The 115,841-nt window shown below is 40.0% G+C and overlaps 2 protein-coding genes across 3 annotated transcripts; both read left to right on the top strand.

Annotated features, from left to right (window-relative positions):
• Positions 1–43,329: 43,329 nt before the first annotated feature.
• LOC114665233 (uncharacterized) lies at positions 43,330–65,557 on the top strand. The gene is made up of 9 exons (XM_028819680.2): positions 43,330–44,194; positions 48,906–49,001; positions 49,511–49,744; positions 49,826–49,985; positions 51,114–51,173; positions 56,838–57,200; positions 57,445–57,795; positions 57,891–58,264; positions 61,237–65,557. Exons 1-8 carry the CDS (start codon positions 43,604–43,606, stop codon positions 58,235–58,237), a joined length of 2,202 nt encoding a protein of 733 aa, XP_028675513.1. The 5' UTR covers positions 43,330–43,603; the 3' UTR covers positions 58,238–58,264; positions 61,237–65,557.
• Positions 65,558–78,696: 13,139 nt separating this feature from the next.
• On the top strand, positions 78,697–90,985 carry LOC114665223 (zinc finger protein 501-like). 2 transcript variants are annotated; one of them, XM_028819663.2, is made up of 4 exons: positions 78,697–78,834; positions 85,006–85,051; positions 86,493–86,943; positions 88,930–90,985. In XM_028819663.2, exons 3-4 carry the CDS (start codon positions 86,529–86,531, stop codon positions 89,736–89,738), a joined length of 1,224 nt encoding a protein of 407 aa, XP_028675496.2. In that variant the 5' UTR covers positions 78,697–78,834; positions 85,006–85,051; positions 86,493–86,528; the 3' UTR covers positions 89,739–90,985. The 2 variants fall into 2 exon arrangements, with proteins under 2 accessions (XP_028675496.2, XP_028675503.2); XM_028819670.2 differs by lacking the exon at positions 85,006–85,051 and having other exon boundaries at positions 78,705–78,834.
• The last annotated feature ends 24,856 nt before the right edge of the window (positions 90,986–115,841 follow it).

Genomic DNA, 115,841 nt, shown 5'->3' with positions numbered 1-115,841 from the left:
CAAGGTAATGGGAGAAAATGACAAGGACAAACAAGGACAATGAGTAGCAAATATCCTAATAGGTGAGTGATGTGTTCATGGCATTTTATTTATATCTTAATTCTGGTGGAAGCTTTTTGAATATGTAAACAGAAAGAGGAAGCACACATCATTAATCAACTCGAGCCATGAAGAAAGCATCACTGAGAAGGAAAGGAAGGCTTGGACTCACTAAATGTTCTGTAGTATCCCTTAGAACAATTGTAATGAGAAAAGGTCATTCAGCACAACAAGCTCATCCATTCTATTCATCTAGATTGTACAAAATAATATTAAGTGAAGTTTGAAGATCCTACTCTCTATTATACTCTTTGGTAATTTCTTCCATGTTTCTGTAGTTATTTGCATAAATAAAATTCAAACTTTTATATGAAACCTCCCCTTAGCAAGGTATACCCATGTCCCTATGTTTTTGTTGAAGAATTTATTTTAAATTAACAACTGGGATCTAATGTACTAATTAATTTCAGAATTGTAAACACTTCAACCATGTCTCCTTTTAACCTATGTTTTCTTAAAGTGAAAAAGTTCAACTCCTACAATCTTTCTTCACAGCTCATACCTTGCAGTCCTGAATCATTCTAGTCATGGTACTCTGGCCTTTCTCTTGTACTGCTCTGTGTTTTTTGTAATATGTAGACCAAAACTGAACAAAGCGCTTCAGGTATGTCCTCACTAGTGTGTTATAAAGCTTAACCATGACCTCCTTAGACTTCTTAATGGCTTCTGTTCACTATCTGGTGATAGTCTGGACTACCATGACTCCTAGCTCCTTCTGCTAAGGGGTATTTTGAAGATTTTGACCTCTAATTGTGTATTCAGATCTAACATTTTTATTCGTTAGGTGTAAAAGTTTACATTTATTTATATTAAATTTATTCTGCCACAAATCTTACCAATCCTGTGTTTTTCCAAGCTGATTCTACACTATTGTATTTACTCTGTTGGGATGCAGCAGTATTTAAATAGACATGACATCAAGAGATGCATTATGGTTTTATAAACAGGCAGATAACAGATAGAATAATACTCTGATTAACAAGCCCCAGATGTGAAATCAAAATTGTAAATTGCAAAATGGACTGCTGAAAACCTAAAATAATTTCATGTACAAAGGACTTACATGTAGAACAAAGGCCATACTCAATTAACAAATGGTTACATTGCTAAAAATAGAATGAAAGACTCCAGTGAATGCAAGACTTTACTTTGCTGTTTCCATAAACTTGGACAATCCAGGAAGTGCCCTGGATTGACCTTTATACTCTTGACTTGGTGATGCCATGTACCATATGTTGCTGGTTGACCATGTCTAGCAACTTCTTGGCAACAACACAAAACAGGAAGCACAAAATAGTCATGCTAATATCACAAACAAAATATCACAGTGGCAAAACATAATAACTGTAAACACTATTAAGAACGTGGCTAAGTAAAAATATACAAACTCATTGTATTACTTAATGTTTCAGATCCTCAAAACAAAGAATTGGTTATTTTGAAAGGTTAAAGGAATAACTGCAAAAAATTAAAATACATCTCTGATCATGAAATAGCCACTCCACCCTTAGTCTTTGGATGTGCCCATCGGGTTGTCTGGGTTTTGTTAACGGAAGTTCCTTACTGGAATAAAGGAGTATGTGCAGGATCTGCTCTGACCCAAGAGCAGACCTCAGGACCATAGCTCCACTAATAGATTAAGTATTCCACATGGGAACGATGGTGCCAAGAATCCAAAATTTTTGCATTTTATACTCCTCATCTTCTACCTAAAGTGGAGAAGGAGCAGGTCTTTGTTTAAATTAAGAGTTGCTATACACCAATTTCAATAGTGACACATGGACAGTAGGATGGCTTTTAAAATTGTGCTGGCAGAGCTAAACAATTTGACACTGGACCTATCCTTGTCTGAATCACATATAGTCCTAAATATCTAGGAGTTAATTTGTGGGATGGAACCAGACACACCTTCTGTTCAGTCCTAAAGTCTGGGGCCACCTTATGTTTTTAGTTTGCATACTGCATGACGAAGGTTTCCTCCATCTTCAGGTTCTCCTGAAATTACAGTAAGACTAACACAAGAGGTGCTCTGACACACTCAAAACCAAAGAAGCTAGGGAACATAGCTCGAACAACCAAGGCTGATGTCTGTACAGACATTCAAAGTAACACATTCCAGTTGCTGAATGATAAAGCACATCCTGGGTAAACTCTGCTATATTTAGAATGAACAACCAGTCAGACTGGTATAAATCAACAATACTGTACATTGAAGAACTTTCTCCAAGTCCTATCTCACTCTTTCTTTTTGGCCATTGGCCTCCAGATGGTCACCCAAAGTTAAATTCGCTATATAGCACATCTTCTTTCAAAACAAATGCCAAAACCAAGACAGATGCTGTGGACCACAATCCATAACTATTGAAAAGAGGAAACTGTGTAGTCAGACTACCACTCTAATAAATACAATATATCTGCAAGCTTTCATTCTCACAGCAGTCTATTCAGTGGGATGATGTAGGCACACTTAAAAACAGATCCACTACTGCTGAAATTATTCTATTGCCCTAAGAATTGATTAGGTCTTTAATGAAGTCCATAGATATTGTCTCCCCAGGGTGGCTAAATGATGGATTCTGCTGAAGTAATATGAGCATGAGTCCCTGGGAGGGCTTTGCCCTGTTGCAAACCTTGGAGGCCAAAACAAATTCATAAACCTTGTCTCATCTTCTCCCACCAGAAACACCTTTATGTAATTCTAAATACTGAGCAATTCCAGCATATATTTTTCCTCTGGCAACTTATCTAGCTCAGGGATTTATGTCTAGGCAGCCAAAGCTTTTTTTCTTCGTTCTCTGGACAGTCAACTATTATAGCACCTAAAATGTTATTGTGTGTTGTAATGTTTTTCAGCTTCACAGAAGTCTGAAAAGGGCATTTGTTTTTCTGTTTTAGCTTCCAGCCTACATATTATTGTAAAATATAAAAAACAGCCTTTCTACATTCTTAGCAGTCTTTAAATAAACAATTTTTATCCATCCATCCATCCATTTTCCAACCTGCTGAATCCGAACACAAGGTCACGGGGGTCTGCTGGAGCCAATCCCAGCCAACACAGGGCACAAGGCAGGGAACCAATCCTGGGCAGGGTGCCAACCCACCACAGGACACACACAAACACACCCACACACCAAGCACACACTTCGGCCAATTTAGAATCGCCAATCCACCTAACCTACATGTCTTTGGGCTGTGGGAGGAAACCGGAGTGCCCGGAGGAAACCCACGCAGACACGGGGAGAACATGCAAACTCCACGCAGGGAGGACCCGGGAAGCGAACCCAGGTCCCCAGATCTCCCAACTGTGAGGCAGCAGCGCTACCCACTGCGCCACCATGCTGCCCACAATTTTTATATGATCTGTAAAAATCTTCTGTAATATGTAACACCCTCTAACCAGTTTTTCCATTCTTCTAATGTAAGTCTAATCACCAAAAAGTCCCAGTCACCAACGTCATAATTCTGTTCATTAGTGGTCAATGAAAAAAAAAAAAAAAGAGTAGCTAGGATCAGAAAATTTCTGAGAGAGGACTGTGCCAACACCTACATGGAACTGTCTACAGTTAATTCTAGAATTAGACAATTTAATAATAGGCCACTTTGATAAATGCAATGCCACCTCAAGCTGTCCAGGAAATCGTTTTTATGTCTCTGTTGTTAATGAGAATTGGAAGGATTATAGTGCTGAAATTCCTTATGAACCATTGGTAATAATTAGTCAAATGTGTGATACCTCCTGTTACAAACAAAGAGGAAAAGGAGACAGCTAAGCATAAGTTATTGATCTGATTAGTTCCTAACCCTGTGCGCATGAGAGAATTAACAGCGGGCCAATACTAATTTGTGGTAGGGGGGTTTGAGGTGGGGCAATCAAGACAGCACTACAAAGAAGAGGGGAGCACATAAAGAGTGAGTTGTCAAAGAAGCTTGGAGAATCAGAGTATGTCAGGGGTTTTCTTTGCGTGATTTTGTGGCCAGAACTGCTAAGCACTAAAAAGGAACCTTAAAGGCGAGTGACTTCTGGGTTTGTAGGTGTCTGTTAGTGAGTGATAAGTGTTTTCAGATTGGTTTCTTTTAGTGATTAGTTACTTTTGCATTATAATAATTATTTGTGCATCTTTTTTGTTATTATTAAATTAATTTTACTGTTATTTATCTGTTCCTAAGTATATTGACCAATCCATGTGTTTGTTTGCTTGCTTACTGATTTGTTTCAATCTGTTTAAAATGGGTGCTGTCCCCTTGCTTTGTGCTGCTGTTTGCTTTGATACTTGCACTCAACACTCAATTAGCTTCTTCTTATTTAAGATTTAAGCCACTGCTGCACAAGCGGCAACCCTCCTCTTGTGCAGTTCAACTGTTTAAAGACCCTAAGTTTACCTGGCAAGTTCACCGAGAAAGGACATCAGCCAAGGCAGCAGACACTCCTGCTTAACAAAGTTACATTTTCTTTTAATCTTCTTCCTCTGCATTTGTCAACAGTATATTCCTGTTGTTAACACGAGACGTTTCACTTGCCCCTTTGTTAGTATTTCTCCCTCTGCTGCTAATCTTTTTCTGCTTCATCAAGCCACCTCTTCAGACACATTATTCTCTGTTGGTTTTTGGAACTGCCAGTCTGCAGTCAACAAAGCAGATTTTACACGGCTTTTGCTACTCAAAGGAGACTGCGGTGTTTGTGACAGAGAAATGGATTTGAACAGAAATCACAATAACACCAACAGCACTTTCCACTGCCTTTAACTTCTCCCACACCAGCTGTAGGGTGGGGAGACAAGTATCATTATGTCTACCAGTTGAAGGTTCACCCCCCTGGGTAATGTATGCAGCTACATTACCTTTAAATACCATGCAATTACTCTTATCCAATTACATTTTTAATTATCACCCCGCAATTGCTCAAGAACTTTCTTGATGATATTTATGGACTGATCTATTCCTTCCTAGCTGGCAGCAGCCCACTCCTAATCCTCAAAGACCTGAACATCTACCTGGACCGACCTCCTGCTATAGATTTTTCTCACTCTTCTTTCCTCCTTCAACATAACACAACTCCACAGCCCACCAACTTACAAGGCTGGCAATCTGCTAGAGCTCATTCTGTCATGCAACTGCACTCCCACAGATGCAATTGTTATTCCCTTAAACATATCTGACAACTTTTTCATTCAGTTGCTTCTGCTGCTTGAACTCTCCCACTGTATCCTTCCGCCATCACAACTGCTCCCTCTTTCCCGCCAGCTTTTCTTCCTTTGTCTTCTCTGCTGTCTCTGCTACTGATCATTTCTCCACTTCCACTACCAGTGTTGTCACAGAAATGCTATGCTCAACTCTATCTTCCTGTCTTGACAATGTCTGTCCTCTCTCTTCAAGGCCATCATGCAAAAGACTCATCTGTCCCTGGCTTCCTGCAGCACTTTGCAGTCAACGGACTGAGCTTTGGTCAGCAGAAAGGAAGTGTAGGAAGTCAAAGGCTACGGCAGTCCTGGAAAAGTATCAGTTCCTTCTAGCATCCTTATCTAATGCCACCTGTAATATGTTTAATATGTCTGTAATATGTTTAATATGTCACTGTGCTCTGTACGAACTATGACACACTATTAATAGTCGGCGACTTTAATTTTCATATAGATAATCAATGTGACCAGAAAGTAAAAGAATTTATGAACCTCCTGGACTCTTTTGATTTGAGACAGCTCGTTAATCAGCCTACACATAAAGCAGGTCATACGTTAGACTTAGTAATTACTAAAGGACTAAAAGTTGATATAAAGCAGGTCATTGATATTGGTCTATCAGACCATTTTCTTCTACTCTTTAATATAGAAATAATGATAGAAAACACTCATGAGAAGCATATTGTTAAAAAACGGTTCTTTGACTCATCAGCAGCTTTAAAACTTTCAAACATTCTAACCAATCAGTCCGTTTATAGTGCCAACTATAATAGCGAGGAGAATGTAAATAGTAAGGTGGAAAGATTTAATACTAAAGTGAGGGCTGCTGTTGACTTAGCTGCACCTGAAAAGACAGTTAAAAAATCTTCTAGCATTGTTATACCATGGAAGACCCAAAGAGTGTCTGATTTAAAGAGAACATGCCGTAGAGCTGAGCGTAAATGGAGGAAAACTAAACTAACTATTGACTATGAAATATTAAAAGTTAAAATAACAGAATACAATAACACAGTCCGTCTTGAGAGGCGCTGCTATTTCTCTAAGCTTATAAATAACAATGCTAGTAATCCCAGAGTCTTATTTTCGACAATTGATCATCTGTTAAACCCAAGTAACTCAAAGGAATGCCTCCTAAGTACTTCCAGTAAAACCTGTGAGGCTATCGCTGTATTTTTCAATCAAAAAATTAATGATATTAGAAATAACATAGTATATCTCCCCAATACTAAGGATCCTCCTAAACCCCAGTACCCCATAATAAACAAATTAAAGTCTTTCACTAGGATAGATTTACCTGATTTACATAAAATAATTTCTCAAATGAAACCCTCCACCTGTGCCCTTGACCCAATACCAACAAATTTTTTCAAAGAAGTATCGGGCGTGCTTAGTGATAATGTTCTTGACATAGTAAATTCGTCATTAGATACGGGGGTCTTCCCAGACTGTCTTAAGACTGCGGTAGTTAAACCCCTACTTAAGAAAAATAATCTCGATCCCTCTGCTCTTGAAAATTATAGACCCATCTCTAACCTGCCTTTCTTAAGTAAAATTCTAGAGAAGGCAGTCATTATACAGTTAAATGAGCACCTCAATAAACATGCTATTCTTGATAAATTTCAGTCAGGTTTTAGAATAAATCACAGCACAGAAACTGCACTCGTTAAAGTAGTAAACGACTTGCGGGTAAATGCAGACAGAGGCCATTTATCTGTTCTCATCCTCTTAGATCTGAGTGCCGCATTTGACACCATTGATCATAATATTCTTAAGAATCGCCTTAGTCAATGGGTGGGCCTCTCTGGCAGTGTCTTAAACTGGTTTGAATCCTACCTGGCAGGGAGAAAATTCTTTGTTAGTTGTGGTAATTATAACTCAAAGACACATAATATTCTATATGGTGTTCCACAAGGCTCTATCCTGGGTCCACTGCTCTTCTCAATCTACATGCTTCCATTAGGTCAGATTATCTCAGGGCACAACGTGAGCTACCACAGCTATGCTGATGACACACAGCTGTATTTATCAATAGCACCTGATGACCCCAAATCTCTTGATTCTCTAACACAATGTCTAACTTGTATCTCAGAATGGATGAATAGTAACTTTCTCAAATTAAATAAAGAAAAAACCGAAATCTTAGTGATTGGCAATAATGGGTACAATGAGGCTATTAGAAATAAACTGGATGCATTAGGATTAAAAGTCAAATTGGAGGTAAAAAGCTTAGGGGTAACCGTTGATTGTAATCTGAATTTTAAATCGCATATTAATCAGATCACTAGGACAGCATTTTTTCACTTAAGAAACATAGCAAAAGTTAGACATCTTATATCATCGAAAGATGCAGAGAAATTGGTTCATGCGTTTGTTTTCAGTCGGCTAGATTACTGTAATGCACTCCTCTCAGGACTACCCAAAAAAGACATCAATCGTTTGCAACTAGTGCAGAATGCAGCTGCTAGAATCCTTACCAGGAAAAGAAAATCCGAACACATTTCTCCAGTTTTGATGTCACTACACTGGTTACCTGTGTCATTCAGAATTGACTTTAAAATTCTGCTTATGGTTTATAAAGCTTTAAATAATCTCGCCCCAGCTTATATATCGGAATGTCTGACACCTTATATTCCAAATCGTAACCTCAGATCCTCAACTGAGTGTCTCCTTAGAATTCCAAGAGCAAAACTTAAAAGAAGTGGTGAGGCGGCCTTCTGCTGTTATGCACCTAAAATCTGGAATAGTCTGCCAGTAGGAATTCGCCAGGCTAATACAGTGGAGCATTTTAAAAAACTACTGAAAACACATTACTTTAACATGGCCTTCTCATAACTTCACTGTCATTTAATCCTGATACTCTGTATATCTAATTCATTATAATAACTATTCATTCAAAATCCGTACTAACCCCTACTCTCTCTTCTGTTTCCTTTTCCGGTGTCCTGTTGGTGGTGGCGTGCGCCACCACCATCTACCCAAAGCACCGTGATGTTCCAACAATGATGGATGGACTAAAAGCCAGAAGTCTGTATGACCATCAGCATCAAGTGACTCCGTGAAAAACCCGAACTACAAAGAGGACTATTTCATTTATGTTAGGTAGAATGCCCAAAGGGGACTGGGTGGTCTCGTGGCCTGGAACCCCTACAGATTTTATTTTTTTCTCCAGCCTTCTGGAGTTTTTTTTTGTTTTTTCTGTCCACCCTGGCCATCGGACCTAATTAATGTTGTCTTATTTTAATTTCTTATTTTGTCTTTTATTTTTCTTCTCTTCATTATGTAAAGCACTTTGAGCTACTTTTTGTATGAAAATGTGCTATATAAATAAATGTTGTTGTTGTTGTTGTTGTTGTTGTACAAAAAATATTTTATAAATCTACTTTTCTTTCTACTCATCTGTACAGCTAACCCAAAGCCAGATTTAGTACACACAGGAGTTCACCATATAAGAACTGCTAGGCAAGCATTAGAAGACAAGACAGGGACAACTGTGAAATGGGCATTTCTGTGTGTCAAAGTCAGCATGAAATTCTATCCTCTCTTTGCCTTGTTTGGAATGGCATGATTCACCTAAGTGGGGGTCTGCACAATTTGAAAGAGTATAAAGCCTTGGAACATTGCCCTGGCACACCTTAGAAGCCGATGGACGGATGGGAGATAATGTCATCCAATCCTGAAAATCCTTCCAACGCTGCAACTCTATACATCGGGCCCCAACTCCCAATGGTCTTGTCATGGCTTCCTTCATCTGTTATGCAGTGTAAGCCATCATTAAAGAAAGCTAAGTTATTTCTCCTATGTGATTTCTTACTGCCATATCACTAAGGGAGGGGTATCGCTTTTTTATATTATATCTATTTAGATTCGGGTTATGTAACACATCACAATTACAAAAGAACTTATTCCAAAAAGGGAGATAATGCCCTCTGCTGGATACACCACCACCAATGCCAAGATAAAGAATCTGTCAGACCAATGTTTGTGTGTGTGTATATTGCATCAGCAGTATATAATCTGTAAGTATTAGTAATGTGCATTAGCAGTATTAAAGGTAGTTTTCCATTATGCTATAATGCAAATTAAATTATAGGTACTGTGCTTAAATTCAGCAGTGACCCATCTCTTTCTACACTTCTGATCTAGAGTCTCTTCCTGCAGCACTTTGGAAGACTACTCTATACCCCTAAAGCACACCTGAGAAGATCAGATCTTCTAATTCTTTACTACAACAGACCCTGAGCTTGAGATGGTAGATCAGGTAGCATTTCCAGTAGATGCAAAACTGCTGGGGGATGACTTTGCCAAAACCAGCTTCCAGAAAGTCCAAAACCAAAGAGGTCTTGTTCAGCATGATGTAGCTGAGTTCACTCATATCCATGTACTTCGTTCCCTCACTGGGAAAACCACTTGCTTTTTTTACTATTAACCAATACAATGTCCTGTAACTATTTACTTACTGGTCTACTGCTGCGATGCTAAACACCTTACCACTTCTTTGCCCAGACAGGCTGCTGATGTGCCCTCACACTTTACTCATGATTTGTACTTGCTCCTAGCTGTTAAAAAGATCAAAAAAAATATTCAAAAATGGTAAAAAGCTGTAAAATCTACTGAAATCCCCCTTTCTGGCAACAAAAAATGAAGTTTTAGGAGCAAACCAAGTTTCATTCATATGCAGCAAAATGCAGGAAACTCTCCATATAATCCAACCTCATGAATGACACTGGCTCCCCAAACACTCTGTGCCCTCTGTGGATGGACATTTGTTCTGACTGATGATGAGATTCCCTGGTATTTAAATGTAGCTTATTTACCGGAGTTAAAATTTTAATTTGACACTCTAAGAAGGTGATATTATTATTTGGCTAACATCTTTATCCAAGGTGACATTTAAGGTAAGATTGGTCATTGCTTTTGCTTTTCCAATTGGAGCACAGGCATGTGAAGTTAATTGTTCATGGTAACTGTAAGAGCCATTTGCTAGTTATTTAAGTTACATTAAACATTTGCCTGTATATTAGTGCAGAGTCTATGGGAAGTTCGTACAACAATCCCAAGAAGCTGAATTGAATTAGTATATTCTATTTCTTGTCTCTCTGACTATAGTTTAGTCTCAATTAGTGACCTGCCCTGCCGTGTGTAAGGCATGGAGGGCACACGGTTTTAAACTGCACCTTAACACGCCTTAACATGTCCTATAGCATGAAAGTTAAAATGTTCTATTGAACGTGCAGTGCCATACGTTTAGAGCATACTGAAGGTAAAGAAGAGCACCTTTAAGTATAGAAATGACTGAAGTTTGACAAGAAAAGCTAAGCTGAGAAAAGAGTAATTTTTTTGCTCTTTATTCTACGTGTATAACAACCTTGTTTCTTTATTCTTGTGTGAACTGTTTGCTCTGAATTTTCACTAAATCTTTTAAAACTAGGTTTTTGGACTGAGAGATTTCTTTTGGCATGCATTTGACCCATGCTTGATCCTGCCTTATGCACCAGCAGCTACAGTAACAAAGTGTCAGTAGTGGGATCTGAATCCACAACCTCAAGGTCTGAAGTCCAAAATCTTTACTATGTTCAAATTCTTCAAAATTATTACATTTTATTTCAGTTTTTTTTTCTAGTGAACCTTAAGTTTTTGATGACTTGGATTGTGGAAGAGAAGTGAAAAGGAGAGTGCAGGCAGGGTGGAATGGGTGGAGAAGAGTGTCAGGAGTAATTTGTGACAGACGGGTATCAGCAAGAGTGAAAGGGAAGGTCTACAGGACGGTAGTGAGACCAGCTATGTTATATGGGTTGGAGACGGTGGCACTGCCCATAAAGCAGGAGACAGAGCTGGAGGTGGCAGAGTTAAAGATGCTAAGATCTGCACTGGGTGTGACGAGGATGGACAGGATTAGAAATGAGTACATTAGAGGGTCAGCTCAAGTTGGATGGTTGGGAGGCAAAGTCAGAGAGGCAAGATTGCGTTGGTTTGGACATGTGCAGAGGAGAGATGCTGGGTATATTGGGAGAAGGATGTTAAGGATAGAGCTGCCAGGGAAGAGGAAAAGATGAAGGCCTAAGCGAAGGTTTATGGATGTGGTGAGAGAGGACATGCAGGTGATGTGTGTGACAGAACAAGATACAGAGGACAGAAAGATATGGAAGAAGATGATCCGCTGCGGCCACCCCTAACGGGAGCAGCTGAAAGAAGATGAAGAAGAGAACAGTCAGAACTGACTGGAGGAAGCTCATCCCCTCTTTATGTCTAATAATCACACACCACATTAGAAGTTAGCTAAACTCACTGTCAAAGTGATGATTTTTTTGCATCAAAGCCTTTATTTACATAGTGTTAAGAAAATTTGTGAAACATGCTGCAGCTGACACCTGCAAACTGTGATACTTCTAGTGACTTAAACATTGCACTCTGCCACTACTACGAATTAAGTTTTACTTTCTCTTAGTGAACCACTAGTCATAGTGCTGGGCCATTGTGTCTTCAAGAGTTAAACAGCCAATGAGCATTCAGCCTGATGTACAGACGTTACAAACAGTGAGAGAAAGCAACGACTGCAAGGAATGAAGAAAGCAAAAGTTTTGAAATGTGCAAATGGAGCAGAGGACCACTGAAGTTCAATCTCTGCACTGAGTTTGTATTTTGTGTTGTTGTATCATGACAAAATGAGAAAAGAAAAAATTGTTGTTTATTCCAGTGTGCTTCTTGTAGATTGTCTGCCTACAACAAGGCAACATCACAATACTTTTGTGGTGTAATAACAGATTTTTAAGTATGTTGAAAAGTCACGATGGGCTTGTGTATTCAAACAGTAAACTCAAAGGCTCATGGGATACACTTTTTGACGTGAAGACCCACTTCTCCTTATTTTTAGGTCATCGGTGTAGTCTTCAATTGAAAAAGTCCCTCTCGTGGGTTTACTGTTTACAACAGCCCCTTATAAATCAGGAATTAACTATTTAACAACATTTTACAAAAAAGTATTTGTTTTGCATGTTTTGAGCTAATGACTGTGTAAAAGACGTGCATTATGCGACATGAATAATGTCAGATATTTCTTTTCTTTTTTACATGGACATTTTTCACAGTGTTTGCCACTGTCCAGCACTAGTCACCTATCGATATAGCAATCTCTCTTATGTACTTATGTACTCTCTTATGTACCCTAAGAAACAATCAGACTAAATTTTCTCTGCCATCATTGCAAACTACATAGAGTAAGTAACATAAAAATATCATGCTATTGTGGCGTATTCCTTTATAACTAGAGAAACACTGATAAGACATTGTCATCAGTGGAAAATTAAGATTCCCATAGTTTTAATTTGTTTTCTGATTACAAATTTCAAAGCAAAGACCGGCATTTATGGCTGCCTTTCAATCATTATACAGATATTTGCTTGCAGTCTCACTCTTTTGTAAGTCGATTTGGATAAAAGCATCTTCCAAGGAAGTATATTTAAATTTATAACTGAGCCAATGAATGAGGGCTGTTGATCCAGTAATAAATAGCTGACCTAGCCAACCACAAAGGTGAAACAAAACCTTTCCAAACATGAAAAATATAATCAATCCAGTAAAAAAATGTGAGATCAGGCACCTTAGTAAGTGGGGCATGTCGGATGAGTGAAAGATGAAGTGCTTCCTTAAGATTTCTTGGTCAATTTCATCTGTCCTCCTGTGTTGGATCTTTGTTATTCAACCTCTTTTACTTAAACCAACTGCTTCATTAAAGATTCCCAAAGTTCACCCACAGCCTGCCTGGAATGTTACAAGAGGCACTGAGTAGCTTTTGAACCTTTTCAATTCTTTTCTACTTAATCTTTATTTGCTGATCTTCATGTTGTTCGATACAAGCATGAACTGACAATATGAAGTTATTCAATAGGCTGCTGCCATTACTCGGTGAGAGAAGCAAATGCTACTTTGAAGTGAACCTCTGTGTTTTAATGTTGTGTTTAATCACAGATGTTGATCTCATCCTCAGTTTGTGAATCTGCCTCATGTTCTTGTTACACAACTCATTTTAAATCTGTGTTGAGGTAAGGATCTATGGCTTGCTACTTTTAAGTATAATAAGAATTCAGTTTATCTACAGCCATATGAAAAAGTTTGGGAACCCCGCTTAATTCTTTGGATTTTTGTTTATCATTGGCTGAGCTTTCAAAGTAGCAACTTCCTTTGAATATATGACATGCCTTATCGAAACAGTAGTATTTCAGCAGTGACATTAAGTTTATTGGATTAACAGAAAATATGCAGTATGCATCATAACAAAATTAGACGGGTGCGTAAATCTGGGCACCCCAACAGAGATATGACATCAATACTTAGTTGAGCCTCCTTTTGCAAATATAACAGCCTCTAGACGCTGTCCTCCTGTAGCCTTTGATCAGTGTCTGGATTCTGGATGGAGGTATTTCTGACCATTCTGCCATACAAAATCTCTCCAGTTCAGTTCAATTTGATGGCTGCCGAGCATGGACAGCCTGCTTCAAATCATCCCATAGATTTTCGATGATATTCAAGTCAGGGGACTGTGACGGCCATTCCAGAACATTGTACTTCTCCCTCTGCATGAATTCCTTTGTAGATTTCAAACTGTGTTTTGGGTCATTGTCTTGTTGGAATATCCAACCCCTGCCTAACTTCAACTTTGTGACTGATGCTTGAACATTATCCTGAAGAATTTGTTGATATTGGGTTGAATTCATCCGACCCTTGACTTTAATAAGGGCCCCAGTCCCTGAACTAGCCACACAGCCCCACAACATGATGGAACCTTCACCAAATTTGACAGTAGGTAGCAGGTGTTTTTGTTAGAATGCAGTGTTCTTCTTCCGCCATGCAAAGCGCTTCTTGTTATGACCAGATAACTCAATTTTTGTCTCATCAGTCCAAAGCACTTTGTTACAGAATGAATCTGGCTTGTCTAAATGAGCATTTGAATACGACTAGTGAATCTGTTTGTGGCGTGAGTGCAGAAAGGGCTTCTTTCTCATCACCCTGCCATACAGATGTTCTTTGTATAAATTGCGCTGAATTGTAGAATGATGTACAGATATGCCATCTGCAGCAAAATGTTCTTGCTGGTCTTTGGAGATGATCTGTGAGTTGTCTGTAACCATTCTCACAATCCTGCGCATATGCCGTTCCTGGATTTTTTTTGGCCTGCCAGACCTGCTGGGTTTAACAGCAACTGTGCCTGTGGCCTTCCATTTCCTGATTACATTCCTTACAGTTGAAACTGAGAGTTTAAACCTCAGAGATAGCTTTTTGTAGCCTTCCCCTAAACCATCAGACTGATCAATCTTTGTTTTCAGATCTTTTGAGAGTTGCTTTGAGGATCCCATGCTGTCAGTCTTCAGAGGAGAGTCAAAGGGAAGCACAACTTGCACTTGACCACCTTAAATACCATTATATCTCATGATTAGATACACCTGTCTATGAAGTTCAAGGATTAACGAGCTAATCCAACCAAGTATTCAGCATTGAGCAGTGACAGGCATTCAAATCAGCAAAATGATAAGAGGCCCCACATTTTTGCACAGCCAGTTTTTCACATTTGATTTAATTTCATACAACTAGATACTGCTTCACTAAAAATCTTTATTCGGAAAACACCCCAATACTCAGATGTTCCCAGGAAGTGAAAGACATACCACTGTTATCTTTTTTGTTGAAAGTAGAGTAAATTATTATGCAGGCTGAGAGGGGTTTCCAAACTTTTTCATATGACTGTATATAACTCCTTTCCCAAGTTTAAAGCACTTCACTTATATTCAGAAGGGTAGAAAAGGAATAAAAAGCAATGAAAAAAAACACATTAACAGCAATGGATAGAAATGAATACCAAACATTAAACACCAAATAACATATATCAATACATGAAATACAAAGTTTTGAATTATAATAAGAAACAATAAATAGGGAAAATACAAAATACTAGAATAAAACATTGAATAAATAGCACAATTTGTCCGACTGATATGTAGTGATGTAAATTTGGATGTTAAAGTTACCCACAACACTAACTGAAAAGCAGGACAGCCCGGGATTCTCTTATCGGTTTTAGACCCTTGATGGATGATGGCCATCACTAGCTACTCATTTGATGTTCAGTTCACATTTATTGATTCCAGCCTAACAGCCATCCACACCTCAGCCACTGCAACGTTAACAGGCCAGATGGAGTCACATCATTTAGAGATATAGACTCTAGGTTTATTGAGATAATAGTCCAAAATTAATTTGACAGTTCTAGTCTTTTACCATTAATTAATTTTAGTTAAGCAATGCTAGCAACAAATGGTTTGTCAATAAAGCAGTGAGCCACCTCACTTGTCACATTATATTCTCACCAAGCTGACACAACATGGAATACTCAGCCCAAAGACTCTTTTATTTCTGATATTTCCTCACATCTCCTTCAGCACATATCTCATCACATAGCCCCACTGGCACATCTGTGCCATCCTCATTGCTACTAAGGAGTCTCCATTAACTCAAACAAACTCAAGAAAAAGAATTGAAACACTTGACTTACAGTGGTGAAGTAGCAGCAGGCACTTCGACTCTGGCAGGCATTATCAATTGTGAGGCCGCACCTGAGACCCTGGCAGGACTCAGCTTGCCTGTCAGCTCTCTGCCTGCTCTTCTACATTCCAACAAACTCTGAAAGCTGGAGGTGCAACTTTGTGATCAAGGCAATAAAAATAATCAGGAATGTTGTCTGATGAGTCTTCATCAGTATTCCAGGATGCCACTTTACCATCCAGTGCTCCTCTTTTTCAGAGATACCATAGATATTATTTTAATGGTGACATTTGTAATTTTCTTTAGATCCACATTTCCCATAGTATGAGCTGCCATTCCACACTTCCTTCCTCACACAAACAAACACTCATTCCTCCTTGGTAAGGTTCAGTCATTGTGAGGCCTGCTGATGGACACAACCACAGCAGCTCTTACACAAATGTGACGGCACCTCAAAATATAGTATCCTGCACTTGAATAATACGACTGACCCTATCAACCAGATGATATTTTTTGAAATTGCTATTTTTTATTGTCTTGGAAGAAATAGTAGAACTTAGCTTCTTGAATTTCAAGGACAATTTTAAGTTTATTACTATATATAGTGCCATCCATAATATTTGTGACACATTTCTTCTAGATTCATCTCTTTTCTCCACAGTTTAAAATTACAAATCAAACAATTCAGACATTGTAATTAAAGTGCATATTGCAGACTTTCATTTAAGAGGATCTGAAGACATTTCGGTTGCAACACTTTCTTCTAAATGGTCCCCCCATTTCAGGGCACCATAATGTTATGTCTGTTAAAGCCATCATATTTAGGACTTTTTTACATATCCTTTGCAAGCAATAACTGCTTGAAGTCTGTCATTCATAGACATTATAGTTTAATTTTAAACTGTGGAGCAGAGGGGTAAATCAAGGCTAAAGGTGTCTTTGCCCCAAACATTATGGAGTGCACTGTACAGTTTTACCTGCATGTCTCTCAATAATTACTTACAGGATTGTAAAACAAACAGCAGAAAACACATGAAATTAAAGATCAGAAAATAAATGTAACAGACACCAGTGCTGTTGTCAGTATGTGCAGCTTTTGGGTAGCCTTATGTCACGTGACCCACAATGGCTAATGATCAGGTCTAAATAAAATAAAACAGAAATCATCATCTAGAGAAGGGGGTCCAAAATGCTCACTGCCTAATTTTTAGTTCTGACATTTAGTGATTTTAGTTTTGATGAGGAACTAATTATACTCCTCATTTTGTAAGTCATCGTGGATAAAGACATTAGTCAAATAATAAATGCAAACTGTTATGACAGCACTTTCACATTTGACTACTTTAATGTCGGAACACATTCTTTAAAAATGATGTTCTCACTTATATTTGACTAGCAAAATACCCGCGCTTCGCAGTGGAGAAGTAAAGTGTTAAAGAGGTTATGAAAAAGAAAAGGAAACGTTTTAAAAATAACATAACATGATTGTCAATGTAATTGTGTTGTCATTGTTATGAGTTTTGATGTCATATATATATATATATATATATATATTGTGACAGACGACCGGCTATGGACTCCGGTCATCACCCCCAGGCCGCTAGGAGGAGCCCTCCGGACAGCATATTTGTGCCCTGAGTTCCAGCAGGGCCTTATGCTGGATACCTTGGGGGCCGCCAGGAGTCGCTGTAGGGGGGCTAGTGGGCTCTGGCATGCCCTTTAACCCGGGAGTTCATCCCAGTCACGTGACTGGAAGAAGCGATGTGCTCCCGGGATGAAGAAAAGGACTTTGCCCTGACCCGGAAGGAAAACAGACTTGTGGGTTTGGCTTGGAGCCACTTCCGGGTCAGGGACTATAAAAGGACTATGGGTAAGCCCAGACACTGAGCTGAGCTGGGAGGTAGGGTGGCGACGTGTCTGGGAGAGGAGGAGTATTGTTTATAGAGAGAATTGTGTTTAATGAGTGTGGAGTGGAGGGTGCTTTGTGCACAGTATAATATTATAATAAAGAATTATTATACTTTCACCTGGTCCGAAGAGTGGTACCTGAGGGTTCGAGAGGTGGACAACACGCATATCTGCTACAATATATATATACATACACAGACACACATAAACATATATATACACATACATATATATACATATATATACATATCTACATATACACATACATATATATATACACACATACATACATACATACATATATATATACAGTATATATACACACACACAGACACATATATATACATATATATATATTTACATATCTACACATATATATACATATCTACATATATATATATATATATAGACATACATATATACATACATACATTCACATATATATATATATATATATATATATATATATATATATATAGCAAAATACCCGCACTTCACAGCGGAGAAGTAGTGTGTTAAAGAGGTTATCTAAACATATATATACATATACATATATATACATATCTACATATACACATATCTACATATACATATATATACATATATATATATATATATACATATACACATCCACATATATATATATCCATCCATCCATCCATCCATTGTCTCCCGCTTATCCGAGGTCGGGTCGCGGGGGCAGCAGCTTGAGCAGAGATGCCCAGTCTTCCCTCTCCCCGGCCACTTCTTCTAGCTCTTCCGGGAGAATCCCAAGGCGTTCCCAGGCCAGTCGAGAGACATAGTCCCTCCAGCGTGTCCTGGGTCTTCCCCGGGGCCTCCTCCCGGTTAGACGTGCCCGGAACACCTCACCAGGGAGGCGTCCAGGAGGCATACTGATCAGATGCCCGAGCCACCTCATCTGACTCCTCTCGATGCGGAGGAGCAGCGGCTCTACTCTGAGCCCCTCCCGGATGACAGAGCTTCTCACCCTATCTTTAAGGGAAAGCCCAGACACCCTGCGGAGGAAACTCATTTCAGCCGCTTGTATTCGCGATCTCGTTCTTTCGGTCACTGTCCATAGCTCATGACCATAGGTGAGGGTAGGAACATAGATCGACTGGTAAATTGAGAGTTTCGCCTTGCGGCTCAGCTCCTTTTTCACCACGACAGACCAATGCAGCGCCCGCATTACTGCGGATGCCGCACCGACACGCCTGTCGATCTCACGCTCCATTCTTCCCTCACTCGTGAACAAGACCCCGAGATACTTGAACTCCTCCACTTGGGGCAGGATCTCGCTACCAACCCTGAGAGGGCACTCCACCCTTTTCCGGCTGAGGACCATGGTCTCGGATTTGGAGGTGCTGATTCTCATCCCAGCCGCTTCACACTCGGCTGCGAACCGATCCAGAGAGAGCTGAAGATCACGGCCTGATGAAGCAAACAGGACAACATCATCTGCAAAAAGCAGTGACCCAATCCTGAGCCCACCAAACCGGACCCCCTCAACGCCCTGGCTGCGCCTAGAAATTCTGTCCATAAAAGTTATGAACAGAATCGGTGACAAAGGGCAGCCCTGGCGGAGTCCAACTCTCACTGGAAACGGGTTTGACTTACTGCCGGCAATGCGGACCAAGCTCTGGCACCGATCGTACAGGGACTGAACAGCCCTTATCAGGGGGGCCGGTACCCCATACTCTCGGAGTACCCCCCACAGGATTCCCCGAGGGACACGGTCGAATGCCTTTTCCAAGTCCACAAAACACATGTAGACTGGTTGGGCAAACTCCCATGCACCCTACAGGACCCTGCTAAGGGTATAGAGCTGGTCCACTGTTCCGCGACCAGGACGAAAACCACACTGTTCCTCCTGAATCCGAGGCTCGACTATCCGACAGACCCTCCTCTCCAGGACCCCTGAATAGACTTTTCCAGGGAGGCTGAGAAGTGTGATCCCTCTGTAGTTGGAACACACCCTCCGATCCCCCTTCTTAAAGAGGGGGACCACCACCCCGGTCTGCCAATCCAGAGGCACTGTCCCTGATGTCCATGCGATGTTGCAGAGGCGTGTCAGCCAAGACAGTCCTACAACATCCAAAGCCTTGAGGAACTCCGGGCGTATCTCATCCACCCCCGGGGCCCTGCCAACAAGGAGTTTTTTGACCACCTCGGTGACCTCAGTCCCAGAGATGGGGGAGCCCACCTCTGAGTCCCCAGGCTCTGCTTCCTCATTGGAAGGCATGTTAATGGGATTGAGGAGGTCTTCGAAGTACTCCCCCCACCGACCCACAATGTCCCGAGTCGAGGTCAGCAGCGCACCATCCCCACCATATACAGTGTTGACATTGCACTGCTTCCCCTTCCTGAGACGCCGGATGGTGGACCAGAATCTCCTCGAAGCCGTCCGAAAGTCGTTCTCCATGGCCTCCCCAAACTCCTCCCATGCCCGAGTTTTTGCCTCAGCAACCACCAAAGCTGCATTCCGCTTGGACTGCCGGTACCTATCAGCTGCCTCCGGGGTCCCACAGGACAAAAGGGTCCTGTAGGACTCCTTCTTCAGCTTGACGGCATCCTTCACCGCCGGTGTCCACCAACGGGTTCGGGGATTGCCGCCACGACAGGCACCGACCACCTTACGGCCACAGCTCCGGTCAGCTGCCTCAACAATAGAGGCACGGAACATGGCCCATTCGGACTCAATGTCCCTCACCTCCCTCGGGATGTGGTCGAAGTTCTGCCGGAGGTGGGAGTTGAAGCTACTTCTGACAGGGGGCTCTGCCAGACGTTCCCAGCAGACCCTCACAACACATTTGGGCCTACCACGCCTGACCGGCATCCTCCCCCACCATCGAAGCCAACTCACCACCAGGTGGTGATCAGTTGACAGCTCCGCCCCTCTCTTCACCCGAGTGTCCAAGACATGTGGCCGCAAGTCCGACGACACGACAACAAAGTCGATCATCAAACTGAGGCCTAGGGTGTCCTGGTGCCAAGTGCACATATGAACACCCCTATGCTTGAACATGGTGTTCGTTATGGACAATCCGTGACGAGCACAGAAGTCCAATAACAAAACACCGCTCGGGTTCAGATCAGGGGGGCCATTCCTCCCAATCACGCCCTTCCAGGTCTCGCTGTCATTGCCCACGTGAGCATTGAAGTCTCCCAGCAGAACGAGGGAGTCCCCAGAAGGTATGCCCTCTAGCACCCCCTCCAGGGACTCCAAAAAGGGTGGGTACTCCGAACTGCTGTTTGGTGCATACGCACAAACAACAGTTAGGACCTGTCCCCCCACCCGAAGGAGAAGGGAGGCTACCCTCTCGTCCACCGGGGTAAACCCCAATGTACAGGCTCCAAGTTGGGGGGCAATAAGTATACCCACACCTGCTCGGCGCCTCTCACCGGGGGCAACTCCAGAGTGGTACAGAGTCCAGCCCCTCTCAAGGAGATTGGTTCCAGAGTCCAAGCTGTGCGTCAAGGTGAGTCCGACTATATCTAGCCGGAACCTCTCAACTTCGCGCACTAGCTCAGGCTCCTTCCCCTTCAGAGAGGTGACATTCCACGTCCCAAGAGCCAGCTTCTGTAGCCGAGGATCGGACCGCCAAGGTCCCTGCCTTCGGCCACCACCCAACTCACACTGCACCCAACCTCCTTGGCCCCTCCCATAGGTGGTGAGCCCATGGGAAGGGGGACCCACGTTGCCTCTTCGGGCTGTGCCCGGCCGAGCCCCATGGGTGCAGGCCCGGCCACCAGGCACTCGCCATCGAAAACGCCGTCCAAAATTGTTTTTCTTCATAGGAGGTTTGTTTAACCGCTCTTTGTCTCATCCCTCACCTAGGACCAGTTTGCCTTGGGTACACACATATCAACATATATATACACATACATATACACACATACATACACACACACATACACATATATACACATACATATACATACATAGTGCGTTGTAACTCGGGCTGTGATTGTTACATGGGAGGGAGACGACAAATCACAGCTTCCCGCTTTCTAATCGGGCCTGTGATTGGTGCTTTGACTGATGCCCAGATCCCACAGTATCTCCCCTTAGGAGAGGCGTTAGGTAAGTGTAATTGAATAGCGGTGCTTCAAGTTTAGCTTTACACCTGTTTTTAAGGCTTATTGACTGAAAGGGGCTTTCATGAAAAAAGTTAGGGCTTTGCTACAGGATACACCCTCCACAAGTTAAGGAAGTAAAAATAAAGGTATATATTTCTGTTTTATTTAAACCTTTTAAGTTTGTATGCGGGCGGTATGGTGGCGCAGTGAAAGGTGCCAGTTAGGAGACCCGGGTTCGCTTCCCTGCGTGGAGTTTGAATGTTCTCCCCGTGTCTGTCTGGGTTTCCTCCGGGTACTCCGGTTTCCTCCCACAGTCCAAAGACATGCAGGTTAGGTGCATTGGTGATTCTAAATTGTCCTTGGTGTGTGGGTGTGTGTGGGTGTGTGCGCCCTGCGGTGGGCTGGCACCTTGCCCGGGGTTTGTTTCCTGCCTTGTGCCCTGTGTTGGCAGGGATTGGCTCCTGTATTTAGGATATAGCGGGTTGGATAATGGATGGATGGACATTTGTATGCATAGCCCCATTTGCCCGTTTTCGATTTTTTTCTTTCTTCAGTAATATTTCAGCAAACCCGGAGCTTGTCAGTTCAAATCCTGGTACTGACACCACTGTGTGACCCTGAGGAAGTCACTTCACCTGCCTGTGCTGCAAAAAACAAAAGTAATGTAACAAATTGTACCTCAGATGTTGCAAGTTGCTGGAATAAAGGCATAAGTAAAATAGATAAATATGTATTATACACATAGGAACTATTCATTTATTTTCAGTTAAGTCATCTGCAGCAAACCTTTATAAATGAGGGTTTCTCCTTTTTAGATAGTGCAAACTGTTTCTTCTTCATTGAGGTTTTCTCTTGGAGAGCTTTTTTCATTTCATTGAAAATTAAAGCAGCAGCTGCCAAAATATGTAGCTTTCTTATTAATTTTTCAACATTGTGTAAAATAACTTTATAAAGTAACATAAAAGGTTTAAATACTGGTTATCCTTTTACACTAAAATATTACTAAAGAGATACAAAAAAAGTAAAATGCATATGTTGTTTTTCTTTAAGGAGATTAAATATTACTGAAGAAAGAAAAAAAAAACTAAAACAGCCAAATGGGGCTATGCATACGAACTTAAAAGGTTTAAATAAAACAGAAATATATACCTTTATTTTTACTTCCTTAACTTGTGGAGGGTGTATCCTGTAGCAAAGCCCTAAGTTTTTTCATGAAAGCCTGTTTCAGTCAATAAGTCTTAAAAACAGGTGTAAAGATATTGACAATAAGCTACGCAAACCCACCAAGATATGGAATCGTTTAAATCAAGGCGCGAGTCGAAAAACACCATCCCATACTATTAGTTAACGATTAACACATTTCTATATGTATTGTAAGCATACAATACAACTGATGATATGTTGCGCTTATTTATCTGGTGTACCGACATTTTTGCGCGTTTAACGGCTGAAATCCAACGTGGTTTGTGCCCTTCAGAATGAAAACAGTTTGCATTTACCTTTTTAATAAAAGGCGAGCTTTTAAGCCTGAGAAATCACCCCGTAAATGCACACGTTTAATTGCACGTGTTAATATGTATGCTTATACAGTATTAAAAGACACTCAACAATTAACGTCATTTACCTTTGTTCCCGCGTTTGATAAAAGGCGAGCTTTTAAGCCTGAGAAATCACCCCGTAAATGCACACGTTTAATTGCACGTGTTAATATGTATGCTGTAACAGATGTGGCTTTCATCCACCTCTCGAACCCTCAGGTACCACTCTTGAGACCAGGTAAAAGTATAACAACTATTCTTTTTATTATACAATAGTGCACCAAGCACTCTCCTCCCCACACTCATTAACACAATAAACTATTCTCAATAAACAATCCTCCACTCCCAGACACATAGCCCACCTTCCTCCCAGCTCAGCTCAGTGTCTGGGCTTACCCATAGTCCTTTTATAGCCCCCGACCCGGAAGTGGTTCCAAGCCAAACCCACAAGTCCGTTTTCCTTCCGGGTCAGGGCAAACAGTCCTTTTCTTCATCCCGGGAGCACGTCGCTTCTTCCAGTCATGTGACTGAGATGCACTCCCGGGTTATAGGGCATACAAGAGTCCATGAGGCCCTTCACAGCGACTCCTTGCGGCCCCCAAGGTATCCAGCAGGGCTGTGTATAGAAACTACAGAGCCCCTGGAACTCGGGGCACCAATATGCTGTCCGGAGGGCTCCTCCTAGCGGCCTGGGGGTGAGGGCCGAACTGGAAAGCCGGCAATCCTCCACAATGCTTACACAGTATTAAAAGACACTCAAAAATGAATGTCATTTACCTTCGTTCCCGCGTTTGACTCGTGCTGTAAATCTCTTCCTTGTTTTTAGTTCACGTGATTATGTAGGCGGCGTGATGATGCGATACGTTACTCCGCCTCCTCCATTAGAGTATATGGACAAAAAACAGGTTCCAGTTATGACCATTTCGCGTAGAATTTCGAAATGAAACCTGCCTAACTTTCGTAAGTAAGCTGTAAGGAATGAGCCTGCCAAATTTCAGCCTTCTACCTACACGGGAAGTTGGAGAATTAGTGATGAGTGAGTGAGTGAGTGAGTGAGTGAGTGAGTGAGTGAGTGAGTGAGTGAGTGAGTGAGTGAGTGAGTGAGTGAGTGAGTGAGTGAGTGAGTGAGTGAGTGAGTGAGTGAGGCAGTAAGTCAGTCAGTCAGTCAGTGAGGGCTTTGCCTTTTATTAGTATAGATTCACATTGTTATGGTTCAGCTAGGACTGTTGCCCCTGATTCAAATTTATTCTTTACTTGTTTAATTGTTTTGTTGTTTTCCAAATTTTATTTTCCTTGTTTTGTTAATTATTGTATTGCTTTTACTTTGCTTGCTTTTTTATTTCTGTAATCATGATTTTTTATATATATCATGCTGTTAACTGATTTTATATTATTTACAAACCTTTTGACATATAGCTTGCATTCTGTCCTCAGGTGGCAGGCCCACCCTGATGTCAGTGTGGAAGAACCACCATCAGTCTATTGTATGTATGTTGGCTGAAGGTTGAGTTCCTTCAGTGTGGCATTGAGCATTGAGGATTTTTTTTTCTCTGTTTTGTGGGTTTTTTGGGTGACCATTTTTTAGACATACCTCTTTGTTTTTTTCTTGCAGTTTGTCATTACAGTTTTAGTTAAAAGCAAAAATGTGTGTTTATTTACATTTTTACAATATAATTTTGGGGCCTGTTCAAATTGGAGCCTGTCATTTGAATGTTGTACTAGGCTGCCAAGGGTGAGGCCTGTTTTGGACAACAAGGGTCTGGCTTGAGATATTTTGTTGCGTGCACTCATTTGGCTATCTCTGAATGTGGGAAATCATAAGATATGTCCAGTACATCTGACCTTTGGACCCAAGAACACAATTTGAGATCATGTATGAATTAAATCATGTTTTTTTGGCAATATATCATTCTTTCAGGAAAGGTTATTTGAAATAAAATGTGCAAATTATATATGAAAAACTAATATTTCATAAGGAATTTGTCATGATCAACCTTGATTTTCTTGATTTTTTTCAATAACTTTTCATTACCATCAAAAATGACTTATACAATGTTTTAGGGATCTTATATGTCAAGAAATCTTCACATTTATTTTTGTGCCTGATACTTTTTTATGATGTTTAAAATACGTAACATTCTCTGCCAATGCTGTTTTGATTTTTATATGGGTGCTGCCATTTTGAGAGATGTCTTGTTAATTTTGAGCATAATGTTTGTTGTGCTGTTACTAGGAAAGGTCAACACGAAGTGTGAGGTGTGTATCATGTCTGGGTCAAGGACAAAAAGGTCACATTCCACACTTTGTAATTGTTCTTAAATAGGATTCAACTCAAACCTAAAAATTTGTGACAGGCAGAGTGAAGCCTCATGAAACACAAAAATATTTGATGCAATTGTTGAGGCTTTGAAGAATTTGACACTCACCTCTAAAGTGACATTTCCTGGCCATTTGTAAGAATGTTTTACACACTCATAATAACTTTTATTTTTTTTTTTGTTGCTTAGGAATGGCAAGAATGAGAAGGGTTCAGCAGCCCTTTCTGATGTCTAAAAACATATAACTAACAGACTGTACCATATGAGTACCATCCATCCATACATTTTCCAACCCGCTGAATCTGAACACAGGGTCACTGGGTCTGCTGGAACCAATCCCAGCCAACACACGGCACAAGGCAGGAACCAATCCCGGGCAGGGTGCCAACCCACCGCAGGACACACACAAACACACCCACACACCAAGCACACACTAGAGCTGCTAATTGCCACATCTGATCCACGTTCCCAAAATAAATAGAAGTGCAAGGCAGCTAGCAAGGGAAAAAAAGAAAAAAAAGGAAGGAAAAAATGAACAAAGGTTGCAGGAGAAGAAGGCTGGAAGCAGGTAGAGGAAAGCTGGTGCAAGAGAGATAGAAGAATGAGCGAGTGCAGGCTTGCGGGCAGCTGAGCAGTGAGCCTGGGTGTTTGGCTGTCACCCAAGGAGCAGTTGATTGTGGTCACTCCTGCTGAGCATTTTATAAAGAGTGGGAGTGACCGGAAGGAGGATGACTCGCCGCATAAGGCCAGTGAAGGCAGCGGAAGTCGGGACTTGGGAAATGAAGCCCCCAGTGTGAGCGCCTTGGTCGTTGGGGGAGCCCATGTCACAGTCTGGTGAAGCCGACCGGAGCCAGGGATCGGCGAGGTGATCAGACCAGCAGGAGAAGGCAGAGAGAAGGTCAGCTGCAGGTAGGGTGCCTCCCTTGGTGCATAGCCTGAACGGGAAAAGCAGGGGAGTCACCAGTAGAAAGAAGGCACCGGGTTGATTTTTAAAAAGACGGCTTCCAGCCATTGTTTTAACCTCGTTGTTTTTAAAGGATTTTTTCTATCGTGTTTTACCCTCCACCTTTCACTCGTTTTTATGGATTATTTATTTAAAGATTTTTGATGCAACTGCACTATTTATTTGAACACTGTTTTGTTTTGTTGGATTTTAATAAAAGCACTTTGCATGTTTTGCACTATCCCCTTTGCTTCATTTTCTGTGCCTCACTGTTCAGCTCATCGGTGACATTTCTGATGGTGTCAGGTTCAAGGGCACCGAGAAGGAAGATGGGAGCGTGGAGCAGAACCCGCATCGTCACACTGACTGGAGTGTTGTTTATGTGATGTGGTCTGAAAATTTTACCTGCTTTACCAGATCTTCTCTGATCTGCCATTCAGAGGCTGTGGTGAGAAGACCAGCCTTAGATTTTTACTTAGTGTGGTGTATCTCTCCTGCCGTGATGAAAGACATTGTATTCTTCAATGGATGGTGGTGTCTGCTGGTTAAAGTGGTTAAACTGTTAGTGACTACCTTCAGCACATAGTGGTGATGCAGTCATTAATGGCCTTTTCTAAGTGCCTTTGAGCTGCTACTAAGGAGGTGTTCCAATGACTGTTTCCAAGTGCAATGAGAGCAAGCAGCTGTCTTATTTTTTTCCAAAGTTATGAGGGTTCTGAGAACTTAGGAGGTCATTATAGACAGTGTCACACACGTGCAATTAGGAGGCAGTCAAAGAGCCTAAAGGTGAGTGAACTATCGCAAGATATGGGTGTCACGTGGTACTTACCTGGATCTCTTCTTTCCACAGAAAACCCAAAGAAAAATAATTGCCTCTGCTTCCGGGTATCAAAATGGCTGCGATTGTGTCACTTCCGGCTATCATCAATGACATCACTTCCAGCTCTTCAAGATCACATCACTTCCGACTCATTGCAATGACGTTACTTCCGGTTCCTGATCATAACGTCACTTCACGCCAACCATTTCCTTTTCCCACTACCCTTTCTGTATTTAAACAATCATTTTCACAAAGTAAAACCGTCAACTGTATTTTCAAATTGAAGACTTTTGATCTGTTTTTTTAATATATTGTCTTAGGGCAATATACAGGAACGGTCCCCAACCTTTTTTCTTGTCTTTTGACTTATTTTCTCGGGATATTCCCACAACAGCTTTGACAAGAAACTGAATGTGATGGTGGTCTGCCTGCCAGATGCTCTCTCGGGTTTTCCTACTCTGTAGAAAACTTTTACAACTTATCCATGCTCCCTGCTTTTTAAGCCCTACCATCATACAGTACTTGCTTGTTTTTCCTCCACACCTACTTTGACTTCCTTCTGAAGAAGATTATGTCTTTTTTTGCTTTGGATTCTCTCTTAGCAGGTCTTAGAGAGGAGGCCTAGACTTGCTCTTCCTCTTTCCACAATACCCACTAGAGCTTTGTGCCTTAAATGAAATTCTGCCATTTCCACTGATTCATCTGCTCTCCATGTTCTCTTTGATTGTTCTTCTGCTGCAGTTGCTGATACCTTTGTGTCCCTGGAGTCTCAGAACTGTACTGCTTCCCTTTTTCATACCTCCTTAAACTCTTCAGCAAGACCATTGCAAGGGAGCTGAAGAATGTTACTATGTCCATACAGTGATGCAGTGCTTAGGCTGCCATTTAAACCCAGCCACCTGTGGGTAAGGCAGCTAATCTTCTTCTCCTGGGACTCTTCAGTAGTAATTTGAACTGAATACTGTATATCAGCAGGAACAACAGGATTCAGGGCAAGATTGGTATGCTGGCAGATCCAGGCCTCTAATATGCCAGGCAGACCTGACCACCATTGTAAGGCAGTTGGTTTTTTGGCAGTACAGTCTTTCTGGCTGGAGTCAAAGATCTTTCCCAGTCTCTTGACTGGTTGCTCTGTGATAGAAGGTATGGTGACTTCTGCTAGTGGGAAGTGTAATTTGTCTATTACTTGCCTCTCTTTCAGCATAATGAACCTCAATTTGGAAGGTTTGAAACTCATCTTTGCCCAAGTGATAAGATTCTACATGCTTTACTGTAACCATCTGCTACCCAAAACCGATTTTGTGATGATGGTGAGGTTGTCCATAAATGTTCTGATTGGTGGCTGCTTGGTGGCTGACTTTTCCAGGGATCCCCTGCATTCTGCCTTAGCTGATTTTGCCACCATGTTCATTGTAAGGATAAAATGAGTAATTGAGACAGTTCATGATTACTATTACTATTTTCATATTATCATTTCCTTCACTTTCCTGCAAGCGCAGACTTTTTACTACTTTAATCCCAGATAAACTGAAGAATCGGAAACACTAAGCAAAAAAAAAAAAAAAGATTCAGACGGGGACCGGACTGAGACAGGATGTTTGTAACCACCATTGGCTGTGTTGGCTATGAGCAACATGGAGTGACCATCTCAGGTTATTGTGTTAAACATTGACCTTTGAAAATTGATCACCGATGTCGTTTGAAATGCTCCAGTGCATTCTGAGAGTTTATGAACTGTTCAGCCTCATTGGATGGAATTGAGAAGGCAAAAGTTACGTTTTATGTATAACCAAGGCTAAATAAACAAACCTTTAAGTTTAAACATTCATACGGTATATCATTTTAAGTTATTTAAGAGAACTGCCTTGCTAGACCATCACACTAATTTTCTTCAGACATTTTATTAGTTGAGGGTGTGTCATTTTTGGTAAATGAGCCATGAAGAGAGTGAACACTTCTTTTTTTTTATTTTAGGCTGGGACTTGTTGCCCTTGAGTGCTTTAATAAAACAAAGACATTCCAGCACAGTAATCAATGCTGCACCTTTCTTGTGAAGCAAAGCGTTAGAATTATTAACTTTTTTAGCACAAAAACCTTCTGTTTAAATATAAACATTTAGCAGATGAGAGTTGAATCTAGCAAAGACCCCTGGAGACTTGACCAGATGATCATAATGGAATTGATTCTTTAAATGATAACTACAAGTGTTTGCTCAGTTCTTGGGATTCTACAGTTAAAAGAGCCTTCCCTTTTGTTTGTCCTTTCTCTTACTTAACATATCTTTATTTTTCATCAAGGGGGGATTTGAGAAGACATTCGTAAGACCAGATGTCTTTCCTGACACCAACATCCTTTAGTTGCCTTTTTTTAAAACAATCAAGGAGGATGGTGAGCTTATCGTAAACCACTCCGGCATTGAGCGCAAAGTTTATGGGTGCTGTGTAAGTAGGAGTATGGGAATGTGACATGGCTGATGAAGATGAAAAGTGAAGCAAAGATGGAAAGAACAGATTCAATTCGTTTTAATTTGGTTAATTTTTGTATAGTGCTGGCACAGAGTGCTGTGACAAGTTCTCAGGGAAATGCAGAATTACTACACATAAAGACACAGATTTATTTATTTAAATAGACATTAAAAACCAAAACAGTTTGACACAGATTAACATTAATGGAGACAAACACTGTCCATTGATTAATGGTTGAACTGTGGAGGAGAGCAAAGCAAAAACTCAATCAGCAACATCAATAGAAAAATAAACCTCTGGGGGTCCATCGGCCAGTTAGAATGGAGAAAGTCAAAGACTCAGTGACAGTCCTGGGGCCTCATGTATAAACAGTGTGTACGTACAGAAATGTTACATAAGAACGTTTCCACGTTCAAATCACAATGTATAAAACCTGAACTTGGCGTAAAGCCATGCACATTTCCACGGTAGCTCCTACCCTGTTGTACTCTAATTTTGCAATTGGTTTTGCAGATTGGCGGCACCCAGCGTCAAAGCAGTGCTACTGTTCCTGTGTGGTTACCCTTTCTTTTTCAGATCCACATCCCTGATGCGGATTTATAAATACACTGAAATCAACCACATATTGTTTATAAGTTTAATGCATCTGATTGTAATTAACCTGTAACAAAATAATGGTCCACAGAATGGTCAAACTATTCCAAATACCATAACTGCTTTAGCATTGTTATTCTCACTGCACCTTCTTCTTCTTCTTTCAGCTGCTCCCGTTAGGGGTTGCCACATCGGATCATCTTTTTCCATATTACTCTCACTGCACCATTCAAAGTATTTATATCACTGTATCTGAGTGTGAATCACAGCTGTACAGCAGCTGATCAGAAAGAGAATTATCAATATACAGCATCAAGCACACGCTGCCTCAGCCATTTGCTATTTGAACTGGTCTCATCCGGCCAACACTTCAGAGCCTTTACTGTTCGGACCTTGCGGTTCACAAACAGTTTCATCCCAAGAACTATAAACGCACTCAATCAGTCCATCAAGTGCTCCTTGTAGAACTGTTTGTACTTATAAGTTTACAGCCATCTCTGAAGATGGTGCCGACTGGTGTGGCTGGCCGTCTGCTCGTCTCTCTAGTCTATGTTTTAACTTTGTTTTTATGTTTTAGTTTATCTCAACGGCCACTGTCCTATGATCGTGAGTTTTTACTAAACATATTTTCTGGCTTGCTTTCCTCTCAATTTTCATCTCCTGGTTGGATTTTTTGTGAACCTCCACCTTTGTTTTATTCATCTTCTGACTTCTTCACCTGGACGCCGGTGTTCACCTGTATCAGTGAATTGAATGCCCCTCGGAGATGCAAACGCACCCGCCGCCGTCGTGGGAAAAGAGCCAGAATTGCTGTTAAAGCAGACTCAAGTCCAAGAGCTTTGATTCCCGATGCCTGCAAGTCGTCTATGATACATCTTCTCCTGCTCAGGACTCCATCACTGGTTCATGGGCGCTGAACACTGGATTTAATTACTCCATTTCAAGACAGCATCACTTTTCCTCGGCCTGCAATCAAGTAGTAAACACTGCTAATCTTCACACGCTCACCCGTGCTCATCCCGCAACGAGCTCTTCTACATCTATCAAGGCTGCTCTCTTGAACGTGAGATCAGTGTCTAATAAAACTTTTATTCTGCAAGACTTTATTAACTCAAATAATCTGGTTTCTTCTTCATCACTGAGACTTGGATTTTAAATGGTGACTCTTCTTGTTTTACTGACATGACTCCACCAGGTTATTCATTTTTAAACTCTCCTCGCCTGGCTCGTTTTGGGGGGGGGGGGGGGGGGGGTAATTGCCACTATTTTTAAAAGTATGTTCTTGTGTTGAGTGCCTTACAAGGGGTCTGTTTAGCAGCTTTGAACTTAAACTTTTCGAAGTGTGCAGCTCCCCTTCTCTGCTGCTTGCCGTGGTTTATAGACCTCCTGTAATTAATGAAACTTTCATCGTCTCAATTCTCTGATCTCTTGGCTGATATCACCCTCTCTCATGATAAAGTTCTTATTGTTGGTGATTTCAACATTCATGTTTGTTGTCAATCGAAACCTTTGGTCAACGACTTTTTAGCACTTTTGAACTCATTTGATATTATACAGCATATTAATACGCCAACCCACTCTCTCGGTCACACCCTTGATCTCGTTCTTACTCGTGATATTTCAGTGAATAATATTGATTTATGTGATGTTTCTTTTACTGATCATTTTTCTATAATGATAGACCTGAATATTACTGTCGATGTCCCTACTAATAGCTGTCCCCCACGCTGCTCGCGCTTTTTAGATTCTTCTATTATATCTGATTTTAAAACCATTTTCTCTAGTCTTTATGTGCATGACCAAAATAATGTATCGATGATTCTGTCGTAAAATTTAATTCTTCCTGTAAAACGATTTTAGACTCAATTACTCCGCCTAAGATACGCAGTAATAAGGGTAGACCTGCTCGATGGCTAAATGAAAATACACAATCACTGCAATGCGCCTGTCGAACTGCTGAACGGCGTTGGAAAAAAGATGGACTGATTGTCTCTAAACAGATTTTTAGGACTTCTCTTTTCAATTTCCAGGCTGAAGTTAAGATAATGAAACAAAATTTCTTTGCCGATTTAGTATCCCGTCATTCAAAGAATCCTAGGGTCTTATTTAATTCAATTAATGCGGCCATTCACCCCCACTCTGCGATGAGATCAAATAGCATTGTTCATTCATGTGACCAGTTTCTATCATTCTTTGTCAGCAAAATCGATACTATCTGCCGTGGCATTGTTCAAACGGGCTATGAACTTTACACTGTTAATCATGACATTGTCTTAGAATCCTTTGATCTAGTCTCACTTTCACAGCTAAAAAGAACTATTGACTCCCTTAAACCAGCCCCCAGTCCTCTGGATATTGTACCACAACGTATTTTAGTGGAAGCCTTTGATGTGTTGGGCCCTCCCTTATTAACCATCATCAATGATTCTATTAGTTCGGGGGTTGTGCCGTCATTTGTTAAACATGCTGTAGTCCGTCCCTATCTCAAAAAGGCAGAATTAGATCGTGGAGTTTTAGCCAATTTTCGTTCAATTTTCCAACTGCCATTTCTGGCTAAAATTCTAGAAAGAATTATTTATAATCAATTGGTTGATCACCTTAACTTCAATAATTTATTTGGGATCTACCAATCTGGCTTTAGGCGTTATCATAGTGTTGAAACGGCACTCCTGAAAGTGTTCAACAACATCTCTCTTATTACTGACTCAGGTGATGCGGCAGTCCTTCTCCTCCTTGACCTGTCTGCTGCCTTTGACACAATTGACCATGAAGTAATGCTGATGCGGCTTGAACATCTTGTTGGGCTTAAAGGGGCTGCTCTTAACTGGTTCAGGTCATATTTAACTGGTAGACACTTTTCAGTGATTTTTTATTCCTCTTCTTCATCTACTGCTCCTCTTAAATATGGTGTTTCTCAGGGATCCATTTTGGGTCCTATTTTATTCTCCATATACCTTCACCCTATTGGAGCGATTTTTAGGAAATGTAACATTTCTTTTCAGTGCTATGCTGATGATACTCAGGTTTATATTCCTGTCTGCAACTCTACAACAAATCAACTCCACAACTGTCTGTCTGAATTAAGATCCTGGATGGCTAATAATTTTCTTGATCTAAATCAAAATAAAACAGAGGTGCTTATAGTGGGTCCATCAGCTAAAGCCCAAATTGGTCTTGGACTTCTTGGCTCTTTCTCTGTCTTTTCCAAACCTCAAGTCCACAATCTTGGTGTTACCTTTGATAGTAACCTCTCTTTTGAGAAACAAGTAAATTCTGTAGTCAAGAGTTGCTTTTTCCAACTTCATCTATTAGGTAAGATAAAGCCTTTTTTATCTTCTAGGGATCTTGAGATAGCTACTCGTGCGTTTTTTTTTTTCTCGCCTCGATTACTGCAACTCGCTGTATTCTGGGATTAACAAATGCATGATACACAGGTTACAGTTGGTCCAAAATGCTGCCACTCGCTTTCTGGTTGGGGCAAGAAAGTATGACTCTGTCGCTCCTATTTTAACTTCTTTACACTGGCTGCCTGTCAGTTTTCGAATTGATTTTAAAATCTTGCTGCTAGTTTTTAAATCTTTACATGGGCTTGCTTCTGCCTATTTATCCGAATTGTGTGTTTTACACCAGCCATCTAGAGTGCTTAGATCTTCTGGTCAGCTGTCTCTGGTTGTCCCTCGTACCAAGTGTAAAGCCAAGGGGGACAGGGCTTTTGCAGCTGTTGCGCCTCGCCTGTGGAACTCTTTACCTCATCATATAAAGGAGTCGTCTACAATTGAACTGTTTAAAACAAGATTAAAGACTCATTTCTATTCACTTGCATTCCGTGACCTTCAGTAATACTGATGGTTTCCTCTTTGTCATTATATAACATTACTTCTATTTTTTATGTATATAACATTACTTCTATTTATTATGTATTTTATTTTATGTTCATATATTTTATTTCTATTTATGTTTTTTGTTAATTTGTTCTTTTTTTGTAAAGCACTTTGGCCACAGCATTACTATGTTTGTTTTAAATGTGCTATATAAATAAATTGACATTGACATCAGCAGGGACACAAAAAAGATTCAGGAGAACAATTTGAATTGTGGATGATCTATGATCTATCAGTGAGGCAATTCCAATGCAGAAATGAACAACAAAGCTGCTAGCGATTGCAAAATGAAAATATTGCTAATCCTCGAATGTGAACAAGGGCAGGAGGAGTAAAAAGAGAAAACTTTAGCAGAGGGATTTAGCAAATGGAATTAGTTGGATTGGTTCAGAGCTAATTTACCGAGGTACAGTTAGCCTGATGATCGACATTCGTTTAATATTTGAAATATCTCCAAAATGAAAATAGATAGATAGATAGATAGATAGATAGATAGATAGATAGATAGATAGATAGATAGATAGATAGATAGATAGATAGATAGATAGATAGATAGATAGATAGATAGATAGATAGATAGATAGATAGATAGATAGATAGATAGATACTTTATTAATCCCAAGGGGAAATTCACATTCTCCAGCAGCAGTCTGTCGCTGAAGCTGCTCTTCTGTCTTGAAATGATACTATTTAGTGGAAAATAGCAATGTTATTAAAACCAATTATGAAGTAAAATCCAATTTTCCCACAGTTTGTTTACAAGCTTTTCTTTTTGTCCCTATTTATTGAAAAAAAATATCTGTATTCAAAATTAGATACTTGCATCTCTATAAGTAAATAACTGGCGTCATAGTGATGAATAGTTAAAAATAACTGAAACAGCAATTCCTTACTGTGAAAGAAAAGGCAGCAACTGATTTCAAAGTGTTTGATTAATTTAACTCAAAGCGGACCCCTAACATATTGATGTGGATCCCTGAGGCTGAAACAGCATTCATTGACTTGAAAAGGGCTTATATATATGCACCTGCTTTTAATACTCCTGACTTTACTTGATCTTTCAATCTCCAGACCAACACATCTGACACTGACTGGGGTGGTTTTAAGTCAGACAGTCGATGGCTATAACTCATTTGAGTTACTAACTCTTCAGGTGGGAATTTACCCTGGTGTCTAACCATGTGCCGTTACAGTGGCCTGAGACCTATGAGAAAATTAACCCTAGGGTCACATGCTAGATCTTGGACTTTCAACCATACAAATGCAAGGTATGTTGACATGGGCTATTATATGCTAATGCTATTCTTGCTACATCATCTGTTTTTGAGCCTCCAACGCAGCTCCCTCTTCATGTGTGACATGTTACACAGGTCCTCAAACCTGACTGTGATGTCATGTACCCAGGAGAGATTGTCATCATGGAATAAAGCATACCTTTGCAATGTACTACCTTAAACTTGTAGGGCTGTAGGTCTGGAAACCAGTGTATTAAGCTAATGTTGCCATCTTTGTGGATGGCCATCCACTGAAGGAGTGTTTATAACATCATCAGGGTAAACGTGCATCCCAAGAAGAAGTATCCAAGCCAATATCAGATGTGTCAGGCTAGAAGATGAAAGGTTTTGAGAGATCTCAGACAATGAACATAAGTAACTAATGACCATTTTCTGGTGTTGGAATATATTTATGGCTGTGCCAGTCCACACCACCTAGTTAGGGGAACAGTTTTGCGTTAGTTATGTAAGAAGTGCCACTTTTTCAGAGCACTGGGGAATTAAATTACAGTTAATACACCACAAGCCAAAGAAAGGACTGCACTTCTTTGTTTGAGACCAGTTTTGTGTGACTGCAGCCTTAGAGCAATGCAGTTTGACTGTCCCCTGACAAACCATATACCACAAGTATTTCACTTTGGTAAGTACAAAGTAGCATTTCTTGGGATTGATGTGCATCCCAGCCAATATGATGGCCTGGAGGATGCTCAGGACCTGCTTGCATAGTTTTTCCAGGTGCAGGAAAAATTAATTTATGTAGGCAGCACTACAAGCAATATGGGAATGGTGCAGCATGTCCACCAGATGTTAAAATGTTGTTGGGGCTCTGTGCAGCCCAATGGAATGGGCACTTTACTGCCAGTGTCCCTAATGGTGCTGAACACTTTCTTTCTTTCATTGACTTTGTCAAAGGAATCTGCCAATATCCCTTAGTCACATCTAAGGTGGTTGAGTAACAATCTTAGCGAAGGTACTTGAGTAAATAATCCACCCTAGGTAGGCATCACACTTTGAGACCTCACTTAAGCCTTGAAAGTCGTTACAAAACTTCCAGGAAATGTAGGGTCTTGGGGCCAAAACAATAAGACTAGACCAGGGAATATGAATTTCTTCGATGATCCCAAGGTGTAGCATTTTTTTAAATTTTGAGTTCTACCTTTGCCTGATTCAGTTCTGGGACATGCTAGGGGAACTCTCTCACAGTGTATCCAGGCTCTATAATTATGTTATTATAGACTACAACAACAACAATGTATTACTTGTATCGCCCAAAATCACACAAGGAATGTTGTAATGGGCTTTAACAGGCCCTGTTTTTTGACAGCCCCATAGTCCTGACTTCCTAAGAAGATAAGAAAAAACTCCCCAAAAAAACTTTTGTAGGGTAAAAATACAAGAAACCTTGGGAAAAGCAATTCAAAGGGAGACCCTCTTCAAGGTAGGTCGTGCATGCAATGGGTGTCAAAAATGTGGTAAACACAATACACAAAACATAACACAAGTAATCCTCTTCACAGAGCTGGATGGCCAATCTATCATTGCTACCTTTGCTATCATTGCTACCTCAGAAATATAATACAACAGTATTAACTTCAAAGCAAAATGCAAAAATAGATTATACCACTCACTAAATATAGAGCAATTACATATGAGGATAATGATTTGTTCAAATACATCAAAAACAAAGTAGAAACTAATAAAAATAAATGAAAAACACCAATATCTACACCAGCTAATTGTAGAATCAATGTAAGATTTTAAAAATGGAGTCAGACAAGCCAGATATAGTAGAGTCCTGGAGACCTCGACCAACAAGGTGCCTCCTCCCTATTAGCCATTCCACAGCTGAATCAGTGCTGGGACGACCAGTCAGATGAAAGGACCCTCCTACCTGATGATTCCAGTGCTCCTTTATCTGAGATGACATTTCCATAGGCAGGCAAACAATTTGGCAGTAGAGCAGTGGCACTAAGTGTCTCGTGAGGATACCAAGAAGAGAAACAGCATGGAAGAAATGAACGGATAGTAGCAGAAACTACAGAAACAGCATCTATGATTAAGATATTTGCACAGAGAAGGGGGGGAAGATATTTTCAAACATTATTTTGGTACCATGTTATGTTTATAATATCAGGTATCTCAATAGAATAATATGAAGGATGTTTGGAATGGAGTGGGCATAATGACTAGACTCAAACAATCAGGGTTCAGGTGCTAGATGGGAACACGGACAAGGCAAATGCACTGTTCGTGATTTTTTAATATTTTGTATTAAGCTCATCTTCGCTCTTTTGCATTATCCTTATAGTATTTGTCAGTAGGTTCTTTTTTTAAATAAGATAATATTGTGGCTGAACGTGCTTTACAGTTAGGCAGCACACGTTGAACTCGCCATGCTACTGCACATGCTGTTCCCACAGGTGCCACCTGCTGCTGTGCACTGGAGAGTGGAACACTTATTGATGGGGTGTGTACAACTAGCAGAAGATGAGTGGTGGGAACGGAGCTGAATAGTATTCAGTCAGGATTCAGTCAGACAGTCTAACAGCAGAAATATTTTTTTTGAAGAACAATGAACAAATACTTATTCAAGCATATTCCTACATCAGTTCAGGTTGTGAAATTGCATAGGAATGGTCCTATTGCAAGTGTGCTGTAAGTAGCAAGAGTCTTCTCTAAATATTATAAGGCCAGTAGTTGTGCTTTCAAATGATTAATGTGTAATATGCACTACCAGTCAGATATTTTAGAACACCTCAGTTTTTCCAGTTTTTCTTCTAATTTAATCAGTTGAAATGCAATAAACTATGTAAAATGATCAAAAGGTAAGCAGTAAACTGCGTGTTTATGTTAACAAAAACTGAAAAAGGGAAATTTCAAAATATTACAAATGGGCCTTCATCCTGGAGCACCTAATAGATGACTATCTACAGATGTCCTTCAGTAATTAAAATAAGTTAAGCCTTGTAAGTTGAAACAAACAAACAATTTGCACCGGTGTCCCATCTTGTGTTGATTACTTAAACCCCCCCTGTGTGTCTTAAAGAAGAGTTGGAACAGACTGTGTTATTGCACCCTCTGAAGTACAGCTTGGACAATAATACACTGTATAATGCCAAGAAAATGGAAATTAACAAATGAAATGAGACAAAGCCTTATTACCCTTAAAAGTGTTTGCCTTTCATTTAGAGAAATTGCAAAAAAAAAAAAAAAAGCAAAGTGTTGGCGAGTACAGTAGTGACCTACGACAGTGGTTCTCAATCTGTTGGGCAGGCCCCCCTAGGGTGGCACAAAGTAACAAAAAGGGGGGCATGAAGATGTGAAAAAAAGAAAACAAGAATCGAAAATATGAAAAATACATCTATTGAAACCAAAACAAATTAACTTAAACTACATTCTGATACTAGAAAAATAAATATAGAGTTAGATAAATGTCGATAAAAGTTAAGTAGGTATAATAAAATATGCATCTATAATACATCATTAATTAAAAAAGAACAAATTGGTATTAGTTGGCTCCTTTCAAAAAAAAATGGGGGGGTGCGATTAAAACTGTTATGAAAACTCAGGTTGCAAATACGTAAAGGTTGAGAAACGCTGTCCTACGCAATCCAAAGGCAATTGTAAACTGGGAGCAACTCTGATTGGAGTAGATCTGGCAGACCCAAAGTCACAGCCCAATCAGAAGACAAGTTTCTGAGGATCACCAGCTTAGCTAATCACAGGCGCCTCACAGCACAACAGCTTCAAACACAGCTTAACAGTGCAGGTCATAAAAAGCAAGTCTCAGTTTCTACTGTGAAGAAGAGACTTTGTGCTGCTGGTTTGACAGGGTGAGTGGCAGTAAGAAAGTCATCTTTTTAAAGGACAAAATAGAACCTTGAAATAATGGCAGTTGACTATTGCAGACTTGAAAAAAAAATCAAAATTTGAAATCACTGATGCAGAGTGTTTGTAAACTGTTGAGTTGGTGAAAGGTTCCTCAGTGTGTGACACCAACTGTCAAACATGGAGGAGGAAGTTGTTTTTCTGTAGGCAAAGATAGTGACTTGCACAGAATGACTGGCATTCTGAATCAAAACGGTTACCACAGTTTAGTTGTTATATCAGCTAAAGGTGGCTACTTTCACAAATCAAAAATTTTAATAAAATTCTGTGAACTTAATGATTGTTTGGCTTATTTTTATTTGCTATTGTTTATTTGTTCCATGTCTTGACTTCCTGAAACGTTAAGACATTAAACTGTGTGCTTTTCCTTAAAAACTGATAAAAACTGAGTTGTTCTAAAACTTTTGACTGGTAGTGTATGGTTTCAGGTTTGAGCATTTATTTACAATAGCAGCTATTTGTGATAGTGGGAATAATAAATTTGATTAACTTGTTCTGAACAAATGGATGGACTAGGACAGAATCTGCTTTCTGCTACTTTATTTAATTGGCTATAACATCATTATCCTTCACTTAAAATCATGTTCTATTCCTCAAAATAAAGGTCACACAGTTCTCTTTCAGAGTTTTCTACAGCTAAAGAATTAGTTATGTTGTATACATATGTCACAGCAGAATATGTTGCAACTCAGTGACATTTGTACCAAAAAATGCACTTTGAATGTTATTCTTATTTCCATAGGTGATTTGATAATCTTCCAAAACGTGTCAGTGAATGTCTCAGGAGCATCCAGAAAAAAAATGTTATGAGATATCTACAAGCAAAAATGTCACTTTTCACTGCTTTAAAGCAGTACAAAAACAAGATTCTATTTCTCTGCGCTCACTGTTTTCAAATAAAAATTCATAGCATACATATCAATTATTGAAGACACCAAGCCTATGTATCATTGGGAAGGGCAGACGTAGTGTTAGAATATGTACTTGGTAAAGAAAATATACTGTGTATGCAAATTATAACACCAATAATTACAAGATTTAAAAAGTCTTCACAAATAAATGAATAAATAAATATTTTATTTTATTTATTAAAGAAAGACCTAAGTTAATAGAGTAACATAGATTTTTATAGGCATGTAGTTCAGTGCTGTATTAAGCAAATATAACAAACAAGTGCGAAAAATCAATGACATCATGTGGAGGTCGAAAGCAATGAAGAACTATGACTAAAACAGCTGTGTAAAAGAAATAAAACTGCATAGGGACAACCAAACCAAAGAGAGGAGAGGAGGTTGTGGTAGTTGTGATGGTTCAACATGTAAATTCTGCACTATGACACAAGTGAGCCTAGGAACAAGACACAAGGTGATCATCCTGCGTCATCAAGGTCTCTAAAACCAGACAGCTGTTTTCAGAGGTGCTGGCCAAGTTCTTCTGCAGAGGCTCAAACAAACAGACAAGACTAAGGACTGGCAGATATTTATCCATCGTGTAATAACATGATACCAGATCCCAACTTAATTCTGCAGCATAACAATAACCACAAAGACACGGCCAAAAGCAGATAAAGAGGAACAGGAAATTCTGCAACAGATCCTATGACCTGACAGAGCCCTGATCTCCACATCATCAAGCCAATCTGAAATTATAAGGAAGACAGACAACAGACCATGCAAAGAGGACCTTCAGAAACATGACAGCTATAATAATGATGCTTTGTTATAACCAACATTTAGTTCGGGGGCTTAATAATATTCAGGAATTACTGCAAAAAAATATTACATAAATATATGTTTTAAATATCTTTATAGTTGTAGAGACCTGCAGTGTTCAAACTCATCTCGGTACTCTGCGGATATGCTAAAGGGTTATTGCTTTTACTTTTGAGCTGAGGAAGATCCAAAATTGACTGGCGGACCAAATAGTCTCCTGAGTGTGGCAGTGTCAGTGACGTCATGGGGCTAGCGTGGATCAAGATCACGTGACAGGAGCAACAACAACAACATTTATTTATATAGCTCAATTTCATACAAAAAGTAGCTCAAAGTGCTTTACATAATGAAGAAAAGAAAAATAAAAGACAAAATAAAAAATTAAAATAAGACAACATTAGTTAACATAGAAAAAGAGTAAGGTCCGATGGCCAGGGGGGACAGAAAAAAAAAAAAAAAACTCCAGACGGCTGGAGAAAAAAATAAAATCTACAGGTGCTCCAGGCCACGAGACCGCCCAGTCCCCTCTGGGCATTCTACCTAACATAAATGAAATAGTCCTCTTTGTAATTAGGGTTCTCACGGAGTCACTTGATGATGATGGTCATGCAGACTTCTGGCTTTTAATCCATCACTGTTGGAACATCACAGTGCTTTGAGTAACCACCACCAAAAGGACACCAGAATAGGAAACAGAAGAGAGAGTAGGGGTTAGTACAGATTTTAGAGCCACCATGAATAGTTATTATAATGAATTGGATATACAGAGTATCAGCATTAAATTACAGTGAAGTTATGAGAAGGCCATGTTAAAGTAATGTGTTTTCAGCAGTTTTTTAAAATGCTCCACTGTATTAGCCTGGCAAATTCCTATTGGCAGGCTATTCCAGATTTTAGGTGCATAACAGCAGAAGGCCGCCTCAGCACTTCTTTTAAGTTTTGCTCTTGGAATTCTAAGGAGACACTCATTTGAAGATCAAAGGTCACGATTTGGAATATAAGATGTCAGACATTCCGATATATAAAATGGGGCGAGATTATTTAAGGCTTTATAAACCATAAGCAGAATTTTAACGTCAATTCTGAATGACACAAGTAACCAGTGTAGTGACATCAAAACTGGAGAAATGTGCTCGGATTTTCTTTTCCTGGTAAGGATTCTAGCAGCTGCATTCTGCACTAGTTGCAAACGATTTATGTCTTTTTTGGGTATTCCTGAGAGGATTGCGTTGCAGTAATCTAGTCGACTGAAAACAAACGTGTGAACTAATTTCTCAGCATCTTTCAATGATATAAGAGATATTACTTTTGCTATGTTTCTTAAGTGAACAAATGCTGTCCTAGTGATCTGATTAATATGCGATTTAAAATTCAGATTACAATCAACGGTTACCCCTAAGCTTTTTACCTCCGTTTTGACTTTTAATCCTAATGCATCCAGTTTATTTCTAATAGCCTCATTGTATCCATTATTGCCAATCACTAAGATTTCAGTGTTATCTTTATTTAGCTTGAGAAAGTTACTATTCAGGCGGCACGGTGGCGCAGTGGGTAGCGCTGCTGTCTCGCAGTTGGGTGATCTGGGGACCTGGGTTCGATTCCCGGGTCCTCCCTGCGTGGAGTTTGCATGTTCTCCCCGTGTCTGCGTGGGTTTCCTCCGGGCGCTCCGGTTTCCTCCCACAGTCCAAAGACATGCAGGTTAGGTGGATTGGTGATCCTAAATTGGCCCTAGTGTGTGCTTGGTGTGTGGGTGTGTTTGTGTGTGTCCTGCGGTGGGTTGGCACCCTGCCCAGGATTGTTTCCTGCCTTGTGCCCTGTGTTGGCTGGGATTGGCTCCAGCAGACCCCCGTGACCCTGTGTTTGGATTCAGCGGGTTGGAAAATGGATGGATGGAAGTTACTATTCATCTGTGGTGGGTTGGCACCCTGCCCGGGATTGGTTCCTGCCTTGTGCCCTGTGTTAGCTGGGATTGGCTCCAGCAGACCCCCGTGACCCTGTATTCGGATTCAGCGGGTTGGAAAATGGATGGATGGAAGTTACTATTAATCCATTCTGAAATACAAGTCAGACGTTGTGTTAATGAATCAAGAGAATCGGGGTCATCATTTGAAACAAGCCTGGAAGTGGCGCTTCGAAACACGAGACGACAGACACGAATCGACCGGCCCATTAATACACTCCAGTACTTTCACTCTCTCTGTTCTTTGGAAAAACGGCAAAAAATAAAATTATAAATCACGTTGACATTTAATAAAGTGCATACGGCATAACAGCGCGTGTGCATGAATTCTTTTACACTACGGAAGTAGAGTTACTTTCACTTTCATTTTTTGGAAGTAGAGGCCTGCGTGTCAGATTGCATCGTCTATCACGATGGCAGCAGCAGTTAAACCCTCTCTGTCCGCTGACCAGTACTCGTGCCCGGTATGTCTGGAAGTCCTCAAGGAGCCGGTCAGTCTTACGTGCGGACATAACTACTGCCTGGACTGCATCAATGACTACTGGGACAAGGCAGACAAAGAGGGGGCTTACAACTGTCCTCAGTGCAGGCGAACATTTAACGTGAGGCCAGAGATGAACAGAAACGTAATGTTAAAAGATATAATAGAGAAATTACAAGACATGGAAGTCGCGGTCTCTCCATCTCAGCAGTACGCTGGACCTGACGATGTGCCCTGTGATGCGTGTACAGGGAAACAACTGAGAGCAGTAAAGACCTGCCTGACGTGCATGGCCTCCTACTGTGAGACACACCTGCGGCCTCACCGGGATTCAGAAGCCTTCAAAAGACACATACTGAAGGAGCCGACTGGAAACCTCGAAGAGAAACTCTGCACGAAACACCAAGAAGTTCTGAAAATATTCTGTCGGACTGATGAGACCTGCGTCTGCCTAATGTGTGCAGTGACCGAACATAAAAATCATGACACGGTGACCCCTGAAGAAGAGAGAACTGAGAGACAAGTAAGTAGCAAATTAGAAATGGGAAGGGTTAACTGCAAAAACTGAGTAAAAGGAATCAAAAACGGTAATGTGAATGTTAGTTCTTAAAGATTTGTGGGTAATTAACTTCTTTAGTACAAAATCCTACTTATCCACTTAGATGTCCAATTCTGTATGAATTAAATAATGCAAAATACAGACTAGAAGCTGCAGTGGTTCTGTGGTTAGGGCTTCATGCAGTGTTTGAAGTGGAAGTGAAGATTCTCGAAGAGGTTCCGTTACTCACGCTGTGGTAAAAAATAGTAAGACATTATACTGTCAACGCAAATAAAGGCAATCGGGTATTGTGCTCTGAAGATTAGTGAAAGATGCTGGTACTGTGTAATGATTTGTGCCAGCTCACTTCGAGCACTGGCTTTGATGTCTTCCAGCTGGGAAAAAACAACAAAGTCAGTGAATTCAATAAATGGATAGATGGCTCCTTCCAAACAGCACCACCACTACTCATTCAGTCTAAGCTTAGTCAACTGTGTTGCTGACATTATAATAGTTTTAGACAGGCAGAATCTTTCTGCCAATGTATGAATGTGAACATTAACTGTCCTGCACCCATGACAGCGTCCAACTTACTTACCTCCAACTAAATTAAGAGGTAGAACCTGAATGTCTAAGAACTGGTATGGAAGTTTTTTGATTTTTTTTTTTTTTTTTACCAAAAAGTTTTTTTGGAAGTTCGTTGATGGAAGTTACAATATTTACAAAGTGCTTTATGACAGGGTTGGCAAAGGTGGCAAATTCATCATATCTAATTAAACCACAGCAAATCCCCTTCGCAGACTCCTAAAACTGTTATTGACAAGGGACTGGAATAGAGTCAACACTTTTGTTATTCTAAAGGGCATCATCAGTATTATCATAATTAATAGATGCTATCTAAATATTCCATTTCTGAATTCAAATCAGGTTTTAAGTACTCTGTATATCTGCTAAATAAAGCATAAATACCTGAGTCACACACGGATTTAAATAAGGTTGATAGCAGATTTAAAAGAAACAAAAAAAAAAAAAAAAGAAGAAAACAAACTGGCATCAACTGGACTTCTTGATGACAGGATTAAACCATTAGCTCAAGTCTTCTTGATGCTGGTCTTCTATTGCTTTCATCAAGTTGGCCCTTGAGTAAAGGAGTACCCAGTAGCAGCACTACCAAAGAGTCCTAGATCTTCTAGAGAATTCACATAGGGAAGACCATATTTGAACCAAAATGTAAACTGCTTTCAAATTCACAGTTATTGTCTATGGTTTTAAAAAGTGCAGGTGCATAGCAAAATGTGACCAGCAATCATTACAAAGTTACATGGAGTGAGGAGCTGTGACTTGAACTGGTGTCTAGGTGTGCATTTGTTGTTTAGCGGCATTCTCCACGGGCCCCTATGGTGCCTAGTCATGCTACAGTGAAGCAATATTCCACCATTCTGTGAAACAAATTATCCATTTGCATACATGAAGTTCACATCAGTAATCATTCATGGTCTCTCTGTGTCCCTCTTACCTTCTTACTCATTACTATTGTAACCTTTAGTGTGTGTCTCAGAGCCCCATACCTCAGACACACTGCACACACACGAGCCCAGGGTTCAAAAGATATTTTATTAATAGTTGTATCTTTACAGGTTTTCTCCCAATGTCAATAAGCAACCATTCTCCCTCTCTCTCTTTTCCTTTCCATCACTCCCTCCAGTCAAGCCTTGTCCATCTCCTTTTGACTTCAGCTCCCACAGTGAGATGAGGTGGCATTTTTTGTGCTGGACTGGGGAGTACTTCCAATGCCTGAACATTGCACCTGGTAAGCACTTTAGTTAGGCTGAATTTCCATGAAACAGGTGAGTCCTATCCTGGCACCCAGGGACTCCTACAGGGCTGCCCTACTGAACTACAAGCCCCATGCAACCCTGCGGTTCTCCAAACTGGACCTCTGTCATTCTGGGAGATGTCCTTGGTAGGTAGTTTCCCCAGTCCTTCCAATATATTTTGGAGCCATTCTGGCCAGGGTGCACATTCATCCTTAACATCCTTCAGTAATGGCCTCTTGGTCAGGTAGGAGACCACTCTCCATCTGGTTGGGATGCCAGTCAATCTAGCAAATCTATCGCACTATATCAATAGATATATTATGGTTTTTCTTTAACTCTATTAATTAACACAATAAGGAACAGAAACAGTGGATGCTTTTTTAAATTTATTTTTTATCCATCCATCCATCCATTTTCCAACCCGCTGAATCCGAACACAGGGTCACGGGGGTCTGCTGGAGCCAATCCCAGCCAACACAGGGCACAAGGCAGGGAACCAATCCTGGGCAGGGTGCCAACCCACCGCAGATTTATTTTTTAGTTTAATTATTTTTTAAATTTATTGAGTAAAACATAGTTTTCATCAAAAATATAATTAGTATAGCATTCTAAAAACATTACTTGTTTAAGTTACATTGAAACAGACACCATCTGCATTGAGCTGAGAAATTTCATGATGAGCTAATATACTGTATGGCTTTGATGCTTGGCTTTCAAGAACTTGCCACATTTTGGTATGACACTATAAATGTAAAGGATCTGGTCAAAATTTCACTTACTGTTAATTGCTAAGCAAGTAAAAGATGACCTGATTTCCAAAATGTGTAACATTAAAGATGACACATTTGTAATGAAGATTTGACATCTTGGTAAATGTTATCTGAGACCTCAAATCTCTTAGTGTGCCCAAACATGGTGCTCCTTTCTGTTTTTTCATTGCACAATTGTACAGAACAAAAATAACACACAGATCTTGCTTACAATGCTGCAATTCTGTTTACTCACAACTATTCACAGTAACAAAAATTTTGCCCAGGGATGCCCAGACTTTTGCATGTCACTATAAGTGTCTTTTAATTGAGGTGGGACATGTCCAGTTGGTGAGTGTAGGACATGGGATCAGTGGAGATCAAATGTGAGGCTGTGAGACCAGTGGTTATGTGTCTCATTAACATGAACTCAACTTAATTCACTGAACAACATTCTGACATGATGGGCCTTTTTATTCAGGTGGTGAATTTGTGAATTGAATTTGAAATTGTGAACTTCCCCTTGGGATTAATAAAGTATCTATCTATCTATCTATCTATCTATCTATCTATCTATCTATCTATCTATCTATCTATCTATCTATCTATCTATCTATCTATCTATCTGACAGCGGGTGAAACAAAGTCTGTATAATTGGTATCTGAAAAAAATTAAGAAACAGCGGATACTATTCAAGTTCTGAAAAAAAAAAATGTGGCTGGTCACTTTTTCTAGCTTGTATGACTTTGTACATGTAGTGGCACATCCAGTGCAGCCTGAATTGTGGACCAAATCTTGTGAGTCCGGAGTGATGCATCTGCAATGTCCATTCTGATCAGTCTCATCCTAGAGTTTCTGCTTATCTGTTTTTTTTATCCTGTACTCGATTTTACCTTTACACTGTGCACACAACCAGAGCACACTTGACTGTTTACTATACCCTCATTAAGCAAGCGAATTATGTTTTGGTGGTTTTTTTGTTTCTTTACTGCTTTTCATAGTCTAACAGATTTGTTTAGCAAGATTTGTACCTCTCAAGCTTATATACAGTGTTTCCCACAAATTAAAAAAGAAAAAAAAAAATACCAGCTGGCTGCTGCTAATGGATGGCCGTCTAGTTGCCAGGCAGATTAGGTGGCATATTTTACACATGATTTGAGATTCATTATATACTGCATGTTTTTTTATTTGTTTTTTTTTTGTATATTGTACATGATGCATATTCATAACCAGGCAGCTTAATTTACTTTGCCTCAGATTTTTAAAAAGTTGTCCCATTAGCAGATAAGCCTCCTGTTTTCACACTGCTCTGTGACTAAGTATTGGTAAAATAAGTTTTAAAAAGTAAAAACTTGCTCACCTGTAGACAGTGTATGTCTTTTGAAGATGCAGCTGCATTTAGCTTATGTGCTCAGTTTTTGTGCGTCATTGCAGCTGCAATTTTAAAGTGCTTTGTGCTGGTAGAATGAAAGTAGTCTGGCAATGAGCCTCAGCACTTTCAGATTTGATTTCTCAGGTGGGTAAATATCAGCACCAAAATACTTTACTTATTTCCCTGGCCATCGGACCTTACTTTTATTCTATGTTAATTAGTGTTGCCTAATTCTATTGTCTTATTTATTTTGCCTTTTTTCTCTTTTTTTGAGTTAAATACATGCCTGAGTTAACCCACACAAATATAATTGCAAACACCAAATTGACAACCCTATTGCTAGAAATGATTTCTGTGGGAAACTCAGCCTACACACTCTTATAATTTGTTAATTTTGCGTTGGTTAGATGTGGATTTTTTGGTCCTCGTATTGTTTGCTTCTTTGTGGACTTAAATCACATTTTTTATCATTTTAGTCAGTGGGTACTTCTCTGATGTGAAGAGATTACTGAAATATTTTTATTAATATTTTATAAATAATGCTCTTCATTTCTTTCAGTGTTACTGGTAAAATCCCATAAGGCCTGGGGGTTTAATAGTTTTCAATACATTGGAGGGCCTGAAGCACTTGTGACATATGGATTTTAAAATCTTCAGAAACAAGTTAAATTTTTACTTAACCTAAAGGCAAGAAATTTGCAGGATTTATTTTCTGCCCACTTTTTTGATGTCTCCCTGCCATTTTCTTTTCACTCAGAGTCAGGTAGAGAATGAAATGGCAAAAATGAAGAAGAGAATTCAAGAGAAAGAGAAGAAAGTGGAGGAGACAAAGGAAGCCATAGTGAGGATTCAGGTGAGTTGTGTGTCCTGTTTGGTCTCAGTGAAACTGAAGAAGTGACATTGAGTGAGTGTCATATATTCAATAAAATAAGGAATAAGTAAAACCAGCTTTTTGTTGAGTAACAATCTAGAAAATAAGAGTTTCATTTCTCTAGTGTAAAACCAACTCACCAATCGAATAAATTTGACTGCACAATGAGTTCCAGAACTCCAAAAGCTCACCACATCAAAAGCTGACCAACAGTTTGTGCCATATTGTTTGTCATGACTGAATACTTTTCCATGTTTCTGTTTAGGTTCCTAATAAATCAGAGACTTATATCACAGTGAACCATAGCAGCTCCTCATCCCTATCAAGAACTGAATATACAGTAGCCTCCCCACAACAGGATGTGAAGTGGAAAGAGTTTTTAGAAATTAAAGAAAGCATTGATAAAATAATGAAACAAGCCACATAACATCATCTTTATTGTGATTTCAGTTTAAAACATGTTACTGAGTTGAATTTCTGTGTTCTCTTAGTGCTCTGCAGTGAAAGAAATACAGGAACACCAGGAGATTTTTACGTCTTTACTGCGGTCCATAGAGAAGCTACAATCAGAGGTCACTGGAGTGATTAAAGATCATGAGAAAAGGGAAGTGACAAAGGCTCAAGAGCTCATTGAGCGACTGGAGAAGGAGATCGAGGACCTAAGGAGGAGAGATACTGAGCTGGCTGAGCTCTCACAGTTAGATGACCACATCCACTTCCTAAAGGTGAGCAGGCTGATCTGAAGGATACGAACACATGCAAGTCTTTGTCTCTCATGATCTCCCCTTTATGCTACTCCTATGCAGAAGTTCCCATTTTCCGGTTTCACTTCTGAAAATGGCAATTTACCCAACATCACTTTTAATGAAGATTTTCTTCCTGAGACACTGGGGAAGGACCTGGCTGATCTGAAGGAGAGCTTGGAGAAGATCAGCAGCTTAGAACTTGTGGAAGTCAGTGAGACAGGTTGGTTGTGCTTCCTGTGACCTCCTTCATCCAGTGCCTACAGAACGTATTTATTACGCCATTTCTGTGAAGCTTTGGCTTTATGCTAGGGGCTGTTGTCTTGCTGTAAAATACATTTTCTCCCAAGGTTTAGATTTCTTGTAGACTGTATCAGGTTTTCCTCCAGAATTTCCCTGTATTTTCCTGTATTCACTTTATCTTCTAACCTCACAAGCCTTCCAGGGCCTGATGCAGAGAAGTATCCTCACAGCATGATGCAGTTTTTAATAATATGCAGTGTTCAACATATGCCAAACCTGGTGTTTAGTCTAATGGCCATTTTTTCATCTCACCTCAGAGTCTTCACATGTACCTTCCAGTGAATTCTGGATGAAACAATGTCACGTGCGCTTTATTTAACAGTGTGGCTTTCTCTTTGCCTCTCTTCTATGAAGCTGTGACTTGTGAAGCACTCATGCAACAGTTGGTGTCTGCACAGTCTCTACGATCTTAGTCACTGTACCTTGTCTTTCCTTCAGAGATTGCACACATTTCTTGGTGACCTCACTCACTAGTCATCGTCCTGCGTGAACACAAAGTTTATGTGGACTGTCTTCTCTAGGCAGATACTCAGCTGTGCCATACTCTTTGTTTTTTCATAACTGATTTAAAGGGATGTTCAGTGACTTTGATATTTTCTTGTCTGCATTCTCTGACTTGCACTTTTCAGTCACATTTTCACAGAGTTGTGTGGAATGTTGTTTTGTCTTCATTATGTGGGTTTTGGCCACCATACTGAAACACCACAAGTGAGACTTTTCAGATAAGTTGCATTTATACATCAGTCAATTGACAGGTAGTCTCCATTGAGCTAATTTTGTGACTTCTAACAGCAATTGGCATCACCAGTGATGATTTAAGAGTGTCATTAAAGGGAGCAAATACTTGTTATAAATAATGTTTTGTTTTGTATTTGTCAGTAGAGTATTTTTCTGCTGACCAGTGTCAAAAAAGCCAAACTGAGTCCACTGTGACTTAGTGTTGTATAACAATATAATGTGAAAAGTGACAAGGGGGTGAAAAAGAAGCTATGGTGCTTGTCATGGGCACTCAAGGGCAGACATGATGTGTTTCTCTTTCTCACCTTAGATGTCAATACTCCAGATTATGCCATACAGAAACTGAAAATTGGAGATCAAGTTTTAAAATGTAAGTCTACTTTTGTTATTCTGTAGTTCAAATATTTAAGAGGAATGTTTTTCATAAGTTATTCCAGCAGTTCCGTTATTTATGTTTAATAACATAAACACTAATTGGACCAGTGCTAGCAAATGTATGTGTTTCTTTTTTTGTAATTTTGATTAGAGGTGACCACTTGGCACTGGCTCTCTTACTCCAACATGTGCCCTACTAGGTTATTAAAAAACTGAGGCATGAGAAGTGAAAAGAGTTGGGGATCTAAGAAGAAAAAAGTGCTTACTAAAGCGGTGACTTGGTGATGAGTGTACACAATCCTCACAGATATTTTAGTCAAGTTGCAGAATTCCAAAGTAGGGTGTCTTGTTCTGATATACAGTAGGTCTTGAGACAACCAACCATGCTGCTGATTTATCCTTTATAAAATCTGAACCACTGGGCAGATTCAAGATGTAGTCGAAGTTGTTCTTCCAGGTCAGCAACTTCCACACTGTAGAGGAAACAGACAGACATGTCACTCTTCCAGGTTTTACCACAGCCCCTTTCTGCATCTACTGATTCAAACACCCTTTTATCTGTGTTACACTTACAAAAGGGCCCTACCTTATTCAAGATCAGCCCTGAATTGTTTCTTACAGTAAGTGGTGTTCTATTCCTAACAAAAACTCTTTAGTTTTAATGTTATTGATCGCTTGAATATTTGGCACCAAACTAATGTAATTAAGTACCTGAAAGATCCAGGTAAACACACCGTAAGAGTAATTTTGAAGGCAAAGGTTTTGATTAAATTTTGGAAGATAACAAAAATATATGGTATTGTTCAACGCTGAAATGAGTACCCATCAAAAGATGATGATGCAGGTATTAAAGATTACACACATATATGTGTATATAATATGTATGTATGTATGTATGTACTGTATGTTTGTATGTATAATATACTGTCATATATATATATATATATATATATATATATATATATATATATATATGTATATATATTTAGATCTGTTTTTTTTTTCCTATAATTTGCTTGAACATTCCGGTTGATTTTGCGACTTCTCTCATCGCGCTAAGTGTTATAGTTCGCTTGCGACAGTGATTAATTAGTGAAAATCCAAGAGAGAGACTGTGGGCCGAGTTGAGGGGGAGGGGGGAGGCGGGAGCCAGGCGTTGCCATCCTCACTCATATGCCGGCCTCTAATCAAGTTGGTCTACCTATCGCCATGTGTTGGAGGGTACCTTGCCTGCGCTTAGCTAGCGACACTTGTTTGTTCAGCAGAGATTATCATCTAGAGATTATTAACGAGTAGCATTAGACTTGAGAGAGAGATCACAGCTACGTGTGTTTTAGAAGGTAGCTGCTCATTGGCAGAGATATCTCGGCCACGTGCTCTTTCTGTCCATGCGGGGGACACTGTCCTATCACAGATGAACACAATCAGATACAGTGGCAATGTTTGACGTTTGCCAGAGATACCTTGCAAACTTTTTACATTTTTGACAAAGATATCAGTTACATTGATACATATTCGCTTATCAAGAAAAAAAAAGAAATATGCCCTGATGTCAAAGTTTTTCAATTGGATGTTCCACTACTGATGTAAAGAGAAAGCTTCTTCAGTTAGACATAGAGAAAACTTAGGTGAGCAAATTGCTCGCCTCAAACCAGATCAACAACGGCACACATCTCAGTGAGAGTACGAGTCAACTGAAGAGTGTACGTCGCGCCTCAGGGCTAATTGAGAGAAGAATGCTTCTCACAGAGAATGTAAGACGTCTGAAGTGTGTGCATCACGCCTCACGGTGTGAAAAAAAAAATGTTCCTTTAATTTTTTGTATATATATATATATATATATATATATATATATATATATATATATATATATATATATATATATATATATATACTGCTTAAAATATTGAAGGAACACTTTTGAATCAGAGTATAGCATCAAGTCAATGGAACTTCTGGGCTATTGATCTGATCAGTCAAGTAGAAGAGGGGGTTGTTAATAAGTTTCAGTTGCTTTGGCGTTAATGAAATTAACAACAGGTGTAGTAGAGAGGCAACAATGACATGACCTCCAAAACAGGAATGGTTTAACAGGTGGAGGGAGGCCACTGACATTTTTCCCTCCTCATCTGTTTTTTCACTAGTTTTGCATTTGGCTACGGTCCGTGTCACTACTGGTAGCATGAGGTGATACCTGGACCCTACAGAGGTTGCACAGGTTGTCCAACTTCTCCAGGATGGCAGGCACATGAATACATGCCTCCCATTGCCAGAAGGTTTGCTGTGTCTCCCAGCATAGTCTCAAGGACATGGAGGACATTCCAGGAGACAGGCAGTTACTCTAGGAGAGCTGGAAAGGGCCCCTCGTAGAAGGTCTTTAACCCATCAGCACAACCGACTGGTATCTGCTCCTTTGGGCAAGGAGGAACAGGATGACTGCCAGAGCCTACAAAATGACCTCCAGCAGGCAGGCCACTGGTGTGAATGTTCTGACCAAACAATCAGAAATAGACTTTATGAGGGTGGCCTGAGGGCCCAGCGTCCTCTAGTGATCCCTGTGCTCACTGCCCAGCTTTATGGAGCTCGATTTGCCATAGAATACCAGAATTGGCAGATCCACCACTGGCGCCCTGTGCTTTTCACAGATAAGAGCAGGTTCACCCTGAGCACATGTGACAGACGTGAAAGTGTCTGGAGAAGCTGTGGAGAATGTGATGCTGCCTGTAACATTGTTCAGCATTTGGTTTGGTGGTGGGTCAGTGATGGTCTGAGGAGGCATATCCACGGAGGGACACACAGACCTCTACAGGCTAGACAACCACACCTTGACTGCCATTACGTATTGGGATGAAATCCTTTGACCCATTGTCAGACCCTATGCTGGTGTAGTGGGTCCTGTGTTTATCCTGGTGCACGACAATGCCTGGGTCCAAATCTGGGAGGAGATCCCCCAGGAAACCATCTGTCATCTCATTAGGAACATGCATACACTCTGAGTATGATTTGGAGTTGCTGCAATGAAATTTCGGCTAAATGGACTCTCCTGCCTGCTGCATCATTTTTTCCCATTGATTTTCAGGGTGTCTTTGAATTCAGTCCTCTGTAGGTTGATCATTTTCATTTCCATCAAACAATGTGCCATCTTTTCGTTCCTAACACATTACTCAGTCAATATCAGTGGAAGTATCCAGCAGGATTTTTTTCCCTTTTGAGATGGTTTTCAAAGTGTTCCTTTAATCTTCAAAGTCTCAAAAGTGCTTTGACTGTTATATGTGAAATTTGTTAAATGTTATAGATAAAGGAAAATTTGCCAACCTGTTTTCTTTTTCTTTTTTTTTTTTTTTTAAATTAATAATGATGCTGAACTGAGTTATCTGCTGTAATGCCCTGCATCCTTTTTTGGTCTGGGCACTGACGCTGTAATTGTGCAAAAATAAATGGTTGCTGCCTTATGCAAATAAATAGGTGCCAGTACCTGATGCTAAGGAAATAGAAAAATGTTTGGTAAAGCTCAAACAAAGACGTGCTTAAAGAGATAGATACATACATACATACATACTTTATTAATCCCAAAGGGAAATTCACATTCTCCAGCAGCAGCATACTGATACAAAAAAAAACAATATTAAATTAAACATTGATAATAATGCAGGTAAAAAAAACAGACAATAACTTTGTATAATTTTAATGTTTACCCCCCCGGGTGGAATTGAAGAGTCACATAGTTGGGGGAGGAACAATCTTCTCAGTCTGTCAGTGGAGCAGGACAGTGACAGCAGTCTGTCGCTGAAGCTGCTCTTCTGTCTGGAGATGACATTATTTAGTGGATGCAGTGGATTCTCCATAATTGATAGGAGCCTGCTTAGCGCCCGTCGCTCTGCCACAGATGTCAAACTGTCCAGCTCCATGCCAACAATAGAGCCTGCCTTCCTCACCAGTTTGTCCAGGCGTGAAGCGTCTTTCTTCTTAATGCTACCTCCCCAGCACACCACCACTGCGTAGAAGAGGGCGCTCGCCACAACCGTCTGATAGAACATCTGCAGCATCTTATTGTATGGACCTGCTGAAAAGCAGCAAAGTTGTGTTCTTGGGTTCACGCAGTACTCTCTAATCTTCTGGCTTCTTTTTACTCATCACAATGTTGCATGAAATACACACGAATAAAAAAAAGATTGGAGGGATGATATTGGGGAGTTGTCACACTTGAATTTTCAATAGTGTTTGCATACTTTAAATAATGGGTTGGAGACGGGCAGCCATGTGTGAAATACATGCAATATTGCCAACAACTGAGGTATCCCCTTCAAAGTTAGACCATGATGTGTCTGTATGCTCCTTTTCACAAATCGGAAACATTGAAGGTGGTACAGCATACCAGCTCACTTCAAACTCTGGGTACAACACAAGCTGGGAGAGACAGCATGCCTAAGTCAGTTTAAACATTCACTCAGCTCTGTTAAAGGGTCCCCCACATACAGAACATACAGGAAGTGGACATTGTACATAGTTCACCATATTATTTCTATTCACCTGTTCTTTCCTGCATGAAGCTTAAAGCTTTAAATTCATTGCATGCACCACTTTATTGTGCAGCATGTACTGTAAAATGTCATTGTTATGTGTAATAATATGGTAAATTAAATCATGATTCATTGTATATTGCTTTTGATCTAAACCCTCTAAAACTTTGTGATGGTGAAAGCATTACATGCTGCGCTACAGAAATTATATTTATCCCCAAGATTCCCATTATTCCCACTAATTACCTCTTTGAATTCAAAAGAATACAATTTCCTATAAAACTGCTTTATTCCAATGATCAACAAAAGCCAAGGCCATTTACAAAACAAGAACTGATGTATGGCAAGAATGTTTTATTGGCGCGTAGTTGTATTTAGCATATTTGAGAATAAGGAGCTTCAGTGAACAAGTAATATTAGCTCCTGCTTATAAAAGTATGATAAATATTGTATATTTCATTAGTTACACGGTACTTTTGATACATCTGATTAACTGACAGCACTGCAACTGATGCCTATTCATCCATCCATTATCCAACCCGCTATATCCTAACACAGGGTCACGGGGGTCTGCTGGAGCCAATTCCAGCCAGCACAGGGTGCAAGGCAGGAACAAATCCCGGGCAGGGCGCCAGCCCACTGCAGGACACACGCACACACTAACTAGGGATAATTTAGGACCGCCAATGCACCTAACCTGCATGTCTTTGGACTGTGGGAGGAAACCCACGCAGACACAGGGAGCACATGCAAACTCTCCGCCCAACTGATGCCTATTGTCTTAGGAAATTTACTGGGCAAAGCCAGAAAACACATTTAGCAAATGTACATAATATAGAATTAAGTGACTCAGTACAGAATAATGTGACTTGTTGGGTCTTCTGTTGTATGGACATTGATGTTAAAGTACATTGATTATGACATCTTGATGCCTCATATGTGTTCTGAAAAGCGCTGATGTCCATGTAATGTCTGTAGGCTTTCATCAGAGTTTCCATGACAAGGAAGTGCTGCTGCTGTGAGATAATGAGACCAGTGAGCCACTCCAATCAGTTTTTATTACATATTGGGGATATTTATTTAAATCTAGCCTGGTACTTGATTATCTCCCTCACTGAATAATTCTGTCTGTATTTCAGTTATCAGTGAGTGCCCCCTGCTGTCTGACATAGAAATGGTCCAAGGTTCAAAGGTGGGTAAACCATGCAGTCTCAGCTGCACCATTTCCAGGTTCTTCCCTAGTGAACTCACAGTGACCTGGCTGAGGGTCAGAGCAGAGGATGGACATCAACCTGTTACTGCAGGATCAGCTCACTGGACAGCAACAGTGAACACAACCAGGCCAGAGAAGAGAAATAACACCTATGAGGTGACCTCTGTGGTCCAATTCACTCCTAGCCGTCTCAGCGAAGTACAGGAGATGACATACATCTGCAGGGTAGAACATGTGACCCTTATGGGAAAGGCCATTGAGAAGAAGTCTGGCAGATTGGAGTTAGCTGGTGAGTCTGGTTTACTTAATGGCTGCTCATTTCTGTTCTGTTGTGTTCTGTCAGGCTTCATTCAGAGTCTCCTGCTTCATAATTTGTTTTTTTAGCAGCTTTTATCTAAAAATTCTGTTAGAATCTGTATTCTATTCTTCAAAATAAGTCTATAATTAAAAATAATAAATATTATTATTTGATTGCTCAACAAAACGTTTTCAACTCCATTCCTTCACTGAGTTTTTGCGTTCTTCTCTCCCAGCTGTTGACAGAAAACCCCAGCTCTCTGATATACAGATTTTCTTCACTGAATTTAATCAACCCTGCACCCTGACCTGCATCGTGTCAGACTTCTATCCCAAGGGGATCAATGTCACCTGGATGAGAAGACACAAAGAAACACAGAGTACTGACATGGCAGAGTCAGAGAACTGGATGGCTACGGTGTGTCACTATGGACCAACCTTAAGAGATAATAAATACTCGCTGGTGTCTCGGGTCGAGTTCACCCCACAATCCCTGGATGACCTGGAGGACATGGAATTCATCTGCAGAGTGGAGCACAAGACCCTGAAGAAGGTGCCTATTGAGAAGAGCTCCTCTGTGATTCCTGGTAAGATTTGTGATGAGACACCTCATCCTGAAGCCCATTAGAACACATAAACATATAACCATTGACTTAAACACTTGTGTTTGTCTGCTCCCCAGGTCTGCAGAAGCGGCCAATTGTCTCAGATATTCAAGTGATTAGTCATAATGTTAGGTATGGCCAGCGATACAAGCAATACAATCTGAGCTGCTCCATCCAGGATTTTTTCCCTAAAGACATCAAAGTAACCTGGAAGTCAGCAACAGGAAGCTATTATAATGAATACAGTGGTGAATGCTATGATACTTCACTTTGTGTTCCTCAGAGAGGACAACATAGCTACCATCTGGTGTACAACACCACTTTCAATTCCCGGAGTCAGGAAGAAGATGTGATCTGTAAGGTGGAGCATGAGACTCTGAACGGCATGTGTATAGAGATATGGGCTGTGAACTGGGCCAGGTGAATGTGTCTGTATTGTATGCAGTACTGGGTAAGTTACTTTTAAATAGTAATATATTAAATATTACATGTTACTTAAAAAAAGTAATAAAAGTATACAAGAATATTACTTTTTATTAAGTAGTGTATTATATAGTATTTTATTCACAAATAAATTATGGAAGTTCAAAAATATTCAGCAAGCAAATGTTTAAGAAAAATACAGTACATTCATGAACACATCTGCAACTGAATGAGCTCTCACAGACAAACACAAAATAACAATTATTAGCTATTTTCTATATAATCACTGCAAAGCTATAAATGAATAAAATGCATATTTTTTAGGTATATAAATTAAAAGAGTACTGCTTAACTCTGGCACACAAAGGTGTCCTAATGTTTGCATATTAAAAGCAAGTAATTTAAAATTGCCAATTTTAATATTATAGAATTGTAAACTATTGAAAGCTATCTGACAGCTATCCTATATTTTTATAGTCAAATGAAGATTTACCTTGTCAACAAAAGTAAAAATGAAGCAACAATGTTAGCTTGAGTTTCCAAAATACAGTATTTAGGGACGTATGTATTCATATTTCTTCTTTGAAAACACGTGAAACCTTTATTTTGTCTCATAAGAAGCAATCTTCCAAAACAAAAACCTGAAAGGCTGTTTAGTGTGAGCTAAGCCCAAGACTTCCATTACTGAACCATTTTTCGACAGGAGCACTTAGAAGAGACTGGCACATTATATTGTAAGAAAATATGCTTAGTTCTCAGAAATCTATAGAGGCATTCTACTCTGGTTGCATTTTTGAGATAATCCAGGATTATGATGTACATATCTCATGGATTTCAGCAACAATCTCATCAGAGATGTGGTGGTCTTGAATGTGCCTGCAAGCAGTGGCAGCTTTTTTGAGCTGTAGATTAGAATTAATTCAATGGGAAAAATTTCATGCAGACCATACATATAAACTGGTCTACTGAAAATTGGCCTTAAGTTCACGTTGAATCTTGTTGTAAGTGTAATAAAGATACTTTTTTTATTGGAGATGTGCTTCAAGAAGGCAGTATCTTACAGTTGTGACTTTATGGGCTGCAAGTCCTCCACGTTATAAAAAGCAATAATGGTTTGTAGCAGAGAAGGTGCAACAACAGACTTACTCTTAGCAGTGACATCCATATTTTATGAATGGTGACAATATAAAATGTAACAGTAAAAGATTAGTGCCTGCTGGGTACCATTTGCTAATGCATCAGGATAATGAAAATCACTGCAGACTTGTAGTTTGTTAAAATGATTGATATTATTACAATTCTGGTCAAGGTAACTATAATAGTATTACTTATTTTGCAATAGGAGAATTGTATATTACTGTTGACGCAAAAAAAGTAAAATTATTATATAATGTATTATATTTGGAATGTGTTACACCCAAATCTGGTCGTATGGTATAGGAACTGCCCTCACATGTTACAAATAGTTGTTTCTCATTAAAAACAGGATCTTGACTTTGATCAGTACTATTGTCCAGTTTCACTTCCTTAATAATAATAATAATTCTGTACACTTATATAGCATTTTTTTCAACTACTCAAATCATTTTAGTGAGTGGGGAGCCACTTCAGCTACCACTAATATGCAACATCCACCTGGATGATGCGACAGCAGCCATTTTGTGCCAGTACGCTCACCATACATTAGCTGTTAGCAGGTGAAGCGGAGACAGACATAGCCAATTAAAGACAGGGAATCATTAGGGGGCCAGAATGACTAGGACATGGATGGCAATTTGGCCAGGTCATCGGGATACACCATATTCTTTTCAAAGGATGTCCAGAGATCTTTAATGACCACAGACAGTCAGGACCTCGATTTTAAATCTAATATGAAGAACAGCACCATTTTTACAGCACATTGCCCCTGTCACTGTACTGGGACATTGGGATCCACATTCAGACATCCGTGCAAGTGCCCTCTGCTGGCCTCGCCAGGACCTCTTCCAGCAGCGACCCAAGTTTAACACTCTCATTCACTTTGGATGTCCCCACAATTTTCTGTTTGTGTTGACTTTCAAACTAATCTTGATCATATTTATAATACTGTGTAATCTGAGGCCACAGAAGTGTATCAGCTCTCATTCACCTGATTGATAAGACCTCTGGTTCATTTTTGTGTTTATAAATAGGGTGGAAATCTGTGATGAGCTGAACCCGCATTCAGTCAAGGAGCTACTCCTTCATTATGTTATTAACAATGTGATAGGTCATTTATGAAAAATGAGTAGCCACTGTGATAAAGGGCAGGTACCTTTCAATAGTTTCAATATTCCTAAAATGTGAGAGAAGGCAGCTATAGTATCTCACCCAGGGTACTAGTAGTGTGTCCTGAATCTCAAGGCTTATTGTTATATAATGTTTTTCAGAATGTATGAATACAGTATTTCTATAGTATCAAAGCCAACAGTTGCATCGATGCACTAGGAGTTACTAAGACAATTGAATCTTCATCTTTGATCTTTAGACCTTAGCCACAGGTTGACTCCGACATTCTACAAGTAACACTCTTTCTTTCACACTCTTTTAATAAGGCAAAAAAACAAAACAAAAAAAAAACAACACATCAAGCACAAAGAAGTTGAAATGTAAGCCAGTGCAGAAGGCAGAAAAACATAAGGGAGAGTTGCAAGTTGACACTACAAGCACAACATAGCAGTCCCCGCCTGCAATCAGACATTCTTCTTATTGCTGACCTGACCTGCTGCAGAATGGACTTCTGAGCTAATAGAGTGTTCTAGTAACCTAGGATATTAATGTCCAAAAAGAAAAGAATCACACACACACACACACAAGATGAGACATTACCACTTGCTCGCTTCCCTGTCAGTCACCCATCGACTCAATGCCAGTCTTCAGCACAGGTTCAGGGTGATGGTAGTCAGGTGTATACAGTGTGAGAAGAGAGAACCTCTGTACTTGCATCATGTCTCACCTCTCCTTTTTATTCTAATTTTGCAGGTGAGTTTTCAAGATTTTCAAATTAAAAAATTTAAACCCCAGTATGTGTGACGTATGCATCAGAGAGCACAAAAAAAGGACATCCCACTTGAAAGTCCTCTACACTTCACCACATAGCAATCATCTTTCATGTCTGACCTGTCCAGCTCTTCCCCAGTCAACTTGATGTTTTGAAGCTCCACATGGAATTTGACACCTGGTGCTAACAGTCAAGCAGAGCAGCAGCTTCATTATTTCTAGAGTGTTAGGTGAGAGAACCTTTATGTACATCTCATCCTCTCCTCTATTTGAACTTCCATCATAACATGAACTTTGAATGAGAAGCTTGACCATGACTGAAGACTCAGCGCAACCTCTTACATAATAAACTAAGGAGAAAGGTAATTTAATCCAGTCAGATATGTCTAGTCTTTGTCTCACTTCGCTAGTCATAACTGAACTAACAAAAGGATATAACCAACAGAGTTTATAAAGCAATGACACTGAAGTGGCCACTGGGAGGCAGAGTGTGTTGGTCATTTTGCCTGCTGCCATGTTAAACATTAAAGTCACTGCCTTGTTTATCTGATCTTCACTGCTGTTGAGGCCTAAAACTGAGTGGCCTATAGATACTCCTCATTTGGGGCTGATGGGATTGAACTGAGTGCTTTAAAATTCTAACACATGAACAAAATTCTAGAGAGTTGGGCTCTAGTATTTCTTGCATCTATACAGTGAATCTCCAGAGTCTTTGCCACAGCTGACAACAACACACTCACATTTATGAATCACCAAGGAAAGCACAACATTATGTTCTCAGATCCACCTTCTCTAATTCAGTATCACTGGGAGTCTTAGCCTGTCCGTGTAGTATTGGGCATATGGCAGGAACAACTGTGATTAGTTGTTCTAGTTTATCACAGGGTCAATGAAGATGGGTCAGAGAAATGTAAGAATTCTCCACTGAGGTATCAAGCCCAGCATGTCATCCTGGACACAAGACTTATAATTTTGACAGGATTTACTATTTCCACCTGCAGAATGAGATTGTGAGTAGCAGTGGACTGGCAGTTCATTAGCCTCCAGATCATAACGTAGACTTTCAATGCGAAAGGTAGACGACTTAAAAAAGACTGACTGGTAGGTGGTGAGGGATGAACTTGCTATATAACAATTATTAAAAATTTTATAGCATATTTGGGAATTAAGTGAAACATCATAATTTTGGCAAATCTTTCCAGCTCTGAGACACTATTTTCTGAAGCTATGAGTCGTTTGAATAAATGTCACCCGGCGGTAACCAGGACTAGGGCACCGTCACATTCATCTCAAGAATTATAGTACAGTAAGAATAGACAGTGGGGGAGGCTCTTTAACTTCTCATCTGATGGACTTCTGTGACAAGGACCTCTTCTGGCATCAAGACTATGTGCTAGTTTGTCATTTTACTTTTTTTTTTAATATTTAAAAAGGATGTCCTGTAAATCAAAGTCATATGGTCTGGCTTAAATTCTGAAATGTCCACAGAGTTGATGACTTTATCCAGTATGTAGTTTTAACTTAATCTTGTTATTAGGTTTGTTGATGGCATCTTTTCTCTCATGTTTTTTATGTATTGATTCTCTCTTTTTTAAATCCAGCTGTTTATCCTCAGTGTTAATGTCAATGTCAATGACTCGCTCTAGTAGTTTATATGGAGCCCATGTGTGCAGCTATAGGCTCACCAGTTATGACTTAAGACTTTTCTCCTCTCTAGTTCTGATATATTCATGGTGTCCACTCCTTACTGTTGTTTATGCCTGCAAGTGGACTGCCTCACCAGAGATGTAAGTTCTGATTCCCCTGAATCCCAGCACTGCCGTTAGTTGAGCCTCAGTCCCATCAGACCCTGCTGAAGATCCACAGCAAGAAGCCATCATCTTTGATAAAATGAATAGGGCTGTGGTTTGATTAAAAATGCAATTGTGGTTAATCAAACAATTACAATTTTTAATAGAAATTAACTGCATATTAATCTCAATTTATCACACTTCCTTCAAGCGTAGTAATATTTCCCTATAAATCAGAAATAACTTCTAATAAAAAACAATTTTAATAATCTCTTACCTGTGCATATTAAATTATTTCATTTAGTTTATTAAACAGTTTTGTGTAACAGAAGTAGTGTCCAGTGACCACCAAACACACACAAGGGTTGCTATAATATTTGGGAAAACCAATATGTAGGGTTTGGACTGTTGTGTTGCAAGACAACATCCCAAAAGCACTAACAAGAGTCAACTCTGCAGCTGTTACCATGAGTTTAGGAGTCATTAACTAGTTTGAAAATGTGCATAGACTAGGTTTGTAAACAGCAAAGAACAGGATGAAAAAGACTTATACATATGTACCTGATTGAGTTATTTATATAGATGTGTTACATTATAGGAACAATGTGCAATTTATCATTTATGAATTATAAAATAAGGGATGGAAATATCAGCCTGATCGATTTGCAAGTATTTCTTACTCAAGTTCCAGTTCATAAGACGAAAAAGTAAAGGGAGTTCGAACTTAGGACAGTCTACCCCTACCCAAATCCTGAACTTAACCTCATAGACCAGGCAGCAGTAGTAACCTGGATGCCTAATCTTAAATCAGTAACCTGCATGTACTGTATATGCCTTAATAGGATAAGCCAAGTTCAAGTTCATAAGACTAAAAATTAGGGGGTGTTCACCTTTAATAGGATAAGTCAAACTTTTATTTACTACAAAGTCCATAATGCCCTGTGGGAGTCCAGGGCACCATTATACTTTAGGGACACTGCCACCTATCGTCTTGGGGGAAGCAGGGTCTCAAATTAGTTGCCTTCCACCATCCTTCCGCTCTTGGGATGTCCCGGACAGGTTTCATTGTCATATCATGTTTTCTTTAATATGGTAAATTCCAACTTTTGCATGGGAAGCTGCATATGAACATTTTAAGCCTCTTTTTGTGCGTACACAAACTTTATAACTCTGACCCCAGAAGACCCAGACTATGTCACTTGGGTGGCCTGTCGAAGCCATGGCTGAGTTCTAGATTTTCCTGCCTCCCAAGCTGAGCTCTTAAAAACAACTTTTATATGTATGTATATATGCTTTAATACATATGTTTTATATAAGAAAAGTGAACTAAATTAAAATTGCAATGTGTCAAAGAATGTGACAGTTTTCCTGGACAGCAATGCACTGCACTTTTGGCTGGAATGATTCAAGCACACTGATAAAGGTGCCCACATTCAAGGTATTTCCTCAACTTTTCTTCCAGATTACAGTTCATGTTTGCCAAGATGCATGCAATCCTGTCTTCACAGAGACTCGGCTAGTCAGTTATTATTTCTATTATGGATAGTGGGTGTGAAATAAATTAATTTTGTGGGCAAATACAAAATGAAAGAAATATTCACCTTGTAATTCACTTTCAGTTTGGTGCCTTGTGGAGATTCGCCCATAGCTTTCAAAGAGTTTGTAGATTTGTGTCAAGTCTGCAGCATGTGCACAGGGGCTGCTTTTAGACTATAATGTGGTGTTATAAATTGCACGGCACAAAGACACCCTTTTATTTTCATAAATCTGTACTTTCTCCTTTTGAGTTTTGTGCATCTTCTCTCATATACTTAGTTTTGTCAGATTTTGCTTTTTATATATATATATATTTCTAGTGTGATTGGCAGGGTGCGTTGGGGGTGGTGGTTTCCCGCCTGAGATGTGTCAAGGTTCCTTACATGGATGGGGAGGTAAGCTCTTCAGTGGCACAAGAAACAGGGCAAAGATCATCCTTCCTCAGCCAGGAGATTGGCAGAATATGCCAATGCATCAGTGGGTACACTTGCATCCTGGCAGGGTTGGATCAAGAAATGATACCCGGTTGGGAGGGCAGTGTAATGGGTGATAAGGGGGAGATAACCTGGCAGGATTACATGCTTCCCTGACATGCTAAGTGTAAGCCTTCCTGGGTGATGTCACCTGTACAGACACCCATAAGGCATGCTGGGAACTGTAGTCCTTTAGGACAGTCTTGTCAGGTTCTGTGGGTACCTCCGGGGGTGCTGCAGGGATTCATCATCCCTACTTTATGGGAGTTCTGATTGACCTGGAAGTACTTCCACCAGGTTATGCCCTAGAACTGGAAGTACTCCTGGGTCCAACATAAAAGAAGATGCTCAACCACAGCTAGGCAAGTTGGAGTCGAGTGGAAGGAGGACAAAGCACACATAGAGGGGTTGAAGGAAAGAAAAAAGAGAAGAATTGTTGTATTTGTAAGTTTCAAAGCTTTTTTGTAAGGATTTGTACAAATAAATCTTTTTAATGTACAAGGACTTGTGTCGTGCTGCTTGTGTTGGAGGTGTGGGGTGCTGTAAATGTACTGGTCACACTAGTAAATAATTCAGGCATACTTTTAAATGGAAGTTTATATATCATAATTGAATTTGTATTTACATGTGTTTATCATATGTAATTAACCACGATACAAGAAAGACATAGCAGCATTTGAAGCTGTGCAGAGGAGAGCAACCAAGTGCATCATGGGACTTAAGGACTTGTCATACTCTGACAGACTTAGAGAATTAAACCCGTTTAGACTGCGTGGAGATGTAATCCAGGTATTTAAAATCCTCAAAGGCATCAATAAAGTAGATCCAATATTTAAGGGTGAATCACACACTTAAGGACATCAGCGGACATTTAGGGGAAGCACATTTAAAACTGAAGCCAGAAAGCACTTCTTTACACAAAGAGTTGTGGGAGTTGAAGATGAAACCTCAACAGCCTGTAAGAAGAATCTGGATGAGATATTAGGACATCTTGGCTATTAGCTAAACAAACGGGCCTGATGGAGTGAATGGTCTCCTCTTGTTTGTCAAATGTCTTATGTTCTTATTGTAATGTAATTATAACCTGGGTTTTACCTTACCTTACCTTTATTACACTTTTCTCTCTTTGCCTTTTTTTCAGTGTGTCATGATTTTGATTACAGAATTTTTGAAGATATTCAGTTCTCTGATTCATGAAATGTCAGTGGTGCAACCTCTACCTTTGGCGTTTTTAACCTTGTAGTCATTTTACTTTCTTTCAGGTGAAGTGTTTGGATACTTAAATTTTAGACAGAAAGCACCTGCTTGACTGCATGTAGCAATGGGTTTAGCTACAAAAGAATCCTTCATGAATTCCAGTGTGTGTGTGTGTGTGTAATTTTTTTTTTTTTTATTTTGCCCAGAACTCTTTATTCAGTATGCTGGAGCCCATGCACTTAGGGGTCTCACTTCCCATTTGTTTGATCAATACAGCTATTACTTGGGTTGTTACAGCACTTACCTGGGTCATTATTTAGAATGAAGTTCTCTTTGCTCTCATTTGTTTGTGCATGCAGGCAGATATTGTGGGATTTATTTGTATTGTGACCATAGGTCGTTGTGCTGCAACAACACGTAACTCAATGCCGGTAAACACGTGAGTAGCAATATTCATCAAAACCGTAAACAGCATGACTATGACTGTTCTGCTATGAATGAATTTGTGGGAGATGAGAAGGTAAATATCAGAAACAAGCAGTTGTTAGAGCTGGAAAGAAGATAAGCCAAACTGCCAAAACTGAATGCTCATCTCAGTAATTGTAGCAAAAACACATGTAAGGTCATCGAAAACAGTGGAACTAGAAAGGCATCATCTTCAGTACTGTCAGCATGACGACATCATTGGTTGCACCATGTGTGGCAATGAAGCGCAATGTCTGTGACAGAAAACAATGAAATGGCAGTATCATTGTCACCAAAATAGCAATAAAAATGATAAAACAGTCAAAATGAAGATAAAAATGCCAAAAGTATAGAAATTAAAACTGATCAAATGAAACCCCCAGTGATAAAAACCAAAGTGCCGTTCATCCTAGGTCCAACCCTGACAGAGCACCCAAAAATGTCACAAAAAAGTCTGTTTAGCAACAGTCAGGTACACCCTTATTGTATATACAGCCTCATATCAGTTATTTATACTTTACAGAATACAATATTGATGTTTGACAAGGGTACGTGCTGATTGCTTAAATGCACCATATTGTCATAATTCTATTCCTCCACATGCTATACTGGTAGGTACAAGTTAGGTATTTTGGAGCTCATAAAACAGGAAGAAAGAGCTCTCCTTACTTCAGCTATTTACTTCAAGACAGGTGACAATTCCACCTGGTCATTGCTGCAGTGACAAAGTGCACAAAGAGGAGCAAAGTGACAAGTAGAGGGAGGTGGACCATCACACAAAGAAATCAAATACACAAACAACATTACTAATAATAATTATCGCTTGGGGAAAAATTAAGTATGTTCTGTCCGTCTATCTATACAATACAATAGTACTTTCTTTTTGTGTAACACTCTTCACTGAGTACTTGCACGGAGTGCTGTGAACAGATTCTTAGGTAAAATGCAAGTATAGATTACACTAATTACTAAATATAGCATTAGTACATATAAAAATAGAGATTTTTTTAAAAAAAAACAGAAGATAAAAGTCCTGCTAGTCATTCAATAGTAGAGTCTGTGCAGGCCATTCAATCTGTTAACAGGATCTTTCCACCTGATAATTCCCAAGCTGATTTATCTGAAATGGTTTTTCCATACCCAGGATAGCATCTTAGCAGTAGATCCAAGGCACTTTATATATTGAATTACTGTACTTATATTTGTGTAGTGAGAAGTGAAGCAAAATGACCCCTTTTATTGGCTAATTAAAAAGATTACAATATGCAAACTTTCAAGGCAACTCAGGCCCCTTCTTCATCAATTGGTTACATCTCACCTGAAGAAGGGGCTTGAGTTGCCTTAAAAGCTTGCATATTGTAATCTTTTTAGTTAGCCAATAAAAGGGGTCATTTTGCCTGACTTCTAACTACATTCATAATACATTTTATTTATATAGCGCCTTTCCCATGCTCAAGGCACTTCACAGAGTCTTAGAAAAAAAACAGCAGGGTATACAGTATATAGCATTGTACTAAACCAATGGCTAACATGGTACAACACCCTTATATTGTGTACAAATGACTAACAACAGAGATGCACAGCTAATCAGCAGCTCTAGTCAGGGTGTGCTAAACTGAAGTCATGAGTCTTCGGCCTGGTTTAAAAGCGGAGACTGATGGGGCACTTGTTATAGTAGCAGGCAGACCATTCCACATCTTGGGGCCCTGTAACTGAAAGCTAGTGTCAAGGATAACGCCTAGATTGCAGGCTGAGTCAGTTAAACTAATAATGATTCCAACTTAGTTAAATAATGACAGAATATCCTTTTGGACAGCATCTTTACCTCCAATAATTAACGTCTCTGTTTTATCTGTGTTCAGACGCAATTAGTTTTTATCCATTAACTTCTTTAACTCACTGACACAATTAATTAAGACAACATTGAAGAAATGCCTTTTGGTCTAAAAGAAAGGTATAATTGGATATCATCTACATACAAGTGAAAAATAAACATTATATTTTCTAAGGATAGATCCCAGTGGAATCCTTTAAAGTGAAAACAGTAAAGTCCGAGTACTGAGCCCTACAGGTCACCATATTTAACTTCTGAGTACTGGAGTACTGTCAGCACATTTCTGTACATACTGTTATCAATTTGATTAAATGAACTAAACCAGGTAAGGACATTGTCAATAAGCCCAAAGTCATTTCTCAGCTTGTGTAGTAAAATAGAATAGCTAATGGTTTCAAACATAAATCACTTAAATATAATAACAAGCCCCACTTTTTGCCTTTCAGATTTGTTTTCTCTTCTTGATGGGTCCTGATCTTTGCTTTACCTTTGACTCCATTCTTTTTCCTGATCTTCACTCTTAATTTTCGTACTGTCTGCCTTTTTCTACCTCGGATCACCATGAGTGATTTGGAGGTAGATGTATTGTGAGAAGATGTTTCTGTAATCACCTACCTCTATGAAAATATGTTAGTGGTAAAAGTTTCTCTAGCAAAGGAAATGAATGAACTTAGCTGGGGGGCACAAAATTAAACAAAGTGTGTCACTAGCGATTAAAGCAGAGATATAAGAAAGCAGTTGAATTTGTGGAAGTCTACAGGAAAAGCCCAATTTTCTGTTAAACTGGGAAAGTGAATTTAGGCAAAATGATCTATGCTTCCAACTGTTGTTTATAATGTTCAGGTATCTACACTTATTGATTGTGGGGAAGCACATTATTAAGGGAACTGAGAATACACCCTGTTGCTTTAAAATTTAAATGACAAGTCGTTTTAGTTGATGGGAAAATGAACAGTAATGAGTATTTATAATGCATATCCCCCACCTCTACAGTTACCAGTGGTGTTGTTTCATAGGGAGATGTTGACCATTTTTGTCTTGTTTGTCAGATTATTTTAGGTCTCCCTTGCCTGTGCAAACATAATCCCATAATAGATTGGGAATTGGAGTAAGAAATGTAAGGAAGGGGGCCTTGATGTTCAATTACAGACCCTTATTCTTTGTGCTCAAAACATTATCCAATTGAGTATTCTGAGTTTCACAATGTATTTAATAAAAGTCTTTCACAAGTACTCCCCACAATCGTGAGAATGACTCAGACATTCATCTTCTACCCAATGTGCTTGTTCCATAAAGGTAGAATTATGTGCTAACTCAAACTATAGAAATTTGTCAGAATGGGCTTACAGTTCCATTATGAAGTCCACTGGGGTATATGGACTACAGTGAATTAACCCAAAGTACTATAAAGAACAATTACCCCCTGCACTTATGTCATCCCTTCTTAATCAAGTAGTAAGTTTCTTTAAAGTCAATCTAAGAGCTGCATACAAATTAATTATTATAAGGGATGTGACAAATGGAAAAACAGCTTCTAACACTTCCACTGGAAATTACTAATATTGAGCAATGTCCTATGGGCACACCAAGGCACCTGCAGGTTTTCAAACATTGGTTGATGATATTTTTAAGGGTGATCCTGGTCTCTTTGTTTAGACCCAGAGGAATAAAAATACTGTTCAGTGATGTCCTATTTAGTGCTCAGGAGACACAAATTTGATTCTCATTACTGAGTCATTTAGGTTTCATCTTTCACTCATGTATTTCTCCTAAAATGCCTTAGGAGCAACAATCAAGAGAAAAAAAGAGCTAAGATTGAGAGAAAGAGGAGAAATAAGAGAGTGTACAAAGATCTCAGGAGTGTATCCTCTAAACCTTAATAATGATTTATTTGTTTCTCCCTGTACTTAATAGAAGCAACCTTGGAGCCTTACTGGAGCAAAGTATTCATCACATATCTCAATAGCAATGCAGATAAAACTTGAAAAACAGTGCAACTGTAAATAATTCAAAATGAATTTATTGTAAATTCAAATTACATTAATAAAGTAATGAAAAGTAGTCACACTCTGCAACGTATAGTCAAACATGTATCTTTTGATGCGTTTTTACTCTGGTGTTTGAATTAAAACACTTCTACATTAACTGTTCCAAATTTTTAAACAAGTTTCTATTGTGAACGCTAGGTAGCACTGTTGCCCCTTTAAACCCCACAGACAGACACTCAGGACACTGGATAAAAGCACAAAGGAGTTCTTTTAATTATTTTCTTCTCACAGTGCTCCCTATGCACCACAGCCATAATAATACAGGCAATTAACAGTAATAATAATCACAAATACAGTTCTCTTTTCTCCTCCACACCTCCCAGCAAACTTCATCCACCTCCACCCGACTCTGGCTGGCCTGCTGGGTCTTCAGCAGTCCTTTATATAGTTCTTGACCTGGAAGTGCTTCTCTTCTTCCTCTCATGTGACTTGCCAGCACTTCCGGGTCAGATAGAGAACTCAAGTTCTTTAATCAGCCCGGAAATACTTTGGGGCTTCCGTCTTCATGACTTCCTAGTACCTCCGGGCTATAAGGGAAGCATGATTCCCCAGGTCCTTTCACAGCACCCCCTGGTGGCACCCAACAGGGCTGAGGAACCGAACTCCAAGTTCCAGGATACCCTGTGGGAATCTGGGGCACCACTACACTCCAGGGGAGCTGCCATCTAGCGTTTTGGGGGAGGCAGTGTCCACAAGTAGCTGCCTTCCCCCATCCTTCCATTTCAGGGGTGTCCCAGCCGGACTGAGCTACCAGCTGTCTGTCACATTATTTAAGCCAATGTTACAATTTTAAAACAGACATAAACTGTCAAACAAAATTAACAATTGTTCATCAATGTAAGTGCTTTATGTAATAAAATAACACATTTTTTTAAACTTTTATTTTAAGAACATCAAAACTTCTTAAAAGCAACTCAAGTAAACAAGTAGAGGCCTTAGACTTCCCCTAAGAAATTCTATATACTTGTAAATAATAAAGGACATTTATACATTTATATATTTTTAATATAAGAAAACACACAATTCACAGCAATGTATGCATCGTATTGTGTGACTGCATTACCCAGTTTTGCAGTGTCGGGGGAAAAAGGGGGAGAAATATTACAGAGAGAAAAACAATAAGTAACAAGGGTGTACGCCTCCTCAGGGTGAATTGCTGCTACTCGTACAGGTTCTTGTGCGGCACTTGTTAATAAGGCCTGTCTTCAATTTGGACATTTCCACTGCTGTCCATCCACTTACGGCACCACTCCGCATCACATATGCTGTAGTTCAGAAGGAATAAGAAGAATATCTCTATAAATAGTTAATGGTTACTTTATTTTAAACACAACACATTTTAGAGACATATGATATACAATACATACATATAGCGTGTATAAAAAAAACAAAAAACACAACAACAAATGAAACTTACTGAGAATTCCAGTTACTTTTTTTACTTCAAGAAGTCTTTTTCCCTCAGGAATCTTTCCATGTTTTCAAAAAGCCACAGAATTTTCTCATTCTTTAACAGAAAAAAAGTGGTCACAAAGAAAATGAAAAGAACGCATGCAATCTTGTTTGGCCTCTTGGTGTATGGCTGCCAGTCTGACAGAAGACAAGGAGAGCTCACTCCCTGGACATAAGTCTTGATGGCCCAAACTGAAACTGGAAACTGCAGATATGTTGCCTCTCTTGAACTCCCCGACACTGTGTAGGAAGACTTGAATTGCATTAAGTTCTTCACAGTCTGCAAGCAAAAGACTTATAAAGAGGCATACTTATTATGGGGTTGATTACATTATTTCAACATGGCTTAATTTTCATCTTTAACATCTCCAAAAACAACTAATACTGGCATTGTGTACTCAAAAAGTTCTGATATACTTAATATTATTAGTAGGCTATATACAACACCTGCTCTATAATAGTGTTGCCATGATATTAACTGGATTCAGTGCAACTAAAAGTTCAAACACACTGAAAATTATTATTATTATTACAATTAAAAATGCACATCCACAGCCCCATACGCAAGCGGCAGAATTGCAAAGAGACTAGCGCATAGAGCAGCCAACAGTGTTGGCGAGCGAAGCGAGCAGGGGGAAAAGCCTGCTAGTTAGCCCCTAGTTAACCCCCTAGTTAAACAGACTTGATTAACTTGATTTAAATAGTAATATAGTTCCAAATGTACTGTGTTTCAGCTTTTTGGTTGTTCCAAATTGAGTCATTTTGTTGTTTATTGACAAAATGCTAAATTAAAAAAAAGTTATTTAGTAGAAATTAAATCTTATGAAGTATGCCATTTGGAGCATTTAGTATAATGTTAGGTCTTGTTATATGTTTAAACTTATTTGTTAGCATCATTAGCCATGTACTGGCACTTTCTAATAAGAAAAAAGGCAAATTTGTGCACTAGACACGTACTGAGTGATGAACTATATAAAAGTGCTATAAAATGTGTTCATGTTTGGTCGAACATTTACCTCAACATAAACTAGGGGGCTGTGCTCACCCACCCCCGCGTTTTATTTACCGGATATACAATGGGAATTGTTACGTATGCATTGTTTTCACTTTTACTTTAAAGCTTTTGTAAAAATAATACTTGTCCTTTATTTCCAGCCCTGGGCATGGTTAATTCTCTTTCTCGCAGGACATAAAACGCTGCTTGCGTTGTGAATGGGGGGCAGCTGAATGCATGCTGAGGAGATGCAGTCGGATCATCTGCTGGCTTTCTGCTGCTGGCGAGGTGCCTGTTATGTTTGTCGCGCTGCCCGTCGATCATTTCAAAGCCTGTACAGCAGCTGTCCTTTTGCCACTTCGTGTCTCTGCCGCTCGCGTTGTGAAGGGGGGAGGGGGGACCTGAACGCATGTCAGATCATCTGCTGGCTTCCAACTGCTGTTGCTGGCAAGCTGCATGTTCTGCTTGTCATTGTTTTAAGAGCTGGGAGCACATGATGTCTGACTACCATTCCAACAACTGCTTGGTTAGAGGTCCGTGAACTTGTTTTAAATGTTGTCTCACTGCCTTGTCTCGTGTGACGTTCAAATTGTAATCTCTTGGCACCAAGTCTCATGTTTAAGGTCCCCGCCAGACGCACCTTGGCCAATCTCTTACATCTCATGGGTCTTTTAAGTGCCTTCTGAGAAGATCATGTCTCATGTCCCTGGTCTCCCTTTCACCAAGATTTTTTTTTTATAATAGAGATATTTTAGCTGTGTGGGAAGTATAACTTGTATTTAATTGGTTCTACATTTTCCCCCTGAAAATTCAAACAGAGGATGACATGATTATATATGTATGTATCAATCAATCAATCAATCAATCAATCAATTTCATCATAACTGCTGACTTTTAAGGGGATTTTATTTGTAAAAATGGGTCATGTATTGTGGCTATATTGTGACAAAAACAATGAGTATTGGTAAGAACACTCATATCTAAAAATTAGTAAATTAATACTTTTGGGGGAGAAAATCCTATACTGAAGTGTTTTGACATGTGTCAACCATGTATGGCCAAAAAATATTCACTTACCAGCGCTTGACATTAGTTGTTCCAGCCTCTGCTTTTCTAATTGTAGTATTTCAGCTTCAGCTTTGCATGACACACATGGAAACTGATCTTGTGCTGGCTGACAGTGTACTTCATCAGGAACCAACTGTGGACTGTGCTCCACAATCGCTGTGTCTGTCAGGGAAGGAGGTGGGCTTGAACTAGAACTAGAAGTTGTTCTACCCATAAAGGCTTTATTCTGCTGTTGTGACTTTGCTGTGGTGAATCTGACTGCCAAATAAATTTGGCTCATGAGGTGATGGCAGAAGCAATCCAAGAAACGACTCTTTAGCTGGTAACTGATTAGTGGAAGGAAGCTGCTGGACAACGTTCATTTCAGTAAAGACTGAAGCCTCTCCATAATGTGACTGAGTTTTTGGCTCTAAGCTTTGAGAGTGAGTGACTTTATAAACCTCTGCAGCCAACGCATGGTCACTATCGAATTTTCTCTTAACTGGTCTGTTTTCCTCTTGCAGCTCTGCGAGCTGGTCAACAAATTCAGTTACAGCACTGTAAACAAAACCTGCCATCTGACCACCTGGCAAGGACTTGGTTGCTTGGACAAAGACAATCAAGGCTGGTCAGTGGTGTTTCGTCAGGGTAAAGGACATCATTGCTACAGAAAAGTTTGGTTGTATACCCATCTCCAAAACTGACAAAGACATAATAATTTGTCAACAATTAAGAGAAAATTATTTAGCCAGTGATTCCACAGCACTTCTAGTTTAGGGAATAATAAATACATTTGGCTTTGTAAAAACCAAATATATAATCTGAAAGGTTTGATATTAATTAGGCTTAATATACAGTAAGTAAGTAATGTAAAAATGTTTTAATAAAGCACCTATCACAGACAAAAGTCACACAGCTTTGTACAATAAAACATAGAATTAAAATAACTATTACAATAGTTAAAATACAGAACAATAACAATACAAAAATCACCCACAGATGACAGTGCTACCCAAATATTACAATAAGAAAAGTATATGAGTTCTTTGAAGTTGTAGCAAAAAAATACAGCTAATGCTCAAAAGGGCAGCTTAAAACGAATGACATAATAATAATAATAATTCTTTACATTTATATAGCGCTTTTCTCACTACTCAAAGCGCTCACCATTTTGAAAATTGGAAGCATTAAGACCAAATTGGAATAGCAATTGAACGGAACATTAACTAAAACAAATGCACTGATTAGCCAAGATATTTGATAAAATGTTTTGGTAACTTAGTTGTAAACATAAGATAAACAGCAGATTTACTGACCGGAAAGAGGAAACACTGAACTGAGGAGAAAATAATGGAATAGTCAGTCAGTCATTATCCAACCTGCTAGATTAGATTAGATAGATACTTTATTAATCCCAAGGGGAAATTCACATACTCCAGCAGCAGCATACTGATATACACGGAGCTGCTGGAATAGCTGCCACTCACAGCAGCGCCTGATTACTATATATATCCTAACTATAGGGTCACAGGGGTCTGCTGGAGCCAATCCAAGCCAACATAGGCCGTAAGGCAGGAACAAATCCCTGGGCAGGGCGCCAGCCCACCACAGTAACAGAATAGTATCCCTCATTTTTAATGGTGGATTTTTTTTGGCCTTTTTTTTTGCAAATCCCTTCCAAACATAGTGAAGGGTAATATAACAGACTACAAAATTAGAAAGACGCGCAGACAGCAAGATGAAGAGTTATTGCTAATTGTTCATGCAATTGTATTGATCCATATGAAATTCACACTTCTCTAATTTCACAAAAAGATAATTAGCAATGAAACGTTTCAGCACTTGCAAACATGTTGTATATTAATATCTAAGTTAAAAAAAAATCCCCGGAGGAATAAAAAATTGTTCCCAAGATCTCTTTTATTTCTGTTCAACTTCTCCTAGACACAAACGAGACTGTAATGATACAAAAAATGGATAAACAGTTTTGGCTCCTGTCTCTCATTTATTTCTCGAGAGCAACAGTCTTTTTTTGTTCTCAGATAAGACTGCATGGAATTTATAAAAGAGATCTTTTTATATTCTGAAAATCTGCTCAGTTTCAGCTTCAAGTGTAGGGGAAGACGGGGCAAGTTGTTTCAAGTTTTACTTAGTCAGCTGTGGATGGGATAAATATAAAGTTATTGCCAAGCAAAGGCCTGTATTGATTAGGTAAATTACTATTAAATAGATACAACATAACAAGCATTATCAAAAGAGATACGTAGTATGTAATAAACTAATTTAAACCGGGACACTTGAGATGTGACGGGGTATGTTGTCTCACAAGCAGGGGCATGTTGTCACAAATAGTTAAAGCTGTCATCAAGTATGCCTTTACAACATACCAACTACTACAGACTAACTCAGTTGCAACAGCATCATGTTCCTGTAACAAAACACAACTTTACAGTCATAGGCTTCTCACTGTTACAGGTCTAGTCCAGGCATATGTCAGCGCCATAGTTGCACAACAATCCATAACGAAACTTAAACTGCTTGCTGCTTCTGGCAGTTCCACCAACACGAATGGGGGCAGGCAACTTCATGATGATATCAGTGATGTCATGCTCCCATATTTCATCCTTTGATGAAATATAATGTCTTGTTTTGACGGAATTCTACGCATGTGACATGTAACAACATGCCCCAATAGAGCTCAGTACATTTCAGTTTTCAGCAGCACCAATGAAGTTAACGTAAACAACTAGCACATTGCACAATAAATAATATTATACAATAATTAAATAATAATATATAATAAAAATGGCACTGCTATTGTGGGCTGCATCAGGAGTGGGCAGGAGGAGGAGTATAGGAACATCATCAAGGACTTTGTTAAATGGTGCGACTCAAACCACCTACAACTGAACACCAGCAAAACCAAGGAGCTGGTGGTGGATTTTAGGAGGCCCAGGCCCCTCCTGGACCCCATGATCATCAGAGGTGACTGTGTGCAGATGGTGCAGACCTATAAATACCTGGGAGTGCAGCTGGATGGTAAATTGGACTGGACTGCCAATACTGATTCTCTGTGCAACAAGAGAGGACAGAGCCGGCTATACTTCCTTAGAAGACTGGCGTCCTTCAACGTCTGCAATAAGATGCTGCAGATGTTCTATCAGACGGTTGTGGTGAGCTCCCTCTTCTATGCGGTGGTGTGCTGGGGAGGCAGCATTAAGAAGAAGGATGCCTCACGCCTGGACAAACTGGTGAGGAAGGCAGGCTCTATTGTAGGCATTGAGCTGGACAGTTTGACATCTGTGGCGGAGCGACGGGCGCTGAGCAGGCTCCTATCAATTATGAAGAATCCACTGCATCCACTGAACAGTATCATCTCCAGACAGAGGAGCAGCTTCAGCGACAGACTGCTGTCAATGTCCTGCTCCACTGACAGACTGAGGAGATCGTTCCTCCCCCAAACTATGCGACTCTTCAATTCCACTCTGGGGGGTAAACGTTAACATTATTCAAAGTTATTGTCTGTTTTTACCTGCATTTTTATTACTCTTTAATTTAATATTGTTTTTTGTATCAGTATGCTGCTGCTGGAGTATGTGAATTTCACCTTGGGATTAATAAAGTATCTATCTATCTTCTGCTTTGTCTCTCCCAGTCCATCCAATGCACTAGCCTCCCAGTTGGGTAAAAATCCCTGTTCAGTCTTGGCCAGGATGTCAGTCCACGTGTGCCATCTGTTACACTATCTATCTATCTATCTATCTATCTATCTATCTATCTATCTATCTATCTATCTATCTATCTATCTAAATTCAGGATTCAAAGATCTTCAAATCAGTGCTTGAAAAAGTTACCTGTGTTGAAATACTCTCCAGAAATGTGAAACTCTGATACACGAAAAGATGATTTTTCGTTGACAAAAATACGAGTTTTATTCCGTGATATAACTAACAATCCTACTGTTTACCCGGCGGTCTGCTACTCATCACTGTATTGTTTACACACTACCCAGTGACGTCAGCACACCATAGATATAATAACTTTTGCTAGACCACCCCTGAGACAACCTGCCTGGTCTTCCCCTGCATCTCAGTTGTGGCCATTTCTGAGATCTCTTAATGAAGCTGTAGCTGTTCTTATAATATACTCATAAACGCTAGGGTTTATTTTGACCTATGTTACACCATAACAGTAAATGATAAGAATTTTTAGCTGTTAAAGATTATTCGCAAAATTTCACTAATGTAATTAATTGGGTGTATTCCTACTTTTTACTTTCTTGTATACGAAGTACTGTATAGGGAAAGTATTGGAATCCTCCAAAAAATCCATTTCGAGATTTTGGACCTCCCCGAGTCCGAAAATACCATTTTTTGGATTATGTCCGTGTCTGTGTCCGTGTGGGTGTCTAAACACGATAACCTGAGCACACTTTCACTTAGGTCAACCACATTTTGCATACAGGTAAGGTACAAAACGTAGATTTTCATCAACTTTTGGGCCATTTCCGCTAACCAGAAGTGGTACTTTACCTTTTATTAATCTCCTATTCAACTGCTTCTAGCAAGTCGTAGAGTGACGTATTTCGTGACGTCATAAAGAGCGACGGCTAGCGCTCTCCGGTCTGCAGTTCTAAGAAGAAAGAAGTGGTACGAAGCAGGATAAGAGTGTCGTCTGCTGCTAGACCCATCTGAAACAGGAGTCGAACGAGTTTAGAATCGCATAACTGAGCGACAGAGAGAGGGTAAGTACTTGGAGTTTGGGGAGGTGCATTTTGTGAACACGTTAGATTTCGTTCGCTCCACACGGTTACTGTTCGCGACCTGAATCTGAGGCGAGCTGCGCGTTCATGTCAGTCAGCCCACCAAGGTGCTTTGCTCGAGTGAATTTTCCTGTGGCCGGCATGTCGTCGTTGTTGTTCATTGGTGTCTTTTCCTCCGGTTCACTTCACGTTATCCATAACAGTGTTATATTTCAAAGTACCGACAACACGGGGCCGGGTGTTTTTCCGAATTCGCACCGCCCTCCAAGACCTCGTCCTATGCGCGTCATCCAGTTTTAAAAAAATAAAATGAACGTATTGTTTTATCTTTGTTAAGGTAAATATGCAAGAGCTATTGATTGATACTGGCCTATTAGGAGAGCCTACAACGATCATAAGATCACACTTATTTATAGTGTGCGTGCTACTGCATTTGGAGTTAGGCAATATTATTCGACTCTAGCTGAACAGAATTTTAGGATGTTGATACCAACTCTGTCAAAATAACCGCCCGCCCCCAACCCTCCAGTCCAGAAGTTCAGAATCACTTCAGATTTTGAATTTGTTGTCAATTACTGACCTGCAGATTGTGCCATTGAAATGACTGCTGCTGCAAATCAGACAATTTGAGAAGAGGGGTGGGATTCGGCATAACGCCTGATTAAGATTCTCCGGTGGCCCTGGGCATCAGCATCTCTTACACAAACACACACACACACGGAGACAAATTAAATGAAATCTACTGTAACAAGGAGTCGCAGACACCTCTGACCCTTATGCATTCTTCTAAATTCCAAATGAAGATCCATAGGAGTGAGTTTGTTATTAGAATCTGTGTAATCAATTGTTAATGATTTGTGAACCACAGTTTTATTGTTGTTTCCAACATACATGATATTTAGAAAGTGGGACACCACAGGAAAAAAATGTCTGCAGAACAATAAATAGAAAAACACACAAAAGCCAAAACGGGGTTCTTTATGGAAACATATTAGGGCCATTGAGAAGAAAAAACTAAGGACTCGGTGAAGGAAAAAAAAAAGTGCATCTCAAGAAAGAAGTCGACTTTTATTCTCAACATTTCACACTTTAATCTCACTGTTTATATCAAGATTAAAGTCGACATTTCCACTTTTAAACCCTTGTTTTTTTTCTCTCTCTAGTTTAACTTTGCCATGTTGTAAACTTCATCTTAAAATCAATGTTTACTAGATTTTCTCAAACTTCGTCATAGCTAATGTAGCACATTAAATACTTTGTATTAAGTGTTCCCTGACCCAGTTGTTAGTTTCAGAATTACGTAGCAATTAACTTCAGTTGAGAGGAGCTGCAGGCAGCGAATACATTAATTTCATGATATTCCTGCTCTCTGAACATTTACAATGCTAAGATAAATTCTTGATATCATTTTCATGATGAAATGCATTAAAGCATGTATTAAACACACTTTCTCACAGTAAGCATAGCATTTAATGTGCTTCATTAGTTATGACTGGGTTTGAGAAAATCTAGTGAATTAAACATTGATTTTAAGATGAAGTTTACGAAACTACGAGAATAAGTGAACATGTCAACTTTATTCTTGACATAAGCATCAAGATTAAAGTCGGCATGTTGACATTCTTGACATTTTTTTTTCTTTACTGTGTCTGTATTTTTTTTTTTTCTTCTTCTCTGTGGCCCTAATACACTTCTGTACTTCTTTTTAAAATAAAGGCCTTTTGCCAAATAGCCAGTTTTCTTCTGTACTATGTTCATGGTACACTCTTAAAAATAAAAGTGCCAGAGTGGGTTCTTCAGAGTGATGCCAAAGTGGGAACCATTTTTTTTTTCCTCCCTCAGAAGACCCATCCACATGATGGCTCCATAAAGTAAATGACCATGAATTGATAAACACAATTTTGTGAAATACCAGTGGCTCATTATTTTTAAAGGGACTCTTGCTGCATACAGTAACAGGCAGGTTTTCTTAATCTGTTAGTTTCCTGCTAGTTAGTCTACGAAACATGAAATACTGCAGTTTTTTTTTTTTTTTTTTTTTTTTTTTAAGATATTGGAAACTTTTTCAAAGCAGACAGAACCCTTCCCAGAATTAAATGTTGTTTGGTCAAGCCATAGTTCCACAAGGAACCACACGACCCAGTAAAGAACCATAAACTGCTATTAAAGAACCAGGGTGTTTAAGAGTGTACCCATAATGCAGAGTTTACAGAAATACCGTAAGGTTTCTGCCGCTGATCATCAGAAGGGGCAGGGCTTCATCATCATCATCATCATCATCATTGGTAATGTTAGCCTCTTGCCTCTATGTTTTTGTTTTTCTCCTGCTCCTTATTACCATAACGTTAGCCTCCTCCCTCTCAGTCATGTCAAGCTAACATTAGCTTCCTTTTTTCTATTACTAAATCCTGATGTTTGTGAGGCTTCATCTTTCTGAGCGATTTCAGACACATTTAATAATGTTACTGCATTTCTACCTTTTTTTTTACCTTCTATTATAAGAAGTATAGAGAAAGTATTGAAATCCTCCAAAGATTCGATGTCAAGATTTTGATGTATCTTGATGTTTTAGACCTCTATGAGTCTGAAAATACCATATTTGGAGTTATGTCTTTGTGTGTGTGTGTGTGTGTGTATATATATATAAACATGACCATTTGAGTAGGCTTTCACTTAGGTCAACCAAATTTTGCACACAAGTATTATTTACAAAACGTAGATTTCTATAATCATTTCGGCTATTTTCGTTAACCAGAAGAGGTACTTTTACCTTTTATTCATGCAGAGTCCGATTTATTCAACTTTACTTTTATAATAATTGTTCAATATATTATTAATTGCATTTGATTTGTTAATGGTTCTTTAATGTACATAATATAAAAAATCATTGTCTTATGGTTTACTCCTCAAATATCCATCCCCTTTCTGCATCACACTCCAGTCCAGTAGATGGCGGCAGTGCACCTTCAGTTGGATTGCCAACTGCCATTACACAAAAAAAGAAGGAAAACAATATACAGTACATGTGCATGTGGATCGAAAGTGAAGTAGGATTGTGAGCGACTTCAGAAAAAAAAAAATCCCATCACTGAAAGACAGGGTAAGTGCTTGGGGTTTGTGGACGACACTTTATGGGTGTGCAAGTTTTCATTTGCTTCACTTCGAGTTACTGCAATCAGGGGTGAGCCACGTTCTTGTGTCTATCAAAATGAGGCCCTCCTACAATCAACATTTCCCCGGAACTGAAACCCCCTGTGCCCGGCGTGTCGTCGTTGACTATACCTCAAGTTAGCTTCAGGTTAACAAATCCCATTTCTACTTCACACTGTCACCTCCTTCTCCTATTCATTCCTTTCCACATTTTCGTTCAGTCACATCGATCCTCCCGAATCAGCAAACTCGAAGAGGCAGACACTTCAAACACATCGCTTTGATTTCCTCCTTCTTTCTCCTTTCGATCCATGGTGCCTTGTTTAAAGACGATAGATAAGTTGGTGACCAATCCACTGTTGCTCAAGTCATGTTAGTTATAGTGGGTATAGAAAAGAATCACCCTCTTCAAAATATTCATATCTTGTTGCTTTACAACTTGAAATTTAAACATTTTGTTTTCTCTAGCTATATTGGTGAAATGCATATTGTAACAGCCAAATCACAAGTATAGTAGCTACAGTTCTGAAAAAAAAAAAATCACTGAGATGGTTTAAGGATCACCACCTATGTCAGTACTTTGTGAGACCACCTTTTGCTTTAATCACAGCCATGAGTCTGTTGGGATACTTCCCTACCAACTCTGCACATCTAGACTGTGCCTACGATATTTGCCAAGTCGTCTTTACGGAACTGCTCAAGCTCAGTGAAACTGGATGGTGACCGTTGATGGAATTCAATCTTCATGTCATGTAGAAACTAGGCCATGCAAGGACATTCACCCTTTTCTCCTTCAGACACTGTGTGGTCTAGTTTGCTGTGTGCTTCGGGACATTGTCATGTTGGAAGGTAAACCTTCTTTCTATTGACAACTTTCTGGCAGAGGGCAGCGGGATTTCCTCAAATATTTGGCTATATTTTGTCCCATACATTTTTCCTTGTATTTGGTAAGTGCCCCAGAGAAATACCCCCACACCAGGATGCTACCAACTCCATGCTTTACTGTGGGTTTGGTGTTCTTTGCATGGTAAGCTGTATTGGCTTTCCGCCAGATATACCATTTGATGTTGAGGCCAAATATTTTTAATTTTTATTTATTTATTTATAAAGCACTTTAAAAACAACATCAGGGCTGACCAAAGTACTGTACAATAAAACCCAACATATAAGACACCCAGTAACCAAAGAGGTAAAAGAAACAGAGACACATAAGAGCTGAAGAAGTTCATAATAAAAAAAGTGTACAGGTAGTCAAAGTCCCAGTCAACATCTCACACTGGGTCAAAGGCTAGGGAGTAAAAGTGTGTTTTTAAATAAGATTTAAAGACAGCACATGAAGGAGTCTGCCTAACATGCAATGGCACATCGTTCCAGAGTTTTGGAGCTGCAACTGAAAAAGCCCGATCACCTCGGAGTTTGCATCGTGCCTTAGGAACAAGTAAAAGCATCTGGTCTGCTGACCTGAGAGAATGAGACAGTACATAAGGGTGCAGCAGTTCTGACAGATAACCATTGAAGAATTTAAAAACATATACAAGAATCTTAAAATGGATTCGAAAACGAACTGGAAGCCAGTGTAAGGAAGCCAAAATTGGGGTAATGTGCTCTTGCTTGCTTATGCTAGTTAACAATCGAGCAATGGCATTTTGCACCAGCTGTAGGCAAGCAAAGGAGGCCTGGGTAATTCCAAAAAGATGCACATTGCAGTAATCTAAATGAGAGATTATAAAAACATGTATCACTGTTTTAGGGTTGCATTTAGACAAAGCAGGCTTGATTTTTGACAGCCGCCTCAACTGGAAAAAGCAAGATTTTACCACTGCGTTCACATGGCTATCAAGTTTTAAAGTAGAATCCATTTTCACACCTAAATTTGTGATCACAGATTTCTCATATTGAGCCACAGTGGAAAGGTCGATACATGGGGTCCCGCTGGTGCCATTGGGTCTAAACAACATGACTCCTGTCTTGTTTTCATTAAAATTTAGTAAATTTAAATAGTTCAAGTTTTGGTCTCATCTGACCATAAAACCTTTTTTTGTTTGGCCTCAGATTCTTTAAGGTATGTTTTGGCAAAGCTCAATCAAGAATTGCTGTGGCCTTTCTTGAGGAGTGGAATTTTCTTGCAACCCTTCCATACAAGCCACATTTGTGGAGTAATGGGGATATTGTTGGCACATGCACACAATGACCACTCTTTGCAAACAATTCCTGTAACTTCTTCAGAGTTGCCATAGGCCACTTGTTAGCCTCCCTGACTAGTTTTCCTCCTTGCTCTTCCATCCAGTTTGGAGGGATGGCCTAATCTGGGAAGGGTCCTAGTAGTACCAAACACTTTCCACCAATTGATTGTGGACTTTACTGTGGTCTGAGGGAGTGATAAAGCCTTTGATTTTTTTTAATCCATCTCTTGGCTTTTCCCCAACTTTACGCCTGAGATCTTTTGACAGTGCCTTACCACCCATAGTTGGTTGATTGCTTTCAGTTGGACTGCCAAGCACTGGAATCCTCCAGGAATTGCTGTGTTTATGCTGAAATAATCAGAAAGATTACAGTTGATCACGGGTGGAAGCCAATTAGCTTGGTGCACAGTGAAGAAGGTGATTAGTTACACCTGATTGAGTTTACAAGTATTTTTTTGGAGGAGTGTGATCATTTAACCATCTCAGTGATTCCTTTTTATATGTTCTGACTTGTTGCTCTTATATCTTTCACTTGAATGTTATAAGTTGTGTTGAGTAAATATGGCTGGAGATGTATTTTATTAGTGTGTGTTTTCATTTCAGGCTACAAAACAACAAAATGTGAATATTTTGAAGGGGCTGATTCTTTTCTATACCCACTGTAACGCTTTACTTCTGCAGAAGGGAAGTTCACAGTTAAACGGGGGAAACCAAGGGTTTTATAAATCTGTTACTTCCTGAGCCAATCATAAAGTTTAATTGTAGTATCTGGTTGAATGGCTTCATTTTTACATTTTTTTTTTTTTTTTTTTTTAATCAGTTACCATGCAAAGGTTTTTGTCCAACCTACTTCCAAGTAGTAGAAGGTAAGCCTCATCAGTGATGTATGTCAACCAAATCTAGCAAATACATTATTCCACCTTCTTGACATCTTCTGTTGCAGGCTTTGTGTTCTAGTAAAGATGACTTCCTCTTTTATCTCCCCCTTCCTGACATGCATCTGTTTTTTAATACAATCCTGAGGACCTTCTTGTATTTACATTTCTCAACATAAGCAACAACACAATTCTGGGATCCAAACAGTATGTGTGTGTTTAATACAAGTAGTTAATACTGCTGAGCAGGATTCATTCCATCATTAAGGTCAGCAGTATTCACTACTTGGATTAAATGTACACAAACTGTTTGGGTCCCAGATCTTCTTGAAGTCCTTACCTTTTTGATCTGATTATGGATGTGTTGAATCATGAGATAAAAGATTAATCCCCCTGGTGCAGGCTTTTTGCTGATGATATTGTGTAGCACCAGAAACGAGAAAGTTAGAAAAATGGAGAAGGGCTTTGAAAGATAGAGGGTTGTAGATAAATAGGAAGAAGATCGAATATGTGAGCTTTAGTGATGATCAGGATTCAGAAGTTAGCCTGCAAATATGTGAGCTTTAGTGATGATCAGGATTCAGAAGTTAGCCTGCAATGAGAGCTATTGAAAAGACTGGATACATTTGAATATCTTGGATCAGTGGTAGCCCAAGATGAAGAATTAGATGCAGAGATAACCTATAGAGTGCAGTGTGGATGGAACAATTGGAAGAGGGTATCAGAGGTACTGTGTGATCAAAAAATTAAGGTGAAGGTTTTCAGGACAATGGTAAGAACAGCAATGATGTATGGAGCTGAGACATGGGCTGTAAAGGGAGTGCAGGAGAAGAAGTTAGAAGTATAAGAAATGAGAATGTAGGGATGGATGTATGGAGTTACAAAAAGGACAAAAAAAGATGAGACAATCAGAAGTACAACAAAAGTAGGAGAAATATCTAAGAAATTAACAGGAGATTATGTTGAATTGGTATGGACATATGATAAGAAGAGTGATGGGAATGGAATTACAGGGTAAGAGAAAGCAAGGGAGGCCAAAGCTGAGGTGGATGAATAAAGGAAAAGAAGATCTGAAGGAAATGGGCTTGAATGGTGAGGAAGTGTAGGACTGAGCTGTTTGGAGAAGGCTGATCAACCCCACATAGAACTGGGAAAAAATCAAGAGGGAGATGAAGAATAAATGCATACTGATGACACATAACTATGTGAAATGGTCTTCTCTTCCAGTTTATTGGACATTCACTCCACTCCAAATTTTGTTTGACATCTGAATATTTGATATGAAGAGTGATAAGTTGCAGTTAACATGTTTTGAAATGCCTGACTTGATGTAAACCTTAACCGAGAGAGTGTTGAGAAATGAAATACAAATATTGTTACATATGAATGGTGCAGTTTTGATAGAATGAAATCAATTTATTTTATTTCACAGAGATATAGACAAAGCTGCTGTTAAGATTATATCTAGATGGATGTAAAAAAGGAGACATGTGAGGCTGACATAAATACCAGGGAAATAATGGCTGTAAGTATTAAGAAGGAGGACTGTGATTGGGAATCCATCCACCCTAAACAGGAGAGTCTAAGTATTAAGGAGGAGGACTGTGAAGCCGGGTTTGTGAGGGTTAAACAAGAGACTGAAGAGAAGTCTGTCAGCATTGAGAAAAACAATTGCAAAAATATGGAAAATGTCAAGGAAGGCGACCACCATTGTGATTGTGAAGATGAAGCAGTGACCGGGTTAGTCTCTTCTCAAAGCAGACACTGTACATCATCAGAGCCTTCAATCCTTGTAAAGTCTGAATCATTACAGCCTGAAACAAAGAGAACTGAAGAAATGTCATCTGTTAGAATTCAGAAACATCAGCCAACACCTGAAAAAAGTAAGTGAAAAGTAAAAGTAAACATTATTTTTAGGGTTTATGGGCCTGAAAGGGAGGTCTTGTACTTTTTATGAGAAACCTAGAAATGGAAATAGAGGGGTGTGTTGTATAGTGTGTTTAATGTTAATGTTGTTAAGGTTTAATTGCTGTTCTTTCATTATGGCTGTAAATTTGTGCAAACACTCCAAGCCTGTCTTCTATAAAAAGTGTTATACAAAAGTAGGGTTGTAAGGAAAAGTTGGTGAATTCTTCCCTGAATTTCTGCATTAATTTCTCATAACAGTGCAGTCCCATTAACAGACAAACACAATCATCTTAAACTAATAACACACAATTGTTAGTCAGATGGTGTCAGCCATGAGCTCTTTTAGGAGGAGTGAAAACAAAAAAAAACTTGGGCCAATTGGCATCAGTCACGCTGCTTTCATGAGCTTTGAGAATTGTGGAAGTACAAGCTTCAAACTGGAAATTTTCACTTGAAAATAAGGACAAAACATGTGTCGTGTACTCTTTGTTTTTGGCAGATACTGTATCACATATCTATGAAATGCTTCTCGCAACTGAGAGGATGTGGTGGATGTTTGCCAACTGGCCGACCAACCACAAGTGTTACCTGGTAGGTAACCGCCTAATAATCAGATTGCAATTCAGACTTAATGCAATACATCGAACTTCGCCCTGCCAAATAAGCAGTCCAGCTGCCATGGTGCAACGTCAGAGGCGTTGCCTCAAGTGCTGATGTCTGAGGTTTGATCCCCACGAGGGGATGCAAAAGTGCGTACAGCTGGTGAGCCCCAAAAGGGCGAAATACGTGTACTCTTTGTATTATTTGACAAATACTGTATCACATATCTATGAAATGTTTCTCGCAACTGAGAGGACAATTTATTTCTTGTATAACCAAAAATGACACAAGGAGGGCCTCAATGCTTTGACTGAAATTAATCAAAATGGTGACAGCCGCCAGTCTTTGATTAATGATACACCTTTTATTGGCTAACTAGAAAGATTACAATATGCAAGCTTTCGAGGCAACTCAGGCCCCTTCTTCAGGCAAGATGAAGAAGGGGCCTGAGTTGCCTCGAAAGCTTGCATATTGTAATCTTTCTAGTTAGCCAATAAAAGGTGTCATTTTGCTTGGCTTTTCTCTACATTCATAATGGCTAACACGGTACAACACCCTAGTACTACAGATATGGAAGAGTTCAGTAACTTTGTTCATTTACCATTTTTAGTTCAATTTATTTCTTCACTGATTAGAAGCTTGGAGTGGTTGAAGTTTCATACTAGAATGCTATGACATAAATAAACCAGGTACCATTTACATAAATGAACACATACATTTAATGAAATTCGCAGTAAAATGGCACATTTTGATTTGACTGGCATTAATTAATCATGACAGTACAGATCCATTAACAATATAATGGGAAGAAGAAATGTCACCGCAGTGTCCCAAAGCTGACCAGTCCTTGTTTCATCTGCAAGTCATTTTCAGAACAGACACAAATAATTATAAGGATTCTGGATTTTCTCATCTTATTATTTACCAGACCTCTGCAGCTTCTGTAGGGCTGTGCATTAATATACCACCTTGTTAAGTCCTCTGATTTTCTTTGGTAATTAAAAAAAATCTATTTAGATATACGTGTTTTGTCAAGTGGCTTTAGTCTAAGGCGTTGTCTGGGAGCTATGGAGCTGAAGGCCTGGTCATCCATAGAGTGCAGGGTAGTGTGGGGCACAACAAGATTGCCAGAATCAGAGGACCTTAGTGGGTGAATGGGAATCTAGTGATGGTTAGTTGTACTCGTGTGGTGAGTTGTTGTAATACAGATGAGAAAATTAACAAGTCAGGTGTCTTCATGTGCAGCTCAAGTTTTATGATTGTTTATGCTTCTACAAGGTTGTTCATATTATTACAACCAGCATGTATTTAATCAGTGAGATGAAAACAATCTTTTATTTTTCCTTTTAAATTTCATACAGGAGACAAACCTCACTGTTGTTCTGAATGTGGCAAACAGTTCTATCGCAGGTATAATCTACAGAGGCACCTAAGAATTCACACCGGAGAGAAGCCATATTGCTGTTTGGAATGTGGCAAACAGTTTTCAAGAAGAAGCCTTCTTCAGATCCACAGAAGAATTCATACTGGAGAGAAGCCGTATTGCTGTACAGAGTGTGGCAAACGATTCCGTGGCAGGAGTCATCTTCTGAGCCACAAAAGAATTCACACAGGAGAGAAGCCATATTGTTGCTTGGAATGTGGCAAGTGTTTTTCACGAAAGAGCATTCTTACAAGACACAAATCAATCCATACGGGAGTGAAGCCATATTGCTGTTCTGAGTGTGGCAAGCAGTTTTTACAAAGGAGTAGACTTCATAGCCACCAAACAATTCACACCGGGGAGAAGCCATATTGCTGTTTGGAATGTGGCAAACAGTTTTCAAGGAGCAGCCTTCTTCAGATCCATAAAAGAATCCACACTGGAGAGAAGCCATATTGCTGTACAGAGTGTGGCAAACAATTTCGTGGCAGGAGTCACCTTCTGAGCCACAAAAGAATTCACATAGGAGAGAAGCCATATTGCTGTTTGGAATGTGGCAAGCAGTTTTCACAAAAGAGCATTTTTACAAAACACAAAACAGTCCACCTAGGAGAGAGTACATTTTGCTCTTTGGAATTTGGCAAACAATTTTGTCACAGGAGTGGTCTTCAGAGCCACAAAAAAATTGACACTGGAGAGAAGCCATACTGCTCTTTGGAATGTGGTGAACAATTCTGTCACAGGTGAAGGCTTCAGTGCCACACTTGAATTCACACGTAAAAGAGGCCATGTTGTTTTTTGCAATGTGTCAATTAATTTTGTCACTGTCGTACTCTCCAAAGCCGACAAAAGAATTTCCAGTGGAGACACCTTGAAAACGCACAAAAGGAAATGGAATGGCCTAAGAAACCACGCTTGGATCAGCTGCTAACTGAAAGATCACTAGTCCAGACGCCATACCAAACGTCTGTCTTAATCATAGTACACCACTGTGCTGGGATATGGCTGAGTGTAGACAGGGGTGCAGAAATCCAATGCCCGACTCATCCGACACGGGTAAATTGACCGTCGGACAAGCGTGTTTTTCTGGTTTCAGTTGTCCGCGGACAAGTGTAATTTTCTGGAGAAAAAATAATTATATGTGCTGTGCAGGCCACATTTTTACCACTACTTTCAAATTTTAAACATTTGGGTACGTACTTCGTGTGGAAACAGTCTACTTTGGCATGTTCTTCATGTCTCAAATTGGTCTTCAATATTGTTTACAAAATGATGGCTGATTTTTCAAAGGGGAAGCACTCTTACAGTCTTACATAAGTATTTTACCTTTTTATTTACATGCTTGGAGATGCGGTCATTTTTTTCATGAGGACATAACGATGTAATCTGACGATTTTTCATTATAACCGAAAACTTTTATATATTACCAGTAATGGCATACTGCACGATAACGTGCAGTGAATACACTTGACTTGAGCATTCGGGCATACACTGAATAAAATCTGTAACAGAGGTGCAAGGAAGATTTTGCTTTAAGTTTATTGTGCCTCGATGAGGAAGAATGGAATACCATTTCATCACACCATTCTAAAGTTCTTGGATAAATCTCAATCTATCAGTTATGTGAAAGACATGTTTGGACCACTGAGAACTGTAAGAACACCAGGGAATATCAAAATGTCGACAAGTTGGAGACATTCAGCATAATGTCAGTGTACAGTATTAAACATTTAAAAAGGGGAGAGTTTACCGAATTGTTCTTCAACATTTATCCTATCCCCTACATAAAATACAGATAGTGCATACATTGTTTCGGAATAATTTAGCTACTTTTTACTGAATTGTAAATACTGGGATATGCTGATCAATTTGTAAACTCCTTTAGAAATAATGCATGTATTGTTAATGGTGCCACTCTTTTGAAAAATGTTATTTGAAAAAATATGCAATTGAAGACGATATAAATAAACTGCATTAATTATTTTTTGATTATTTTATTCCTTATTTGACGCATAATTTCTTAGCTTTACCAAAACTTACCCTAAGCATTTACACTGGCAGTGATAGGCCTCAAGAATTTAATTATTGTTTAGAATAAGTTGTTTCATTAATAACATGCTTACTTTTCATTTTTAGAACTATTCAGGTGAGAAATATGCTTGAAATAATATTTTACTATATTATTATTATTATTATTATTATTGTGAGGAATATTGTGTATTATAATAATATCTTTCATATCTTAGAACACCCACAGGACCACCCCTGACAAAAATGGCTCAATGAGGTGCACCCAGTCCCACACTGGCAAGTGGCATTGCACTTTAAAATTAGGATGAAGGGTTCTGTGTCGTCCAGTAAGTACATTGGAGCGAGTTGTTGGGCCAGGCCTTGGTCTCTTCCAAATAAGTGCACGTTTGTGCCATCGTAGTACTCCTCCACTTCAGCCAGTTCGACCTGCTGCATTGCTGCCTGTGCCAGCAGTTGGTTAAGCTGCTTGCCCAGCTTTCAATATCAACCAGTTCACTCATTTTTTGGTAAATCTTGCTGTCTATACCAATGTGTAAGGACATAGGAGAACTCCAAGTAAGCATTGGGGTGTCAGGTTGGTCACCCCTTTTTAATCCTATTTTGATAATTTCCAAAGAAAATGGGTGTGAAATAGCCAGAAATTTCAGAAATAATGTCAGTCTTCTTGCATTAACAGTGCAGTAGAGTGGGTCTTGACTGGGATCTCCATTTTTTATTAAGTTCAGGTCTAGTGTGAGAGGTCTCTCTCTCTCTCGAGCTTCTGTGCTCTTATAGGGCTTAGATCAGAAGGGGAGGAGTTGCCCTCATTGACTGTTTTCTCTGCACTGCAAGTGTGAAAAGTGACCTCGCCCCCTCACTTGCCCAGGTGTAGTATTGCTTACTTTGGATGAGCCCAGAAAGTGGACCTCTGACACGTATGCGTCAACATGTTACTCCCCCAAACCCTTAGCCCAGCCACACAGGGGCAGACAAACCTAGTCAAGAGCGATCAGCATTGGCAAGAAGAGTCCCCCTGTCCAAGAAGGATGTTAAATTTATAGAGCCAAAGGCTTAGAAACACCTGGTGACCCAAAGGTTGGAATCCTCCTGCGAACACAAACACTGCAGAGGTGCGTGGTCATTCACCAAGGTGACCTCCCTACCCAAGAGGTGCTATCTGAGCTGAGAAATCACCCATTTTATGGGAAGGGCCTCCCGCTCAATTGGTGCATGCCTCATCTCCTGGTTCAGCAGTTTCCAGTGGTGGTACATAAACAGATGTTCAGCTCCTTTGACAACCTGGCTCAGCAAAGCACCCAGACCGGTGTCCAAATAAATATGATGATAAAGAGAGAGAAAATTAGGGGAGATCAATGCAGGATCTGGCCTCTGGGTAGTGGTTGGCATAGTCTACAAGGATGAGTATATATGTATGACCTCACGCTGAAGGTTTGAGTTGGGTGATGAGGTCTACTCTGATCCACTAAAATGGATCAAATCAAATTGTCGACAAGGGGATAAGAGGCATGCAGCCCAGTGAGGGAGTTTGTGTCAACTGGCATTCTGGACAGGACCTGCAATAATGGTGTACCTTCTCATGCATGCTGGGTCAATAACAATGTGCAGTGATTTCGCCAGTAAGTGAGTGTAGGCCAGGTTACACACACACCTCATGACAGTAAGGTCTCGGGATGAGGAGTTCCCTCTTGGAATTGCCTTATAACTCTGCCACCCTGTACAATGGATTATTTTCCAAAATAAAGTGGAGTTTAGACCGCATAGGCCTGACACTAGGGCGACTGCGGCAACTGCATTCTTTGCAAACTTCAAGGAGTCAACATTCCAGTTCTCGTGCTTAGCAGAAGCTGGCAGGGAAAAACTAAACTTGTATGGAAGCAATGAAATCAGACATGGTTTCCAATGATGGCATCCGGTCAGGGACATTGGATGTGATGTAGGCTTGTTTACACCCATCCTGGCAAGGTCTATAGCATCATACTGGGCACTCATGGCCTTATCTTCTGCTTTACATCAATGGCAATCATCTTCTGTTAAGCAGATTCTATCCATGGTCACCTCTTCAGATGGTTGCAGCAGATTCCCATCACCAGTATTTCAGTGTATGGAGGCTGCAGCAGCACCACCACCACCTGAGTTTTGAGTTGACCTTGTACACTTAGCCAGCAGACTGCTTTAGGGTAGCGTTGTGCCTCACTATTACTATTGGTTAGACTCGCCTGCTTGCTGTCATACTGTTGTGATGGGATATAGCAGGGTGCAGAGATAGTGATGTTTCTGGAAGAATCATACAGGATATGGACAAGGTGGCATTCACACGGGCTGAACCTGTAAAGAAAAAAGCAGGAGGGTTAGGTATGACCGCACAACAGCACCCATTGCCCTTGACCCATGTGCACTCGATTGTGTCATCCACGTGATGGACAGGTCACGACATGACGTGACCCATCTCACTACAGAGGTAACATCTCAGGTTCACCCAGGAGCAGCCCCTTCTCTGTGGTTATGTTTCGGCCTCCTTTAGGCTCATCTCTGGTCTTTGAGCTCCGAGGGTCCGGTGTGGTAACCCAAGACTGCCAATGGATTGGTCGAGCTAGGACACTCAACTGGCCAGGTCAGTCTGGATCAATGAGGTGTGCCCAGGCCCTTGCTGGCACGCAGTGGCAAGTGTGGTGCACTCAAAGACCAGGAGGTAAGTTTCTACATCGTCCTGTGGGCACATTGGAGTGAGTAGTTGGGCCAGGCCTTGTCCTTTTTCACATAAGTGCGTATTCATGGGTGGGTGGAAGGACACAAGAGGACTCCACGGAAGTGTTGTAGCCCCAGCTGGGTCACCCCATTTATTCCTATTTTGATAACTGCCGAAAAAACAGGTGCATGATGGGACAAATCAGCCAAAAAAAATAATAGTAATTGAAACAATGGCAGTCTTCTCGACTCCAGGAATTAACAGCTTGGTAGAGTATATCTTGACTTGGAGCTCAATCTTCTATGAAGTTCAGTCCAAATTCAGTGGTCTCTGTCTCTCTTTCTCTGGGGCTTCTGCACTCATATGGGGCTTCACCTGGAAGGGGCTAGATTAGTTGCCCTCACTGAATGTTTTCTCTCCACTGAAGATGAGAAAAGAGATGATACTGTTAGCAGCTGCACCTGCTTTTTGCCTCAGGGTGGTATCATTAACCTTGGTTGAACCTGGAAGGAGAACCATGACACAGCCCCCACTTGGCCCAGCGCCAGAGGGGTAGGCAAACCAAGCGAAGAGGTCATAGTGTTGGCATGAATGGACCTCCTGTTTATGTTTGATGGTGAATCTATTGGGCTGAAGGTTCAGAATCTATCTGATGACCCAAGGGTTGGAATCCTATTTGGAACACAAACATGACTGAGGTATGCGGTCGATCACCAGGGAAGACTCCCTACATAAGAAGTGACATTTGAGCTGAGAAATCAGTCATTTGATGGTGAGAATGTCCCACCTAGCTTATTTCCCGGTCCAGCAGTTTTCAGTTGAGATACATCTCCAGTTGTTTAGCTCCTTCAGTAACCTGGCTCAGGACAACACCGAAGCCGGTGTCTGAGGTACTGACCTGCAGGTAAAAGGGTAGAGAAACATTAGTGGAGATAAACACTGGAGCAAACATAAGGGCAGTTTAGTTCAATAGAAAAGAATGATAAACCAGACAAGGGTTAATTGTGCCAAACAGATATGGAAGCTGTCACTCATCCGGTTAAGAGCTAATAGGCCAAAAAAAAAAGGTTACAGGACACTTCACAAATGATCATCTCTGTATTCAAACAGAAAAGGAATCGCAATTTAGGATAATGTAACTACAATGCCAAGCCCTGCCAGTTAACCTAATAGAATAGCAGCAGCAGCAATGCACAAATCACTTCAGGATCCAACGGCGAGATTACAGAAGTCTCAACACGCTGTCCTTAGCATCCTCACGCACACTGGTGATGTCTGAGCATGCGCAGGTGTTAGTGTTGTGCCTGACATGCTGTACTTCCCGGAGTCTGTACGTTGCAGCAAGTGTTTGATTATTTGTTAACCCTGTCACGTGTGCTTCTATTGTGATGTAAGTTAAATGTTTTGTTGTTAGCTCTATTAGAAATGGAGTGATGAGTGATGATAAAAGCTGTAACGATGTTTTACTAACGTGTTTCAGGCAACCTTTTATGTTAGTGTTTTCAGTTTAATGTTTAAAGCACTTTAAGAAATGTTTCTTCATATATATGTACTTCTAGAAAAACAGGCATGATAACCGCTGTTTTAATAATGACTGTGAACACTCCGTGTCTGTACAGTTTTAACACATTTAGTCATTTTTTCTTTTCGGTGTCTTTGCTAAGGACGGCATTACCAAGCGTGCTGTTAATTTCGGCCGCCATCTACTGACCTTTTTGGGTATTGCTCGTTAGTAGGCATTTATTTTTGTGACAGTTAATTAATGTGATTGTATTCCACGTGTAATCCACACACACACACCTGTGGATACACACGAATTCAGCTTTACAGGGCCATTACAATTAATCCTTTTTTGAATATGTTCAGCAGTTAATTAAGTTCAATTGAAACTCTGTTAAATTTGGACTTTGGAGCGTGTACTTTCGTTCTGTGCTGAAACTCATAGTTAATCCAAATTACCTAGGAAAACTTTCCACTTCCGATTTAGTTCGTTTCAGTTTGGAAAAAGATCTCTTTCCCACAGCAGCTACCTTCTGGGGTTATGAGTTTTCCTGCTTGGCCGACTCTCTTTGCACTAAGTCTGCCTTTGAGGCAGTGAACGAAAAGTGCAAAGCTATGCTTGTGAAGTTACCTCTTGAACTACAGAGTCAGTTACCAGAAAACCTACTAGTGCTGGAGAAGCTTCACATGCTTCATTCAAAAGGTAAAGAGACCAATTACATGTCTGGCAAAAGAGTTCAGAGACCATCGGGAGGGGACGCTGGTGCACGCTTGTTGTTGCCGCTCCTCCCTGTTAACAACGCTTTTCGCAAAACTCGCCTTAATCCTACACTTTCTTACGCTTGTTTTATTTCCTTTATTGTACGTATAGTTCGTGGATGCAGCTGACTCGAATTGTATGGATTTGGTTAATATTTACAGATTTTATGGACTCTACTTTGATTGGGAACAACTGAACCTGTGGATCACGAGACGAGACCTACGAACATTTCTTTGTACCTGCCGATCTAGAACATCAGCATAATCTCTTTCCTTGATTATATTTGCTATGCTGATTTGCTCCCGATTCATTTTACAGTACTGTACGACTAAGAACTGATCTGATGTTCATATCCACCTGGCCGGTGGCTCTGGGGTGTTCACGCTTATAATACCCAGCATTACTGTTTATGGCTGTATGCTGGAACTTCTAAATCCTGCTACCTCCTGCTATGCTTTCTGCTGCTTTGCTATCACCGCTCACCTACGTTACCACACCCGCCTGTCCTACCGGCTCTGCTGTGCTGTGCTGCTTCTCCACTGCTATCGGTTAACTCACTATCACGCTAAAACACTCTAATGACAAACTCCTTTTGTATTAAACAGTTTATCCAGAGCAAATGGTCTGACTGCAACATCCTAAAAGACGCCGGGATTTTGCGGCGCCCGAAATATGTACATCGTGGGTCAGGTCGCCGCCACCACTGGGCTGTGAATGAAAAGACCACCGGCAGCATTTGCTCAGGAATACGCCATCCTTCTCGTGACTATAGAAGTGTCAGTGTGCCGAATGTACATTATGTGGAAATAAACTCCGATCACGGCTCTGTGTAAAAAGAAGCGTCATTAATTTGAGATCTCATAATGGCAAAGCATTGGTGCTGTCAGAACTCATCACTGACACCAAACTTGATATGCTGTGTTTAATGGAGACTTGGCAAAAACCAAACGAATTTACGTCTCTCACGGAGGTGACACCATCTCGGTTCACTTTCCACACAGAGCCCCGCAGCTCAAGACAAGGCGGTGGGCTTGCAGTAATTGTCAGAGCAGACTTAAACATCAAACGAATCCCAATTGACTGTCCATTGTCTTTTGAATGCCTGGCTCTGAAACTAATAACGGAATCAGGTCCTGTCTCACTCATTGTTCTTTATCATCCTCCAAAATACAATGCATCCTTCTTATCCGATCTGATTGAACTCTTGACCCACCTAAGCTCTTACTCTCAGAGAATTATCCTTCTCGGTGATTTCAACATCCATACTGACATTACTACATCTAAACTGAGAAATGAATTCCTGTCCTTATTGGACTGTTTTGATTTGACACAACATGTTGATTTTCCCACCCAGTCTGGTGGTCATATATTGGTCCTGTTCAGCCTATACATCGGACTTCCAATACAACTCGGAGTCCTGCCATGTGCAAAGGTTCACTGGGTGACAGCAAGGCCTTCAGCTGTATAGCGCCCAGACTCTGGAATGACCTACCAAAATTAATCAGGTCAGCTGACTCCATGAATTCTTTTAAAAAACAACTTAAAACTCATCTGTTCAGGAAGGCTTTTAGCTCTACTTGACTTTATTACCCTTCTCTCAGTTTACTTCTCTGTCAAGATGCTCATGTAACCTGTGTGTGTGTGTGTGTGAGACCATCAATTATGTTGTCTGTTAGGCTTTTTCTCTGAATTTACTGTCTTACTCTTCTTTATTCATTTATCTGGTTTAGTACAAAACTATATACTGTATACCCTGCCGTTCTATCATAAACTCTGTGAAGTGCCTTGAGCATAGGAAAGGTGCTATATAAATAAAATGTATTATTATTTTATTATTAAACTGTAGATCCATCTGAGACAGACTGGAGAAAATTAACAAACAAAAAGTGGAATGAAACAAATGATGAATGCTTCTTGTCTGAAATGTGATTCTTCTGGAATTAAGGGTCTTAAACTCTCTAGCTTGTAAATTAAACTGAGAAAGTGTACCGTGTTATATTATTATATTTTGGTCTGCACACTGTCTTCAATTATGCCATTTTAAAATGCATGTGTTCATTTCAGAGCACAAACATTGCATCACATGCTTAAAATGGAGTTTCTTATGAGAGATTCGTGTGCAATATGTTCAGTAAACTTATCTATACATATAAAGGAGAGTTGGGATCCGTGTGGCTGTGTTTGTGTGTTTGTGGAGGGACGGAGAGTTAAGGCGGGTGTTGGGGTCACGTGATCATCTCCTATTCCATTCACTTCATTTCGCTCCGAGCTGAGCTCCGCAGCTCACGCCATCTTGCCGTCCTTTCTCCTTTACTGATTTACTGTTTAGTAGACGCGGTGCTTACTGAATAGTATTTTTTCCTTTAGTGTTTCTTAGTGTTTAGTAGACGCGGTGTGCGAAAGGAGAGTTGGGATCCGAGAGACTATGTTTGTGGAGGGATGGAGAGTTAAGGCAGGTGGGGGAGTCACGTGATCATCTCCCCTTCCATTCACCTCATTTCATTCACTTCATTTCGCTCCGAGCTGAGCTCCACAGTTGACGCGGTTAGTTCTTTCTCCTTTACTGATTTACTGTTTAGTAGACGCGGTACTTACTGATTAGTATTTGTTCCTTTAGTGTTTCTTAGTGTTTAGTAGATGCGGTGTGCCGGTGTTCCCGGCAGTGTTGCGGTTTAGTGTTACTTTCTACTTCGTTTTTGTACTTTAGTGTTTAATAATACAGTAAATAATAATTCATTTCATTTATATAGCGCTTTTCTCAGTACTCGAAGCGCTAAAATAGTGAGTGATACTTAGCTGATAGCAGTGTAGAAGCAGCACAGCACAACGTAGCTGGTAGGACAGGCGGGTGTGGTAGCGTAGGTGAGCGGCGATAGCAAGCAGCAGAAAGAGGAGGAAGCAGGATTTGGATGTTCCAATACTCAGCCATAAACAGTAACGCTTGGTAATTTCAGACATGATCGCCCCGAAGCCATAAGCCAGGTTAATATGAACATCAGATCAGTTCCCGGTCGTAGGGTACTGTAAGATGAAACGGGAGCAGATCAGCATAGCGAATATAATCACGGAGACAGATCATCCCGAGGTGCTAGATCGCCAGGTACAAAGAAATGTTCGTAGGTCTCATCCCGTGATCCACAGACTCGGCTGTTCCCAGTAAAGTGGAGTCCATAAAATCTGTAAATATTAAGCCAAAATCCAAGCAATTCGAGTCAGCTGTATCCACGAACTATAAGTACAATAAACGAAATAAAACAAGCATAAGAAAGTGCAAAATTAAGGCGAATTTTGCGAAGCGTGCTGTTAACAAGGAGGAGCGGCGACAACAAGCGTGCACCAGCGTCCCCTCACCTGCTACAATAAAGCAGTTATAATAAAGAAGTTTAGTAGACTTTTACTTTATCTCATTTAGTGTTCTTCCCGCATCATAACAATGACCTCCTTTCCTTTCAATCTCTCTTATCAAAGTTTGCTACTGACCTAACTTCTGCCAAATCTTCCTTCTACAGAACCAAGTTTGATAAATCCTTATCTAACCCTCGCAAACTTTTTGCCACTTTTTCTTCACTGCTTAAATCACCGTCTCCTTCTGTCTCCCCAGCTCTCTCACCAGAGGACTTTGCTACATTCTTTGAGGATAAGGTTGCTGCTATCTGTAGTTCCTTCCCTCAGACTGACATGTTGCCCACCCACTCTCAACCGACCTGTACGACCCAGCTTCATCACTTCACTCCACTTTCTCACGAGGAAGTGTCTCAGATCCTGACGGCCAGCAACCCCACAACATGTTCACTCGACCCTATCCCCTCAGGTACATTTCAGCTCATCTCTCAGGATCTTCTCCCACACATCACACACATAGTTAATGGCTCCCTAACGACTGGCCATGTTCCCACTGCCTTTAAGTCTGCTGTTGTCACACCAATTCTTAAGAAACCTACTCTGGACTGCTCAGATATTAACCACTACAGACCAGTATCCCTGCTCTCTTTTCTTTCTAAAGTACTGGAACGAGCAGTGTATAACCAACTTAACTTGTTTTTATCTAATAACGCCCTTCTTGACCCTCACCAGTCTGGATTCAAAGCAGCTCATTCTACCGAGACTGCACTTCTTGCTGTCTCTGAAACCCTTCACACAGCCAGATCTACCAACCTGTCCTCAGTCCTCATACTTCTGGACCTATCTGCAGCCTTTGACACGGTCAACCATCAGATACTTCTGGAAACTCTCACTAGTCTTGGGATCTCAAGCATTGTCTGGCAATGGTTTGCTTCTTACCTTGCTGACCGGACATTCCAGGTTGCCTGGCAAGGCTCCCAGTCAGCTCCACGAAGACTGACCACTGGTGTTCCTCAGGGCTCTGTCCTAGGACCCCTTCTCTTCTCCTTATACACAGGTTCTCTTGGGAAGGTAATAGCTGGACATGGATTCTCTTACCACTGCTATGCGGATGACAGTCAACTCATTCTCTCCTTTCCACCCGATGACCAGCAGGTCTCAACCCGCATCTCAAACTGCCTTGCTGATATCTCCTCTTGGATGACTTACCACCACCTCAAGTTGAATCCCAGCAAGACTGAACTCTTGTATATCAGAGGCAACTCATCTCCGAATCTTGACCTTGCAATCTCTCTTGACAACTCGGTTATCGTCCCCTCAAAAACGGCAAGAAGTCTTGGTGTCACTCTAGACGAAGAATTGTCTTTCTCTCCACACATCAGCAACCTCTCCAGGTCCTGCAGATATCTCCTTTACAACATTAGGAGAATCCGCCCCTTTCTCACTACAGAGGCTACTCAGCTTCTCGTCCAGACCTTGGTCATCTCTAAGCTGGACTACTGCAACTCTCTGCTGTCTGGACTTTCACTAAAGGCACACGACCACTTCAACTGATCCAGAATGCAGCTGCAAGACTCGTTTTTGATATTCCCAAATTCTCGCACACTACACCTCTGCTGCGGAACCTGCACTGGCTCCCTGTGGCTGCCCGCATCAGGTTCAAAACCCTAACACTTGCCTTTAAGGCCAAAACTGGAGCTGCACCACCTTACATATCAGCACTGGTTAAGCAGCGTGTCACTTCTCACTCTCTCAGAACATCAAGCACTGCACGTCTCGAACCACCCTTACTTAAAAGAAGAGGACGACATGCATCAAGACTCTTTGCAGTGTTGGCTCCTCAGTGGTGGAACGAACTTCCTCTTGCTGTACGAACAGCGGAGACCCTCACTGTCTTCAAACGTCGTCTGAAGACACACTTCTTTCAACAGTACTTGGACTAAAGTCCCCATACTTTTTTTTCTACCCTTTTTTTTTCAAAAAAAAAAAAAAATTTTGTACTAAACTTACTATTTTCTTCTAGCATGGTTTTGTATACAACTTGGTCAGCGGTAACTTGTTTAATGACAGTAGATTTAATCCTAGCCTTAAAGACTGAAGAACAGTCGTAGACTACTAAGCACTGTTGTAAGTCGCTCTGGATAAGAGCGTCTGCTAAATGATGTAAATGTAAATGTAAATGGTGTTGCTGTTTTTTTAGTGTTAGTGTCTACTTAGTGTTTGTGTTTAGTGTTATGGAAGGAGTGATCTTACCACTGTCAGATTTTGCAATGAATGAGTTGGTAAATAATGATTATTTATCAACAGATCACATGAACAAATTCAACGCAATTTTAGCTGCGCATACAATTTCCAACCTCAAAAGGTTTTGCTAATGTGGACTCCTGACATACCTATAATGCCCATTCCACAAAATGCAAAACATATTCAAATATTACCTTCTGCAGCTACTGAACGAGTGACTCACTGGGTGTGTACCTATTATGATGGTGCTGTAATTCATGTCTATGACAGTTTAAACGCTGAGAAAAAATCCAACCTCACCGAAGAGCAGCTTCGTTTCCTTCATGCTTTGTTTCCTTACAAACCTCCCATAGTTTATGAAGACGCACAGCAACAATTAAATCATACAGAGTCTGGTGTATTCTCAATTGAATTTGCTGTGTGTATTTCTTTAGGTATTGACCCAAGTGATATATATATATAAAAAATGTAAATGTTCGTTTGTTCAAAACCTTAAATCTCCGAAAGTTCTTCACCGAATGCTTTGAAATTTTGACACAACGTTGCATTTGAATACGCGCGTGTTTTTATACACATATTATATAGATGTCACACCTGTGACAGGTAAAAACATGCTTTTTTTGAAAACACAGCGCCATCTGTTGGACGTAAAAGCAACACACGCTATACTAAATATTTTACGATTCTATTTCAATGTTTCGATCAAATACATTTGTAAGTACGTGAATAAAGGCAGCGACATGGCAGTTTTTGGCGTGCAACCAGAAAGAAGTGATAGGAATGCGGTCATACATATCGATGAAATCGCACAGTATTAGGCTGGAAGATACATAAGCAGCAATGAAGCTGTATGGCGAAGTCTTTCATTTCCCATACATGAACGAAGTCCAGATGTTGTCCACTTAGCAGTACATCTAGAAAGTGGACAACGCGTTTATTTCACAGCTGCAAATGTGCAACAAATAGCCCTGAATCCACCGACTACAACGTTAACTGCTTTCTTTACGTTATGTCAAAATGACGTGTTTGCGAAAACACTGCTGTATTCGGAAGTGCCTACGTATTACACATGGAATGCGAGTAGAAAATCATTTGAACAATGCAGACTGTACACCGTGCATCCCAATCAAGATGAATGCTTCTTTGTTCACATGCTGTTGGTAAATGTGCCCGGTCCGACGTCTTTCCAGCAATTGAGAATTGTCAACGGCGTTACACATGCCACTTTCCGAAGTACATGTCAAGCTCTGAATTTATTGGAGAACGACCGACACTGGGATGTATACATTAATGACGCGTGCAAATTCGTCCATTGTTTGCAATCATATTGACCGCCTGCTCGCCTTCATCTCCAACACAGTTATGGGAGAAATATAAATCGCACATGGCTGAAGATATTTTCCGTCGAATACGCAAGTAAAATTCAAATATAAACATGGATTTCACAGCAGAAATCTACAACTAAGCGTTGATAGTGATTGAAGATTTGTGCTTAGAAATCGCGAACAAAGTTCTCAATCAATTGGGAATGCCATCACCGAATCGATCTGCTGCTGCTTCGTTCGATGTAGAATTGCGTCGTGAACAAAATTACAACACGGGTGATCTTTTGTCGTATGTGCAATCAAATATTCCTAAGGTAACGCTTCAGCAAAATGGCATTTACGATCAAATAATGCAAACTGTCAATAACGGGGTAGAAGAAATCTAGAAATTGGGAACGGAAAGGTGCCGGTTGATCTGACCTCAGGACGAATTTCATTGCCTCATAACTTCTGCAATTTAGTGACATCAAAAGAAGAATTGGTTGAAAAAGTATTTCCCAATATTCAAACCAATTATAAGAATCACGATTGGCTTAGTGAACGAGCTATTCTTGCGGCCAAAAACAAAGACGTCTACGAACTTAACAATATTATTCAGTCTAACATTCTGCACAGACAATGGAACAACAAAAAATATTGTATACCCACAAGCACTGTGAAATTAAACATATTAGAAACGTGCGCTTTCTCTTTTCTTTCTTTTCCATTTAACCAGAGTGAGCCACAGCAACACGTGGCCGAGTACAGTTATATATATATATACACACACACACACACATATACAGTATACATACACATATACATCTATACTAATTAAAGGCAAAGCCCTCACTGACTCACTCATCAGTAACTCTCCAACTTCCCGTGTAGGTAGAAGGCTGACATTTCGCAGGCTCATTCCTTACAGCATACTTACAAAAGTTAAGCAGGTTGCATTTCGAAATTCTACACGTAATGGTCGTAACGGTCGACAACGTGCGCCATGTTAAACTTTCTTATTTATGGCCCCATCTTCACGAAATTTGGTAGGTGGCTTCCCTGCACTAACCGAAACCGATGTACGTACTTATTTCGGTGGTATGACACCACTATCGGCCGCCATATTGAACTTTCCAACGGTCTTTGTTACTTTATGGGCCCATCTTCAAGAAATTTGGAATGCGGGTTCCCAAAGCTAACTGAATCCTACTTACGTACATATATACGTCCGTAGCCTGCAGCTCGGTCCACACTCTGAATCCTCCAGGCATTCCTGAGCATAATCTAATTTTGAAGGTTGGGACACCAATAATATTACTGAGAAACTTACAGCTACCGAAACTTTGTAATGGCACAAGACTTCAGGTCACATGCCTGCAAAAGAACCTAATTGAGGCAACTATTTTTACTGGCGGTGGCTCAGGGGAGAGAGTTTTTATTCCTCACATTCCCGTTATACCCTCTGATCTCCCATTTCAATTCAGACGCCTCCAATTTCCAGTAAGGCTCTGCTTCACAATGACAATTAATAAGTCTCAGGGACAGACCCTACAAAAGGTTGGCATTGATTTGAGGCAAGATTGCTTTTCACATGGCCAACTATAAGTTGCATGCTCAAGAGTAAACTCAGCGCACAGCTTGGTCATATTACAACCGGAGAGGTGAACTGACAACGTGGTATACAAAGAGATCCTTAACAAATAATTATTGGTACATTTTCCCTCAGTTTATTATTTAAAATTTTAAAGCAGTACTTCACCGCTGCGAAGCGCGGGTATTTTGCAAGTAATGATTATTAAATTATTGCCTCAACTTTAGCTAGACATCTTAAATCAGGCCTTGATGACATTATTAGTGAATCTCATTGTGGCTTTATGAAAGGATGTCACATTTCAAAAAAATATTTGTCTGGTATTGGACCTTATTGATTACCTTGAATGGTTAGAGGGTGATCCATTAATATCTCTTGATTTTCACAAAGCATTTAATACTATTAGCCATAATTTAATTTTTGATACTTTAGATTTTTTTTTTAAATTTGGGACATTACTTTATTAAGACTCTATATAAATGTATTAACAGCTCGGTTTTAAGTCTGCCCATGGAATGTCACATAGATTTAATGTTAAAAGAGATTCATGCCAAGGATGCCCAATCTCTGCTTTGCTCTTTCTCTTGGTTGATCAGATTTTTAATATTTTGATTGAACAAAGTTACTTTAAAAAGGTATTAGTTTTAAAGGTAATAGATTCAAACTTACACAATTAGCCGATGATACTACTTTGTTTTTGAACAATAAACATGAAATTTCTAAATCTTTTGAAATAATTAAACCATTTTTCAAGGTTTTCTGGACTAAATCTCAACATTAAAAACATGAACTCTTTCCTTTGAAAAAAATGTTATTAGTACAGTTTGCGATATACCAATTAAAGAAAATATTTGTTTTCTTGGCATTAAGATTTTTAAAGATGTTAGAAATATGGTCAACTTATATTACATGCCAGTCTCCAGTAATATACAGAAGAAATAATAATAATGATAATTTTCTGCATTTATATAGCGCTTTTCTCACTACTCAAAGCGCTAAGCAATTGCAGGTTAAGGGCCTTGCTCAAGGGCCCAACAGAGCAGAGGCCCTATTGGCATTTGCGGGATTCGAACCGGCAACCTTCCGATTGCCAGTGCAGATCTCTAGCCTCAGAGGTTTGTCTATCCAGGGTAGAGTCCTACTCAGTAAAGCAGAGGGTTTATCAAGATTATCATATGTTTTTTTCACCATTAGGAGCTCCTAATTCGGTTACTATGAAGCTAGATAAGATTTTTTTTAATTTCTTAATTTCTCATGAATTAAAAAAAAAACAGGTATTAAAAAATAGAATAATCAGATATAAGATTTGGCATCATCGATTTCTCCAAGGTCAACCGGAGTATTAAAATTAGCTGGATTAATAGAATTCTTAAAAATCCCTCCAGTAAATGGTACTTAATAACTAATTTCATTTTTAGCAAAGTTGGTTAGTTACAGTTCCTGCTCTTATGCCCCTATAAAATTATCACAGATGGTTTTATTTCCTTAATTGAAAAACGTCACATCAAGTAGACGCTTTCTTATTAGATGAATTTGCATTATCTTTAAATGGAGTTAACATATTAGACAAGTGCTATAAGAATAACTTTATTAGGCATTTTAGTTCATTAAACCAACCAATTTATCAATGGTCAGCTGAACAATGAAAATGATCACTCTATATGGACTTTTTCTTATAAGCTTTTTAGAAATAACAAAATTATAGAATTGTTGCTTAAAATATTGCTTAGATATTACCCAGTTAATAAAACATTATGTAAGCTGTTTAATGCAAGTGATGCTTGGGCGTTCTGTAAAGGGGCTACAGGATCTACTGAACAATTATTTTTTTCATTGTGTATTTGTCGTTTCCTTTTGGTTAAATCTTTTTCTAGACTTGGGAGGAAACTTAAAAACAAAAATGGTAGAAAGATACGTCTTGAAAGTTGCTACATAGTTCTATGTTTTGATAATGTCTGTTTTAGCCCAAATGGACACACATATTAACTTTTTATACCTTTCCAAATTTTATATACATAAGACTCTCTAGAAAGATATCATCATTTATATCTTTTGTACATATTGATTTATCTGCCACATTAATAAAATTTGCAATTTAGACAAAACAAAAAGTTATATAAGGCTATTGCTTTGTTAAGGATTTTCAGCTTCATTTAATTTAAATATTTTTATATTGGTTGCTTCCTTATTTTTTCTTTTTCCTGTGTTTAAAAATGTAAGAATATCTAGGCTATATTTTTGTATGAAAAAAGCAAAGTTTATATTTGGGTGGGAGGTCCAGGTGTAGACCTTCATGAGTCAACAGCTCTGCTCGACAGCAAATCAGATTGCAGCTTTATGTCACATTGTTAGGTAACAGAATGCCCCTGGACAGCCAATAAGATTGCAGTTTTTGTCACACAATTTAGGGGGCACTTTCTCCTTATAAATTACATATTATATACACAGTGGGTATAGAAAGTAATCTCCCCCTTTGAAATATTCCCACTATTTTTGCTTTACAGCCTTAAATGAAAGCGCGCACACCAATAATTTTTCCAGCTTTACTTACTCAACGCAATCTGTAACATCCAAGTGAAAGATATCACAGCTACAGTTCAGAAGAATTTTAAAAAATCAAAACAAGAAATCCTGAGATGAATAAAGGATCACCCCCCTCCTAAACTCAATCAGGCGTCAGTGCCCACCATTTCCATTGCAGACCACGGTTACTGGCGTCCTTCCACCTGTGATCAATTGTAATCCGTGTGATTAGTGAAGCTGTTCCTGGAGCATTCAATCCCTTGCATGGTAGTGCAACTGACTATGGGTGGCAAGCCACTTTCAAAAGATCTCAGGGATAGAGTTGTGGACAGACATAAGGCAGGAGATGGAGAAAAGAAAATCCCAAAGGCTTTATCAATCCCAAGGAGCAAAGTAAAGTCCATAATAAACAAGTGGCAAGTTTTTGGTACTACTAGGACCCTCCCTGGATCCAGCCGTCCATCCAAACCGAATGGAAAAGCAAGGAGGAAACTGGTAAGAAAGCCTACCAAGAGGCCAATGGCCATTTTGAAGGAGTTACAGGATTTTATGGCAAAGAGTGGTCATTGTGTGCATGTGACAACAATTTCACAAGCGCACCACAATTGTGGCTTGTTCAGGAGGGTCACAGGGGAAAAGCCACTTCTCAAGAAAGGCCACATTAAGGCTCGTTTGAGCTTTGCCAGACTACACTCTTAAGATTCTGATACCAATTGGAAAAAGGTCTTATGGGCAGATGAGACCAACATTGAACTTCTTGGCCTCAAAATCTGTGTGTTGTAAAAAGGACGCATGTTTAATGGTGGTATAACTCTAGAATAACATTTTGAAAGTACTAGAATGAACTCAGGTTTATGACCAGAAAATTCAATTCTGGTTAGGTTCAAAAATTTACTTAATATCTAATCAGCTCACTCAAGTTACTGGGAGATAAAAACTTTTTACAATGTCAATGTACGTTATACTAGAACAGCTTAATACAGAGACAGATTTGGGCTTGGTTTACAGAATTAGACAAGGGAGTGAATGAGATGTGCAGCGTTTTGTTCAGAGGATGAGCATTGTACGCTCCGGATGGGGTTCCATGCTTATGCTCACGACAGACCATCACGTATACTTTAAACCTGTCTTCCATGCTTCAGAATTACAGATGTCCTCTAAGCGTGTCCACACACCCCAACACGTCCATTTCACCATCCCTCTGCAACTAGCTCATATTAAGACATTTTCCAAAAAGATGCTATCTGTAAATTGGAAAAGCAAACGTATTCTCACACCATAACGTCCATAAGCACATATTTTGTATGTCTGCTAAATGAACGGAGACACCACTTAATCCGAATCAGTCATTCGGCGAGCTGAGATGGCCATGAAGTGACATGATCCATCTATCCATTCAACATTGCTGCTGTACGTAAATTCGTAAAATATGCTGTTATATTATCATACACACTTCTGTTTGAAGGAAAGTGACTTAAAGTTTGACTTTTCCCCTCCAAGTTGGAATACATCTTGCAAAATATTTGATACTCTTGCTGGTTATAGCTCAAACACTTTTTGGAGAATTGGACACAACGAGGGGTCATTCAAGCTCTCTTTCACTCCATTAGGTTAGCCTATGTGTGCAATTAACACAATAATATGAATACTGGGATTTAAATTAATTTTAAAAATTAAATCCTTTAATGTCTTTCAAGAACGTAGCCCATACAATCTGGGTAACTTTTGAGACACTCTAACACAAAATCATTTGAATATATATATATTGAAATGATAAAAAGAGGATAACACTGTCTATTCCATGGACTGTTTTATATAATAAAGCAGGAGGCAAAACATAAATATGTTGCTGTTGACCCTATTTCTTAATTTCATATTGACACGTTATTAAAAAATTCTCTGGTGGAGGGGAAGACAAGACTCATCAGAAATAATTAAAAGAAATTTTGCAGAAAAGACTAATACAACTATCTTGCAAGGGAACGCCTAATACTTTTTTTTCACTTTATGCTCTCTATGGCCAAAACAAAACTGTCTGAAAATTCACAATTTCCATACCCAAAAGCCTTTTCTGGTGCTTTATAAAATTAAAAGTCCGTATTTAAAAAGAAATAATGATTCCATGAATAACCATACAAGGAGTCTGATGAGTTGCACTATAAAAGCTCCCATCTTAGTAATTAATTAAACAGTTCAATAAAGTTTTCTCTTAATCACAATACATTAAACATAGTTAACGAGTAAAGCAGCAAATATGAAAGTGTACAAAATATGACAAAATTAACCTGTTTGCTACATCATCCGAAGGAACCCAGCCACAGGGGAGGCACAAACCAGTGTGTTTCTTCGTAAATGGGGAAGGTTACATCAGGAAGGGCATCTGGTGTAAAATTTTGCAAGATCAATATGCGGACAATGATACAAATTTCCATACCGGATTGGTTGAGGCCCAGGTTAACAACGGCCACCACCAGTACTGTTGGCCAACAGGGTGCTGGAGGAAATCGGGCTACTGTTGGCCCGAAGAAAGAGAAGAAGATGGGGGAGATGCACCTGGAGGCAGGAGGAGAGGAGGAAGGTAAAGAGAGTGGAACTGAGGGCAGGAACTTTGAATGTTGGCAGTATGACTGGTAAGGGGAGAGAGTTAGCAGATATGATGGAGAGAAGAAAGGTTGATATATTGTGTGTACAAGAGACTAAATGGAAGAGGAGTAAGGCCAGGTGGATCGGAGGTGGATTCAAATTGTTCTATCATAGTTTGGATGGCAGGAGAAATGGGGTAGGAGTTATGCTGAAGGAACAGTATGTCAAGAGTGTTTTGGAGGTGAAAAGAGTGAAAGGCAGAGTAATGATTATGAAGCTGGAAATTGGAGGTGTGATGATGAATGTTATTAGTGCATATGCACCACAGGTTGGGTGTGCTATGGATGAGAAATGAACTGTGTACCCAAGGGACAGAAAGTGGTGATTGGAGCGGATCTCAATGGACATGTTGGTGAAAGGAACAGAGGAGATGAGGAGGTGATAGATAGGTATGGTGTCAAGGAGAGGAATGAAGAAGGTCAGAGGATAGTGGATCTTGCTAAAAGGATGGCTGTGGTGAATACATCTTTTAAGAAGAGGGAGGAACATAGGGTGATGTACAAGAGTAGAGGAAGATGCACACAGGTGGATTACATCCAATGCAGAAGAATCAATCTGAAGGAGATTAAAGACTGCAAAGTGGTGGCAGGAGAAAGTGTAGTTAGGCAGCATTTGTTGGTGGTCAGTAGGATGATGTTGGTGATAAAGAAGAGGAAGAGGAGAGGGATGGCAGAGTAAAGGAACAAATAATGGAAGTTGAAAAAGGAAAACTGCAAGGTTGAGTTTTGGGAGGAGATAAGGCAGGCATTGGGTGGCAGTGAAGAGTTGCCAGACAGTTGGGTAACTACAGCAGGTGTAGTAAGGGAGACAGCAAGAAAGGTGCTTGGCATGACATCTGGACAGAGGAAGGAGGAAAAGGAAACCTGGTTATGGAATGAGGAAGTACATGAGAGTATACAGAGGAAGAGGATAGCAAAGAAGAAGTGGGATAGTCAGAAAGATGCAGAAAATAGACAAGAGAAGAAGGGGATAAGGAGTAAGGTGAAGAGAGAGGTCGTGAAGGCTAAAGAAAAGGCGTATGATGAGTTGTATGAGAGGTTGGACACTAAGGAGGGAGAAAAGGACCTGTACCGATGAGCTAGACAGAGGGACTGAGCTGGGAAAGATGTGCAGCAGGTTAGGGTGAAAAAGGATAAAGATGGAAATGTACTCACAAGTGAGGAGGGTGTGTTGAGCAGATGGAAAGAGTACTTTGAGAGGCTGATGAATGAAGAGAACGAGAGAGAGAGAAGGTTGGATGATGTGGAGATAGTGAATCAGGAAGGGCAACAGATTAGCAAGGAGGAAGTAAGGACAGCTATGAAGAGAATGAAGAATGGTCCAGATGATATACCTGTGAAAGCATGGAGGTGTTTAGGAGAGATGGCAGTGGAGTTTTTAACCAGATTGTTTAATGGAATCTTGGAAAGTGAGACGATGCCTGACGAATGGAGAAGAAGTGTACTGGTGCCGATATTTAAGAATAAGGGGGATGTGCAGGACTGTAGTAACTACAGGGGGATAAAATTGATGAGCCACAGCATGAAGTTATAGGAAAGAGTAGTGGAAGCTAGGTTAAGAAGGGAGGTGATGATTAGTGAGCAGCAATATGGTTTCATGCCAGGAAAGAGCACCACAGATGTGATGTTTGCTCTGAGGGTGTTCATGGAGAAGTTTAGAGAAGCCCAGAAAGAGTTGCACTGCATCTTTGTGGACCTGGAGAAAGCATATGACAAGGTGCCTCAAGAGGAGCTGTGGTATTGTATGAAGATGTCGGGAGTAGCAGAGAAGTATGTAAGAGTTGTACAGGATATGTACGAGGGAATTGTGACAGTGGCGAGAACTGCAGTAGGAGTGACAGATACATTCAAGGTGGAGGTGGGATTACATCAGGGATCGGCTTTGAGCCCTTTCTTATTTACAATGGTGATGGTCAGGTTGACAGACAAGATTAGACAGGAGTCCCTGTGAACTATAATGTTTGCTGATGACATTGTGATCCGTAGTGATAGTAGGGAGCAGGTTGATGAGACCCTGAGAGTTGGAGGTTTGCTCTGGAGAGGAGAGGAATGAAGGTCAGTAGGAACAAAACAGAATACATGTGTGTAAATGAGAGGGAGGTCAGTGGAATGGTGAGGATGCATGGAGTAGAGTTGGTGAAGGTGGATGAGTTTAAACACTTGGGATCAACAGTACAGAGTAATGGGGATTGTGGAAGAGAGGTGAAAAAGAGAGTGCAGGGTGGAATGGGTGGAGAAGAGTGTCAGGAGTGATTTGTGACAGACGGATATTAGCAAGAGTGAAAGGGAAGGTCTACAGGACGGTAGTGAGACCAGATATTTTATATGGGTTGGAGACGGTGACACTGACCAGAAAGCAAGAGACAGAGCTGGAGGTAGCAGAGTTAAAGATGTTAAGATTTGCATTGGGTGTGACAAGGATAGATAGGATTAGAAACGAGTAAATTAGAGGGTCAGCTCAAGTTGGACAGTTGGAAGACAAAGTCAGAGAGGTGAGATTGGATTGGGTTGGTTTGGACATGTGCAGAGGAGAGATGCTGGGTATATTGGGAAAAGGATGTTAACGATAAAGCTGCCTGGCAAGAGGAAGGCCTAAGAGAAGGTTTATGGATTTGGTGAGGACGGACATACAATACAATACAATACAATACAGTTTATTTTTGTATAGCCCAAAATCACACAGGAAGTGCCGCAATGAGCTTTAACAGGCCCTGCCTCTTGACAGCCCCCCAGCCTTGACTCTCTACGAAGACAAGGAAAAACTCCCAAAAAAACCTAGTAGGGAAAAATGGAAGAAACCTTGGGAAAGGCAGTTCAAAGAGAGACCCCTTCCAGGTAGGTTGGGCGTGCAGTGGGTGTCAAAAGAAGGGGGTCAATACAATACAGTACAGTACACAGAACAGAACAATTTCTCAATATAGTAAGAAATAAAAAATATAAATTTTAGAAGTACAGAGCAGAATTTAACAGTAGATGATATATCCCATAATAAGATTTGGATTTGTATAGAGTCCTGGAGACCTCATCCTTCAAGCTGCCTCCCTCATTTGGCCATTCCACGGCTGAAACAGTGCTGGGCCAGCCAATCCGATGAAAGGACCCCTCTCTCTCACGATTCCCGCGATCCTCCATCTGGGATGACTTTTCCTTAGGCAGGCAAAACAACTTGGCAGGTGGGCCATGGCACCAAGTGCCACATTTGAGTACCGAGAAGAAAAACAGAATAAGTGAGGGTTAGTATACAATTATAACAATCATGTTACTTATGTTTAAGTGCTAATGACTAACAACAGAGATGCAGTCTGTACAGTTAATCAGCAGCTCTAGTCAGGATATACTAAACTGAAGTAGTGAGTCTTTAGCCGGGATTTAAAAGCTGAGACCGAAGGGGCATCTCTTATAGTAGCAGGCAGACCATTCCACAGTTTAGGGGCCCTGTAACTAAAAGCTCGACCTCCCACTGTTATTTTATTAATCCTTGGAATCATAAGCAGACTGGCATCTTGAGATCTTAATGTGCGCTCTGGTTTGTAAGTCATGATAAGTTCAGACAAGTAAGCCGGACCTCGACCATTTAATGCTTTATATGTTAAAAAGGAGGATTTTGAAATCTGCCCTAAACTTAACCGGGAGCCAGTGTAAGGATTTAAGAACTGGAGTTATGTGTTCGTATTTTCTTGTTCTTGTAATAATTCTTGCAGCAGCATTTTGGATTAACTGGAGGCTTTATAAAGAACAGTTTGAACATCCAGTGAACACCGCATTGCAGTAGTCAATCCTACTAGAGATAAATACATGAATTAGTTTCTCAGAATCCTGTTTATTTAAAAAGCGCCTTAATTTCCTAACATTTTTAAGATGGAAGAAACATGTTTTGGACAACTTTGTAATATGCGCTTTAAATGACATGCTAGAGTCAAAGATAACTCCTAGATTGCGGGCTGATTCAGTAAAATTGACTGGGAATACCCACTGAGTTAAATGATGACAAAATATTGTTGTGATCAGCATGCAGGTGGTGGGTGTATCAGAGCAAGATGCAGAAAACAGGACAATATGAATGAAGATGATCCGCTGTGTCAACCCCTAACGGGAGCAGCCGAAAGAAGAAGAAGAAGCTACATCATCCGAAGGGCGAGTTACTGCAACTTGAATGTAGGGTTTCCAGGAACTCTAATCCCAATCCCGATTGGCTGCCTCCTGCAGGCTCCACACCAACCGGTCTTTTCAAATCGAGCCGCCCCTTTTACTTTTGTTTTAAAGCTTTCGGCATAAAAATCCCAGGCGGCTGTGAAAAATGGTCTTGAATCGAGACGCCTTTTTCTATTTTATTTATTCTCTCCGCGTCTGGCTTTAAATCCGTTTCGAACAAATGTATAGCCTAAACACGCCATGAACGAAGCCATAGCAAAAAGCCGTCTTATAAAAAGAGCAAGAAAGGGAAAGCGTGTGCGAGCACAGTAACCAGCGAGGGCCGGTCACGTCTGGTGACGCTCTGAGAGCATTGTCTGCGCCGTACGTGCAAGCGCTCGCATTCTTTGTACGGTGTAAATGTTAATGTGCCACTCCCGGTTGACGGAAATAGCCCAAAAGTGGATAGAAATCTACGTTTTGTAGCCAATACTTGTGTGCAAAATTTGGTTGACTCAAGTGAAAGTGTACTCAAGTTGTCGTGTTTACATACACAAACACACACATATACAGACACACACACAGGTATAATTCCAAAAAAATGTATTTTCGGGCTCAGAGGGGTCAAAAACGTAAACGTAAAATGTCGAAATTTAATTTTTGTACGATTACAATACTTTTCCTATACTTTGTATACGAGAAAGTAAAAAAAGGCAGAGCGAGAAGCTGCGTGTGCAAATCACAGACTGGCCTGACGGCGTGTGTCACGGCGCATGCGTAACATCAAAAGGCGAAGTTTCCGCGCTGAGAACTAACTTCTTGCCCTTGATCAATAATACGAAATAACAAAAAACGAGCTGGTTAATCAGAAATTACATCTTTGTGAGCGAATTGCATTTGGAGCGACGCGAGTCACGTCACGTTTTTAGATTCTATACTTTCATTACAGTTACATGGCATCCTTGATTTATTTTCGTGCGTACCAAGTAGCAAAATTAACGGCCACCTCGCTCGTCTCTCCAAATTCCAACGGAAAAATGTGCGTGAACTGTCAAAGCTCAACGGGAAACTGCAGTCATCATGACGGGGGCCGCAAGCGCGTGCACACACCACCGACATACCAGGGAACGTGCACAATGGGCGAATAAAAACAGCTGGGGAGGATGTGTTAGGAGAACACATTTTCTCTTTAGCGAGGCACTAAAGGCAAGAAAAAAAAACTGTAAATTAACGAGAAACAAAAGAAATCCAGAGATTCCGCGAACTTCATTGTTTAAGAACCAGCAGCGCACCGAGCTCAGATTTGCACCCCTCAGGCGGACAATCACAAAGCAGAAATGAGCAGAAGAAGCACGAAATGTGCAGACGATTAAAGAAGTTATAAAATATGGGTGTGAACAGAAAAGCGGGCACTCCGATGAGGGTTTCATGTACATACACACAAACACATGCACGCATTTACACACAAGCCACATTAACAACTCCAATTCACCAGACCCGAATATTTTTAGACTATAGAGAAAACAAATCCATCCATATGTGATCCATATATTTGTTTAGAGAGAGAGATAGACAGTGTGACCACAAGGGTGCACCACTAAGCCCCAAATCCCAGGCACACTCAGACCTGGCACAGTTCCAAGTTCAAATAATTCTTTTATTAATAACACATCACCTCTTCCAATAGGAACAGCCACAAAACACGAATGCAAGTAGTACTCAGTTCTTTTCCATCTCCTTTTTCTCTTCCAGGTGAGTGTCACCTGCCTCTTCCCAACTTTGACTCCCTGATAGAGGAAAGGCAGCTTCTTTAATGTTGGACCCAACATTGGGTCATGGGGAAGTGCTCCAATACAAGGAGGTTATCTGCCGGCAGTGTCCTCTGGTGGCACCTAGGGATAACAGCAAGTCTGCTCTTTAGAATGACAGTTCCCAAGGAATTGTGCTGGTATTCAATCTGGGACCCTGAAAGAGAAGCACTGCCACCTATGGTACTGAGGGATAAATTATCTTTGGTAGATGAATTCCCCCAATCCATCCCTTAGTCTTTATCCCTGACTGGGATTAGAATTAGACATCATTCCAGATGGGATATA

This window comes from Erpetoichthys calabaricus, chromosome 1, assembly GCF_900747795.2.
Source record: "Erpetoichthys calabaricus chromosome 1, fErpCal1.3, whole genome shotgun sequence".
Classification (NCBI taxonomy): domain Eukaryota; kingdom Metazoa; phylum Chordata; class Cladistia; order Polypteriformes; family Polypteridae; genus Erpetoichthys; species Erpetoichthys calabaricus.
The sequence above is the reverse complement of the archived record's forward strand: the minus strand, read 5'-3'. Positions and strand labels throughout refer to the sequence as shown.

Bases quoted from the DNA above. Each gene is read 5' to 3' on its own strand.
- LOC114665233 (XM_028819680.2), top strand. From the start codon at position 43,604: ATGGCAGCAGCAGTTAAACCCTCTCTGTCCGCTGACCAGTACTCGTGC. The intron at 49,745-49,825 runs GTGAGCAGGCTG...ACTCCTATGCAG, and splicing joins ACCACATCCACTTCCTAAAG to AAGTTCCCATTTTCCGGTTT. The intron at 51,174-56,837 runs GTAAGTCTACTT...TCTGTATTTCAG, and splicing joins TGGAGATCAAGTTTTAAAAT to TTATCAGTGAGTGCCCCCTG.
- LOC114665223 (XM_028819663.2), top strand. From the start codon at position 86,529: ATGGATGTAAAAAAGGAGACATGTGAGGCTGACATAAATACCAGGGAA. The intron at 86,944-88,929 runs GTAAGTGAAAAG...AATTTCATACAG, and splicing joins TCAGCCAACACCTGAAAAAA to GAGACAAACCTCACTGTTGT.